We start from the raw sequence: 125,023 nt of genomic DNA, 5'->3' as shown, positions 1-125,023 counted from the left end.
CAAACCAAGATCCTACCCAGGGTAAAACTCTCATTGGGAAGATCCATGAATGGCTCTCCCAGCAACTTGTCTAGTTTGGTCCTGAGTTTTCCTGGTTAAAGAAATATGCTGTACGTTACATTTGACACCCTTCATACAATTTTGTACTAGAGTATTTGCTCGCAATGCATTAATGATGTCACTGAAATGTTGGGCTCTGTGGTCTATTTTACATTCAATACAAACCTATAAATACTGGTGCAGCAAATCTGGAGACTGATGCATTCCTATTCAGTCTCATTTGGAAGTGAACCCCATGCATAGGTTTGGGCAGCAAAGGACATTTGACCAAACAGAATACAAGTGCCTGAATTACTTGTCAGGTCAAAAATACTCAGTAAAGCAATCTCAGTACTGGCCTACTGCATTTTTTAAAAGCTTCATGCATCCTTTTCCTGACTGCAGTGACCAACAGTCAAAGAGTGATTCACATTTAAAACTGAGCAGTCTTCTGACAAATCTCAGAGAGGAATAAGAAAGCTCTCTCACTTCAAGTAGGATTGCACACATTTCAAAGGGACAAGAAGGGAGATTGCTTTAGATTTTACTGCTCTGATGAGTGTCAAGAAGACATCTAAAAAAGTTCAAAGGCATCCTGTGTGCAGGGCTGGTGCTAAAAGGGAAGCTTTTCAAAGGCAGAGAAAGAATCTTCCCTGCCTTCACTATGATGGGGGAGGGGGGGATAGAGGAAAGACTCTGGCTGACCTCTGAACCTAGAAGTCATTCTAAGAAAGAGAATGAGGAAGAAAACAAAAAAGAGCTCAAGATAAAGTACTTTAATAAAAAAAGCTAAATAAAATAGGGCAGTGACTACATGCAACAAAGTGTACATAAACTCAGGATGTGTATGAGATAATTCAGTTCAATTCAAAATACTCCAAACTGTAGTTTGGATAATCCCATGCCTGCTGCTCCTCCTACCTCTCCTCTCCTTTGATTTCCACTGTAAAAACAACCATGGTGTGTGATTTCGAATAGGAAAACTAAGGTTAGCATGCCCCGCCTTCACCTTCAACCAGAATAAACAATTGTGGTTTGACATGGTTTATGGATTCTGTTAGCAGAAGGGGGAGGAACACTAGCCTTACCACACCGGACATTGCATTAAATTAAATTAAAACAAATTAAAATGTAAATTGAAAGGGAAACTGCATGAAAACGGGGAAGAGATGACTGTGCTTGTTTCCAGTATTCCAAACCATCATTTGGAAGATCCCTGAAGACATACGTAGCATATGAAAATACGCTCTCCTATTCCCATCTAAAGATGGATGTATCACAGACAGGAATGTATCCCTTCTCTTCTCATACTCTGGATGTGTGCACACATGTTATGTAGCCACATTCACCTAGTAAGATAATTCAGCAGATGCTGAATTAAGTTATATTCTTGCAGCTTTAAGTAAAGCATGCGGATGCTGCTGGTCTTGTTCAGAAGCACATGTGACTCCTCTCTGGAGAGTCAGTGCAAGGCAAGAAAAGTCAGGCCTGTGGTCCCTTCCAGTCCCACCCCTTTGTAGTAGGTGCAGGAAGAAAGTCGTCTGCACTTTTTTATCCTCATCCCAAATTAGATAAAGAGAAACACACATGTATACCCTCATTAGGGAGTTTGTGTGAACCATCTGTAAGACAAATTTTTTAAAGGGAGACAAGTTTGTAGCTCTTTTGTTTCTGAGCCTGCAATCAGGAAAAGTGCTTGGGGGGAAAGAGCAAACAGGTTATCATTTAAAGTCCCCAAAGGGCATTTCCCAGAGGATGAAGAAACCTACAAAAATAGGAAGCTGATCCACTGGTCCTGGCAACCATCACCCAATACAACTGAGAGGGAGGGCAACTTCCACATCACATTGATGGGGAAAAAACAAGATCAGCACTCTGTTACTTGGCCCAGTCTCCTGAGTACTGTCCGTATGTTCCATTTGGAATACATTGACTTGCGTATGAGAGTTTGTTTCATTTCTTTCATTTTTATTACTAATTCCCTAAAGGAACTGTTTCGTTGTTGGGTTGTTTTGTATGGGTTTGTTTCGTTATTGTTATTTTGCTTTCATAATTCTATTTTGTTATTGTTTTCTATTGATTACAATTGAAGTAAAACCACCCCCATTTCTTGAGTCTGTACTTCCCTGATTTTCTATCTGAAAGCTCAAAGGGATTGCAGTATTTGACTAAGGCATCTACGCAGCCAATCAACCAGATGCAATAAAGAGGTCCCCCTTTTTGAAACAATGAAAGGTACCCATATTTAACATTAAAGTCTAAGGGAGAATTGATAGGAGACAGTAATACATAAAATGGCTTGAGGAATTGGCACTGCGGCCATTTAGCTTGAAGAACAGAAGCTTGAACTTGAAGGGGGAACTTCCAGTGTCAAGCAGACTGCTACTATTGTTGGTTACTGCTGCTTTTTCAAAATCACCCTTTCCTCTTCCTCTTCCTCTTCCAGATTTGCCTCCAGAGTGCTGCACGTTCTTCCTACCAGAACCAGAAGATACCTTGACGGTCATGATGGGCTGTTTGGGCACAGACGTCAGATAAGGTATGTATGAAATGTATGTTATTTTATTATTGGACTGTGTATGATAAAATAAATAAATAAGAATTATGATTGGATTACACTTGGGACACGCACATATACAACACAGTGTGAGTTACGCAAGACAGGCAAATCCCAAATTAATTGTAGGAAAGAGCAAGAGTCCAGTAGCTAAGACTAACAAAATTTATGGTAAGGTATGAGCTGAAGAAGTGAGCTGTGACTCACGAAAGCTCATACCCTATCACAAATTTTGTTCATCTTATAGACAGACTAACACATCTACCCACCTTGATCTATCCTAAAATTAATTGTAAAACTATAATTCCCAAAGAACCACAGCAGCTTCGGTGTGTGTGTGTGTGTGTGATTAAAAATCAAAAGGGTTCAAAGACATGCTCTGGCAACACAACCACTGCCAGTCACAAAATGAAACAACTAATTAAGCAAATAAGACTGAGGGGAGATTTAACAAAAAATTGGCTTCCAAAGATCAGCATGCATGAGAAAACAAGATAGAAGGTGAGCCAAAAAAGCAAGAAAGGGGGGGCAAATCCCAAGTAAAAACAGTAAAATGCTGCAGAAAGAATTAGAGACACGCACAAAACAAAGAGACAGAAAAGACAAAACAGAAACTAGATTCAAGAAAAAAGCAAAGAAAGGAAATACTACACTGTACTTTGGTACAAGAAAACTTGCAAACAATCTCTCTGTTTTTCTGAATTGGTTCCTACAAACAGGCATGCTCTTGAATGTGAAACCACCTCTTATCTGATTCAAAGTTCCACCCCATATGCTCCAAGATTGGACTACTTCACACATATATGTAATCTTAGTGGCTACAGTCTGCAATCAGTCAAGAAGATCCAGAGACTCTCTCTCCCATCTTCCAAAGGAACATGGCTTTATGGAAAATAAAATAATCACAGAAGAAAAATCTGCCTGCCTGTTGATGTTCCAAAAGTTAGTGTCGATCAGTGTGTGTTCCATTTAGAGCCAGTTGTTGGACTTTAGCACACAAGGCATTTTTTCTTGTTGAGTCTCAATCTCTGTGATGTTTCTTAACTGAATGAAAAGGCCATTCAGGACCCAAATGATGGAGAGTGGTGGTTTTCCCCCCATAAGCAATGAGTTCCAACATGTTACCTGTTATTTTTGCAAGACAAACAGCATGCAATGCAGATTACTCAGTTCTGGAGACATTCAGTGTAATTGTACCCGGAGGCCTGGAAACCCCATAAGACACTTTGCCACACAGAGCTCATTCTTTACAGAAACACTACATCGTCTCTCTGGAAATAACCAGGGTCTTACCCTGGGGAGAATTAGGGCTTCTTAGAAAGGCTTTATGGAAACGATTGTTGCAAATCAAATGCAAACAGTTTGGAAAACCAAGTGTGAACCATGAAGAGATCTATGTTCATGAACAGTGCACTAAAATAATCAGGCAGGGTACTCCTGTGTGTATTATCTGTTTTGTGAGACCTTGTGCATGCCACTTGCTGATAAAGGCCGATGTTTGGGCTGCAGAAGCTTTATGGGTTAGTAATCAACATGTCAATTATTAGTAAAGTTGTGCATTTTCACTTGGGCAAATGGGTTTTGTTACACTGGCCCTTTGCTGATTTTTTTGCTCTGAATTTAGTTGTAGTTTGGCTCTTTAATTATAAAGATGACTGACCCCTGGCTTATAGGTCACCCTGAAAAGTATTAATAAATTCCTGCTATAATGGCTGAGGTATCACACTTGCCTGTTTCTTCTTTCTCTACTGAGGCAGGAAGACAGATAAGACTTTTTAGAAGGACATATGAAGCTGCCTTATACAATTCAGACTATTGGTTCATCCTAAGGGCTCAGATTGTCTTCTTTGACTAGTAGAAAGTTCTCCAGAGTCTCTGAAAAAGTCTTTCCTGATCCCTTGAACCTGGAGACTCTAGGGATGGAGCCTTCTTTCTATATATAGTACATGTTTTCCAGTCCTTGTTTCAGGGACTCCAAAGCAGTGTGCATGGTTCTGCTCCTTCCATTTTATCTTTACAACAATCCCGTAAGGTACAGCTGAGAGGCAGTGACTGTTCCGGTGAGCTTTATGGCAGAGTCAGTGTTGAACCTGTCTCCCAGACCTATTCCAACACTGTAACCACTATATCAGACTGGATCACCTTTTGTATACAAAGCATGTGCTATACTATGCTATACCATTTCTAAACAAGACTCTCCTGAGATCTCAATAACTATGAACCCATCTCAAATGTTCCATTCCAAGGTGATTGAACAGGTGGTGGCCAGACAACTTCCAAGCTTTCCTAGATATGGCATATTGTTTAAATCCTTTCCAATCTGGTTTTTGGCTTGCATATAGGACTGAAATAGCCTTGGTCGACCAGGTAGGTGACCTGTGCTGGGAGACTGACAGAGGGTGTGCGACTCTATTGATTCTCCTGGACCTCTCAGGTGGCCTTTGATACCATTGATCATGGTATCCTTCCAGATTGCCTTTCTGGGCTGGGATCAGGAGGTGCTGTTCTGCAATGCTTCTGGTCTTACCTGGAGGGTAGGTTTCAGAGGATGGTGCTGGGACTGCTGCTCAGTTCCTTGGCCTTTGGCCTGTGGGGTCCAACAAGGTTTCATCTTATCGCCTATGCTCATTAACATCTACGTGAAACTGCTGGGTGAGGTCATCAGGAGATTTAGGCTGGGTTATGTTATAGTCCAGGAAAACCTGATCTTGTCAGATGTCAGAAGCTAAGCAAGGTTGGCCTCTGTTAGTCTTTTGCCATGAAAACTCCACCAGGGGTCACCATAAGTCAACTATCACTTGAGGGCAGGATTTCATTTCATCACACACAACTCTGTCTCAAACTTCTGGCTGATCCAGGGAGGCTAAAGAAACGCTGAACTGGTGCCTAGAGACAGTTTTGGTGAGGACGCGGGCTAATAAACTGAAGTTTAATCCTGACAAAACAGAAGTGTTACTGGTGAGTGGAAGATCTCTCCCAGGATTTAAGGCGTCACTCGTTCTGGATGGGATTGAGCTCGCCTTGAAGGAACAGGTCCATAGTTTGGGGAGCTCTTGGACCCAATCCTACTGCTGGATAAGCAGGCAACAGCTGTGGCCAGGAGTGCCTCTTATCAGCTTCATCTGGTTAGCCAGCTGTGGCCTCTCCTTGGCAGAAAATATCTGGCCACTGTGATGCACGCCTGGTTACATCGAGATTAGATTACTGCAATGCGTTCTATGTGGGACTGTCCATAAAAAGTCTTCAGAAACTTCAGCTGGTGCAGAATGCTGCAGCCAGCGTATCGACTGGAGTGTGTCATAGGGACCATATCCGTCCAGTCTTGGCCCAACTACATTGGCTACCAATTTGTTTGGCAGCACAAGGTTCTAGTGTTGACCTCTGAAACTTTATACGTTTGGGAGCAATATACCTGAAGGACTGCCTACTCCCTTATGAACCTACTCAACCACTGTGGTCATCTTCAGAGGCCCTAGCTCAGGTGCCCCCGCCTGCTGAGATTAGGCAGGTGGCAAACTGGGAGAGGTCCTTCTTGGTAGTAGCACCAAAACTCCATTCAGAGGGTTGCCAGCCTTGCATCAGGCAATCCCAGGAAGATTTGGGGGCAGGGTACGGAGAGGGGGAGCGTCACATGATGCCCTAGGAATTCCCCCAAATTCTTATAGTGTCGTGGATGTGGCCACCACCACTACCCATTTTCACCTATAGCAAGAGCAGATAGAGTTAGGAAGAACCAGTATGGGTGGGCACAGCAGTGGGCAACCTGGCAAGCAACCTGGCAAGTGCCCACAGCAGTGGGCAACCTGGCAAGCCTAAGATCCATCTGTCCCCTTCTGTTGCCATCCTCCACCAGTGGCTGAAGACTTTTTTGAAACTTTATTGATATTTGGGAAACCTGCAATGTAAATATAGAGAGGAATCAAAACATTTTATAGGAATGCTTGAGAAAGATTAATATGTGAAGCAGAATTTGCCCAGGCAGAATTGCCCCTCTACCCCCCCTTCACACACACGCACATTCCCCCCCCCCCCCCAGTATCAACAATGCTGTCTAGTTTCCCCTGACACACAGCTCGGAACTCTAGTGAGAACAGAGAGGCTGGAACCTTCCTTGGCAAAGGAGCTTAAACTGAAGCATACTTGGCAAAAGAATCTCATTCACGCACGCAAATACCAAGGCAACAGGCATAGCGTGAAATAGCTGGAGGCATTTCACTGTTCATGAATTGTTGCCTAATTAACAGTCGAGCAGAATGGGGAAGCCCGTCTCCCTTCGCTTCTTTCTTGCTTTCATTTCCAAAAGTAAGTATCAATGCAGAAAAAAAAGACCTATATGAATTTGTTTTTCTTCTTTGATCATTTTGTATTGAGGCCTGTACGAAGTTTCTTTCACATGTTAGAGGATTGCTGCAGCGAGCTTTGTGGTATCCCTCTGAAAGTAAGGTGGAAGCAAACCAGGCTATACTTGAAATAATATAATCAATCATTATAACACTAACTGGGGCAGGGGAGTGAGAGTAATCCTATGTTAAAGGACAGGGGGAGGGGAATCACAGAAAGGAAAACCGGTTGGCTGCAGAGCAACATTTAGAATTGGAAGGGCTGCTGATCCTCAGAAATATGTACTGCACTGCAGTGCACTTCCTCCCTTCCCCGGTTTTCCATGGAACATCTTCCATCCATGCTCAGCACTTTTGTCTTCCACTGCTAGGCTGTTCCCTGCACTGCCGACTGAAAGCACTTAAAAGAAATAGGAGCAGGGCTTTTTTTCAGCTGGAACGCGGTGGAACGGAGTTCTAGAACCTCTTGAAAATGGTCACATGGCTGGTGGCCCCGCCCCCTGATCTCCAAGTGGCACGGAGGGCAATCTCAACTCCCTTCTGTCTGGAGATCAGGGGCCACCAGCCATGTGACCATTTTCTCCAAGGGCAACCCGAGTTCCACCACCTCTTTTCCCAGAAAAAAAGCCCTGAATAGGAACATCATAACACAGGACTGGACTCTGCAATGTGTCCCCCGAACATTTTCTAATGTAAGCTGTCCTCATGTGCCAGCAATGCCCTTCCGCCATTTATGTTGACCAAACCAGGCTGCCTCTAAAAGGATAATTAAACGGATGTGAAAATGGCAGATAAACATTTCAGCCATTACAGATTTAAACGTTGCCATAATTCAGCCAAGAAAAAAGTTTAAATAGAATCCATTGTGAAGCTACTGACTTCTTGTGCTGATTTGAGATTTGGGGCCAGCTAGAGATGGCTAGTTCATTATAAAAATTTCGTAATTGTCCTTCTTTAGAGATTTATGTATTTGGGAGCAGTTGGGGGTGGTCCACTCTGATTTTCACTGGATCCTGCCCTTGAAATCTACGAAGTCATGTCACATTTTGATTAGTTGATATCTTGGTCTTATTTTGTTATAACCTCTCTCCCTTCCTGTCCCCACCACCCCGCTCAAACACACACACAAACAAATCAGCCCTTCTCTTCTACCCTTTATATATATCTTACAAACAGATATAAATATCTGCCAGCTGAGAACACAGCACTAGCTCATGAAAGCTTACATCACAATAAATGTTTTAGTTTTTGAGGCTTGGCAGGATTCTTCATTTTTTTGACTGCAACAGACTCACAAAAGTTACCCATCTGAAATAATAATTTTACTCATTCAAGCTTCTAAGGCCTTTCCAATGATTACTGTCCCAGACCTACCAAGTTTAAGCTAGCCCACTTGAAAGCAGCCAGAACTCTGTGTATTAAGCACAACTTATCTGCCCCTGCAGTTGCAGTGGTGGGCACTGAGAGGTCTAGGGTACGCTTCCAAAGAGCACCTAATTTCCCTGAAAAACCACTGTTCTGACACAAATGTTACCATCAGGCCTCAGACCACTTGAGACCAGCCACAATATGGATTCCTGTTGTTTGCAGTTTTCTTACATATTTTTCTACCCAGCTGTCACACTTTTTCTCACAGAACAAGATGGGTAGCCGTGTTAATCTGCCTGTAACAGTAGAAAAGAGCAAGAGTCCAGTAGCACCTATAAGACTAACAAAGTTTGTGGGAGGGTATAAGTTTTCATGAGCCAGGATAAGGCTCCTTCCCCATCCTGGGCCGATTCCAGATGACTAACCTTAAGTCGCTTCATGCCGCCCTCTTCCGGATCGCGACGGGGAAAATGCGAAATATTGCGTTTCCTCGCGCGAGTTTTGCGCGTCGTCGCGCAAAACTCGCGCGAGGAAACGCGATATTTTGCATTTTCCCCGTCGCGATCCGGAAGAAGGCGGCATGAAGCGACTTAAGGTTAGTCATCTGGAATCGGCCCTGTTCTTCTCATTTTTAAGGTACACACAGCTGAGCTTCACATCTAGACCCTCTAAAACACCTTTTCTCCACCTCAGGCCCTGGATAAAAATTCTGGGCTATGCCCCCTAAACTTATCAAATTTCTGGGCCCTCAGAATTCCCAGAGACATATGTACACGAGCACACATACATATAAATGTGCTGTCAAGTCACAACCAATTTGAAGGCAAGTGAAAGAGTAGAATAAAAAGAATAGTGTTATTTGCTCAGAGGCTATCACACTTGTTGCTTGTCTACATTATAAACAAAGAGTCAGTGTGGTGTAGTGGCTGAGTCTAGAACAACATCTGGAAGATCCAACTTCAGAACTTCAATCTGCCATGGAAGCTTGCTGGGTGACCTTGGGCCAAACACATTCTCTTTGTCTCTCACCCTAACCTACCCCACAGGGTTGTTTGTGAGGATAAAAAGGAGGAGGGAAGGACAACGTATGCCGCCTCAAGCTTCTTGCGGGAAAGGGCAGGATCAAACTGTACTAAATAAATAATGCCAGTTTAGTTGTCACAGTGCTGACAGCAGAGGTCCTCCTGAGGCTGTCTCCCAAATCTATAATTCTTAGAGTTTCTTAAGGTAAAGAAATAGCTATTAAACCAGTTCTCATACTATGTAATCCACCTTGAGTCTCAGGGCCAAGCTACAAGTGACGAATGACACTTGCCTGGCAAGTGAACAGACTCACGTGTATTCCTCCCTGTTCACTTGCCATTCACTTGCTCTCCACTGGAGCGCAAGTGGAGGGCAAGTGAACAGGGAGGAATACACGTGAGTCTGTTCACTTGCCAGGCAAGTGTCATTTGTCACTTGTAGCTTGGCTCTAAGTGAGAAAGGTGAACTATAAATGACATAAATAAAATAAATAATAAATAACGTAATTATGCCCCACTGGAAATTTCAATGGTCACCTCAAGCTTTCTAAAATTTTAAATTTATGACAGCATTTACCTTGTGCAAGAAATGGTAAAAAGCAGTTAATTGAGGGATAGAGAAAGAATACTAAGTAGAAGAAGAGATAGAAATGCACCCCACCCCAACACTGTGAGATTTAAGTTTTTAGCATCTTTGGATTTTTTATTCCTCCTGTATCAATAAATACAGCTTTAGATGTTGAACATTAAAATTAGAAGCAAATGTGCCTCTGGACAGCTTCTTGCTTTCATTGCAACCTTTAATGAGACGTCAGTAAAACTGTCTTTCTTTTCTGCTGTCATTTTGACTTTTGCTACCACAAAGAGCTCTAACTGGCTGCTCTTCTGGCTCTTGCTTCAGAAGTTAACGCCCCATTTACTGGCATAGGAAGAGAAGGATTTGCCAATCAAAACAGGCTGATGTTTAAAAGTGACAAAGCCATACTACCAAGCGTTTGTTTTCTAACACAGCGACTTTCATAGTTTGTTCTCAGGGCCGCTTCACATTTCAAGGAAAAAGGCACAAACAAAACCTCTACTGCATCTGTAAGATTATCACATTTCTGCGGCTTGCCACTGCTTGTCATGTGCCAAAAGAAGGCTGGTGTGCATTCTCAATCCCTCAGCACAATGACACTTCTCTCCATTCCTTCAACAAAACTATCTTTGTGGTGGCACCTTTGCTTATGGACTCCCCCAAAGTCCAAGTTCCAACACAGCCCAAGCAACTGGAATTGCCGATTCTTTCATCTTTTCCTTGCTTCCTTTTCCTCTCTCATCATTTCCCCTGCTGTCCACTTCCAAATTTTACATTCTGAGTTTTTTGTGGAAAGGGCCTGCATTTTGACCTTTGCTCATGCTGTGTAAAGCACTGTATAAATTGATAGTATTGTATAAGTACTAACTAATAATCCTTTGCTCCGTATACATCTAAAGCTAGGCTTCACCCTGTAACGAAATGGTTTCCAGGGGTGAAATGAGTGCCAGTTGCTGTTATTCTGTCTTTAAAGAAAGGGGAGGAAATGTTCCCCCTGAGGGTTGATGGGCTGTGGGGCCAGGGAGGGGCCTGCAGAAGTCTTGGTGTGGGACGCCCTTCTTCCTGGACTACAACTCCCAGCTGCCCCGGGCCAAGAAAGTGTGGGAAAAATAAGGGGTGGAGCCTGAATAGAGAGACTCAGCCCATCCTGAGGAAAAAGAGTGAGTCACCTTCTTGGTTGAAGAAGGAGAGGCTCCTGCTGCTGGGTGAAACCCGGTTGCCTAGGCCCTAAATGTGGAGGGCCTGGGAGGCAGCAGAAAGGAAATAAAGGGTGAACCTTCCCTGAGACCACCACCCCCTTAAGGTAGAGTAGGGAACAGTGTGGTAGGGAAAGCAGACAGCGGTTCTCTTCAGTTTGATTTTCTGCCCTATGAGTTCTGAACAGGGGGGGTCTACCCCTATGTGTTGTGCCTTTACCTGCTTTGTATATAGTGCTCTGTATATAGTTATTAAATTATACTTTTTTGGAATATAAAGGACCTTGTGGTGCTCTGACTACGTAAGCTCCCCCACTTGGCACGCTACAGGAAGGGAGGGAGCCCAGGAGAACTGATCAGGCCAGACCTTGGTGAGTTGCCAATTCTCCAGGGCCCACCCAAAGATTGGGGAATTCACTTCCCAGTAGGGAAATTCAGCCAGAGGGACTACTGAATAGTAATACTGAAACAGAGATTGCCGAAACGATTCAGCCATTGCTTTCAATGAGAAAAACTTCACCGTCAAAAACGGTGATGTGAGTTGTGTTATTTTGTGTAGTAGACTGCTTTCATGCCCTGTTGTGCAGTTAAAGAAATAAAGTGTATTTTTACAGCAATTGTGTTTTGGGTGATTCTTTAATATGAAGTGAGTAGTGTTATTTTTTTTGTAAGATACTGCTGGCATGCCCTTTGGTGTGCCCCAGTGCTGTGCAGCCTAAAGCTGTTCAAGAAATAAAGTGTTTTTGACAGGAATTGTGTTTTTGTGATTCTCTGATGTTAAGTGAGTTGTGTTATTTTTCTGTGTGGGGGACTGCTGGTGTAATGTGTCACAGTGCCTTGCCTACTTGTACTTTGAAGGTGAGAAAATATTTTAAAAAAAACTTTATTCAGTGTGTGCTTGTGTTTTATTCTTTGTTGTGCAGTTGGTTCCCATCATAGGGAACAATGGGGCTGGCTGGCCAGCCATCTCTGTAGGTGGTGGGGGAATTTGGGGGAGGGTGTCTGTGTCTAGCAGAGCCCCTTTAAGTCCATTGCCTGTATTGGTTCAGGCTTCTAAGTTTCCACAGGCAAAGTTCTAGCTTAGCATCCTGGGAGCAGAAAGTCTGGCTCAGCTAATTAACTGCACCTGCAAGCTGTTGCCGAGAGAGGGGGCCTTGAGAAACAAGGGAGTCTTATCCCAGTTCCCGCCTAGCAACGCGGATTGCACGCACCTCTGATTGGCTAGGAATCTGAGAGGGGAAGGTTGGCTCCTCTCAGCCCAGAGAGATGGCGAGAGACTACTTTTCCAGCAGATGAGGGAGATATTTTTTTGCTCTGTGCCAGGCCTGACGACCAGACCTGCCTGGTATAGTTTAAGGAGTTTGTTAATGACTGTAAGCCTCAAGTTTTCCTCAGAAATGTTAGTCAGCTATAGTTAATATAGACAAGCTTTATTTGTTTTAAATGCCCTTTGCTTGTGCCTGAGTAGAGTGTTTCCTGCTACTTGCATACATTCTTTCTGAGGTAATAAACACCCTTTATGTAAGCCTTGTGTCTGTGAGTGTCTGACCAAGTGTGTGCAGAGTCCCCCAGGTTGGAAAAGAACCCAGAGACTGGTGAGTCTCAACAGGAGGGGTAAGGGCCATTCTTCCAGGAGGCCTGCTAGGGGTTTGAGTGGCTGTAAGCAGCACTTGAAACGGCAGGCGGGAGGTACCCCCTTGGACCCCTGTACCTGGACAGTAATGTGTCACAGTGCTTTGCCTACTTGTACTTTGAAAGTGAGAAAATATTTTTTTAAAAACTTTATTCAGTGTGTGCTTGTGTTTTATTCTTTGTTGTGCAGTTGGTTCCCATCATAGGGAACAATGGGGCTGGCTGGCCAGCCATCTCTGTAGGTGGTGGGGGAATTTGGGGGAGGGTGTCTGTGGTTCAGGTGCTCTTTCACAGGGACAAGCTCGCACTCAGGAGTGTGCCCACCATTGTGGCACCCCTGGGCTGTGCATAATTGCCCTGGGAAAGAGAGTTTAAAAGTTCCCATCACAGGGAACAATGGGGGACGGCTGGCCAGCCTGCTCCTGGGGTAGTGGCCAGTGTGGGAATGTTGGGGAGGGTGTCTTTGGGTCAGTGTGGGGCTGTGGGGGGTGGATTTAAAAGGGGGACTGTTCCTGTGGCCATAGATGCCACATTCCATGGGTTCCTGCTGTGGGAGATTTTCCCATAACAGGAATCAATAGAAAGTGGCTGGCCACAGGACAGGGGAGGTTAGGTTTTGGGGAGGGTGTGTGTGGTATTTGGCAGTTTGGGTGCAGGTGGACTATGATGTGGCCATTGGCAGCCCCAATCCCATGTGTTTCTACAGTGTGGAAGTCTTCCCCACAGTAGAAAGACAAAGTGGTGTGGCAGAAGAACCACCTTTGGGGGGCATAAAATGGCCCCCCAAAGTGGGATTAGCTTAGGCCTCGGTGGAGGGTGGGAGAACAGGTAGCAGATGGGCCCCTGAAGTTTGGGGACATTTTGCATGCAAAATGCCACCCCTAGCCAGACAAGCCTCTCTTATTTCCCGCATAGGGAATAGTGGAGTGGAAGTGGATTGGGGCACCTTCTTTGGGAGGCCGTAAAATGGCCCCCCAAAGTGGAATCTGCCTGAAACTTGATGGAGGGTGGGAGGACAGGTGGGAGCAAGTCCCCTGAAAGTTGGTTGCATTTTGCTTGCAAAATGCCACCCCAAGCCACCTAGAAAGATGACTTGTTTTTCCCCATAGAGAACCATGGAGAGTGTAGGAGGATGGTGACACCTTGTTTTGGGGGGAATAACATGGCCCCCCAAAGTCCAATCTTTCTGAAACTTGGGGGGTAGTTAGAGGAGAGTTAGGAGAAGGTCTCCACCAAGTTTGGTGTGATTTGGACAGAAAATGGCCCCCCCAGTCTTCCGGAAAGCCGGGAGAAGGTTTTCTCATTGAAAACAATGGCTGAATCAAGCCAAAACACGAATACCAAATCGGCTTGCTGTTCCGGTATTCCCTGAATCGAATTCCCTATTCCCTAAACCGAATCAGGTTTAATGAAACAGGCAGGCCTTGCACACCCCTAGGTGCTACTAGACTCTTTACTATTTTGCAACTACAGACTAACACGGCTATCTCCTCTGGATCTATGACATTGAGGATAAATGTCTCTGCTTATTTATTTGTTTGTTTGTTTGTTTGTGTGTTTATTTATTTATTTATCTATAGTCCACCTTTCTCACTGAGACTCATACAGACACAGTATGAGATTAGTACAATCAGTATCAAGTACATTTCAATACAGTATCAAGGATATTTCATAAACAATACCATTGGATAAATAGATACACGTTTAAAAGACATAGTATTAGCAAGAATCCAATACAGAGTAGAAAAACTACTGAAAATACATAATCAATTCTAGGACTAACATTAGACAACATGGAACACTGGTGGTACATAGGACTCTAGGAGTACATATTTAAAGCAGCAGATAATATGTAAGGCAATATAGTGATGAAGTCTATGGTCCCTAACTCATTAACGAAGCATCTGAGACCCCATCCCTACAATACAGCCCTCCCATTTGAGTAAAAAAGCCTTTTTGAATAGTTTGGTTTTGCATCGTTTACAAAAAGCCAGGAGAGTGGGGGCTCTTCTGACTTCCTCAGGCAGTTCATTCCACAGGATAGGGGCCACCACAGAGAAAGCCCGTGTATGGGCTGCTGCTAACTTCACCTGTGTGCAGCCTGGCACCTGCAGGAGACCTGTTCAGATGAGCGAAGCTGCCATGGAGGAACATAGGGAGGAAGGCGGTCCCATTGGTATGCTGGACCAAAGCCATGAAGAGCTTTGTATGTAATAACTAATACCTTGAACTGAGCACAGTAACTGATGGGTAGCCAATGGAGCAACTATAGGATGGGAGTGATGTTCATGCTCCTGCTCACTCCTAATAACAGTCGAGCTGCAGCATTTTGCACTAATTGGAGCCTCCTAGTTAACTTAGATGGGAGACCTATGTATAGAGCATTACAATAGTCAAGCCTTGATTTTACCATAGCATGGATCCAATTGGCCATGTCAGGCATGTCAAGATAAGAAACCATCTTCCAGGCTAGAGTGAGGTTGTAGAAAGCTGTTACCAGAACTGCTATTTTAGGGGAAATTAGCATGCAGTCTGGGTTTTAAGTTAGCGTGGATCTTTAGCCAATGTATACCAGAGTCCACCTTCAGGATTACTCGTGCAATAAAGAAAAGACAACTAGTTAAAACAAACAGTGTTTACTGAGATGTTGCATAAGCCTACAATAACACATACATACAAGAAACATACAAGGGCTAAGCAATAAAGGTTGGAAAAATAGAGCCATTTGCATTAGCAGGTACCCACTTGAGATCAATGGAATAGAGGCAATACATTACCTGGTCACAGCGAGAAGCAGAGATTCCAGCAGCAAGGTGGGGGAGGGCAATGTCCAGTGCCATCTGGGCTAAGGATGGGGTGCAGTGCCAAGCACCGAGCACCTCGTGTCAGGCAGAGCCCGCTTAAATAGCCAAAATGTGTCCCAAGGCAGAGCCCTGTGGGGTGGCCTGGGACTGGTTCTCAGGAGGTTTTCAACAAAAGATATAATGGTCTAACAAGAGACATGATGGGCCGAATATCAGGAATTTGATGGGCCACTTTAGAGTCTAATTGTGTGACAGTGACACCCTTAGGGAGAGGACAAAAGAGAAGGGGAGGAATGCCGGGTGGGTTGACTGGATCTTGTCAGGAAGCAGGAACTGTCTTGACGGGATCAGCCTGGAATTCGATGGCTGTATTGATATGCGTCCATTAGGTGTTCTGGTCAGTTGGCATGTAGCTTCCATCTCAGGGCGGCTTCCAGAGATATGCATATCAGGGTGAGGCTGGGCTCTGTGGATGTGACAGGAGCCTGGTCTGGAAATGGCTGCCGCAGAGCACACAGTCCATAGTGGTTCTTCTTTGCTTGGGAAACATGGCTTCTCCCTTGGAACGTCTAGCAGGCTGTCTAGTGGCAAGGGCAGACTTTAGTGGCCATCCTGCAAGGAACTCCCCATGGGAACTGGGCCCCTCCAGCTGGCACTGTGCTGCTAGCGGCATGGCTCTGGGCCCAGGTGGGGTATGTGTCCAAGGAGGCAGGAGGCATTGTTATACACAGTCCATACTAGTAGAGAGGCAGGAAGCAGGCATGGGCAATGCAGCCTTAAACAGAGTCCTTGGCAGAGTCTTAAAACAGCAAGGCAGGAAACTGACACAGTTCAGAGCAGGCTGCATAACAGGGAGGGGGGGTTCCTGGCAACAAAGCATTTTTTGCCGCTTCCTTAACTTGTTTTTCTAGTAATAACGCTGGATCCAGTATAACCCTGTGGCTCTTAACTGAGTCTGCAAGAGTCAGACAAACTCCATCAAAAGTGGAGCGTACAATGTTCTTCAAGATCTCTGTTTTCCCAACAAACATCACTTCGGTCTTGTCTGGGTTCAGTTTCAATTTGTTGTTTTTCAATCATTTCACTATAGCTGTCAGGCAGCAATCTAAGATTTCTACTGCATCCTGTGGGGACCTGGATAGCGAGATATAGAGTTAGGTGTCATCTGCATATCGATGACATCCAGCTCCATAGCTGCGAATAAGTTCTCCTAAAGGTTTTAAGTAGAGGTTGAATAACATGGGAGATAAGGTTGCACCCTGCGGAACCCCGCAAGATAGTTCCCATTCTGGAGATAGTTGATCTCCAATGGCAACTCTGAGAGCCTTGCTACAAGTGACATTTTACACGTGAAGGATAAAGGATCATTTTCGCAAGTCTTTCTGGGAACTGAAGTTCCTCTCCCCCACCCCTTTTCCTTTTGTTCCTTCCCCTCGCTGCCTGAAGAGACAGAGAAAGCCTACGGCAACAGCAACTTTTGCAAATCGTTTCTCCAGTCACAAGCCTGCTCTCAATAATCTTTGGGGCAGGCAGCTGCAACTTTCTCAGCTTTCTCCGGAGCATCCCCCCCCCCCAGCAAGACGATTTACAAACGCTGATGTTGCCGTAGGCTCTCTCTGTCTCTTCAGGCAGCGAGGGGAAGGAACAGAAGGAAAAGCGGTGGGGGAGAGGAACTTCAGTTCCCAGAAAGACTTGCGAAAATGATCCTTTATCCTTCACGTGTAAAATGTCACTTGTAGCAAGGCTCTTAGTCCACTCAAGAGAAACAATTTAAACCAGTCCAGTGCACATCCTTTGATGCCCACTTCTGTTTCTAAATGCCTCAACAGGATGGCATGGTCTACTGTGTCAAAGGCTGCAGATAGATCCAGGAGAAGCAATAAAGAGGCATGGCCTTTGTCTATATTCAGACAGAGATCATCCACTAATGCTACTAATGCTGTCTCTGTCCCATGCCCTGGTCTGAAACCTGACTGGAAAGGGTCCAGAGTTATCCAAGAAGGTCTGGAGTTGGTCAGCTACTGCTCTCTCAATCACTTTGCCCAGAAAGGGCATATTAGAGACTGGGCGATAATTGGCCACATCATTTTTGTCCAGGAATGGTTTTTTAAGTAGCAGACGGATAACCGCTTGTTTGAGCTGCTGGCGAAAGCTGCCCTGAGTTAGTGATTTACAATAGACCTCAGTGGTTCACTTATACGGTCCTTACTTATGTTAAGAGCCAGGATGGGCAAGGATGGAGCATATGAGTAGTGGTTTTCATAGACATCAAGATCTTGTTAAGATCTGTCATTGTGATTAGTTCAAGGCAATCCAAATGTAAGCTGGATGGTGCATTTATCATTTCTTTTATCTTGCTTGCATTGCAGCAACTTAGCAAAGGCCTCACAGAAAACTTTCTGTTCTTGGGACTGTAAAAGTTCAGATTTAGGGGTTAGGAGGTGTCTGGATATCTTAAACAATTGGGATGGTCGTGAACTAGCCGATGCAATAGCTGAAAAATAATATTTTTTTGCCGCTTTCATTTCCACTACTGCCTGACCCTTTTTGAACTGGAGATGCCATGGACTGAACCTGGTACCTGATGCTCAAGCCCTGAGCCATGGCCCTTCCCCTGGATGCAGACACCAAGACTGAGGACTGAAGTCCAGTTTGAGGCACCTGCAGCTACTGAAGAAGGGTTGCTCTGAATCTCAAAAGCTTATCCTGTGGGTCTCTAAGGCGCCATTGGACTCAAATCCTGCTATTCTGTTGCAGACCAACATGGCTACCCACCTAAACTATCCACATGCCTGGCAGGATTCTTTAACTCTTTTTCTCCTTTTTGAACAGCAGCCCCCAGTCACGTGACAAGCTGTTCTCAACAGTTTAAAGAGTGGTTTGCTGCATGTCACAAGGAGTTACTGATCAAAGGGGGGGGGAATACCCCCCACTAAAGTTCCCTTGGAGATAGATCAATATGGGTAGCTGTGTAAGTCTGTCTGTAGCAGTAGAAAAGAGCGAAAGTCCAGTAGCACCTATAAGACTAACAACATTTGTGTCAAGTTATTTGAAAAAGTGAGCTGTGGCTTGTGAAAGCTCATACCCTACCACAAAGTTTGTTACTCTTATAGGTGCTACCAGACTGTTGCTTTTTTCTACTGCTCGAGTTCCCTTGTATGCCTGGAACTATTTCTGGCCATAGGTACTGTCCTTTTAGAGTACACCCAAGCCAGAATTTATGCCATTGTATATCACATGAACTACGGGATCTGCCCTGCACTGAGTCAGACCTTTGGTTTACTAAAGTTAGTGTTGTCTACTCTGGCTGGCAGCAGCTGTCTAGGATCTCAGGCAGGGATCTTGCATGCCACCTACCTCCTGACTGTTTGAACTGGAGATGCTGAGAATGGCAAGGATTGAACAGGGACATTCTGTACGCAGACCAGATGCTCTACCGCTGAGCCACCAGCCCACCTTTCACTTCACTCTATTACTGTCCAGGTATCTCATTTATTTCCACTATGGACATGTTTCTTTCTTCTGGAATTGTTGGCACAGGCTTTAGGACTTTACAAATATAACAACAGCAGCAGCAACAATAAGAACAATATTTTATTATTCCTATTATTATTACATTGCACAGATGTGCATGAACAAAATACCCAAAATATTGTGCAGTTTGCTGTATAAAAGATTCATTTCAGTCAAATGAGGTATAACACTTTTAACAGAAAGGGCATACCGCAAAGGACCGCAGGATTGGCTCCCAGCCTCTAAACAAGCAATTTGACAATTGTGCATCAAGCCATGGTTCAGCGCTACAGACACCTAAAGAGGAAGTGAGGGTTTTTCTGGGATTAAGTACAGGGGTAACTTGTTAGGCTTGTCACACCAGCCTTTAGCCATCAATCAGCAGATGAGAGAGAAGACCAGCATTCAAAGCACCCATTTATCAAAATACACTTAGAATTGCAAAATTATCTAGGAATGAAAGCTACAGAGCGCAAAGCTCTGGTGCCACTCCCATGTGCTTCAGTGGGGCTTGAGCGGGTGAACTGTGATCTTTTCCAGACTCCACCTTGAAACACTTCTGCACATACCAAATATATTAAAGGAGCACCTGCTTTTCTTACAATGTAGTCCTATACAGAGTTATGTCTAAGACTGTTTAACTTAATCGATTTACATTGCAATCCCAAGCAGAGTTACTCCAGTCTAAGACCATTGATTTCAATGAGATTAGACTGGAGTAACTCTGTTTGGGATTAGACTAGGATTGCACAGTTAATTTCTTTTAGAACAGAAATAGCCACATGACTCAGAACCTCCTTGGAGGTTTTTAAGCAGAGGCTAGATGGCCATCTAACAGCAATGCTGATTCTGTGAACTTGGGCAGATCATGAGAGGGAGGGCAGGAAGGGTACATCAGTGCTCAGTTCTCATGGCCCCTTCTTACATGCCCAGGGTAAGGCCAATCACCACCTTGGGGTCAGGTAGCACTTTTCCCTAGGCAGTTTGGCTAGGGATCCTGATGGTGTTTTGCCATCTTCTGGGCATGGAGCAGGGGTCACTGGGTGTGTGTTTGGGGGGGGGAAGGTGTTAGAGCGAGTGTTAAACTACGCTGTGGAATTAAACGCCGAGCTGGTCAGAGAGGCAAAAGCTTTATTTGAGGAAGTTACATACTTGAGGGAAAGGGAGAGAGATAGATCCTAGCTATCTGACTACATCTTGCAGAGACAGAGAAGAAGTGTGGCAGGAGAGAGAAGAAGCAGGATATTGCCCTGTTTAGCCCAATAGGAGACAAGACAAGGAAATGACCCCCAGGAAACAAGAGAGGTGCTACTCTCACTGTCCTAACTAAGTGATCCTTGCTGCCCCCTGCGTGGTAGGCTCTTCTTACTTCTTGCTGCTGCAGTACACCAGACATTGTTATTTCTAACACCCCTTCTCAATGTCTAGTGTACAAAGTCCACAAAGTTCAGTCTTTCTCGTAGACTTTGAAATTTCTCTTTGGCAAGTGGCTTGGTGAGGATGTCTGCTATCATTTCTTCTGTAGGGCAGTACTGTAGCTCAACAAGTCCATCTTCTTGCATATTTCTCACAATGTGATTCTTTATGTCAATGTGCTTGGTTCTTGATCCAATTCTTTCTGTATTTGCAAGCTTTATGCAAGATTGATTATCTTCAAAGAGTTGTATAGGTTTGGGTTCATTTATCCCAAAGTCTTCTAATAGTTGTAGAATCCACTTGAGTTCTTGGCATGCTTCTGCTGCTGATATGTATTCAGCTTCTGTAGTTGATGCCGCTACTAGGTCTTGCTTTCTGCTTGTCCAACTGATTGCTCCTCCACCATAAAAGAATACTCATCCACTGGTAGACTTTCTGTCTGTGATGTCTTCTGCCCAGTCAGCATCCATGAATCCCACTAGTCTGGGATTGTCGCTTGCTGGTAGCTTGAGCTTCAGTTGTGCAGTACCTCTCAGGTATCTTGCCAGTCTTTTGACTGCTTGCCAGTCATTCACACTTGGTGATGCACTTTTCCTGCACAGTATTCCAACTGCTGCTGCTATGTCAGGTCTGGTCACTGTACTTATGTAGAGCAGTTTTCCAATTGCTTCTCTGTACACTTTGATGTTTCTCAGAGGTTCATTGTTTCCATTTTGTTTCAGGAAATCTGTTTCCATTGGAGTACATGTTGGTTTTCCATCTTTCATGTCCATGTAGTCTAGGAAATCCATGATCTTTTGCTTTTGATTGAGAAGATAGCTTCCATCTTCCTCTCGCTCTATTTGAACTCCAAGGTAAAAGCTGACATTTCCAAGACGCTTTACTTCAACCTCTTGGTTCAGGTGCTGAATTATTTCATCACAATCTTGTTGATCTTCATAACAAAGAAGAATATCATCTACATAAATCAGGATAAAAGTCCATTTGTTGTCTTTCTTTCTTGAGTACAGGCAGCGTTCTGCCCCGCCTTGCTTGAATCCTTCTTTGATGAGCATTTGGTTCAGTTTCTGATTCCAGGCTCTTGCAGCCTGTTTTAGTCCATAAATGCTCTTCTGTAGTTTGCATACAAGTCCTCTGTCTTTGGACTGTTCAAATCCAGGAGGCTGTGTCATATACACATCTTCTTCCAGCTCTCCATGAAGAAAAGCAGTTTTCACATCCAGATGCTCCACATGCATCTTCCTTGCGGCTGCTATGCTCAGTAGTGTTCTTACTGAAGTGTGTTTCACTACTGGTGCAAAGGTTTCATCATAGTCTTCTCCATACTTCTGGGAATATCCCTTTGCAACTAGTCTTGCTTTGTACTTTTGTACTTCTCCATCTGCATCAAGTTTGGTTTTGAAAATCCATTTGCATCCTACTGTCCTTTTTCCAGGTGGTAGTTCTGTGAGAATCCATGTCTTGTTCTGGATCAGAGAATCAATTTCTTCTTTTGCAGCTTTTCTCCATTTCTCTGCTTCTCTTGCTGGCATTCCTTCTATGTCTTCCCAGCTAGAAGGTTCTGGTACAGCTTCTGTTTTTGCCAGGTAAGAGAATTTCAGTGGTGGAACTCCTTTGTTTGTTCTGTCTGAGCGTCTGACACTTGGCTCTGCTTCCCCTTCTCTTTCTGTGGGCTCTGCAGGTGTCTCTTGCGTCTCAGTCAGGTCCCAGAGTTGCACAATCTCTGGCTGCTGTGCTGCATCAGCTTCCTTTGGTGTAGACTCTCTGGTGTCAGGCTTGCTTGCCTTCTCTTCTTCATCAATGTACACCACATGGCGGATCTTCACCGTGTCTGTCTCTGGGTTGAGGATTCGATATCCCTTGCATCCCAGTGCATATCCAACAAATATGCCTGCTTCTGTTCTGGGATCCATCTTAGACCTCTTTTCCTTCGGAACATAAGTGTAGGCTTTTGATCCAAACACTCTCAGATGCCTTACATTGGGCTTGCGGTTGTACCACAGTTCAAATGGTGTGCTGCTTGCACCCTTTGTAGGTAGCATGTTCTGCAGATAGGCAGCAGTGTTGATAGCTTCTCTCCAATATTTTTGAGGTAGCTGTGCTTCTTGCAGCATGCTCCTGCACATCTCTGTGAGAGAACGATTTTTCCTCTCTGCTATCCCGTTGAGTTCGGGGGTGTATGGCACGGTCAGGTGATGCTCTATTCCTTCAGCTGCTAGGAAGCTTGTCATCTCCTTCCCCGCGTACTCGCCTCCATTGTCTGTGCGGATAGCCATTGGTTTTCTCTGGAATCTGTTCTGCACCATTGCTAGGTACATCTTGAATTTTTCCAGTACTTGGCTCTTTTCCTTGAGCAGGTAAATCACAGTAAATCTTGAAAAATCATCAGTAAAAGTCAGAAAGTACTTACTTCCACTGGGTGTTTCTGTTCCCATGGGTCCACAGACATCACTGTGAATCAGCTCCAGTGGTCTTGTCGTCTGCTTCTCACTCTGTTTGGTGAAAGAAGGTCTTGTGCCTTTGGCTTGAATACAGCAAACACATTTCTCTGCATCAGGACATTTTCTCATTTGCAAATCATTAGTCAGATTCTGCCTTTCAAGCTGATATATATAATCCATATTAGCATGTCCAAGCCTTCTATGGATAAGACTAGTACAATTCTTGTGAGTGCACTTTTCAATTAAATTCACTGCGCCTTCAGAGCAATCCAGCATATACAGGCCATCTTCTAATGTGCCTTGTGCAATTAATTCACCTTCATTGCTAATAAAACATTTCTCTCCTTTGAATACAGTCTCAATTCCTCTTTTGGCCATTGCAGAAACCGATATTAAATTAGATTTAAGTTCAGGTACGTATAGACAATCAGTGATCTGCACTTCTCTAGTTTGGCCACTGGGTAGTGCACAACATGCAGATACGGTCCCTTGTCCCTGAGCCGTTAAAGCCTCTCCATTTGCTGTATACAATTTATCGTGGCTTTCATTCATCTCATTAAAAAGCTTCTCGTTGCAAAGATGGTTAGTACATGCACTGTCAATTGCCCATTTGCATATGCTTTGATCATTTTTACCAACATTTAAACAATTCTTATCAGATCTGCTTTTCCTTTGACCATCGGCATTAGGTGACTTAATGGCTGCATTAGCATTCCTAAAGCCCTTTGTTCCCATCCATCGTGGCGGTTGCTTGCTAACTCTCTGTGAATAACGAAACCAACAGTCTTCCTTTAAATGTCCTTTCTTTCTGCAGACGCTGCAGGAGAAATCCCTTCTTGAACTGACTCTTAAAGCTAGCTCTCTTGGCTCACTTATATGATCCAGTTTGCTAAAACTTTCCTCTTGCAGTCTTGCAAGTACATAGTTTAAGCTTAAATTTTCTCTCATTTCCAAAACATGTACTATGTTTGTATAAGATTGAGGAAGACTAGACAGCAAAATTATAGCTAGATCCTCATCCTGGATCTCCTTTCCAAGGGATCTTAATTTCTGTGTTAATTCCATGAAATTTGCAATATGATCTTTCAGTTTTTCCTGAGGCTTCATCTCAATCCGATACAATTGCCTCATTAGCAAAATTTTAGTTTTAATTGATTCTTGACGGTTTATTTCTAGAAGAGACGTCCACATTTGTCTAGAAGTGGGCTCATGAATAACTCTTATCAATTGTTTATCACTTAAAGCATTAATGATAATAGATCTTGCCTTATTGTCGTGCTTGACCCATTTGGCTTCCTTCTGAGGGTCTCCAGTCGGTTTTTCATCTGTTATTGCAGACCAGACGTCCAGTTGAATAAGATGGGCTTTTATTCTTTCTGCCCAAAGATCATAGTTCCTCCCGTCTTGCAGTCGGTCGACCTGGAACCCCTGCTGTGCTCCCCAGGAGTCCGCCATCTTTCCTCTATTGTCTGCCCTCTGTGCTTTAGCCTGCGGCTACAGCAGAACTTTTATTGCTCTCTCTTAACTTCAGCTTGCGTTAATTGCCTCTGGGCCCATAACCCTGTTAGAGCGAGTGTTAAACTACGCTGTGGAATTAAACGCCGAGCTGGTCAGAGAGGCAAAAGCTTTATTTGAGGAAGTTACATACTTGAGGGAAAGGGAGAGAGATAGATCCTAGCTATCTGACTACATCTTGCAGAGACAGAGAAGAAGTGTGGCAGGAGAGAGAAGAAGCAGGATATTGCCCTGTTTAGCCCAATAGGAGACAAGACAAGGAAATGACCCCCAGGAAACAAGAGAGGTGCTACTCTCACTGTCCTAACTAAGTGATCCTTGCTGCCCCCTGCGTGGTAGGCTCTTCTTACTTCTTGCTGCTGCAGTACACCAGACATTGTTATTTCTAACAGAAGGTAGTTGTGATTTTCCTGCACTGTGCAGTGGGTTGGACTAGATGACCCTGGAGGTACCTTCCAGCCCTATGATTCTACGATAATAGAGCCATATTCATTTGAACATTTGTACGGGGCACCTCTCAGCATACTGCTCCCAAGGTGTTGTACAATATAAAAGAACATAAAAATACATTACAAAACAATGAAACAATGACTGGTGTCTGAAATAACCAAAGCAGTAGTTTAAAATATGAAATATAATTTAAAATACCTTGGCTGCCAAAACGTGTAAGGCTGAGGGATACAGCTGACCAAAGACAACGAATGAACTTCTGCAGAGTGCTGACCATTCCTGTCTCTCTGGTTTAGCTATTTGCCTTGGCAAGGAAAAAAATTCAATTAGTATTTACTGACTAGTTTAGGGTTCCCATCCCCCCGCTCGGGGTGGGGGATCTCCTGATCCCACCCTCCCTCCCCCGCGCCCACTTACCTGGCCAGGGGGGGCGCTCCCCGGGGTGCCCCCTTCCCAGGTGGCGCAGCGCGCTCCTGGGTGCGGGGCACGCTCCCGCACCGCGAGAACAGGTGGTGGCAGAGAGAAAGCAGGCGGTGGTTGCAAGAGCATGCCGCTCTCACTGCCGCCGCTGCCTGCTTTCTCGCCACGGCTGCTGCCGGCACTGTGCAGCCAGCGCCAGCAGGATCAAGGGGCGCGGCGGCAGCAAGAGAGCGAGCTGCAGTGGCCACGGCCTGCTCTCTCATCACTAACAAAATGACCATAAATATGATGCTCAAAGTGCATGTAGAGGGAAGGTTTTCACACTGCAAGTGTCACATTGCAATGCAATGCAACTGCACTGCACACTCTCAAGTGGCCATCGATCCCTGTGGTTTCTGTGCGCTGACATGTTTTGCATCCATTTGCAAATAGATCCACTTCTCTTCTCAGCTCCCCTGAAGAAAACGTTAAATGTTTCAGCTGAGATCTAATTCATTACACACAAAAACTTAAACCCAAATCTCTAGGTCTTAAGACATTTTTGATCCACAAGTCATAACAACAGGTAAAAAAAATATATTCCACTCAACAACGTCTAAGCTTTCTGACAGATTTAATTAATTTACTGACAAGGGCCAACAAAGTAACTGCATGTTGAGAAACTTAATGAAAAGTGGATTATGTAACGTCTGCTCAAAGGAGAGTTAAACTGATGCCTTTTGTTTTGAAAGCAACCTTTGGCCTTTGAATTCTCCTGGCAGGGACTGGGGTTGTGTCCATGACTGAAGTGGAGGTGAGAAATGACCTGACCTCTCACCTCCAGGCCTCGCTTTGAAGAAACTGGAGATTTTTTGGCTGTAGAGATCAGAACAAAACTTGCCCCTGCCAGGGATGGATCTTTTGCTAGCAGATTCTTTTCCCGTCGGCAGAATTTGCTTTTCTGGTTTAAACAAGGTCCTTACAAGAAAATCATGTGTGTTTTCTTGGCATAATAAACATGCACCGTTTGTAGTATGGGACTCAGGGAGTGTTTCCCACAACATTTTGTCACTGGAAAAACACAATCCCCCCACAAGTTCAAATGTCTATTGTGATTAGACATGGGCACGAACCAAAAAAAATTACAGAACCAGAGGATTGTGGTTCGGCGCAGACCACGATCCCGAATTCCTGAACAGCAACAAACATGTCCCGTTCCCGAGCCCAGATTGTGGATCGTGGATCGTGAAACCCAGCCTGGGAGCCCAAGGCTATTATAAGCATGGGTCCCATTCAGCAACACAGGAGGTCTGTGTTTGGCCGTCAGAGCTGCCTATCAGGGTTTGCAGGGATGAGATTGGAGTGCCCATGGCTACAGAACACCCTCTTCCCCCTCCCTCCCCTGGGTGTCTTCTCCCAACTTGTGACTGCTTTGCTGCTCCGTGGTTGGAAGGAAGCCCTGCTGATCAAGGAAAGCTGGGCTTCCATTCGGGTTTCCAGGGCGACAGAAGGAGGGCAAACAGAGCTCAGGCATTCCCCTGGCTCCATTGCCAGGGGAATAGATTGCTGGCACCTGAGTGTCTGGATCCCCGAATCGAGCCCAAATGCCACGATCCAGGCCTCTCCCGACCGCTGGATCAGTGGCCGTAGACAATCATGATCCGCCGGGTCACGATCGTGCAATCACCATTTTCGTGGGTTTTTTACGTTCGTAATGCGGATCGTGCCCATCTCTAATTGTGATTACTAAATGCAATGCACACCCTATCTTATTGTTTGTAAAATATCCCAGCTGTTGATCATAATGACTTACATTGTGTAATCTGCCTTGAGTATCAATGAAAAAGGGGACTATAAATAACAGCAACAAACAAACAGGCACCTTGTGAGCGGCAGATTAGACTGACGGCGCATGACAGGTCCCAGGTCACCCAGCAAGTAGGGATTCAAATCTGGGGCCTTTTTAGCACTGGTGATTTTTGCCGCTTTTGGTCCCATACCTCTTCAGGTTTTCTTCTGAATTCCAGACAATTAACTCCTCCTTCAGATGCCAATGCCGTGTTTCAAGAGTTCTCTGCACAAGTGCAAGCAGAAAATTTGGAAGAGAACCCTTGAAATGCTGCTTTGACATCTGAAGGGAGAGTTAATCATCCGGATTTCGGAAGAAAATTTGAAGAGGTCTGGGGCCCATAGTGGCAAAACCCGTCCATGTGAAAAAAGGCCAGGGTGTCCCAGATCCTAGTCTGACAACTCTAACCGTTTCACCTCACCAATTCGCAAGAGTAGAGAAAGCAACAAGCCTGCTTCGATTCACTCTTTACTGGATGTTGTTAGCTGTATGAATACGTTGTTTTTATTCTGCTATCTGCCTTGAGTCTCAGATAAAAAGGCAGACTATAGAGTAATAAACAAAAGATATATATCTGTATATATGTCTATGCCAATACAAGCATCAATAAAGGTTTCCAAATATCTAAAAATAAGGCCATCCACAGTTGTCATCTGTATGCCATAGATGGGACTATTCCCCTTAACAGATCTAAGATACTTTATTTCTAGCTTGGGGCTGCGAGGGGGCGGGGGGGGGGCGGGAACAGTAAAACAGTAAGCCATGGCTCCTTAGGCAGACGTTATAGGCTCAATCAGAGTATGAGAAACTATAAAACACGAGCACCACTTCAAGGAGATGAAAGGGTGTGACTCAACACACCGGTGGCTTCTTTATTTAACCTGAGGTTTCCTTCCCCGCCCCCCCCCCCCGCCCGCCTTCTTCTTTTCATTTATGTTCAGCACATTCAAAAGTACCGACCAGCAAGGCTGAAGGTGCCGAGAACACACTAATCCAAAACTACCTTTGAATCTCACAGCCCCTCTTTCCCCCGGCTCTGTCAGTAAACTACAGACAGGGAAGGTTAAACTGGGAAAGGTATAATTAGCGTTCCCTGTCTATAATCTGTCTCTCTGGAGGTGCAATTGGTTTATACCTTGGCATGTAAATTACTAGTTCAAGATGTTTAAACTGGTCACATCAAAGATCTTGCCTAAAAGAACATCAAGAGAGACTCCTTCAAAATTAGTACTAAAATTAGATATTTAATGGTTTTTTTTAAAAGGGAGGCCTGATCCTATGAGCTGTTGCACCGCCATATGTTGCGTGGAGTAAAGCTGCACAATTGGAGACCCTTCAGAGTGACCCCACAAAGCCCCAAAGCCAAGTATGCTGGCTCACCAGGAGCTTGGAAAGACTCCAGGATTCTCTGCTTCCCTGGCAGGAAAAAACAGGGCATGTTTTTTTGTTAAAACCCGCAAGTAGTTGTGTAGCTAGGATTTATAGGCCTCCTGGAAAGGCTCCCTCCTTCGGCATGTGCACAAACACAGCATAGGGTTGCCAACAACCTGGAGAACCTTGCCCCTTTAATAGAGTTTTAAATAGTGAAAATAGGCATGTGAAGCTTTTTTCTGAAGTAAATTAAGTTCTCTGGTAAATGACATCCCATTAAGCCTTTGTTAAAAGGACAGGACTCCCCCCCCCCAGGTTGTTGATGGTAATGAGGCCAAGACCAGGTTCAAGTTCTCACCCGCAGCCCAAAGAGAAAATCTTTTCCATTTGGCTATGTATGATTTCCTGGTGGATGGTTTTCTAGCATCCAACAGGACCTTATGGACTGGGGAGGAAAAGTTCAGTCCAGGGGGGCAGAAATGAATCAGGCTGTCAGTTTCAGAGTGTCCAGGTCATGATGGAGAACCACGTCATCCTGTAGCAGGTGTGGATTTAGGGGGGAATGGTAGATTCTGCCCTGTGCCATTTGGAATGGAGTGGCAAATTAGGCTTGCCTCGGCCAGTAAGGGGCGATTACGATCAATCTTTCCTCATCATCTTGCTGAGTGTCAATGTCATAAGAGGAAGAGTAAGGGAATGCACACAGGAGGGTGCCAGACAACGGATCTGAAATGCGTCTCCAAGACAGGTCTTCCCCTTCCCTGCCCACGAACAATATTGAGCACATCTTCTGTTGTGTTCTGTGGCAAATAGACCTATGGTAGGATACCCCCACATTGCAAAAACAGGACGGAGGAAGTCCATGCTGATGGACCATTTGTAATTCTAGGATTTGGACAAACTTGGTGCATCTGCCAGAACACTGTCCCTGCCTGCTATCTGTACGGCATAGAAAGTGACTCAATGCTAGGTAGCCCATTCCCGTATCAGTGACAGTTCCTGGGAGACAGCCGGGGAAGCTGTGCCCCCTTCTCAGTTCAAGTAATGCATGGCAGTTGTATTGCCCATGCATGCATATCTGAACATTCTAGCTTTTCACTAGGCAAACCAGAGCCTTCAGAGCATACCTTATCGCCTGGAGCTCAAGGAGGTTGATGTGCATGGACGATTCTTGAGGGGGGGGGTCATGCTTCTTTTATCTGAGTGGTCAACAAACCCTCCGTCCCAACAGAAAGGCATCTGTGTAGACTGATATGTGAACTGGGGAAGAACTGAAGGGGGGTCCCCACTAAGAGGTTCTGTGTGTTGTTCCACCACTTCATCTTTTAACGACAACATTCTGAACTTTTTGAAAACTATACAGTTGTTTAAGAATGGAGGTCTAAAATTGGGCAGGAACCTCCTGATTTATTAGGAAAATACCCCGTTGGTGCAACCAGTCAGAACTGGTTCTATGGCCTGTTTTTGCAGCAAAGACTGCATTTCCTCTACGAGTAAGGCAGAAGGAGGTGGAGAGTTGTACAGAGGTGGAATATTGGGCAGAGTTGTCCTGAACTCCGGGCAGTCTCCTTAGCTGATTATGGACAACACTCAAGCCTCCTGAGTGATCGACTCCCAAGCCTGTAGGGCAAGTGAATCGTTGACTGACATAGCCCCAGAAGGCGTGGCATCAAAAATTTTGTACTTTAGATCCAGAATGATCCCTCAGGGAACAGGAACAATCCTTCGATTTGGTTCAGAAGTATCTCCCTCCAAGGCTGAACAGAGTCAGGAGAAGAAGGCTGTTGAGAACCTCATAATTACCGATTCTAAAGGTTGGCTGCAGAAGTATAAACCTTTCTACCCATTATGCCTAGTTTCATGCCTTCTTTATCGAACAGAGCAGAATGGCCTGTGCTTTTTTGGAAGTCCTTGCTTTGGAGAGTCTCAGTGACAATCGAATTGGCGGGAGGGTGAGTAAACAAGAAACCTGATCCTTCTTGTTTGGTTTTATACATATTGTCCAGCTTTTTTGATGTCACCGGAGTCGAGGCCGGTCTGGCCCACATATCTTTGGTCACGTTAAGCAGGCCTTGCATGAGCAGAAATGCCACCAGTCTGGCCACTACTGAATGTAGGATCTTGAAGACCAGATACTGCTCCATAGGCACCTTTTAATATTTTTGTTGTTCCAAGAGACCATTTCAATCACTTGTGAAATATACCTCCCTCATCTTGGTAGAATGGTTGTCACACACCCCTAATGAATGAAAAAGACGTAGTCATGTGGGAGCTCTGTATGCATGCATGGTACAACACTTACCTTTGCATAAATGGGTACATACTGTTTCCTAATGATGTTTCATATTAGGGTCACAATGACGGGACATACACGCTACAATTACCTTGAGACCCAACATGGTACAATGGCTAGAGTGTTGTACAAGGATCTTTTTATTACTATTATTTATTAAATTTATAATCCACTCTTCCCGCAAGCAGGCTCAGAACGGGTAATAACATATATAAATACAATCAAGTAAAATCACAGCGAAAAACAACATTCAGCAACATATAATTCAAGGTGTGTCAGTGGAAGATGATTTGGGAGAACATCACTCGGTCACAAAGCTCACTGGGTGACCTTGGGCCCGTCGCACACTCTCAGATTAGCTTATGTCACAGGGATGTTATGGAGATAAAATAGAAGAGAGGAGAATTATGTAAACCACCTTTGGGTTCCCGTTGGGGATAAAGGTGGGGTATAAATACAGCCTCCTAGTTCTCCATCACAGCTACATGTATATGTTAGTATTCTAGTTATATGCAGCTTCAATGAGAGCTTCTAGCTGTAATTGGAAGATTAATAAACAAAGATGCTTTAATAATTAAACTCCATTTTAATTGGTGCAGCTGCAATATAAAGACACACTATTTTGGTTCTAGATGAACAAAAACAAACTATTTAAGATGATCTTTCCTTCTGTAACGTTAAATTTGCAAGATTCTATCAACATTTCCCTCAGTATCTCAGGATTACTTGTGGAGGAGCAATTTAGGGATTTATTTAGATTTAATCCATTAATCAGCTAAAAGCTAGAGGATTAAATTATTTAATTCACTGATAGCCCAAGTTCTGTTTATTTTAAAGTTTAATTAAAGGTATTTAATTAATTATAATGAATACACTTTTTAAACATTTTAATCCAAAGAAATGTACTGCAGGTGAACCTTCCCTCCAGCAAGTTAAGATCTAAAACCGGCATTTTCTCTCTGAAGGCTGGATTTTTGTTCTTGGATCCAAAGTCTCTCATAGTGAAATCCTAAGCAGAGTTACTCCAGTCTAAGCCAATTGACTTCAACACTGCTTAGGATTTCACTGTTAGCTTAGATCTAGGGAGGTGTTCATTCCTGTAACCATCAGGTGTGTACTACTTGCTGGAAATATTTATTTAATCCAAGCCAGGACTGAAAACTGTAGCTATAGGCAGAAATACATGAATGCAAAAATGCTTTTAACATTACGTAAGAAAAAAAAGAGATGAAAGGCGAGCACAAGGTATAGGTTCACAACTCTCTTGGCCCCTACAGCTGAGATTGTAGCAGCCGCCGTCCCTGCCCCCTCCAGGTTTAGATCTGGTGCCACCTTTGCCTTCAAGATGGGCTGCACAGTGCCCACCCATTCTTCAGATTTTGAGGAGGCAACAGCTGTGTCCTTTTCACTCTTGTCTCCCTGGAAATTTATTTATCTATCTGAAATACTTATAAATAGAGATGGGCACGATCCGCATTACGAACGTCAAAAACTCATGAAAATGGCGATCTCGCGATCGTGAGCTGGTGGATTGTGATCGTCCGTGGCCAACGATCCAGCGGTCAGGAAAGGCCTGGATCGGGGCGTTCGGGCTCGGTTCGGGAATACAGACACTCAGGCGCCAGCAATCTATTCCCCTGGCAACGGAGCCAGGGGAATGCCTGAGCTCTGTTTGCCCTCCTTCTGTTGCCCTGGAAACCCGAATGGAAGCCCAGCTTTCCTTGATCAGCAGGGCTTCCTTCCAACCACGAAGCAGCAAAGCAGTTACAAGTTGGGAGAAGACACCCAGGGGAGGGAGGGGGAAGGGGGTGTTCTTTAGCCATGGGCACTTCAATCTCATCCCTGCAAACCCTGATAGGCAGCTCTGACGGCCAAACACAGACTTCCTGTGTTGCTGAATGGGACCCATGCTTATAAATAGCCATGGGCTCCCAGGCTGGGTTTCACTTTCTGCTAGCAGTGGAGTGGGACAGAGCTCTTGCTTGCCACTTGCTAGCCTTTGGAGAGAGAGACTGAGGGCCAAGCTACAAGTGACGAATGACACTTGAACGGCAAGTGGATCGAGTGGAGTGCAAGTGGAGAGGGAGAAATACACTTGCCGTTCAAATGTCATTCGTCACTTGTAGTTTGGCCCTGAGAGAGTACAATTAAGCTTGGCTTTGGTGGATAGGGATCTATCTCCTCTGGTTCACTGGGAACAGCGGGGTGCCCCTCCGCTGTGGCCTCCACGATCCACGGTTTGGTTCAGGAATGGGAGATGTTCGTTGCTGTTCAGGAATTTGGGATCATGGTCTGCACCGAACCACGATCCTCTGGTTCAGTAATTTTTTTTGGTTCGTGCCCATGTCTACTTATAAACCCACTTTTCTCACAACATATCAGGTCCCAAGACAGGTGATAAACGGTAATATACAACACAATATCAAACACATTAAAACCACATTAAAACCAAATAACTATATGGGAACACCCTATTAAACAGCCAGAAAACATTTACTTTGACCATACTCAAAAACTCTTTGAAATAACTTAGGTTTGCAGCCTTGCCAAAAACCAGGAGAATAGAATCCCTCTTGACCCCTTCTGGGAGGCTGTTCTACAAATAAAGAAACCATGACTGTCTAAGCCTGGGCAGTTGCAGACAGAAGGGACAGACAAGGGACCTTGCTAAGAAAAGTGAACGTGCAGCACAAGAACATGCGCAGAGAGCCAGTCCTTTAAGGATGGGAGCCTCAGGCCATGAAGGGAATTAGAGGGAAGCAGCAGCTCCTTAAACTGGGCAAAGAAACAAACAGGCATCCAGTAATACAACTTGAAGACATGAGTAAATGACACCATTTGAGTAAATGAGTAAATGACATGGTCACCTGCTTCTCCAACAGAAGATTAGGGTCCGGCATCCTATTATCTCATCTGAATTCCTGTTGGGTCTCTTGTTGGGTGAGCACAACATGGGGAGCAGGATTTCCCTTTCTGCAAACTGAGGGGAAATGAATCAGTAACCCTAGCTAAATTTTCTATTTTCCCCACGCCATCAATCTGAGAAATAGATCAAGGCATTAAACATAGAAATAAAAGGTTTATTTAGATCAATAAACCTGATGCAATCAAAGAGGTATCTGAATGCATACAGAAAAACAACAGTCCTTGTAATTTATACCTTTCGGTCAACATGGAGAAATTTGTCTACAGGACATGAGATCTCATACAGTTCTGTAAATAAGCGATCAGTTCTTACAAACAAGCAAGTAAGTCAGGGTACATGACCTTCAGCTCAAGATAGATTGACAGGTCATAGCTAGTATTTGGATAGAATACAGATACGAAACATACCAGGATGGCTCCATAAATCCATAATATTGACTGAGAAAGAATGCCCCAGGCTGCGACTGGATGTCTGTTAAAATAAACTATTCTTAACCTTCAGGATATAATAGAAGTAACCCCAATGTGCTTCTCTCATGGCCTCTCTATATATGATAGTAGCAGGAACAGAAATGCAAAACATTGAGTGTAAGCAGGATTTTCTCCTTGCGAGCCTTGAGTAGTCCAGGGGCAAATCCACATGCCCTCGGAGCATCCCAGCGTTGCGCTAAATGTTCGCTAAACACCCAGAAGTATACTGTCTTTCTAGCGTGATTTCTGAAATTGCGCTAGAAAGACGCTATACTTCCGGGTGTTTAGCGAACATTTAGCGCAACGCTGGGACGCGCCAAGGGCATTTGGATTTGCCCCAGCTCAATGAGTTAGAAATGGAGGAGGGCGGTGCATCTTAAAATTCACTAAAACTGCACACAAGAAGAATGAAGGGGAAGAGAATTGATATGAGCTTTAAGAGTTTTGTTAGTGTTGGTAAGAGGAACAAAAGAATGACATTCATCAGAATATTTTTATTTATTTATTTACGTCATTTATAGTCCGCCTTTCTCACTGAGACTCAAGGTGGATTACACAATATGAGGTTAATACAATCAGTATCAAGTAAGTAGTCTCTCTCATTTCAGTGCAGTTAAGCAAGAGTAAATGATGGTCAGTCTCGTTATAGTTAGTTGTTGTAGTATTAGAAGTAGTAGTAGAAGTAGTAGTAGTAGTAGTAAAATGAAAAGGGCTTATTTATTTGTCATTTATAGTCCGCCTTTCTCGTTGAGACTCAATGACATAGTGTGAGATTAGTACAATCAGTTTATTTATTTTTATTTATTTTATTTTATTTATGTCATTTATAGTCCACCTTTCTCACTGAGACTCAAGGCAGATTACATAGTGTGTGATCAGTACAATCAGTAGCAAGGACAAGGGTAGGCATTTCCATACAGTGTCAAGGACATTTCCATAAACAATGTCATAGGGTAGATGAATACAAGTTTAAAGAGACATAGCATTAGCAAGGATCCAATAGAGGGTTGAAGGATTGCTGAAACAGAACATAATCAATTCTAGGATTGACATTAGACAACATGAAGCACAAGCAGTATATACGAGTACATGTTCAAAGCAACAGATAATATGTAAAGCAACATAATGGTGGAGCCCATGGTTCCCAACTCATTGGCGAAACATCTGAGACCTCCTGTCTACAATACCGCCCTCCTATCTGAGTAAAAAAGCCTTTTTAAATATTTCAGTTTTGCATAGTTTGCGGAAAGCCAAGAGCTTGGGAGCTCTCAGGCAGGCTGTTCCATAGGGTAGGGGCCACCCACCACAGACAAGGCCCGTGTATGGGCTGCAGTTGATTTTGCCCATGTGCAGGCTGGCCCCTACAAGAGACCCTGTTCAGATGAGCGAAGCTGCTGTGGAGGGACATAGGGAGGGAGGCGGTCCCATAGGTATGTCGGGCCAAGACCATGAAGAGCTTTGTATGTAATAACCAGTACCTTGAATTGAGCACGGTAGCTGATACGTAGCCAATGGAGTGACTGCAGGATGGGACTGATGTTCATGCTCCTGCTTGCTCCTGCTAACAGTCAAGCTGCAGCATTTTGCACTAATTGAAGCCTCCTAGTTAACTTAGATGGGAGACCTATGTATAGAGCATTACAACAGTCAAGTTTTGATGTTACCATAGCATGGATCCAGGTGGCCAGGTTGGCCGTGTCAAGATAAGAAGCCATCTTCCAGGCTAGAATGAGACTGAAGAAAGCATTTTTTGCAGCTGCCTGAACTTGTTTTTCTAGTAGTAGTACTGGATCCAGCATCAAAGACATTTCCATACAGTGTCAAGGACGTTTCGATAGACAATGCCATAGGATAAATAAATGCAGTTTACAAAGACATAGCATTAGCAAGGATCCAATACAGAGTTGAAGAATTGCTGAAACAGAACATAATCAGTTCTAGGACTGACATTAGACAACATGAAGCACAGGTAGTATCTAGGAGTACAAATTTAAAGCAGGCTTCTCAGGTACTTCCCTGAACTTTTTTGTCAAATGCCCTCACGAATCTGGCTCACTATGATTCCCGAATTATATGAATAATTTGTACAACGCCATGTAGAAACACAGCTGGGGGTGTGGCTTATGAGGCCCAGTGGGAGGGGTCAGATAGGGGTTGAGCATGTAGATTTCATTAACAACTTCCTGTTCTTTCCCCCATATTCCTAACACTGCAGACAAAATTGTGTGGCTCAGCTTTCGTATCACAGCCGTGTCCATACAGGACTGCTTCTTTATATGGAATATTTCAGCTGGGACAAGCCCAGCTGTGGTAGCACAGATCCGCGCTGACAGTGAGAAGGATAATTTTAATGGCAGTTTAGAACAGAAACATATGCAGCTGATGGAATGGTTACAAACAACAGACATTTTACTGTATCCTAGTAAAAGTCTAGTCTTTCTCTAACTAGCATTCCTGTTGCTCGTAAGCCAGCAGAAATATATACAGGTGCTTGTTTGATTTATGCCATTTCTAACAGGCTATTCACAAAACACAGAAAGCTAGGCAGCTGTTTAAGTCTTTGCCAGATCTCAACCATTGTTCCCACCAGCTTTGCAATGGGAGCAACTAGCTGCAACTGAAGGGAGTTTTAAAATAGAAAAAAAAAGTTCCAATTGAGAGAAACGTTATCTTGCCTGTCAACATTTTCACAGAGGACATGCTTATTATAACAATTATATTCTTATAGCGAATATCACTGAAGAAGTTTCAATATTCAGTATCTCCAGTTAAAAGGACCAAGTTTTGAATTATGTGAAAGGCCTCTACCCGAGACTCATGAGGAGAGACACGGCCAGAGCAGATAATACTGACCTTGGTAGACCAATGGTCTGAAAGCAGCTTGATTTGTTCATGTGTTCAACCGCTAATGTAGCAAGTTATACCAAAATATTTTAAAAGACATCCTCATTTGGCAAAAATAAGTACAAAATGTGAAGAGTGATTTATGGGTGTGAGGTTGGGTTGGGGAACAAGTGCCAGATAACAATTGTCCCTGGCACAGCATGCCTATTGCCAGTTAGAGAACAAATTATAATTATTTTCCATATTATTTCACATCTTCCATATCATATAAGCAGCCTTCCTTTGAGCTGTTTGCACAATACTTCAAAGGCCATAATAAGTTAGAATATAAATGCCTGGTTTGCAATAAACACCTTTTACCACTGCCTACTATCAATTATTCTGATATCATTATTTATTTTATAGGGGCTTTTAAGTATGTCGTAAAAATTGTTAGTACACCTTGAGGTTCCCAAAGAAAGTGTTGCAGCAACTCTTCTGGAACTCACACATGGACTATGTGTGTGTTATGTGCATGTCAAGTCGCTTCTGGCTTGTGGTGACCCTATGAATTAAGGATCTCCAAAACATCCTATCATTGACAGCCTTCCTCAGGTCTTGTAAACTGAAGACTGGCTTCCTTTATCAAGACAATCCACCGCATGGTAGATCTTCCTCTTTTCCTACTGCCTTCATCTTTTCCTAGAACTATGGTCTTATGCAGTGATGCCGCTTCTTAAAGCGTTTTAATGTTCCTGTTAATGCCTTCATTGGTACAGTCATTCTTTTTCTCCTGTTAACTGCTTGGTGATGGAAAGTGCCATCAAGTTATAACCGACTTCTGGCGACCCCTGCTGGGGTTTTCAAGGCAAGTGACAGAGGTGGTTTGCCAATGCCTGCCTCTGCTTAGTGATCCTAGGTTTTTTGGGGGGAGGTCTCTCATCCAATTACTAACCAAGGCTGACCTACTTCACTTCCGAGATCAGGTTTGCTTGGGCTATCCAGGTCAGGGTATTAACCGATTACCTGTATGTTTTATTATTTTCAGTTTTACTGATTTGCTATTTTTATTGCAAATCCACTTTTGGCCTGTTTAGCCTCAAAGCGGTATATTTAAACAAAAATTAATAATGTTTTAAGCCTAAAGAAAGAGTTGCATAAGACTTCCACATGGAGCTAATTTGACCGACACGATTGAGAAAGCACAAGTTTAAAACCACCAGAGAACTGCCTGATGTAATTACTATATTAGCAATCTCTGTCAAGCTGTATAGACATCCAAACAGCTGGAAGCATTTTTAAAAGGCACAAGGGGGGGAATGTTTTCTGTTGCAACAAAAAGGTGTCTTGTACTGAAATCCTAGTCTCACGACATCTTAACAGACACATCTGTTGAAATTAATGAAAGCTTCTGCTTCAACATAAGGCGTCATAGGATTCCTCCTTTGGTTTTGAGAAAGCAGTCTGCAATGGCCAAGGCTTTGCAGTGGTTAGAGTGTCAGGCTAGGATATGGCAGACCCAGATTCAAATCCTCACTCTGTCAGGGACACTTGCTGGGCAGCCTTGGGCCCGTCACATCCTCTCAGCCTAACCTACTTCACAGGGTTGTTGGGAGGATAAAATGGAGGGGAGAAAAACAAAGCAAGCTGCTCTGGGTGTCCATTACAGAGAAAGCCCAGGTATAAACAAAATAAATAAATCATAAATGACTGCGAGAACCTTTTCAGGAGGAGAGTGGTGGCAAATCAATGTGATAGTGGGAGATTTGACCGTTCTTACAGTTTAGTTTCCTTGGATGTTTCTTTCCTAGATTTCATAAATTGAACTGGCACATCTCTTTTATAAAATTTGGAAGATCTCAGTATACAGTGGGAAGCTAAACAGGTTTGGGACCAGTGACAGGACAGAATACTGCCTAAGAAACCTCTGACGGACTGCTACCCCTGTCCGTTTCACTAGGGGTGTGTGCTTCGGGTGTCTGATTCAGAAAAAATACCCGAATCAGACACTATTTGTAAAGATTCGGGATTCCCAAATTGGGGCCAGCATGGTGGCCTCGATTCAGGAATCCCGAATCAAAGCTTCCCAGAAGCATTCGGGTTGCTTGGGGAAGCTTCGGGGCAACTTCAAAGGGCCCCTTGTATCAGCTGTCAGGCGGTGGGGGGATCCCCCCCCTCCACTGCCTGGCAGCTGATAGCTTAAAGGGACCTGCTGCTTGCAAGCAAGTCCCTTTAAATTATCAGCTGGCAGGGGGATCTCCCCGTCGCCTGCCAGCTGATACTTTAAACAGCCCGCGCCAGGCACAGAGGGCAATCTAAACTCCCCTCTGTTTGGAGATCAGGGGGTGGGGCCACCGGCCATGTCACCATTTTCAAGAGGTCGTAACACAAGAGGGGGAGGGGGGTTAAAGCTACCTCACCAGGCAACACAACAAAAACAAGAAAAACAAGGGAGCATACCAAGCCCAGAGACAATATCAAGGAATATACTCCATGAGTTGTAATTTACAAAAACTATTAGTGGTACAGTGTATCAGTGAAATTAACACTATATGACACTGAAAAACTCCATAAGGGAGAGAAACGACAACGACAAAGTCCAATGGGGAAATATAATTAAATAAAATCCCTTAATGTTCTTCTGACATATGCAAAGTCGTGGCAAAATAGAACAGCTGTAGGCAATTATGCTGTAAGGGTCCTCGGATCTATGCGACGAGGTGAGATGGTAGCACTGTCGGGATGAAAAGAAGGCAGCACTGATGCACAGAGGGGCAACGAGCATAAGCCGGCCAGATTCCTCTTCTCTCGTTTCAGATCAAAACGATCCTTCTTCAAGCCAAAATGTATCTCATAATCAGACAAACTGAGTTGTTCTGATAACCAAGAGTCCATATGCTCCAAGGTCAAGCCTAGGTACCTGCGGATGTGGTATACACACATGGTACACTTATTCATACTTCACTGCAGCAGGATGGACTTGCATAATAACAGGCATGAACACATCAAGATAAATCCTCATAACACAGTGGGAAGAACTTTACTTATTAATCTATTCAAAAACAGCACTCTGCACAATGGCAATATCTGCCAACAAGAATTGATTTTATATGCCTTTTTAAAATTTGCCTGTTTTATAAGGTTCAACTCTTGTTGGCATTTAACATTGAGTCCGGCCAAACCAAAAATGAGTACCTGGTTGTATCAATAACAGAAGTGTTGCCAATCTCCAGATGAGGCCTGGAGTTCTCCCAGAATTACAACTGATTTGCAGAATACAAAGATCATTTCCCCTGATGGCTACTTTGGAGGGTGGGCTCTATGGCACTATCCCTCCCCCACAAATCCCGCCCCCACCCCAAGTTGGACAGAAAGCAGGAATGAGATGCTGGAGGACTACCCACAGCAACTGTAAGCAGGAAGGATTAGAAAGAGTCATGATGTGTAATTTTGCCATCTTTTTAATAGGCTTTTCTCCTCTGTGCCAAATGCAGCCACTAGAGATGGAATTACAAGGGGAGGGGGAAGAATGGCTTGTTCTAAGTTGCTTTGTTAAGGTTCTCTGGTGCAAAACAAGTAGGTTACTTAATGTTATGCTAAAAATATATCCTTTAGAGTCATTGCACATGGATACCCCTAATGTATTTTAAAATTTCACACTAGACAATCTCTTTCTTTCACATTATACAACCTCAGTGAAGACTTGTGCACACTTCTTCAGTGGTTCCTGAAGTGAAGAAATGCATATGTAGGGATAGTTTTAGGTGAGTAACTGTGTTGGTTTGCAGTGGAACAGCAGGATTTGAGTTCAGTGGCACCTTAAGAGACAAACATTTTCAGGGTGTGAGCTTTCAAGCGTCAGAGCTCCTTTCTTCCGACACAAGTAGGAATGGAGATCCTGGAGCCTATAAAGGCTATACCTAGGAATCTAACTTTTTTCCTCCTGTGTTTTGGAAACATTGGAGCTTTAATTAAACACCTGGGGGTACGCTTTCCCAAGGATTCGCAAATTGTGCAAATTGTAACATGGTGTCCATGTTACAAAATGTAGAAAAACATGTTTTCCTCCCCTCCCCTTCATCCCCCCCCATTCTTTACTACTTGGGTTCTGCTCTGTGATGTTCCTTGAAATGCAATAAAAGATCTCACTGGAGTCGGTCTAGAGTACAAAATGACTGAATTCCATCGGCCAGACCTAGAGGAATCTCATTGTAGTATCAAGCTTCTTTTAGACCCAGGAGCAGATCAGGACATTTCTTCCTAGCCTGTTGGCAACCTTAATCTAGAGACATATTCACTCCTTTGCCCATACTGCATCTATCTCAAAACCTAACTACTTCTGAATGAAAACATATTTCCCTCTCAAAAAGAAACTGTTTATTATACACAAGCATTTCTACAAACACTCTTTAAAGAAATGTCGATGAGAGCTACAGCAGTTCTATGTATATCATGAAGAAGATATATAAAAAAGAAATTGTCCATCTGAGATTTTTAGTTTTCTTCTGTATTATTCAGAATCCATAAAAAATGTTTCAAAGTCCTGATCCAAGTCTGAAACAAGGGCATCCACGAAGTCTTCAACTGATGGACACTTCTGAAGCATACCTAAGGAAAAGAACACAAAGGCTAGTCAGGACACCATGGACTTTGTGGCCAAGAAGTTAATGTATGCTGAAAAGCTTCTGCCGCAAGCCATGGAATCATTTCATGTGGGAGCCAATTCAGAAATGCCAGATGATTAATCCACACTTCACCATCCTAGTAAGTGCAAAAAAAAAATCCATTGACACACACACTTATTTCAACAAGGACACACCCTTCGGACATAATAAGGTACACACGTATTTTGTATTTAGGAGGCCAGGTTGAGAAAGTAAAGTAAGAATGAACTCATAGGCAAATGTGAGTTCTTGGTCCAAACAACTACAAAGATTGTCAAAGGCAGCACAGCAACGGCAGCATCAACCTCGTGGAATACAGCAAAGACTCCCACGTTTGTCCAATTTTGCTAAGTCTGGAAATGTTATAGAGGCCTCTCTGAATATAATGTAAGATGAAAAAATTGCAGACTTAATTCTGTACTTGGCAAAAGCTATTAACCTCATCTAAATAGTCACTACTCATTATTCTGATTAATCTGGTTGTCCATCTACTTATATCAGAAGGCAATTTATAAGCGTGCACTGGTCACTGTAGCTTTAAGCTGTCACTAATTGATTCTGTGCATCTGCTTTTTGAAAAATACAGAAACCTAACCAAAAAGTGGGTTGTGAAGCCTGTGAAAGTGGGTCTCAGGCTTTTGTAACTTCATTGATTTGAGCATGCCTTTTTTTTTAAAAAAAGTGGGTCAACATATCAAATAAATTTGGACTTATGGGTCACCATACCAAAAAGGAAAGCACTGCCATACAGAACCGTATACAATATATTTTTCTGCAATGTTACTGGAATTTTTAAAAAGTATTACTATATATTTTTCATGGTGTGTGTGTGTGTATGATGTGCTGTCAAGTCGCCTCCAATCTATGGCGACCCTATGAAGGAAAGACCTCCAAAATGTCCTATCATTAACAGACTTGTTCAGATCATGCAAACTGGAGGATGTGGCTTCTTTTATTGAGTCAAGCCATCTTGTTTTACGTCTTCCTCTTTTCCTACTGCCTTCCACTTTTCCTAGCATTATTGACTTTTCCAGAGAATCTTGTCTTCTCATAATGTGACCAAAGTATGATAGCCTCAGTTTTGTCATTTTAGCTTCGAGGGAGAATTCAAGCTTGATTTGATCTAGTATCCGCTTACTTGTCTTTTTGGCTGTCAATGATCTCCGCAAAACATTCCTCCAGCACCACATTTCAAATGAATCAATTTTCTTCCTGTCAGCTTTCTTCACCGTCCAACTTTCACATCCATACATCGTAATGGGGAATACCATAGTTTGAATTATCTTGATCTTGGTTCCCAGAGACACGTCTTTAAGGATCTTATCTAGCTCCCTCACAGCTGCTCTTTCAAGTCTCAATCTTCTGATTTCCTCATTGCAGTCTCCCTCTTGGTTGATGATTGAGCCAATAGAAAATCTTGAACAATTTCAATTTCTTCAGCATCAACTTTAAAATTGTGTAATTCCTCAATGATCATTACTTTTGTCATCTTGATGTTCAGCTGTAATCCTGCTTTGGTGCTTTCTCCTTTAACCTTCCTCAGTAGCTGTTTCAAATCTTCACTATTTTCTGCCAGTAACATGGTGTCTTCTGCATAGCTCAAATTGTTAATGTTCCTGCCAATGTTCACTCCACCTTCTTCTCGATCTAATCCAGCTTTTCTTATGATATACTCTGCACAGAGATTGAACAAGTAGGGAGATAATATGCATCCTTGTCTGACACCCTTGCCAATTGGAAACCATTCTATTTCCCCATATTCTGTCCTGACAGTAGCCTCTTGTCCAGAATACAGGTTACGCATCAAAACATTTTTATGGTAATCTTTTAAATGTAAATTGAGAAAATTTCCAACTTTCTTCTGATTTGGGAAATGATTTATGTAAATTCGTCTCTTCTCTGAAATGAATCACTCTGTTGGAGGTGCCAAAATACATATAAACTTATGCTACCCTTTAGTACAAGAATATTTAAGTACAATCACTTAATATTCTTGCACACCTTGAATTATTTGGTTTCCAAGGGAATAATAATAATTGATGCAGTTTTCCTAAGTGAAATTATCCAAAGCATCCTTTAATAAGCTTTCACAAGAGCCAACTGGCTTCAATAGGTATTTTGCCTCTACAGTAATGCCAAACTCAAGTTTAAAAAAAGACCAGGAAAAGGGAGAGTACAGATCTTGAGGCAATTTGAAACAGTTACTAGAAGAGTTCCTTGCTAGACTGTCAGCACATCATAGTTTTAATTAAACTTAAACTATGTGCTTTGCAAGTGACAACAAGAACACCCATAGACCATTGATGAATGGTACACATTTTTTTTAAAAAAAGAACAGAATGAAAACTTAGTCAAATGTTTTCATCATTAAACACATCAAACCATTCTGATCATTTTGCCATTTTTGTTGCTTTTCCATTTAGTAAAATTCGAACAGCTAGTTGAATATATAATATAGTACGGGTCATAAGAATATCTCCAGGTGAAAATAAAGCGAAAACCCACCCCATAGGCTTTTTACATAAAGCAGCTGAATATATCAACTTCCGGGGAGTTATTACGAAGTAATCCCATTAGTATCAAATGGAAATTTGTTTTATTATCGTATACTCTAAAATATACAATCAAAATTAAAGGTAGTAGAAAAATGCTACAATTACTGCATTTAATCACCACATTTTTAATCCACCTCTCCTCATGGCACAGCACACAGTTCCTCTGTTCTCCATTTTATCATCACTACCCTGTGAAGTAGGTTAGGATGAAAAAGAGAGCAACTGGCCCAAGGTCACCCAGGGAGCTTCATAGCCGAATAGAGATTTGAATCCATTCTTTGTCTGACAGACTAATACTACATATATGATCACTCAGTGAATCCATTTTTTGATAATATCTGCCTGTTTGTATGATTTATTGATGATTTTTTCATATTCAGAGACCTCCACTCGGTTAATGATTTTTGTGAAAGGTTGAACATGGTGGATGACAATATAAAATTTACCTGGCAGTTTGACCCGGATAAGATCAACTTTTTGGATATAGTTGCCTTCAGAAGTGAGGAATATACATTACAGATTAGCCTGTATAGAAAGAGTACAGTATGGACAGAAATTCCTATCTTGACTATGAGTCATCCCATCCTAGACATTTAAGGAAGAATATACCATACAGTCAATTTTTAAGGCTGAAGAGTAACTCGACCAGACCAGAGGATTTTAAGAGGGAGGGTTTAGCAATGACCAGAGCATTTTGAGAATGGGGTTACCCACTAGGTATTTTGGAGTCAGCACAAAGGAGGGCTACATCAGTGGCCAGATAGGAGCTATTCGAGCCCAAGGTTAGAGAACGAGGGGATAGAATGAGATGGTCTTTGGATTATACTCCTTTGTGTAATTGTATAAAGAAGATCATATACCAGTATTGGCCACTCTTTACAGAGATTAAGGGTTGTGAAAGTCCCCCCACTATAGGTCTTAGAAAAACCAGAAGTATAAGAGACATGATATTACACTCCAACATGAGGCGAAACCCAGATGTCACGACTAGCCCTATAGGGCATCACAGATGCAGCCACTGATGTGTGTGTCCAAAGGTTTGGGATGGAGATCAGATAATATTACAAAACCAACAAAGGACTATATAACTTAAGCAATTTTCTACTTGTCAGATGTCTCGGGTAGTGTACCTGTTGATATGTCAATGTCAAAAGATATACGTGAGTAGCACTACCCGACCCCTCTGGATGTGTATTCAGGAACACATATTCAGAATACGGAACAGGGTCATGGATGCTCTTCTCGTAGAGCATTTTGCCAGTAATCATTTGAGAGAAGATGAATTTGTATTTACAATATTGTATGTAGCAAGGAAGGGTCAGACACAAGTGGCACAGAAGGATTTATTACAGAGAGAATCCCCGTGGATTTATTCCTTGAGGTTTGAATAACAAATTGATGCTGACTTGGTTTTTGGGAAGACTCTCTGGCAGTACATTGACTGTATTTAGTTTGGTTGTAGACATTGCATGAAATCTACAGATGAAAACAATGGTGTTTGGTCCCTTTAAGTGACTTGAGGTATGTAATTGTCAATGAGTTAAATGGATAAATTGTATTGGTGGCGGTGCACATGGCCAGAGATTGCATTGTGCCACTTTATGAGATGGAGTCATTTTGATGAAAGTGGGTAAGCTACAGTGTTTTTTATATGGAATCAACGCACATTATAGTTGGTGTATAAGCTTTTATTATCAGCAGAGTATTTATTATTGTAGATACTAATCATGTGGACTGAATCCTTGCCCCTGAAGAAGTCTTTGGATGAAACCTACATTGTAATAGCCGGCCCCAGTTATTTTTTTATTGTATGTTATTTATTGGGTGATCATTTTTGTTGAGAAATTGAATAGTGATGGATAGAGGAATATATTGAATCACTGAGCACTTTATTATATGTATAAATGCACTGTGTCATTATGCATAAAGTGGATTTGATTGTTAGTTGCCAGTTAGTCTTGAATATTTATCACCTGGTTGTGGCTTATTCATCTGAGTTCTCGTTTTTACCAGGAGAGCCTTTGTTGGTTGTGTTAGTATTTAAAAAAGAGACTGAATCCTAATGCTAAAATAATGCTCTCTTTTGAGGCATTTTCAGCACTCCATGTTGTCCAATCCTAATTTGTGTTCATTGCTTTAACACAACTGAAGAATGAAAGTCCTTCTTTCTATATATGCTTAACAACATATATCTGCAGGCCTTTTAGATATCAGCTTGGCCTGTAATTTGCCTTTTCTAATCAGGCCCTGGAAAAGCAATCTCATTGCAGGAAGAGGGTGCTATAAATGCCTAGCGGGGCAGTACACCATTTGCTTAAACTGACACTTAAGCTGACAGCCTAAGATGTATGTATGTTGTTCTAGCCTTTTCGGTGCCATCATAAAACAAGCTCCATGGCGGACATGCAGTTATGTGCATAAGTGCAGCTGGCCATGGAGGACTTCCTATGAGGGAGGGAAAAGTCTTCCCCAAACTTCTGGGAGAGAGGTTTTTAAAAGGCTTGGCAGCCTCTCTGAAGTAATTTATCGGGGCTGGAGATAGGAGGGTGCTAGAGGCGGGCCTACCTCCCCAAGCGGCAAACATCCAGCCAGCAGGGACATTTCAGAGATAGACTCTTTTCTTTCTTTTCTTTTCCTTTTATCAGCTGATATGCCTAATACACTGCTCTTCCTATATACCATTCTACTCTCTGTATTTTATATTCTGCTGCAGTACAATAAAGATCTTATTTTGGTTAAGTCTAGCTGTGTCCAAGCCTCACCCATGAGCCTCCTGCTCAGCCATTTGCTTGAACTTCTCATATGCATAAAAGTTCGCCAGTTTCTCAAAAGGCTGGTGAAGGGTTAAACCTTTTCAGTTTGGGTGGTGGTAGCTACTGAAAGACCCAAAGACTGGGAGGGAGAAGCCGCCCCTCCAGTCATAATGATTTTAAATAGATAAATCTGATCCCCTACATGCATAAATCTGAACCCCTACATGCAACCTGAAGGTGATCAGATGAGGAAAATGGGGAACTCGCAGAAGGGTGCATGGCTTGGCTCTGAGACCTCATCTGCATAGTGGCAGATTCCTGTAAAGGGACAAATTCCAGTGAAGAGACATGAGACCACTGGAATAGACTTCAAAGGAAGCTCTTTGGTTCAAAGCTAGACCCTAGCTGCAGAACTTGCACAGCCATTTCCAACATGGTGATAAACAGCACTGGGGTATCAAGCACCATATCTTCTATCTCTGTAGAGTGCTTCCTCCTCCTCATTCTCAATCCACCTTTAACGACATAAAGCTATGTTATTCTACTTCATCCCTACAGACATTCCAAAATCTGGAACTTATGCTCTGGGAATGCCCCACCAGTATCTCAACAGAGACATAATGAGAGTGGAGAACACACACATTGTAACCACATTTACAACATCTTATCTGCAACCACAGGGCTGGAGATTTCAGTCAAATAAAAGACTGACGAGGTGCTGAATTCAACATCCATCAGAACAAAAACAAACAAAAAAGTTCACACCATCCAAGGCAACATTCCCACTTTTTGAGTATGTCTCAAATGCCTATAATAACTAAAATGGTCCCTTGTGGACAATAATGTTTAAAGCATGTGGTAGACACTGAAAACATAGCACTGAGCTCTAAGAGAGAGCTAACCAAGGCAGCTGCCGTCTTCAAAACGGTGAATTTATTTTATAAGCCTAGCCTGGCTCCAATTGCAACTCTGTCTCTCCCAAGCCTAGGGCAACTGCAGCGCTCGCTTCCTTTGAAGTCCTACAACTTCCACATTACAACACTAGGGTTAACCACACCCTTTCTGGAAACGGCTGCCCCCAGCCTTCAACCATCTGCAACTGGAACATTGCAAATGCTGTGGCTACCCTACCCTCGCTTTGAAACTTTGTAATTGTTTTGGCTTCGTTAGTGCAATCTACTAAGTTAGCAAGTGTTGCTGCTTACAGCAAAGGCTAAAACAACTTTTTCAAAAGCACTTTGATCATGTACAGTGCTATATGATCTCGAAAGCACTATTCAGTAAGTGTAACATCTGGTTACAGCTAATAAATAACATTGCAAGAATGAAAATATTCAAGCACAACAAGGGGCCCGCTTACGCATCCAGTTTTCTCTACAAGCAGACACTTCCCCTCCTCAACAATTTTTAATTGTATTTTTCAATGCAAATTTCACCTCTTGGCCCCACATATGCACATGCATACCTGTCCATTGGGCAGAAGGAGCAGCTGGCAGTAATGACGACTAGATTCATGATAGTACTGGTGACTGTCATAAGAAGCAAAACAGACACACTGGAACTCTTCTGGGTTTGATTACTAGGACATGACATGGGTGGGAAATGTCATGATTCTGAATCCTGGTGTGTGCATAGTTGCCAACTGCCTGTAGGAAAATGTCTTGTCCCTTTAACAGAGGCTTAATGTGTAGAAATGGAAAGCTGAAGCTTTTCATGGTCTGCAATGGAGGTAAATAACATCACCTGGTAAGTAACATCCCGTTAAACCTTTATCAAAGGGAAAGGACACTTTTCTCCAGGCCAGATGGCAACCCTAAATATATGCAAATAAGAAATGGGAGGATACAAATACAATACTAGAATAAAGTCTATTGTTTTGGTCAGATGGGCAGCCAGCCATAATAGTTTATTTCAGAGAATCACAGAGTTGGAAGGGATTTCATAGCCTTTCTCATTCAACTCCCTGTACAATGTAGGAAATCCAAAACTAGATCAGATGCAGATATTTGTATCCTGCCTTTCTTCACCAAAAGTACTCAAGACAACATACAAAAAAAAAATCCAGAACGACAAAAAAAAAAAGCCATAAAGGGAAAAGAGCAGTGAAGCAGCAGAATACACCTCACAATCTTTAAACAAAGACCTTGGTAAATAAAACTCTTTACATTTGTTCTAAATTATAACAGAGAATGTACCAAATAAGTCTGTCAGAAGAGGGTATTCCATTCCAACCATGTTAAGAACTGGTTGCTCATACCTTTAGTAAATGCTATCTAAAATGTAAATTTAAAAGATACATTGGGAAGTATGTTTTATAACTGTTAAAATACAACTAGGCATCATTGTCCAAAACTGCATCAAGGGAAACCCAGTTGGGGAGAAGAAAACAATACTAAAACAGCAATACTTATATTACCTTGAACCATAAGCATGGGTTCCTTTCCACCACCGTGTGCCAGCATTTCTTTGCGGTAACGTTCACCCATTGCCCTGAAGGAAGAGATGGGTATTGTTATTGTCACAGTCACCTGCAAACACAACCAGATCAGCTTCCTGTGACACCTGTCTCCAGCTTCCTTATACAAGTTACACAGATAAAGACCCTGTTTAGAACCATGTGCCCATTCCAGAAAAAGCGTATCATTTATATAAGTATGGACCAACAAGTGAGCTTAATAGAATGGGGATGAGAACTAAGAACAAAAGGATTGCTTCCATTTCTCAAAAAGCAATAAAAAATAAACAACAACAACAACAAAAACCCAGAAGCAATGCCCACACAAAAAGCATTATTCTTGTGCTATGGGAAAAAAGTGCAGTAGGCCTATATTTTTGTTCACAAAATTATAATTTGATATAATTCTTTGGGATTCGATATTTCAGAATAAAATGCCTTTTGTACACTAAAGTAGGCAGTGGAGATAAGACAGTTCCCATACGCCAACAGTCACGTGATGTCACTCACTTTTTGGTGGAGGTAGAAAGTGCTGTCAAGTCATAGCCAATTTATGGTGATCCCTGCTGGGGTTTATAAAGCCAGAGGCTAACAGAGGTGCTTTGCCATTGCCTGCCTCTGCATAGCAACCCTGGACTTGCTTGGTGGTCTCCCATCCCATTACTAACCAAGGCCAACCCTTCTTAGTTTCTGAGATCCGATGAGATTCAGGCTAGCCTGGGCTAACCAGGTCCAGCAATCCTCTTCCCTAGACAAATCCTGGAATGAGCTAATAGAATTAAAAGGAGGCAGTGACTGACACGTGCCTTTTTACAACTGCATGGCCGTAAGCGGTTTGGCATCCAGGCAGCTTCCAAGGTCTCCTTTTCCATGTTGTCAATGTTAAAATCAGGGAATCCCATTCTTCCTCCAGAGTTTGGAAAACAACACATGCTGCAGTCAGATAAGAGTCCTCCTTCCAGCTGTCCTATCAGAAAAAGGGGGCCCCTATACGTGCACTTCAGGCATCTTTCAAGGGCATGAAGCTCCTCAACTGCCGCACTGGTCTGCTCTCAGAATTCTTAAGCCTGACTTCATTCATTCATTTTATACCATGCTCTCTGAACTGTTTAGATCTTGAGGGACTCGCTGATGTATTTAAACAATAACATATCCACAATATATCATTTACAATACTGATTTAAAAAATCAAAATAGGAGCGTAAGAATTAAAATAATGTCCAGCAGCAGAGTGGGACAATTAAAAGGTCATAAATCAACAGTATAAAAATGTAACTTGGGACCCTTACTAAAAACTCAAAATATTTTTTAAAATCCAAGAAAAGCCAGCTTTCCCTTCAGAATTGCAAGTCACCGCAGGCCAGCAAGTTGCCAGTACCATGCCAGACAGTCCCCTGGTGATGTTAACAGTTCTCTGCAGTGGGGCCTTTCAGCAGGTGCAGCTTCTATGGTCAGAGCACTGCAGTAGTGGTTAAGCTATCCAACTACAGAAATGATAGAAAGCCTGTTCTAAAAGCAATCAGTCAGGCTCACAGTAAGTCCTTGTGTTTGCAGAGAAAACAGCACTCTTGCAGGAAGCAGAATGAAGCATTTGAGATTATGAACCAACTAACTATCAGCCGCCCTGAGCCCATCTGTGGGGAGGGCGGGGCATAAATCAAATCAAATCAAATCAATAAATAAATTAAATAACTTGATGCCCGTACTTTGCTACAGTATTTCACTACTTTAAATCCAGTTATAATACTTATGGGTATGTAACATTTTTTGGTTTGTGGAGATTTTTTAAAGCTGGTTTTGTAGTATAATAGCAGAGTACCCGAGCTTCACAAAGGTGTTTGAATAAAGCAAAGCATGTTGATGTCGAAAACTGATGAAGTGAATTTTGAAATGTAACATTTACTGAAGAAATTTTAAAAGGAAAAGATTGTAGGGAAATAAATAAAGTGAAAAATATGTACAATCTTTTTTTTTCTACTGAAGGACCTCTTTGTAGATCTCATTGTTGGTTTTCCTCTCAGGTGCTAGGGTCACCAGGCTGCTGGGTGAGCTCACTCTGGAGCAGGCCACGTAGAACTGCCCATGTGAGAAGCAGTCCTCCCTCAAGTCAATTCCTGCCACCTTCAGTGCCTGGCCCTGGGACTTGTTGATCATCATAGCAAAGGAGGCCTTGAGGAGGAACTGCAGCCTCTTGAATTTGAAGGGGTTCTCTGATGGTATGAGTGGTATGTGTGGTATGAACACTGAACTCCCCCGCTCCCCCCCCCGAGCACTGCCGGTGAACAATGTGGCCTTGATGATGTTCCTGTGGAGGGCTTTCACTCACAGTCTGCTGCCATTGCAGTTTGGATGGGTTGAGGTTCTGAAGCAGCATCACTGGAGCCCCCACTTTGAGGAAAAGCTTGTGGGCTGGGAAGCCAGGAGGGTTGAGCGTGTTGAAGAACTCCATGGGGTAGTGGACCACATCATCCATTTGCACCACTAAGTCCACAGATCTGTATTCCATTTCTGCCCCTTCGAGGGAGTTAAGTTGTGTTTCATTAATGATGGCAGCCTTGTCGTTCTTGGGGGTCAGAATGGCACGCTTGCACAGCCAGTCCATGGACTTCTCCATGATAGTGGTGATATCCGAGTATATATTGGCTGTTAGGTCTGCTAGGGTCATTACTATTGTACCCAGGCCTGCAGGGATGGTCACCTTTCCCTTGGACTCAGGACTTGCTGGTATTTGCCCCCTGCTGCTCAGTGCACTGCAGGAGTATGATGTGCATATTTCTTTGCCGCATCTCTAAGTTGCTTCCTCCTTTTAGCATCGGTATATCTTGCACAACGTCTGCCAGGAGGCTTCTTGGGGGAAGTAAGAGGTGATGGCTGCAAGAGGTGTGACGTGGAGTTGGACTGAGGGAGGGGTAGTGTGGTGGGCACTTCGGCAGGTTCATGTGAGAGGTTTGCATTGAAATGGCCCCTAGAAAGGTCATGCACCATCTCCCCATGAACATTTAAAAACTCAGTTGCTGTACTGACTTTTATATAAAATCCCTTTTCAGGAATCTTGTACTGTCTTTCTTCAACTGTCTGCAGTTTCCTTGACCTAATTTTTACCACAGAACACACTTCCACAGCTGACCCATCAGCCTGCCAGCCACACAGGAAAGCCAGGCCACACAGGGAGATTGGCAACCGTAGAAGGTAGGTGTATTTTTACCTCAGGACACGTTCAATGACTGGGAGTCATTGAATGTGTCCTGAGTACTGTTTAGGATGTTGGGATGATGACCAATCAAGGCCACATATGCAAATGATCTCAGGGCAGAGTGGCTCAGTTGGCAGGGGGAGGGGGATGAGCAGCCTCCCAGCCACACAGGGAAGCTGTATCCCTATGGGAAAACACATTTTACCCCTTTTTACCCCCTTAGGGGGCAAATTTCTTAAAATCCCTTCTTAGTGAGCCTCTCCACATCACAAAAGGAACGTCCTCCCCAAATTTCACGCTTCTAGGTCCAGGGGTTTGGGCTGGGCGTTGATAAGTCAGTCAGGACACTTGTCTTTATATAGTTAGATAGATGATAGTGAAGCAGCGAAAAGTTTGGTCTCTAGTTTTACCACTGCCATTCTACTCCAGAGGTCCCCACGCACCCCACCCACTTCCCATCCAACTTTAAGTGTTTCAAGATGACAACCAGTACAAGCTTAATCTCTGCTTACAAGCAAAACACTGAACCCAACTCAGTAACTGCAGACTGAAGACACAGCAGTCCTTCCAACTGCAGTCTTTTCACCCTGTCCCATTTGTTACTTGGAAGAGATGAATATTGGAAGACTGCTGAAGGGAGTAGCTCTCTGGGGTCCAAGGCTCCCATTTTCTGAAACTTCACCTTCTCATACATGCCAGTGCTAAGGTATGTGGAGAAAGCAATGCCTTTGTGCCTTTCCAAAATGAACCACTCCTACTCTCTCTCCCATACACCATAAATGATTGCAGTCTTGTTATGTTTTACCTCTTCTGTGAAGCAAAAGCAGTCACAAGTGAAAGACAAGCATGCTTCACAGTATATGTCTTCACTTTAAAAAAATCACATCTTGCATCTCATTTTCATACCTGTTAAAAGGATCCTGCACAAAACATTGTCTCCACACCATGGATGCCACAGCCCTAGACATGAGGTAGGAATAATACTTGGCACCGTAACCCACAAGATGGCTGAATCTGAGTTGCCAAGCCTGATGGGGGGAAAAGCAAACAAACAAACCATGTGGCCTTAACATTCTTCACAATATTTTGTAACCAGAGCAACTGTTTATATATCAGATTTGAAATTATAATATATATTATTCAAAACACTCTGAAGTAGCTTTTCAACAAAATGCTATAGCCTTAAACTATGTCAACCTTAGGGATTTATTCAACTGGGGAAGCTTTGTTAAAACGTACTAAAGGTTGATTGGCACAAAAATGCAGGTGTTGCTCATAGTATCTATATTGTTGTTTTGCGGGGATTAAAGGAAAACCACAGTTTACATGTTACAAGTGCCACTGTATTTTATTTCCCATATGTTGCACCTGGAGAAGGTAAGACGGTGACGATTTGCCAAAAACAAATTACAGCAGAGACATGTCCTTGCTACTTTTTAAAGAATGGCTTATCGCTTGCCAGAGTGCAAGCACAGAGAGAGACGTACACAGCATTCTACACGCCACAGGTCGGTTTGTGTATTTCTAACACACAGTCATCCTCTGTAATTCTACTATGGTTTGTCCATCCATTGACAGGGTGTGGTAAGTCACCCTTGGATTTGTGTTCTGAATTTAAACTGGCTTCCCTAACAGCTGGATTCTCAGAAATATGATATTGGAATCGAGGGCAAGTGGGACTTGTGCCTGTATTATAGAAATATTGTTAGGATGAAGGTTACTATACCTCTGCTCCAAGTAGTGCAGTTAAACACTGTGGCGGGGGGTGGGGGGGTGGGCGGGGCTCTGTCCTTACTTAAACGGTGATTGGATTATTACATTTCCATTTTATCTGAAGTAGAAACAATGAAATCACTATCTGAGAGCCTGCATAAAAGCTCTGGTCCTCTCTTATTTGCCTAATAAGAAACAGAGATTGGAATAACTTTACATAACTTATTGGCAATTATTAGGAAGCACCAAAGCAATGGAAAAGAGCCCGTTTTTTTAAAAAAAATGTCTTTAAAATGTGTTGGGCATTGTGTGATTTTATAAATATACATTTATAAAGTTGCGTTGGGACTTCAAAACAAGCTCTCTTCACATATACATTCCTTGTATCGGATTTTTTTTTCAGCCTTTCCCTTACAAAATAATTGAATATTACCAGCCAATTTATCCAGACTTCCTTTTTGTAACACAGAATCTAAAAACCTGCCCCTTAGATGAACTAAGCAGGACACCGGAACTAAGCAGTATCATCAAAGAACGGTTGGGAAAATGCAACCCGTTGTTCTTACAACTTAAGACATTTTTCGTGCTGCGCCACTAAGCAATGAGATTCTTCTTATAATTGTTTGCAGGCCATGGCTATATTTTTTAAAAAGCCTAATAAGTAAAAGGCCTTATGGCTTTTAATTAAGTACAGAACTGTTACCAAACTTCAACTATATCCTAATACCTCTGCTAAACTGAAATTTGAATTTAAATCTTAATTTCAACTCGGACTATTCCACAGAGAACAAAAACTTTTGGCAACAACATATATAATGGATGTCAAATATTTTTCCTCGCTTATTCCTTGACAGTTGTCATGGAGCAGGGGGCCTTACGGAGGCCTAGCGCCCCCTCCTGGGAGCCCTCTAGCCCCACAAAGCACCCCTTTTCCTCCTGCCTCATTCAGCCTTGAAGCCAGTAAGGGCCTTATACTGGCTGCCACCATTGTGGTTTGTGAGTTCAACTGGGAAGGCCCCAGAGTACTCTTCCTCCTCCTTCACCTTTCCAAGCAACACCCCTCTATTGGGAGGGCATTGCCAGATGACTGGTCAAGCTAGAAACATGAGAACACAGGCAGAGTAAAACAAACAGTTTTATTTACAAGACTGGCAATCATCAAATAAGTGGGGGGGGGGGATAAACACATAAAGGAGCCAGCAAAAAAAACAAACCAATAAAGCTTCCTAATGCGGCTACCTGACTGGTACCTACAATATCTGGCCCTCCCTGGTCCAACCCCCACCCTCCCTGGGTGACAGATCCTCTCCTACTGGTAGCTGCTTCTCTGCCACATAGCTCCTGGAAGCCCCCCTTCAGGGGGGCTTTATATCAGTTCTCCAATGGCCTAGCCTCCTTGGTTCTGATTGGCCTTCCTTTCCCCTCCAATTTTCTTTAGTCCACTCCTAAAGCTGGGAAGGATGTTGGGAAATGTAGGCCTGCAGGGTAATTTAAAATGTCTTAGGAGACTAGAATAATCAGTAGAACATGTTGGTATTCATTCTAGTCTACAGTGAAGTCTTCTGTCTGAGAAGGACTATTTTTCACATGCCCCGAATCCAAAGAACTTCAAAACTAGGGGTACTAGGTCCCTTTAACCTAACAGTGGGAGTGTGTGTGTGAGGACCCTAGCACTTACCTTGCAATCTTCTCACATGTGCAACGATGTCACTTCCAGTGATATAATCATGCCCAGCAGCAGGTAAGCCAATTTTGGCCCTTGTGAAGGGCGGGAGCATGCCTACCGCCGGCCTGATGACGTCACTTCCGGAAGTGACGTCATTGCACCAGTGGGGACCAGGCCTGTGGCGTGCTCATTCCCTGAGGCCTTTCCCCCCAGCTGGACAGGTATGTAGTATCAGGGGGCAGAGCTGGGAGTGGGGGATTCTCCACCTCCACCAGGGGACTGACAACGCTATTCAAAACAGACACGTTTACAAAAGCATGAAGGAGTACTGATGCTTTTCCTATTTTCAGAGATCTTCATACGTCCCACCCCTAACCCCATGGAAACTAGTACAGAGTTGACATACAGTTATCATAAAATTATCATGAAGCTCTACATTTCTTCATTTGTTTAACTTCATTTCTGGTCTGCTTGTCTTGCTGAGACTCAAGAAAGATTTAAAAAATATAGAAAACAAATCAGACAGTAAAATATCCAATAAACAATGTCATAGGATTAGGATTATATTGGGAAAACAAGTAAAACAACAAAAATTTTGGAAGGCATGACATACTTCAGTGCATAAAGTGAATTACAAAGGTGAGTGGCAACTGGGTTATCATTGCAATACAAACAACGGAAAACAATGCAATCATCTCCTGTGCTGTTTTCCCAGCTTCAAAGAGCTCCGGGACCCTGCTCTTCTCTCTGTATCATCCACCAGAACCAACACTTGCACACTCAAAGGGGGGGGGGGAGGATCCCTGCAGACAGTGTAAGTTTAGAAGGAGAGCCCCAAGTTAAAAATGTTTACCAGAAACTTCTAAGCAAGCCCCATTTACTTCAACTGATTATTTCCAAATGTTAAAGTTTAAAGCATAACCCCAAATATATTTTCTCTGAAGCAAACGTATCTAAAATCAGTAACCTGCTTTCCAAAGAAGTGTATGTAGTACTTGGTGGTATTTTCTTCTACTTCTGGCCAGATGTCTGTACTACTAGATACTAAGAATAACAACATATTTTAGATCCACCAGCCTCTAGCAATGACCTCCTAAGTCTCAAAATTGGTTCCAGTTACTTCGTAAAAACAGCGTTCTCAATTTAATCTCAAAGTTCTCAAAGCTCCACCACAGACATTTATGAAGTACAGGCATCAATATTTAAAAAAATAAGCTAAAAAGAAGCCATTATTTAAACTTGGTATGTTTGCTCCTTTGTAACACATATATATTACTCCTCTTAGCTATACGATGCTGTCCTTAAGAAATGGGAAGGTATGTATTTGTACCTCAATGCAGAGAAAAGATGAAAAGGCAGTTCAAACCACTGTTCTTTTGGCAATTCCAAAAAAACATGGATGTACCATATTCTGTACCACAATCAAAAGACATGCAGATATCAATTAGTCGGCTATTAATTGAAGTTGCAGCAGTCACTTTTTTACCTTACAATTGTGCTTTTGATGGAACTTTGTAAGTGGTATGGACAATTAGTTTCAAATTCTTCTTATTTCTATTACTGATCTCATTTTAGCAATTAAGACACCTAACTAATGTTTCACATTTCCCTTTTGGAAAAATCCCCAGGCAACATTCACAAACATCCATCTTGCTGAAGGTCAGGTTTCTAAGTTGCAAGCCAGTGGATGAAAATCTTGATCATCATCATCTGATCTTATACTGATATGTAATAAGGCTTGAAAAAGCTGTAGGAAAACATTCCAGGAGTTTATTAAATAGTGGTACGTTCTCTACCATAGCCCAGGGGTTATAACATGCCATCTGCAGGTCATGTTCCTGCCTGCGCAGCTGACAAAAATGAAGGTGCATGACTGATCCACAAAATTAATCAATGCTGGCTTCCCATCAACATACCAGTAATCCACCAAGAATGATCTTGTCTGAAGATTTTTGTAAAATCCGCATCAGATTTTTATTAGACAAGATAAAAAGCACTCGTGTACGAGAGGCTTCAGATTTGCTGTATTCTCCAGCTATAAACTATTTTAAGGCCATCACTACCATTCCCTACTTTCTATTTAGCATACAAAAGCCTTTGATATGAATGGCAGCTACATACAATCTAAGGGCTCAATTAAAATTTAAAGCTGTTAGCAGTCTGAGTTAAGCAAATCTTTATGGAGTTATTGAGCAAAATGTTAGACAACACTAAATCAAATTCTGATCCATCATGTTTAAAATGAAAAAGGAAAGTTTTGAGTTTTATAGAACTTAAACTTATGTAAGGCCACCCCTCCCTCTCTCTAATTAATAATAATAACAACAACAACAGCAACAACATTCGATTTATATACCACCCTTCAGTATGACTTAACACTAGAGATGGGCACGAACAGCAATACGAACCAAAAAAAGCCACGAACAGCCCAATCTGCTGTTCGTGAACAAGCTGTTCGTGAGGCCCCATTCTAAACGAACAGGAGGTTGTTGCAAGCCTTGTTCATTACTATTCATCAAGCCAGACAGTCTGGCACCTGCAATCAATTCCCTTGGCAACTTAGGCAGGGATTGTCTGAACTCTGTCTGAATTCCTGCTGTTGCCCTGGAAACCCCAATCTAAGCCCAATTTAGCTTGATAGGCAGGTCTTCCTTTCAAGTGTGGAGCTCCAAATTTGTTACAAGGGATCAAAGAGCAGGGGGGAAGGGGGCTCCCAGCTGGCTTAGTTTGCAGACAGTGGAGAGGGAGAGAGTTGCTGTTGGCATTTTGATAGAGTGCATTGGAGCTTGAATTTCCTTTGTGTTTGGTGGGATAGGGAGCTACCCCTTCAAGTTCCAGGGCTGCTGCCAGGCTCTGGGCCAAGCTATTATTTATTATTGGTACCTTTCCTGCTGCCTGCTCAGGTCAGGTTTCTGGGAGTGGTGCAGTAGGGATCTTGACTTGGATGATGGCTAGAGGAGAGCCTGCTGGCCCCCACAAACAGCTAACCATGAACATGTTAATGAACAGGGCCATGTTCATGGTTGTTCGTGAGTCCGTTTGTGGATGGCAACGAACAACGAACATCATGTTCATTTTTTTTCTGTTTGTGCCCATCTCTACTTAACACCCACTCAAAGCGGTTTACAAAGCATGTCATTATTATCCCCACAACAAAACACCCCGTGAAGTGGGTGAGGCTGAGAGAGCTAGAAGCTGTGACTGACACAAGGTCACCCAGCTGGCATCAAGTGGAGGAGTGAGGAATCAAACCCGGTGATTGCTTCAAAAATGTTCAGAAACCTTTGCCTATGCAGGCAAGCATTGCTCTCACTCTAAATTGGCTTCATTGAAAAACTCATCCAAGAAGATGATATGGTAATTAAAAGGGGAAAAAATAGCACCAAAGCAACCGTGGATAAGGAGGAACAAAGGCAGCAAGCAGGATTTAAAAATGGTGAACAGTCTAGTAATTAAGGGCTTTCTCTGTAAAGAAATATTTCTGTACATACTAAAGTACAACCCCAAATCATAACAGGAGAATATAATGCACAGCCGTATGCTCGATGTCACATGAGCTTTCTTTCTAATTTGATAAAGTCCTGGTACCTGTCCTATCTGCATCTATACCCTAAAACTGTAAAAGTGTGAAAATTGACTCATCTGATGCTTAAGAAGCCATTCTTTGCAATCTTAAAGTTTCAAAATCAATTATAAACTATAGATACAAATATATATAAAATATATATATATACACTGAGCCAGATTATTTACAACTTATTCAAGACTGATAGCATTGCATGTTGAAGAAAATTACACTGATTTCAATGGAGCATCATCCAAAGTGTTCAAGAACGGGCCTTACATTTTAATAAGAAATAATTTATGCAAACGAACAGGTTTGTTTGGCATGTGAGGAGCTTTTAAGTCAAAAGCAATCATTTGCCCCAACATGACTAGTGCCTACTGATGTTCATCCATAAAAGTACCTTCTACAACATCCTTCAATGGATATTCCTGGGAATTAAAATGTATAATCTTTATAGTACAAAGAAGAGACGTTCTGATCTCACTGTTTCTTTATAACTTTTTAAAAAGCCCTCATTGTTCTTTGTAATTATTCATAAGGGGGCTTGTAAAATAACTGCGCATAAAACTATTTTGATATTTTTTTTAAACTTAGACTGTTGTTTTAGTGAAGTTACTGGTATCCTGCCAGTAAACATCTGCGCACTGTCATATCTGTCTGCAACAGCAGCTTTACAACATTGCAAAGCGAACGTAACACCATGCTTTGCTGTGCTAACAGAAGTGTGACTGCTGGTTCAGTTGAGGCTTAGGCTAAAGAAGGAGTTGCATTGGCAAGTAACCTGGCTCTGTGTGTGTACTGAGGACTTTTAAACATTAAAAACTTGTACAATCTGTCACCAATATAAGCTGGTTCAATACAAAAGTCCAGGAAAAGTCTTGTGTGGGTGCAAAGGTTTATTTAGTTGCAAGGTCCCCTCCCAACAGCGAATACATTAATGTATGCTATATTACTGAAAACAGGAACGAACAAGATGAATCACACCAGCAATACATGCCTTGGGCAAGTGAACCATGTTATAAAAGCCCATTGAGTAAATAAATGATATAAGCCAGGCTGCTTGGCAGGGCGTCCTTCCCAACCAAAGATGGCAATCTGTTAGACCTTGAAAGTGAAGCAAAACGTATATCCACTAAGCCACCCAGACAGAAACTGTCCTTGGTTTCCAAACCCAAGCTGATTCTGCTCAATATTCTGCTCATCAGACCGCAATAAAAGCTCAGGGTAGGCTCAAAGTGGAGATGAATGGCTGCTTCTAATGCTTGTACGAGCCATTACTCCCATGCTGAAGAGGATCTGAGTGACTGCACCATTTTCTGACTCCCCTGTTGATCAATTCTAGATGCTAGAAATACTAAAGCGGATTAAATTTAATTCAAGAGCTTCTATATGTAATAAGTACCTAAACAATTTTATAACCCAGAAGCGAGGATGACATGGAATATTTTAAAGACAAGTTTTTTACCTTACTTGTAAACTCAGCGGGGAAAAAAGAGCAGACTGTTGCTCCTTGACAACAGTGTCCTGCTCCAATTAAGCAGGGATGCATATGTGAGAGAACTCCTTGCATATCCCAGCTTGTCTGAGCAGTGCAGGATCCCAAATATTCGCCAATGATAACGGAAGGAACATGTAAAAATAGCAAAAGAAGGGTGCAAGGAGAAATCCTAGGAATATTCCTAGATGCCCCTTTCTAATACTACTCCAAAATTAGGTATCAAAGAGGGATACTACCGGCATGTAGATTGAGTGATAGGTGGGGGAGCTAATCCAGACTCACGAATTATGCCTCAAAATGTTTAGGTAGGACTACCTTCCTATCACTAGAATCGGTAGAAGACTACTGCCCTTGGCTGGAAAACCAGGTTTGGGATCAGAATTGCCACTGGGACCTTTAGACATTCCAGACACCCTGGAGCAAAGAACATAGTTTCTTGAGAGCTTTCCTTGCCTGGGTTAACCAACCCTTATAATCTTGCCAAAGAACTTGTGATTGGTCACCTCTGGCCCCTTTTGGGGGATGGAGCTGAGGAAATATTCAGCTGACAGGTTGAGTAACAAGTTTCAGAAGAAGTCAGAGCTGAGAATAGTTGAAGTCTTTTTAGAAGCCCAACACAGTATTATCTCTTCTTAGAGGATTTTCCCTTCTCTTTCTCTAAGAATTAGATAGAAACATCCAAGTTAGAATTTGTGGGAAGGCAGGTTAAAAGGGGCATAAATGGGATTGGATGATTGGACAGGTGTGTCATTCTTCCTTTCCTTCCTTCACACTGAAGGGACTTGCCTTTTTCTTTTTCTTTTTTTTACTGTGTCGGAGTCCCAGGATCAATGGGTGCCTGCCTGGGCTTGGAAATCTGGACCAATAGAAATAAATCTAGTTTAAGAAAAATCTAGTCCAAGAAAACTTGACCCTTACCTCTGAGGAAGAGCAATATTCAAGTTGCGCCTTCAAGGCCAACAAGATTTCCATGATAAAGGTTTTCAAGAGTCACACTCCCTTCATCAGATAGCACTTTGACTCTTGAAAGCTTATATCCTAGAAATCTTGTTGCTTTAAAGTGATACTGGGCACAAATCTTGCTCTTTTGCTGCAAAATAGCTACCCATCTGAAACGATCTTCTAATAACTACATTCCCTCATAGAAGGACATAATTGCTTAAAGAGTTATTCCGCTTTTTTGAAAAAGGAGAAAACAAGTCCTAGTTCCTTCTCTCCCTTTTTTTGAACAGAAATCAGACTGGCTTACAGAGCCTCAGACCATCTGGGTCTCCACTGCAATGCCTGTTGTCAGCTCCAAGACAGGCTGGGATACCTGTCAGCTCCTACCACTGGAACAGAACAGGTCTCTCCAAACTCATGGTGTTACCTAACCCCTCCCCAAAAACAGCAAGAGAGGACTAAAACTGCTTCTGTAGATGAGGTTGGCTTGGCTTTGCATATATAATTTTCAAGGTTTCTTTCAAACAAAGTGACTTTTTCTAAAAATGTAATAATAACCTAAAAATAGAAGAACTATTTAGCCAGAAGTTACTGGCTCTATACCCAAGACGTATTCTTATGAACAAAAACCGAAGGATTTGTGTGTGTCGTTTCTAACCTTAGATGCAATAATTCCATACTGAATGCTGTCACAAACATTTCCCAGTATTCTGCTATTCTGCTAATATCATCATCTTTTAGAACAATGCAGCAAAAGGATATTCTAAAGTCAGCAACGGGAAAGTAAAAGCAAAAAAGAACCAGAACCCCTTGAGATTTTGGAAAGTGAGTTAAACAAGAGATTAAGGTTTCAATTTATAACACTTCTATGCTTTTATTACCAAGTCATAAATAAATCCAGCAGGACAAGGGATATAAATATTTTTGCACCGTTTATACTAGAGAAGAAGAAAGGAATTTAACATGCAATTAACCACTTAGGTGTTTCTGGAGAGGCACCATCTGGCTCTAGAATTCTTAGTTTATATGTGTTACCCACTATTTCTTGGATGACCCCATTATCACAGCTCAGACAGATCGGAAACTCTTTACTTGGCTGTCCACGGCTAGCCAACGAAGCCTACAGACTCCAAAAGCTCACGTTTCTTTTAATACAACAGCCTTCCTGCCAGTTAAGTTTGTCATCCCAGGTCCTGCTGTGCATGTTCCTGCTGAAAGAAGCAAATCGGGCCTGTGCCGGAGACGGGAACCAATGGGTAGAACCAAGACTGCAGAATTCCCTCCCCACACAGGTTCAACTGGTGCAAGATCTGCTACCATTTAGGTGACGGTCAAAAACACTATCTCCCCAAGGTTTTACGTAAACTGTGTCCTCTGTGAAGTCTTTGACAGTTTACAAGGTTGTATGCTCGTAGCTGTTTTACTTTTTGGTTCCTAGTGTAATTTTACCTGATTCTGCTTTTGACAGCTTTACCTATTCATTTTAAATTTCTTGATCTCATGCTGCTATTCTACTTGTTAAAAGAGTAGCCCTTTTTACTGTAAGTCACCATCAACATATTTGTATAGGTAGTGAAAGGGAAGGGAGGAAAGGGAGGAAAGGGAGGGAGGAAGGAAGGAAGGAAGGATGGAAGGAAGAAACTGCAATTTTCTAAGACAAAACTTATTTAAATATGTAAGATATTCCATAAGGGACTAATAAATATTTCTTTAAAATAAATTACACAAATTTAGAGTTTAAGCAACAGGTTTAAGATAGACAATTTACTTACTTTATTTATACTCTGCCTTTCTCCTCAGCTTACATCTTTCTCCTCTCCTCCCTTCTATCTTCAAAACAACTCAGAGATTAGGTTAAGCTGAGAGTGTGTGACGGGCCCAAGGTCACCCAGCAAGCTTCCATGGCTAAGTGGACATTTGAACCTGGGTCTCCCAGAGCTTAGTCCACCGTTCTAACCACTATACCACACTGGCTCTCAATGAGTAATTAAATTGTGGGATTCATTGCATGTGGACATACTGATAGTCACTTGCATAGATGGCTTTAAAAGGGTTTAGAGAGGATAGGTCTTTAAAAGGGTTTAGGAGGATAGGTCCACCAATGGCTACTAGCCATGGTGCCTAAAGAGAACCTTCCTAAGTTCTGACTGAATACCAGTTGCAAGGAGGCAACATCAGGAGAAGGGCTTGGCCTCTATGCCGTTTGTTATTTCTCCATGGCAACTGATTGACCACTGAGTGAGACAGGATGTTGGACTACATAGATCCATGGTCTGGACCAGCAGGACTTCTTATGTTAAGTTTCTAAACTGTATATATAGCTTATACAGATTGGATCCAATGAATCCTCATGTATGAGTAGAAGGCACTTCTGCTCTTTGTGTTTGTTTGTCCTCCCTAACTCTCCCCCCAGGCTGCAGCCTTTTATGGAACACAGCACACTACTTAAGAGGGCATCTTAACCCATTAGAGTAGATAGTGGGGGGCAGCCTAGAGGAAAAACAGGAGAATCACTCATCCGTTCACACACCCATATATAAATAGAAATGCCTTCAACTCATATGCAGAGAACGTAGGATCCAAACTATATACATTAGATACATTTTGGTATGTGTGTTAAGATATGCATTACTGGCCAAGATCCAAAGAGTTACTTGAGGTACACCCAAAGGTTGGGAACATATCCAATATGATTTGTTATCTTTTCTAAAAACTTTGTTCTCTGTTGAACAGCAGTTCCCGCACTACCATAGCACACGTTTCTTTTCAAAGTCCCTCCTTTTCAAAAGCAGGAAAGGGAGGGGGAGCTGTTCCTCTTTGAGAAACACAAGACCAAGGTCCCCCAGTGCTGCACCTGTCTGGATCCCAGCCATTCTGCCTGTATCGTAAACATGCCCAAACAATGTTTTTACTGATAAATGAGCCGGGAGAAATAATGAAGTGTTTATACTAGCTTTAAGCTGTTATCAGGGAGAAGCATTTGTAATATATATGGATTTTATTTTAATAGTATACTAGTGATTATTAGCAAATCAATTCTATGTGCTTTTATATAAAAGAAATGCTGTAACATCACATTACAAGCATTGCTATTATACACAGAACATTTGTGTTTTGTAAAGATAACTTTTTAAAAGAAGCTTCGAATATATCACAACTCCGCTTCACAGTAGAGTTCTCCCGTGAATAGTTCTGATGGAAAAGATTGATTCATAAAACCTGTTAAACTAATCTTGTCATATTAATTTCAGTGGGGATTTAATGTGAGTAACTCTGGCTTGAGTGGGACCATCATCTGCCATTTTTCTGCCTAAAGGGAGAACTGACCTTTATTTTTTTAAAGAAATATTATCAAAGACTCTTGTGCTGGTTTTCAAAGTACCAGCTTTTGGTACGGCTTTACAACGAATGGAGTTCATGAAATCAATCCTATAAAGCGCCACCACAAACTATTTACAGAAAATTCCACAAAGGGTTTGTTACACATTCATTTAATTTTCCTCTTCCTATCGCCAACCTCTTAAAATCTGGTTTACAGTATACTTTAAGATGACCCAGCTGAAAGTTAATCCAAGGGTATCCACTTTGTATAAACAAATGGGTTTTCCACTTTGGCAGATGCAGCAAGTTACAAGCATTCCAAAACTAAGGGATGTTTTCACAAGTGACTCTAAAATCAGCATTTGAATTTCCTGTGTTTGTAAATTTGAATTAAAGAGTCTCACTGACCACAAAGTACACTGGATTTTAAAATGACCCTCTTCTGCTTCATATATGACATTAGCAACATTCAAGAGTTACGTATTACGGAGCTAGCTTTCTTGAGAGGCACTTGTGTAAAACGCATGGAAACTCAGCACTGCGGTATACCCTTAGGAAGATAAAGAAAACAGCCCCCTTTCATTTTTATGTAGTTACACAAGTGACTTGTTCTATGCTTCACAACATAGCTCTGGCCACAGTTTAGGTTCAGCCTAGTCGGGCCCAGAGGAATTTTTTCATATGAATGGTGACCATCATCTCCACTTCCTCCTACCCCATACATTATCACAAACTGCTTAAGAAATTCTTTTCTTTTGCAAAAGCAGCTTGCTATCTAGAATGGACTTCTCATTAATTTAGTTAATTAAAAACACTTCTGTGCCATCCCAGAACATAGTTCTTGAGGTAGTTTACCAAAAAAATCAATAAAAATGCAGCAAGACCAGAAAATCAGTACGCATTAGCATACAATAAAATATACTATACAAAACCCAAATGAGCAGCAGTAACACAAGACCATAAACAAAAGGGCAAAGAAAGAATCAGATAACATTAACCAGATACTACATATTACCAAAAGCCTGGAGTGACAAAAGACTTTCCTCTTGATGCCTAAAATTCAAATGAGGAGGTAGTAGATGGACAGGAGACAAGGGAGGATGGGATTTTACAGCACAGGCGCCACGACAGAAAAGGACACACAGGATGGCTCCATCTCCCACTACAAGCTGCCTCCGGCAGAGCAATCGGAGAAAAATAAGGCAAAAAGTGGTATCACTTAACTAGAAGCAACATCTTGGCATTGCTCTAGGAATTTCCTAAATCTCTATCATTTTTACCGTAAAGTCAAAGGATTCCTAGAGTGGAGCAACTGTGTCATTTTCCGGTACATAACCGGAAGTGGCACTGCAGCACCTTACACCATCACAATGCTCCACTCCCAAGAGCTCCCAGGAGTTGCCAGCAAATGGATGGCTATCCTAGCAAGACGAAAAGATAGAAGCACACAGAACACAGGTGGAGGCATGTGCTGCTGAACACTGAAACAACCAGGCAGAATCATATGGCAGCTGACAGTCCAAGAGAAAAATTCCCATGGGTGTGCAATGGTAGCTGTGCTGAGCTTTGGATACAGATGAGAATGGGTCTCCCCACATGGTGCACATACAGCAACCCAGAAATATATCTGCACTCAAGGACAGCCTGTTGTGCAGGCTGGCTTTACAATAAGAAATACAGCTACAGGCCACACAGCACGTAAAAGAGTAACAATTATAAAGATATTTTCTCCTGCCCACTCGTGAATTTTTTCCATGTCCCTACTTGTTCCCATTTATTTTAATATGCTTCACCCCATGTTTTTAATCAAAACTACACAACTTGAAAAAAACACTAATATAATTCTACTTGTGCGGTCCATGGAAATTTATGCACATACATTTCACAAAGAAAGCTGTAGAATATTTGACAGGAACTTAGTATTCTATTGCAAGAATTTTTTTTTAAAATTCAAAAGGCGATCTCTGCTGTCCAAGAGTACAATCCAATGCACATTTGAATTAAATAGAATTTAATTCCCCATTAAATTCAACAGAGCTTATGTCTGAGTAACCATTAACAGGACTAAACTGTAAAAAAAATTTTTTAATGGCTTGGAGTTAAAAACAATACTCACGGTATTAGGAACGTATGGCAATCCATAAAATTTATCTTGCATTTCCTTTAAAATGTCTGTGGTTGACTTTCCTAGGGGATGTTTTGCATGGTATATCTGATCCAAGACAGCATAAAAGACCTAGACAGACAACATATAAAAATCATCTGTGTGTGTGTCTATTTCACAGCCTTGCCATTCAACATGGGTTTAATCCAAACATGCAGTCGAAAGCAAAAGAAAAGGTTGGATACTGGTAGCAATGATCCACAACATATGGAGGTGGGGTGATTTTTTTTTTTTGCCATCACTCCCCCTCCTCTCTTGCAACAATCTTCCAGCTCTCCCATCATGATGCCCAGGGGCTCCCCTAACGTCCTAGAAGCAGCATCATGGGGGATATTTCTGTGCATGGAACTTCTAGTGGGATCCAACCCATGTGTTTGTTTGTTTGTTTGTTTGTTTGTTTGTTTGTTTGTTTGTTTGTTGCCCACCTTTCTCACCGAGACTCAAGGAGGGTTACACAGTGTGAGACTGGTACAGTCAATATCAGAAGCATTTCCATAAACAATGCCATAAGGTAAGTAGAATCAAAAAGAGTCCAGTAGCACCTTTAAGACTAACCAATTTTATTGTAGCATAAGCTTTCGAGAATCAAGTTCTCTTCGTCAGATGCATGATACAGAGACTGGTCAAATATAGAAGAGGAGGGGAGGAGAGAGAAGATGCAGTTGTGGGGGGGAGAGAGGGTGCAATCAAAACATTCCTTTGCTAGTAAATGTAAACATCTCCTTTTGGTGTCCTTTTGGGGTCAGGAAATCTGTTACCTGTGATAATGTGATTTCCTTTACAGAGGCGGGGTCTGGGGGAGCCCAGTGGCGCCTGGCGTGGGCTTTCGGGGACCACAGATCTCTTTGTCAGATGCATCTGACGGGGAGAGCTGTGGTTATCGAAGGCTTATACTACATAGGAATTGGATGGTCTAGCTGTTTTACTGCTGCAAACTAACAGGGCAAACTCCCTTGAAGCCTCACCCAAGCCAACTGACCCCAAAAGGACACCAAAAGGAGATGTTTACATTTACTAGCAAAGGAATATTTTGATTGCACCCTCCCTCTCCCCCCCTAACTGCATCTTCTCTCTCCTCCCCTCCTCTTCTATATTTGACCAGTTTCTGTACTATGCATCTGATGAAGAGAACTTGATTCTCGAAAGCTTATGCTACAATAAAATTGGTTAGTCTTAAAGGTGCTACTGGACTCTTTTTGATTTTGCTACTACAGACTAACACGGCTAACTCCTCTGGATCTACGGTAAGTAGATACAACAAGTTCACAAAGACATAGCATTAGTAGAAATCCAATACAACATAGTTGTGAGGTCTACAGTTTCTAACTCATTAGTGCATCATCTGAGTTCCCCCTCCCTACAATATATCCCTCCTATCTGAATAAAAAGCCTTTTTGAATAATTCTGTTTTGTACCATTTGCGGAAAGCCAGGAGTGTGTAGGGGCTCTCCTGAATGGCTTCAGCCCATCAGCTGAACCCAGCGAGGGGTGAGTGAACCTGACAGCCCTGTTCTCTTGTCCCCTGAGTGGCAGGAGAACGGAAGCTGTCAAGTTTGACAGACCCCGTGCAGGTTCAGCCCATGGGCTGAAGCCAGCGTGGGGTCTGTCAAACCGACAGCTCTCGTTCTCCTCCCACTCGGGTGGCAGAACAGGGGTGTCAGTTTGACAGACTCCGTGTTGGGTTCAGCCGATGGGCCAAAGCTGGTGCAGGGTGAGTGAAGCTGACAGCCCTGTTCTCCTGTCCCCCTAGTGGCAGGAGAACAAGAGTTGTCAGTCTGACAGACCCCACGCCGGGTTCAGTTCATGGGCAGCAGGAGAACAGGGCTGTCAGTTTCACTCACCCTGCCGTGGGTTCAGCCGATGGACTGAAGCCAGTGCGGTGTGAGTGATGCTGACAGCCCTGTTCTCCTGCTACTCAGGGGACAGGAGAACAGGGCTGTCAGTTTCACATGCCCCGCACCAGCATCACTCGATCTGATAAAGCCTGCACAGGCTGTTTTGAAACTGACAGACTTCTCCTGCTGCTTCGGGATGACAGGAGAAGGGGGCTGTCAGTTTCAAACACCCTGCACCAGGTTCAGAAGCCGGTGCCGGGTGTTTGAATTCCACGAACTACGAATCACGAACTGATTCATGAACCGATTCATGAACTGGTAAAAGTTTGTGGAAGTTCGTGGTTACTAGTTCATGGAATAGCAATGAACCATGAACTAGGTGGTTCAGGGTTTTTTTCGGTTCATGCCCATGTCTATATAGAACATCACAGTATGACCGTGCCAGAAAACACCACCTATTCTTTTGGCTTCTAGTATCCTGGAGGACCACAGAAATAACAAAAAAAATTTTTAATTTGGGAATTAAGAAATTAATATGATCCAGAAAACATGTCATGGAATCAGAACACTGAAATCTCTGCTGTTTCGAAGCATATAATAAAAAATCTGGGCTACTAACTCTTTCCCTGATATGCTTTCTTTCTTTGTTTTTTAATGGATAAATCATCCAAAATACAATCCTCCACTCCCTGTTGCACTGAAGTGGGTCTACAATGTGAGAAGAGTTAAAAGCATCTACTGTGCATCTGGGATTTCACATATTCCCCATTCAACTGTGGGTTTGGAGAGAACTGAAGTGGAAATAGCTAAGAATTTATGGATATAATTATCTAAGCCTTGATATCCTGCAGCGGCTTGGAGGAGACAGACGTTTAGCCACAGCTATGTTTCAGACTGTCCTTCCTTTTTGTGGGATGAGGTGGGTGACCTAGGCATAACTTTTAGTAACCCTGCAATTTCCAATGATAGTATGCTGTTGAATTGCTATGACTGCCTGGAGAGAAGGTGACTAAGCCATAACGGCTCTTAATGTCTAGATATAAGGCATCATTCTTCCCCGAGACAGTATGTTTTAAAAGAACCAAGCACAAAACAGGGAGATTGAACAGCCCTAATGCGGCTGGACTGCCTGCATCAGCATGCACACCACCATCATGGCCAACATTATATTTAAAGGATGCCTGCATGCGTAGGCCAAATTTTGATAATGATCATGCAGATGAAGTGTACATGTGTTAGACTAAGAATACCGACCCCATTTAAATGTTGCAAAGTGCAGACCTTAGGCAGACTTGAGAATAAAGCAATGGGTGAACATGCAATCTTGCTCTCCCACCACATGTAGGCTTTGCAAACTTGGGAGGTACAGGTATATTGGGCAAAAAGCATCTCTCAAGTAAAAAGCAGATGCATAATGCACATCAGTGTTCATGCTAGTTAACTGGGAATGAAGCTCCATATTCATGAGCAATAAACACCTAAGGACTAGATCCTTTAAGACATATATTCCTCACATACATGGGATGTATATTAGCCAAAATGTGTATTTTCTCCTCTGCAGGAGTTCCCAGTGTATATATATATAGGTGTGACTGTAAGGCAAGATCAGCAAGTTTTGCACATCAAGGCTTTCTTGGTATGTAGATATGCAAGTGGCTCCTGCAACTCCAAACCCCGTAATACACAAACTGGCATCAACAATGCATGACAACCAGTCTGTGATTATTCTGGGAAGCAGGAGATAGACAATAAGGGTGGCTGGGAGTTGGCAGCAGCAGGCACATGACATCAGCATTCCTGTTCAGATACCTAGACTAGCTTAAGGTCTAAATTTAACCCCTGAAAGACATGGATTCTGCCCAACAAAGTCTGTCTTCTCCCTTATACCCCACTGGAGCCTCGAGTTCAAAGGAGACCTCCTTGAAGGACACCTCTCTTCATGTCCTTGCTATATCATGGCATGCAGGTGGCATTCTATGAGCTTACTCATCCCTTCTGTGAACCCCATCAAAAGCCTGCCAAAGGCTGAGCCCAGGGGATATTTGTGAAATGATTCAGAACCCTAGAGGAGAAGACAAATGTGTATGCCTTAGAAGAAGGTGGGATAAAAATGTGACTGGCAGCCATACAGACACTTTTCTTTGAAATAGAGATGACTTGCTGCCTGTACTGGTTATATAGGTTATCAGTAACAATGGGTTAAAAATCTAAATAATAATAATGACCACCATGTTTTCACGTGGCGATCAACCCAGGCGCTGCAACAAAAGCAACAGTCACTGACTCCTGGGTAAATCTTGTGATCAGCCTAAGCAGTGTGCCCACAATACCCTAATCATACAGATCATGCACCAGCAAGCAAGGACTGAAGTGACCTGAAATAATGAACTGGGTATCAACTGATATACAAGTTTAAAGTTGATGCAACTATGGTAGACTTCATTTTTTCTCTTGGATAATGAATTTCCATCAAGAAACATTTCATTTAGCTAGTAAGAAGAGGTAAAGTAAACACAAAAAAGGGTTACCAGGAGACTTCCCCATCCTTTCAGGCAGTAGCTCTAATTATTTAATTCACTGATCAATTTACCCAGAAGGAGTCAGTAATTTAAAAGGTATCTTAATCATTTGAGAGCTAAGTATGCTAAAATAAACTGTGCAGAATAAGTATCTATAATGAAAGTATTGTTCAATATTTTGTTGCCAATTAATAGAATCCTTCTTTGGATATTCTGAAATATGGACAAATTTGGGGCACACAGGTTATGATTCCATTTGCATAATTTATCGAAAATGTAATCAATTCTAATTTCGAACGTTCATTTAATACATTATCTCTTTAAAGTAAATTAGATTTCATTCTAAAAAACACACATTCCAAGAACATATTTAAATTTGTGATTGTGCCAAAATGTATTCATTTATTATTATACATTTGTTCTAGTTTATGACCTTATCTGGGTCTCGACATCTAAAATGTAAACATTTCCTCAGGATTATGTTGCTCCTGTTTGAATGATTATTTTTTCAAACACATATGGAAAGTTTAACAAACCTGTCAGGTCCACTGCCAGAATGCAAACACATAATCGGGCCTGCTGGCTCTTGCTCTGAGTGTTCATGTCCTAGACTGGTAGTTTCCAATCCCTTTTATCTAACGGACTCGCCAAATAAAGCCACGGTCCTATGCACACTTATTTGGGAGGATTTGCCTTCATGTAAATAGCCCAAGGGTCGCACTTCACGTATTGTTATGGTTAAAACCTAACACCTGCTGGTCCAATTCTGTGAACCTAGGCAAATCAGGAGAGGGAGGGCAGGAAGGGTTACATCAGTGCTTAGTTCTCGTGGCTCCTTCTTACATGCCCAGGGTAAGGCCGATTGCCACCTTGGGGTCAGGTAGCAGTTTTCCCCAGGCCAGTTTGGCTAGGGATCCTAATGGTGTTTTGCCATCTTCTGGGCATGAAGCAGGGGTCACTGGGGTGTGGGGAGGAGAGGTTGTGAATTTCCTGCATTGTGCAGGGGGCTAGACTAGATGACCCTAGAGGTCCCTTTCAAATCTGTATGATTCTGTGATTCTGAGCAAGTATTACAAGCAAAAGCTAGATTCAGACACTCTTTTGGTCATTCCACCTACATACCAAGGCAAGGGAGCAAAAGTGCATAGCACTGACATAACACTGGCTTACATAAAACGGGAAAACTGGGAGCTAGCCTTGGGAACCCTCCACCCGACACACTGAAGCAACCTCCTCACCCTTCCCTACCTCAACTGCAGTTAAGGGAAATGTTGGAACCAACTCTAACCTCACTTGATGTGAATCAGGGTTCTTGACGACACAGAGAATCCTGATTAACATGAACCATATCCATATCCATATCCATATCCCATCTAGGTCTTATAGCCAACAGGCTGTTCAACCAGAAAAAAGAACAATATAACTAAAAAGTTATTGCTGTTCAATATTCATTGAAAACATACAGCGTTTAATTGCAGCAGCCATATATATCTCATGTTATATTCTAAGTCTGCAACAGAGTCATTAAATGATAGTTAGACCAGGTAACAGGCTTCTTATTCAGGTGAGGATCCAAAAATTTTCTTCTCAGAGTCAAATATATTATACAAAAAAAGAAGAAATGCTCAATAGTTTCTACCGAAGACTTACCACAAATACAAACTCTAGATCCCCTTTCTCGGCCTATAAATCATCCATGTAAGACAGTTAAGCAGAAATGAATTCATTCTAGCAAGAAAAAAAAACCTCTGATAACATGGTACCATAATACTATATAAGTAATATGGTACCAAGTATTGATTAAAATATGAATATCCAAAATACATGGGCAAATGTATGCATCATACCAGGAGACGTTGCTATCTTTCGTCAAATGGCGGCTACTAACCAAACTATAAGCACCAGCCTTTCCTAAGGCCAACAGAGAGTCAGAATTCAAATCAAGTGAGTTCAGCTTATCTGTGAGCAGGTGAACCCACCCAGGTTTAAAAGAATCTGATACTGACAGTGAAACTAGAGATTCCTTACTCTCTAAGTTAAATGCAAGCCAATATTTAACAACTGTTAACTAGGCTATGAGAGAAATTGTCTTCTGCCCAGTTTCCATTAGCAAGGAGGATGAGACGATACATGTAGGACATGCTAACATCGATCTAAGGAAACTTGTCTGGATGTTCCCAGTCCACCCAAGTTTTCAAATTAGTGAGTAAGTGGCTTGCATAAAGTTTGCCAAAAGATGACAACAGGCTTATAAGTCTGTAATTCTTTGGGTTGAGTTTATTCCCTTTTTTGTAAATAGGAACCACTATAGCCTCCGGCCAGGTCACCGGAAATTATCCGGAATAATCAATGGTCTAAATCGAGCAAGTCAAAATTGAGGACCGTTAAGTGTCAAAATCCTTGATTAAATCAGATGGTATCCAACTGGGGCCTGCCGCCTTGCCTGCCTTTAAATCAGCAATAAGGTTCAAGATGTGGGCTTCTGTAGCTGGAGACCAAGTATTATCTCTCTCTTTACAGTCCAACATAGCCTCGATAGTCAATGGTAGGGAAAACGCATCAGCTATGTATAAAGACGTAAAGTGTTCCACCCAGTTATTACAGGAGATACAATTATCCGTATTTTGGGGGGTTTTTTGAGGTAATAACCTGTTAATGAAATTCAAAAAGGATCGTGTGTCCTTACTAATGGATGCTTCAAATCAGATCAGCACAAGATACCATAGTACTTCTTGTGCCTAAGAAGGATTCTATGCCTATGCTTTGAATTAAGTTATAGTGTTTGCGTAGCAACATTATTAGATTTGTTAAATTTATAGTAGTCCTTCCTAAATTGCCTTCTGCTATTTTTGCACTCTGCATCAAACTAAATATTTTTGGTTTTCCATTTGGGTTTATTACCACCCCTCCTCGCCAATAAAGATATAATTTGATCTAACATGTCCTGGAATTCCCTTAAAATCCCTCGAACAGAGGTAAGATTCGTCAATTAACATTAACCACAGTTAACATCAGTGTCAATAGTTCCCTCATGTTACAGTGAATGAGGGGAGGAATTAGTTTCAAAGAAAGGGAAAATATGTTCCGGAGGTTGAATCTTTGAGCCACAGTGATAAAGGAATCAGAGCAGCATCTGCAACAGCCCATAAAGAGAAGTTCTTGGTAGATGACCCAACCCTCGCAGGTGTGCTTGAGCAACCTTAAGACCTTTTCATTTGGGTTGGCTTTTGGTGCCCAGGTTTTAGATTTAGAAGTCTGATTTCACAAGGATTTGTATTACTCTGATAGTGTAACTTACCCCACGCTCTAGAGATGGGCCAATCTACCAATATTAAATAAAAGGTAAGAGTATATTAAACAACAAACCGGAAACATTTTTATAGTGCTTCATTTCAAATATTTAACACTTTTACAGATGCAGCAAAGAACCTGTATCACTAAGTTATATCTTTTAAATGATACCATATGCACATCAAACGCATTACAGCTTATTAGTCACATGGAACCAATCAACATACCTGAAGTTGCATATCAGCAGCAGCACAAACTTTTTTAGATTCACAGAGTCTTGATACCATGTGTTTAGGCAGAGGCTTGAACAAAAAAGGGGGAAAGAGAAACAAGGTGCTTACTTCAAATAAATTAGTTGGGACATTTAAGTAGTTTTTACACATAACTAATAAACAGACTATACAAGAGTCACATGAAAGTAAAATTATTGTTTCAGAATGAACTGAAAGTGGGAAAACAACATGGCTTTGGGCTCCCAAAGCTCCATCTTGCTCATCATCTCCAGATACTTTATCAAAGGACATCTGGTTTTGCTCCGTAGCCCTCCTGAGAAGGGAGAGGGTTGGCGCAAGAAAGTGGGAACAGAGCCATGTACTCCTTGAGCCAACGGGAAAGAGACAGCAGTATTTGGATAGTATGCCATACAAAATACCTTTCTCCAAGGAAGACAAAAGCTGCTCGTTAACTTTTCTTTCCTGAAAGGAAGATTGGGAAGAGGAGGAAAGGGTGCCCACCAGGGATGGGCAAAATACTCGCCAACAGATCACTCTTCTTTTTCTACGGAAAACAGAAAGGGGCCGTTTTCACACACCTGTAACCCTCTGGAAAATTGTGCAAAACTCGCTGCATGACAGCATCTTCATAGTGCAATTTCCCGTCATGATCCCATTTGATGGCACGATTTCTGATGTCATTGCACCATCGAATGGGATCTTGACGGGAAATTGCACTATGAAGACGCCGTTGTGCTGTGAGTTTTGTGCAATTTTCCGGAGCATTACAGGCACGTGAAAATGGCCAAGGGCTCAGGAATCTAGCTTGTGGACTCAACTAGTTTTTACACTTTCTGGAAATAGGAGCTGAGTTGTTGGAAACCTTTTGCCCTCGGTGGAGAAGCACCTTGGAGGTTCTCTGACAAATGAGCATTAGCATCATCAATGTACATATGCAGATTTGGGGTGGGAAAATCAAAGCCAGCTCAATAAGACCAGAACTGGACATTTGACTCTCTTAAATACTGAGCATGGCCAGAAGCTCTTCAATCTGGAGTGGTGTGTCAGAACCTGCTCCACCTGTAGCTGATCTCCTGCACTGAGGGCGTATTGGGGTTTCTTGAGTTGTATGTATTTATTTAAACTGTATTTTGTGTTATGCATTTTGTTTCAGTCCACAGAGCAGGAGAAAAATGAGATTAAAATATTTAAACAAATACTCTATTTTGTTTCCTGGCGTAAAATCTTACTGTTGTCCTAAGATATACAGACTCATAAGAAAACACTCCTTTTCAAGGCAGGAGAAAATATCTAATGTTATCTAAGAGAAAAAAAGACTAGTATCTTTCTACCTCATTCTGTCTGTTCACATAAAAACTGAGTGGTGGCTCAGGTGAACCAGAAGTGGAACTCCACGCTACCAGAAAAGTGGGATGCCACTGAAAACAGCTTTCTCTCTATGCCTCCCAGCATTATAATTCATAATATGTCCTAGCTTGTGTCCTCCTGACATCATATTGTATGTTTCCTTGCAATAGTGAGCAGAAACAGCCAATTATGTAGAACGCAGGACAGAAAAACAAACGTTATAATGACTTCACACTACAATTTGATTTTGGGGGGAGGGGAGGAGCAAGAGAATTCCATAGAGGGAAATAATTTTCATTGGCAGTTATGCGCAGTTCTACCATTTGTGTGACCAAACTCTCTAAGATGCAGAGGAGTTAGCCATGTTAGTCTGTAGCAGCAAAATCAAAAAGAGTCCAGTAGCACCTTTAAGACTAACCAACTTTATTGTAGCATAAGCTTTCGAGAATCACAGTTCTCTTCGTCAGATGCATGAAAAACAATCGCTCTACACAAACCAGGAACTGGCAGATGTTTACCAAAACCAGAGAAACTATTGCACACTACTTACAAAATTACAGAACAAGAAGGTGAAGAAATTCTCAAAACTCCTGCATGTAAAAGGGAACAAGACCACTTTGGATCCACCTAGCAACATTATCAACCTCTCCAGCCACAAACTGAGCCCAGCAGAGGAATCTGTCCTCTCACGTGGACTATCTTTTTGCCCAGCCAGACCCACAAACCATACAACTTTGTGGAGACCTGGAGGCCTATTTTAGATGCCTAAGACTGAAAGAATTCTTCAACCACTCTGCTGAACAAAACAATGAACAAAGCACTGAACAGACACCATCACAGCAGTAGTCACCCTCCCAACCCAGCAATGCACAATAATCGTTACAAAGCTCCAAACTCTCTAAAACGTTCAAAAGCCACTCCATGTTCTGAAACAAAACACAGATGTCTGGTACAACAAAGAGAGCTCTTAAATCACACTTGAAGCTTTACAGCTGATGTGTTGAAGTGTTTTAAGAATAGCTACATACACCAGATTTTATAGAATCCAATCACATATCAACATGTTTAGTTTCTGCACCAATAATGACCACCAGAAAAACTAAACTAAATAATACAATAAAAGTGACTGCTTTTATTGAAACCTGAGGAAAAACTGTTAACCAAGATAAAATTTGGCATAGGAAAATGAATAAAAATGCTCTTAAAAATGCTTCGTGTAAGTAGTTAACTAGTCAAAACATGTAGTTCTCCCATCCAGAAAATAGTACATTTTTTAAAAAAAATCAGGAAGATTCAGCATGCAAAGGTTCAACTTTCAGTACCAATATCTGACAAACAGACATTTATTTCACACTGTAGTAAAACTGGTATCCCAGGTCATATCCCACAGACACAAACCATAACTAGAATGATTTTTTAAACTGGAAATATGGCTTGCTCTTTTGAGAAACAAAGCACAAAAACTGTAAACACATAACGACCTAAGACACAGGTTCAAATATTAGACCACACACAGGCTTTCTTGGTAACATACAGATAAAAGGAAGGCAGTGGACCCTAGGCCTTCTTCCCTTTATTTCTTCTAATGGTAGAAATGTAAAGCTGGAAACATAACTTGCTCAGGCTAGTAATTAAGGTTTTACTGGTTATTCTTCTTCTGACCTACACAGCTGTTGCCATAATGGTCAAGCTGATCTATGACGCTTACAAAAAGAAGGTGATGGGACACCCATGAGGTTCTGAAAACACAGCATCGTTACAGCCTCGCAGTAGCCTAATTTACATTGCAGCGTAACAAACACACAGACGTGTAGAGGCTTATAAAATCATGGATGGTCGGGAAAGAGATATGAAGCATCCCCCCCGCCCCCCGTATTACTATATTAGAATTTCGGGGTCATCCCACAAAATTGATTGGTAGCTGATTTAGGGAAGAAATTAAGGAAGGACTGTTCCACATGATGCATAATTAATTTATGGAAATCAGTACCACAAGACTGGATGACAGCCAATGGCTTCAATGGCTTTAGAAATAGATTAGACAAATTCATAGAACATAAGGGGTCTCAAACCCTAACCAGGATAGCCCAGGTGAGCCTGATCTCATTAGATACCAGAAGCTAAGCAGGGTCAGCCTTGATTAGCAATTGGATGGGAAACCTCCAGTGAAGACCAGGGTTGCAGAAGCAGGCAATGGCAAACCACCTCTGACAGTCTCTTACCATGAAAACCCCACTGGGGCTTGTCATAAGTCAGCTATGACTTGAGGGTACTCTGCACCACCAAGGGGTCTCACTTGTTAGCTATACTGCTGACTGTATTGAATTATACTCTGCAATACACCCTGAGTCTCACTGAGAAAGGTGGAATATAAATAAATAAATATTGGCTAAATTAATTAACCATGACATAATCTTCATGCCCTTTCAAGTAGACGTCAGCAGATGGTCCCTGCTGAAAATATTGGACTCCTAATCCAACATAGTTTCCATCTAGATTTTTATTTATTTGCAACATTTTTACTCTGCCTTTCTGCCCTCACAGGACCACCAAGGCAGCTAACAAATTAAAACAAATTAAAATCTCATCTTAAAAACCATTAAAATATGTACATAAATACAACATAAAGAAAAATTAAAGCCTTTTTAGACCTTTTCCTGATCCTGCAGGGCTTTTTGGATATTCTAGTCTTTCTTCTTCCTGGCTATGACCCACTATGCTCACTTTCCCAATAGCACTTGCTTTACTCAACAAAGTAAAAAAACAACAAAAAAATTTCTGCTTCGCCAAATAAGCCCATTGGAAAACCAGGCAGCAACAAATGGATCAATTTTACAGGGCTCTCATTTTCTAAACGGCTTTAGCCAAACTGGCTCTTTTCAACATAATTCTAATTTTTCAGTTTTATATATCATTTTAAGCAACACCAAGAACTGTCAGATGGTAACTGGTTTAATATAAGGCAAAACAGTTAAACCTTGCTAACTGGTACTTTGATAAAGCACAATGCCAGAAATCCTTACTAAAATGGAAATTCAAGTTTACAGTTCAGTGGAGCGTTCAGCATCAGCCGCAGGTTCTTTTTTGTCATGAGAAGAGGCAACATAAGTAACCGTGCACCCTTATGGCATTATTTATTGGGGACAAACACATCCCTTCTAACCCGGCTAAATAATTCACTGTAACTATTAGAGCGAGGTCACATCACGCCTGACATTTTCTCCACACAGGGGTAAGAAAAAACAGGGCCAGCAAATCTGCTGTCATGTGAAAATGAGATCAACAACCAAATAAGATCACATTCGCAAGTCAGAGCTCAAAACCTGTGGCAAACTAGACATGTGCACATAAATAAATATGTATACCCAGGGCTTTTTTTCTGGGAAAAGAGGTGGTGGAACTCAGTGGGTTGCCCTCTGTCTAGCAGAGCCCCTTTAAGTCCATTGCCTGTATTGGTTCAGGCTTCTAAGTTTCCACAGGCAAAGTTCTAGCTTAGCATCCTGGGAGCAGAAAGTCTGGCTCAGCTAATTAACTGCACCTGCAAGCTGTTGCCGAGAGGGGGGGCCTTGAGAAACAAGGGAGTCTTATCTCTGCACGTACTCCTCTCAGTTCCCGCCTAGCAACGCGGATTGCACGCACCTCTGATTGGCTAGGAATCTGAGAGGGGAAGGTTAGCTCCTCTCAGCCCAGAGAGATGGCGAGAGACTACTTTTCCAGCAGATGAGGGAGATATTTTTTTGCTCTGTGCCAGGCCTGACGACCAGACCTGCCTGGTATAGTTTAAGGAGTTTGTTAATGACTGTAAGCCTCAAGTTTTCCTCAGAAATGTTAGTCAGCTATAGTTAATATAGACAAGCTTTATTTGTTTTAAATGCCCTTTGCTTGTGCCTGAGTAGAGTGTTTCCTGCTACTTGCATACATTCTTTCTGAGGTAATAAACACCCTTTATGTAAGCCTTGTGTCTGTGAGTGTCTGACCAAGTGTGTGCAGAGTCCCCCAGGTTGGAAAAGAACCCAGAGACTGGTGAGTCTCAACAGGAGGGGTAAGGGCCATTCTTCCAGGAGGCCTGCTAGGGGTTTGAGTGGCTGTAAGCAGCACTTGAAACGGCAGGCGGGAGGTACCCCCTTGGACCCCTGTACCTGGACATGGTGGCAGCTGCGTGATACAATCTGGGTGCGAATTCTGACACATTGGTAGTACTCTGTACTAAGGCTTTAGTTTGTTGCACAGCAATTGGCAAGTTTGTTATTTTGATTAGGCAAGATGAGTCAGGGAAAGGGACTCGACCGGCCTGTTGATTTTACGCTTGAGGATAACATGGAAGATTTAGGAGCTGTTGGATGTCAGCCTCTGGTGTCGGAGAGGCTGTTCAGCTCACAGCTGTTTCCTCGAGACACTTTGGGAGGAGATGACACTTCCATTGTGGATTACAATGATGTGGCTTCTATGCATGTTCGCAGAAGAGGGGCCCTGCATTTGGGAAATGATCCTTTGTGGCAGGATCACGCAAGAACCGGAGATGGGCTGGATTGCTCTCCGCTTCAGCATTCTTCAACAGTTCCAGATGGCTCTCGGAGGTCTGAGAAGACTCCGCTGTTGTCTAGCCCACATGGAGCGGAGCAGCAAGGAGCAGAGACAGCTGGTGCCCCAAGGGGACAGGATGACCAGCTGAGAACTCCAAGGAATGGGCAGGATCAAGTGCAGCAGCAACTGTGTACCCTGATGACCCAGGTTTTGGCTCAAAATGCTCAGCAACTGGCGCTGTTGCAAACCCAAGTTACAGCAGGCCAGCAGAACCGGTGGGCCCGGATCAAGTTTCCAGAATACCAGAAGGGAGAGGACATCAGTGCCTTCTTCCATCACTTTGAGGCTACTGCCCATGAAGTCGGCTTGCCTCAAGACCAGTACATGGGAGTGCTGAGAAGGTCAGTGCATGGGGAAGTTTTGGAATTATTGGCCAGTCTGACTGTTAGACAGGCAAGAGACTATAATTACTTTCGAAACCTGGCTTTGCAGCACTTTGGAAAGTCTTCAGAGCAGTTGCGGAGAAGTTTCAGAACAACAACTCCCCAACATAAAGAGACTTATGCTTTGTTTGCCAGTCGGCTCCAGAGAGTGGCCACTAAGTGGGTGGAAGCAGCTCATGCCCACACCTTTGAGGATTTATTTGAATTGATGGTAAAAGAGCAAGTGTATCAAGCTGTGCCGCCTGAATATGCGACTCTGGCGAGAGTTCAAAGGCCAGGGACTGTGGCAGAATTGGCTCAGCTCTTGGATGAGATTGCAGCGGCCAGTCAGCCTTCAGAGCGCCGTCATTCAACTTTCAAGCAAATAACTCCGAGTCCTCCTGCTCCGTTTCCAAGGAAACACAGAGAGGGCGAGTTCCATCATAGATCAGCCCCAATACCTAAGCCGAGAACTCTGCCTTCACCCGAAGCAGGCAGAAGAGAAGCTAAGAGCGGAGAAGGGCAAAACCCAAGACAGGGAGAAATCATCTGCTTTCATTGTAATCGGCCCGGGCACGTACGTTCCCGTTGTCCTGAACTGCTGTCCAAGCCGGAAGCTAGGCAGCCCAGAGTACATGTGGTTTTGGGTGCTGCTCAAAGACCGGCGCGTTTACAGAACTATGTACCAGAAGATGAGTGGGACTTGCAACAGGAGAGAGATAGGATTAATATGAGAACAGTTAGGATGCTGGGTCGTAGGGGAAGTGCCCCGGTGTACCTGAGTCAGAAGCATGTTGACTGCGGGGTGGAGAAGGAATTGGCAGAAATTAAAGAACAAAATTGCCACCAGCAGTTGCCAATACCAAGAAAAAGAACTAAGTTTTTGCAAACAGCTGTTAAAGAGTTTCCAGTTATCACCAGAAGCAAGGCAAAGACTTTGCAAGAGATTGCTGTAGAGCAACCTGGAAACAGCAGCTGGCAAGCTGAGAGTCAAGCAGCCCCTACCTCACGAATGCCCACCACCCCAGCTTCGGTTGTGGAAGCGAGGGGGGGAGAAAACTCAAGCTGCTGCAGAAAGTAAAAGGGAACCTTTTTTCTGTGAGGACAATAATTATAACACCCAAGAGCCTGTTAAGGGCATTTTGCCGCCTCACACTAAGCAACACCTAGCACGTGCCCCTGAGTTGAAACCATCTAATTGCATTAAACCCTTTGTGGTGAGAATAAATGCTTCAAAATGTGGGATAAAGATGTTGTTGTTTCAGGAAGGCCTAGATAATTGTCTCTATCCAATAGTGTGCCTCAGTCGTAAACTTTGGCCTAGAGAGAAGAGGTATAATTTGTATGAAATAAAAGCATTAGCTTTGATTTGGGGAATAAATAAACTTGAAACATACTTAAAGGGGACTCATTTCCATCTTGAAGTAGATTACAATCCCCTTATATTTATTCATAGGATGAAGAAGACAAATCCCAGAGTCATGAGGTGGGCTTTAAGCCTTCAGAACTTCTCCTTTGATGTTATTGCATTAAGGGGAATGATAATGTCCTAGCTGATGCCCAGTTGAGATGTCATGATGATGCTGAGGAAGTGTAAAGTGATTCTATGTATTCATCTTGAACGATCCAGTATCTGTATTCTGTAACCTGTGTATCCTTGCTATATTTTAATTGTGGTTTAGACTGCTGCTAACATTGCTATTTCTTTATTGATATTTAGGCAGTTAGAGATGTAGAAGTGTTATTTACCTGCGTGCTAGCTGCGGTATCCTTAAATACTATTTTGCCTACCTTTATGTGAATTCTCCACCATGCTTTATTGACCCTGTTGGAGAATTGGGGGGGATGTCTAGCAGAGCCCCTTTAAGTCCATTGCCTGTATTGGTTCAGGCTTCTAAGTTTCCACAGGCAAAGTTCTAGCTTAGCATCCTGGGAGCAGAAAGTCTGGCTCAGCTAATTAACTGCACCTGCAAGCTGTTGCCGAGAGGGGGGGCCTTGAGAAACAAGGGAGTCTTATCCCAGTTCCCGCCTAGCAACGCGGATTGCACGCACCTCTGATTGGCTAGGAATCTGAGAGGAAAAGGTTGGCTCCTCTCAGCCCAGAGAGAGAGGGCTCGAGACTATTTTCCAGAGAGGAGGGAGATATTTTTTTGCTCTGTGCCAGGCCTGACAACCAGACCTGCCTGGTATAGTTTAAGGAGTTTGTTAATGACTGTAAGCCTCAAGTTTTCCTCAGAAATGTTAGTCAGCTATAGTTAATATAGACAAGCTTTATTTGTTTTAAATGCCCTTTGCTTGTGCCTGAGTAGAGTGGTTCCTGCTACTTGCATACATTCTTTCTGAGGTAATAAATACCTTTTATGTAAGCCTTGTGTCTGTGAGTGTCTGATCAAGTGTGTGCAGAGTCCCCCAGGTTGGAAAAGAACCCAGAGACTGGTGAGTCTCAACAGGAGGGGTAAGGGCTATTCTTCCCGGTGGCCTGCTAGGGGTTTGAGCGGCTGTAAGCAGCACTTGAAACGGCAGGCGGGAGGTACCCCCTTGGACCCCTGTACCTGGACATCCTCAGAGAAAATGGTCACATGGCTGGTGGCCCTGCCCCCTGATCTCCAGACAGAGGGGAGTTTAGATAGCCCTCCGTGCCGCTGAGCGGCACGGAGGGCCATCTAAACTCCCCGCTGTCTGGAGATCAGGGGGCAGGGCCACCAGCCATGTGACCATTTTCAAGATGTTCCGGAACTCTGTTCCCCCGCATTCCCCCTGGAAAAAAGCCCTGTGTATACCTTATTCCTTCATGCTGTGTCTCTGTAGAAGAAATATGTTGTGTATGCAACTGTTCACGTGCATGTATTCAAAGGTTTTCAGGAAAGGATGGGCTTCTATAAACACCTGTTCCTTCAGCTTAACAGGAACAGCACCACTGTTTGTATAGGGGGGGAAACCCCAACTTACTAGTTGGAATCATATCTCAAAGATATTTATGGAGATTTAAATATCATTAATTTCAGTAAGACTGGTTAAGACTGAATACATAAGTAATCTGCAAACCTGAACATTCTTACAAGGGATTAGCTCTGCCTGAATCAATGTCACTATAAAAATACCATAGAAGCTGAATGTACAGCACACATACACGTACAGCCCTCCTTCCGTCTGACAACAGTACCTTGAAGAGATGCATTTAACTTCAAGGAACTGTCAGCAATATGGTCAGCACAGATATAAGGAGATGCTTAAGAAACTAGCAGCATAATTATCTGTAGAGGGATTCTAATATAGTGCATATTTAAGTTATTTCAGTTGATCTGTATGGATTCTTATTTTATTACTGTTTATTCAGTTACAGCTTGGTTTTATAATTGGACTATATATTGTTGTGAACCGCCTTAGCTCCATGACCATGGAGAGGAGGTATACAAATATTTTTTAAACAAAGAAAATGTGTTAAATCTACCAAATGCTAACTGTGCAGACAAAAGAAAAGACGTGGCAATACACTCACATGCATTACGACTCATAGTGATACAGAATATAGCGATAGAGAAAACAGCAATGTAGTGATACAGAATACCTCAAAGGATCATACTTAAGCTGTAATAATCTTGTTGGAATAATTTAATTAATATTCACAGTATCCCTAGACTGCTGTTTTAGCTCTCTGATAACATATAATAACGATAACAACAACAGCATCATTCGATTTACATACTGCCCTTCCAGACAACTTAACGCCCACTCAGAGCAGTTTACAAAGCGTGTCATTATTATCCTCAGCACAATCACCCTGTGAGGTGGGTGGGACTGAGAGAGCTCCGGGAAGCTGTGACTAACCCAAAGTCACCCAGCTGGCTTCAAGTGGAGGAGTGAGGAATCAAACCCAGTTCTCTAGATTACAATCCTACACTCTTAACCACTACACCAAAGAGGGTGACAGGGCTCGTTTTCTAAGTGATTTTCACTAAATCTACTGGGTTTTAAAATTAGCCCATTTTTATTCCACAACCTTGATGAAAAGAGTTTTGCTTGTGTTCCTGCTGAAGGTGACATAACTGAGAGCAGTAAATCAAAGAACCACCTCTCAAAGAGCATAAATAATGGCAAGGAAAGCAAGCAAAATCTGGCCGTACTTCTAAGCATTTTTTAAAAAGGTTGCTTCAGCCACTGTTTTTTTTCATAGAATTGATTGTGAGCAGCCAATATGATCACAATAAACAACAGGTCAATCTCAGACTGCTCATTTAAAATTATACCAAACAAAGCCTTTCGTGCAACAGACTTCACTTTGTTTTTAAAGCTTAGAATCAAAGTGATGATGATTTTAAAAGAAAAAAAATAGACCACTGAGTCCAAAGTAATCTTCTTTAAAAAAAAATATTCAGTGAAGCTAAAGAAACCCTTTCAGAAACATGACAGCCAAACAGCAGTTTCAGGCTTGAATCCTAATCCTACATTACAACGTGTCCTGTCTCCCTTTCAGCTGCTGACTCAATTGCTTCCTGGTACACAATGCTCTTGTGCCAAAAAAGTTTCACTGCAAAACAGACTAGAATGGGGCATACAGTACCTGGTTCCCAATTTATGGCCTAAAAAAGGATTGGATTTATTAAGAAATTTGCAAAATACAAAGCTACATATTACATTCTAAAAATTCTTATGCATTTCTCTCTTCTGCCCAAATCTGTTCATTCTAAACAATTCCATGAAGTTTGAGAAAAGATCTGGAGAAGTCTCACAACTTTTGTCAACTTTGTAAAGACAGCATTGTATTTTGAGGTGCCTGGGATATTACTAGCATTGTTTTGAAGTGCCTGGGATATTACTAGTTGTCTAGCATTATAACAATAACTTATATTGAGTCCACCGGAAAGCAGTCGTTTCTCAAACGTGTTTTTCAATCAACAGAGCATTATATATAACTTATACTAATACGTGATGAAAGTTCTTGTAGAACACTATATATCCTCTAGGTTGCTAATCTGACAACCCTAAAGGGAAGCGGCCAGACACATGGCTCTAGGCTATCTGTGAGTGCACCCTGTAACATATCCAACAAGGCCCTGTGGCTGTGCACTGCCAGAAAATATCAGTCATGGTTGATAAGCATTATTTCCAGCGACTTACTCTCCACTACTGATCTTTTCATTGAAGAGCCCATGTTAGGCTTTTCAGGATCCTAAGGTTCCACCAAACACAGTTTGTGGGGGGGGGGGGAATTTAAGTATTTCGTCAAAGTATTTTGTATGGAGCAAACCAGTACTAACAAGGGATCACAGTTTACTTCTATTCTGAGTGAATGTAAACGTGTGAACATAAACATTTCATAAAACGAAGTGTTAAGAATGACCTTGAGTAATACAAGCTTACCATTTTTACTTTCCTAAAGGATTATTGTAGGTTTTACAGAGAATTCTATAGAATTACATTGTCGAAAATGCAACTCACTTCATCTCAGATCCACAGAATTTGGTCTTCTCTTTTGACCATGTCAAGACAGATTTTTGGTTTAACTAGCCTGTACAGTTATCCTGTGTATGTTTGCAAACATATGTGCATGTACATTCTGGAAACAATCCTAAATTTCAAGATGAAAACCCAGTTCAACCACCAAATCCCTTTTCAATGGGTTGGGAAAGTTACAAGTCCCTGCAAATTTGTTTAGATGCCACTGGTCTCCCGTTTTATTTTGCTGCTACAAATAAAGGCTACTCATTTTCTGAAACTGCATTAATGACAGGTTTCCTTGAGAACTGATTTGGTTTACAAATCAACCTGCTTTCCAGCTATTCCCTACCTGACCCGTTTCATAGTGCCTTGCAAACTGGTTCACCACTCGATAATCATTTGCAAAGTACTCCATCAAGATAGAGGGAACTTCAGCAAAGTCGGTAGAACACCTTGTCCCTGCAGAGGATGAAGCAGAAGTATTAATATGCAGGGAGTCGTGACATTTGGATAAATCCCTGTCTTTCCCAATGCTCTTCTCTTTCCAACTGCACTTTTGCTGAACTGTGATTAATCATTTATTAAGTAAACATTTCATTTCTGTAACATTATTGTGAATGTTGGCAGAAAAGTCAAATTATAATCCTACAGGTTTTATTGCAAATCACAAAGTAAAACACAATATTTGAACAGCTGGGTGAGGCGCCCTATAGAGCTGTAGATCACACCCTTTATAAACTTAAGCCAGGATACAGTCAACCTGGCCCCACATTAAACACAAAATCTTTAATTGTCTTACCTCTATACCCAATTACAATAAAAATATGAAACTATGCTTGAGAATTTAATCCCACTTACAAATATTATCATCCCCATCTGTCTAACAATCTCACACAATCCATATTTGCTTTCTTTAATTGTTTGAGATGTCATTTATTGAAAGAGGAGGGTCGGCTACTTCGAGTCGTGATGAAATAAAAACTTTGTTCTTCAAATCTACTCTTACTGATCAGCACACTTCAAACTTTTCGATATGATCAGTTTCCTAAGCAACAAACACACAACTGAGTTGTTATGTAGGATCTAGACTCTCCCTGGGAAGAACTTCTATTTTGAATTTTGTCAGCAGTCAAACTTCTATGCATGAGGCTGGACCTTACAGTTCCCTTCTATTAACTGAGGAGCTGTGCTCTACTGAAGGAGTCATATGCTCTGATCCATTATCACAGTGATACTGTAGGTTTGTTATTGTTTGTCTTAGCTGATGATTAGCATTAGGCTGATGGCAACCATCACATGTTTCCCATTACAAGCACGGCAATGCACACCTTCCATTAAGGTGTTTCTTGGGGGAGAGGCACTGAGAGTAAAAGGCAAACAAGTGAGCCCCCGTCACCCTGCCACAATTTTATATATTATCCATTGTGCAAAGACAGGAGATTGTGCTACTGTCACTAGATCAAGGATAGGGGAAATACAGCACTATGTTCTATTTATTGTCTGGTTATGCCCTTACATATTTCAGTGCCTCTAATTCTTTTTAATTCCTTCAAAACATGCAACTGGAATTTTTGGTCTAATCCTCAATGCAGCAAGATTAAAATATGAAGAGTGCCCACCATTTCCAACCTATATCATTGTTACGCTTGCCTCATCTTCAACGTTCATCTCATATATTTGACAGACATTATTTCTGCGACACCCAACGTCTACATGTATTTCTTGCCACTAGGTTGTCCCTGCTCAATTCTGCCTATGATCCACCACTGTCAATCTAGGTTATGGTTGCAGATGTGTAAGGAAACTGATATGGCCTAGGGCAGGGTCCCATAACCTTTTTGAGACTGCAGGCATCTTTGGAATTCTGACACAGAATGGTGGGCACAGCCACAAAATGGCAGCTGCAGAGGCAGCCAGAAAATGTCAGGGAGCGCAGTGATGGATAACTCAAAGTATCTCTTCAACATTTCAGGCAGAATCTCTGTTTAACAGGATGCCTTTTAAAATAAAAATACTGTTTAAAAATATTTTCTTACATATACACAACTTACCTTCAGTAACACAATGAAAATATTTGTGTTTTGAGGGCAGCTGCTGCAGCAGCAACTTTTAAAAAATTGGCACAGTCAATTAAATCTCCCATAGGCAATCAGAGACCCTGCTGGACCCCTTAAAGACAAAACTAAAAACTACTACTTGCTGTACTACCAGACATGCAGTCTATCAAGTAAGTCTGAAATGGGTGTTTGTGAAAAATGAAGCAGAGATTTGACCTTTAATGAACAAACGCCCCAGAGATTACCCGTGACATGTTGATATCGAGTCCTTCCCAGCATAGAATGCATGGCATGTCCCATTTCATGAAAGAGGTTTTCCATCATGCCCGGAGTTAGTAGTGTTGGTGAACCCCTAGTGGAATGGGGCAAGCTCAGCATCAGGACAACAACAGGAAGTTGATATTCGCCGTTTTCCTTTAGCCTGCCTCCACGAATTGTAAAATGGCAGTCCTATTTTGCAAAGGAAAAAACCCTCTCATAAAATCAACTGCAATATTTCACCATATTAATAACATTTAAGACACTCACACCATTTTGGTCACTAAGCTTGTTTACAATTACTGCATCGTATTCAGTCAAGCAGTTGCATCGTTCTGAATGAGGACTTGTACAGCTGGCCGATTAAAGCAAGGCAACTTGTTTGACTCAGCTGGTTTGGTTCAGTTTCATTTTAATGCTTGCTTACTGTAATAAGTCAACTCCACAGAATACTGAGATAACAGAATAAAATCTCATCGTATGTTCAGACATAAGTCTATTTTTCATGTTCAAATGCCTGCCCTGGTGGGAAGAAAAATGTAAAACACAACACAGTATCACCCTTGGAGACTGACCGTGGAATTAAATGAACAAAATCAAGTTCAAATTCAAGTTACCACTCTCACTGGACACATATGAAAGGGAAAGCCTCATAATGCAGCAATTCCCTTGGACTCTAGGATCTCAGAAATAAAGCTGGCAAGCAGGGTCGGCATAACGTTCTGCCTTTCGAGGACAATCCTAAGATTCGTCCCTGCACGATTTTCAAAAGGACCAGGAATAATACTTTCATGCCAAGCTTTACTATATTAAAGCAGGGACTAAAAAACAGCAGCAAGGTGTAAGAATACATAGAATAAAATTTTGCAGGTTTACATGGAAAACAACTTCCCCCAAAACGAATTTGTTCTCACTTGCAGCACAATCCTGTCAGCCTGAACTGCTATTTGTAAAAAACAAACAAACCCAAAACCTTTCCCCATTACTCAAGAGGAGAACAGCAAGAAATTTGTTGCAGGAGATGTTTATCTACTAGTGTTTTTGTATTCTTGCTCTAAGAAAATTGAAAGACTCACGGATTCCCTGAAGAAGCTTTATAGTGAAACACACAGAGAATATTTTTACCTTGATAATAAAATAGTCTCCTTCACTTGCACCATTGGCTTTTGCCTGTTCTCATTTTTCTGTGATTGGTGCAGACCCTTTTTCTTTCTTTCTTTGCAGGATATATATGAGCAAGGCATCAAGTTAATACTTTTCAAAGTTTTCTCAAGAGAATTATAAAATATGGAAAACGAATCTATGTTTAGTATGTTAGAGCAGTACTGTTATGCAGTTTTCTGGTATGGAATGCAATAACATACAATAGGCTTCTTAACCATTATTAATTTAAGATTATCCATAGGTTTGTTTATACTTCATCAAACCCATGCACAGGTTCTATTGCTAGCTGTGGAGAACGAACTCCACGAGCCATTAATTGCCCAAAGTTGGCAATATGGAATCCTGTGATTATCTACCTAGATGCAAGGTAATAGATTATAGCTAATGACCCCAATCTGGAAGTTTTGCATGGACTCAAACCGTGAAAAGCACTTATAATTGTACAGCCTTAATCCATATTGAACTAAATCAGTTACCAAACAATAAAACGGTCCTCTCGACGAAGGCATGGCATTTGCATTTCTCTGGGCCATGCCTAGGTGAAATGTTTGGATGGTTTCCAAACGACTGGTCACAGGAAGGTGACTTACAACGAATCAGACCATTGGTCCAGCAAAGTCAGCACAGTCTACTCAGACTAGCAATGGCTTTCCAGGGTCTTAGGTAAAGCTCTTCCATACCACCTACTGCCTGATACTTTTAACTGGAGATACCAGGGATTGAGCTTGGGACCATTTGGCATGCTGTCCCGGTGCTCTACTGCTGTCGGAGCCCCACACCATTCTAATATAAAAGAGGGATTCATTCTCTTGGGAGGAAACTTAGAAAATGCAGGCATTCCAGATTTTTAAGGTAACAGAGAAAGCATTTCAAAGTACTAATTGAACTGCTGAAGGGCAACAATGGGGAAGCTGCCTGGAGCTACAAAGAAAGGCAAGAGACAAATATTTGAAAAACCGATAAATAAAATAGTCCCAGAAATGTCTTTGGGATTGTTTTCAACTTTGGTCTTATACAGAATGGTACAGTTTAAGGCTCAGAGTTGTTACCTGATGAGGTTTGTCTGCTCTTTGGAAGAAATCACAGTAGATATATCCCAACAATCCTTCTTGTTCATGAACAACTGCCTACAATTTTTAAAAAATATATAAAAAGATCAAAGCAAATATAATACCATGTGATGGCGCTGGTTGTATAAAAACAAGTCTAAATGTGATATTTGTGTATGAATCCTTAATAAATACAGAATTTAAAACATTTCCCACTATCTTAGGATTTTTTAACGTCTTCATATTGATAGACTATTTAAACTAATGAACGATTCCAGTCTCATTCACAGGATCATTAAAAATTTTCTGCAGCTTATCCAAATAAATGACTCATGAAGTAATTCATAAATAACCAATGTCTCCTGAGCAACGTTTGACATGTTAAATCTGCTTTAAGCTGATTATCACTAGTGGGTGCTGAGCTAGTAGGAAGCAGTTATGAAAGATTAGCAAAGCAGTTAAATCCACCTTACAAGGGGTTTTATGAGTGACACATCTACAGGCACGTGGACTTTGAGGGAGAAATGGAGAAAGACTCACTGGCCAGGTGAACGGCAGGAAATAAAAAGAGATGCGAGAAGCAGAATGCTTCAAGTGGGCAAACTGTTGGACCCGGTTGACCTAGTTTAAAACCGTTTCTTCACCAGGGATTCACGACTGATTTAAATGTTATAGTTTCCTATTTGCAGGTTAAAAAGCCACTTTGAGTCTCTTGTAGAGGGGAGAGAAGCAGGGTTTGTCAAATTGACTATATATAGTGGGAAGTAGTAAATACATACGTAGGGGTATGACTGTCCATACTCCTTTAAGAGGCAAGGGCAACTCACTCGGGCTCCACTTTTCCCTTCCAGTCATCTACTGCCAGAATGCTGTTCCATATTCTCTTCCTTTCTTCCATTATGACCTTATCCAAGCACGTCCTTAAGATGCACATTTTCACCAGACTTCTCCCAACTGATATTCTCTCCCTTTTTACTTTACTTTCCTCCCTAAACTGTTTCATCTTCAGGTTTTGATTGTAAGCTTGAAGGCATGGCTGGGTTCATTTTTAATTTTTGCACAGCCACCACTGATTATCTGGTTCACAGAATACTGGTCTTCTGCCTCCCTGCTTCCTCTGCCTGCCCCCTGCTACCTCTACCTGCTGCTGTATTGCTTGTTGTGTGTGTTCTTTTTAAATATTTAAGATGTTTTATTGGTTTTAAAGATACTGTATTTTATATTATTCTGTTAATTGGAATCCGCCCTGAGCCTGCTGGTACGGGGAGGGTGGAATACCAATCAAATTAAATAAATAAATAAATAAATAAATAAATAAATAAATAAATAAATAAATAAATAAATAAATAAATAAATAAATAAATAAATAAATAAATAAATAAATAAATAAATAAATAAGTAAGTCTCAAGGTGCACACCAGCTGTTGGGCTGCAGCATCTTTACATTTTTCTTCTTCAAAATGAGATGTACAGGAAAGCAGTAATATAAGTACAAAACTAAACAAAGCACGTGCTTTGTGCTTTGTTGTGGGGATAATAATGGCATGCTTTGTAAACCGCTCTGAGTGGGCATTAAGTTGTCCTGAAGGGCGGTATATAAATCGAATGTTGTTGTTGTTGTTGCTATATAAATCGAATGTTGTTGTTGTTATTATTAAAGGACTTGCTTTAAAGGATGAGTGTTAAGAATAACAAAGGTATTTTATCCCTATTATTTTTTGCTATGAGCTTCGGGACATTTCCAACTCTTACCAGTTTGCGAACATCCTCACACCACACTTCTCCCTTCTCAGGCTGCTCAGCATACAGGGAGATCCCTAAGAGTTTATTGAACAAAATGTTGAGTCCTTCCATGCATGCTCCAAGAGAGAAAAAAGGACAATATAGGCTGGGTTCAATATTATATCTAAAATAAGAGAAAAGTACCACGTCAGATACAGTCACAGTATTAACTCTGCTTAGGTTCCCAAAAATAATATACATTTTATGTATGAATTAATGATGCATCACAGCATGCATTAGGATTAGGACCATCGCACACATTTGACACTGAGGTCAGCCATCCAGAGACTCGTTTGTCACCCAAACCAAGACCAAATCCCTTTCTCATTCTCTCCCTGGGAGTGCCTGATAGTATCACCTCAACTTTAAAGACATAAGGCATGATATAATTGTATTAAATAAATAAATACAATAATATATGAAGTGTTATTTCTGCATCCTGAGAATCCCTATGCCCCATCATGGAATGCTGCTTATGGGGGTAATGGAACATGCTGACCTCATGAGTTTTGTAACACTCGATTCTATGGGGGAGGAGAAGGTTGAAACGCTACTCGCACACAGGACCACTTATCTACCCAAAGTACTGAAGGAAGTACTTTGGCACAGGCCAAAAAACCAAACTTGTCTACCCCGGTGCTACATTTCCATATTTCACACAACAGGTTCATTACAAGTGGCTACATTTTAGAGAGTAACATCAGAGACAAACATTTTGCATGTGACATCAGGGTTAACATTACAATAAAAAGATTTTTCCCCCTCATAATATATTACATCAAAAGATGAATACATTAGATTTTATTATGGGAAAGCACTATGGATGCACTAATAAAGTTGGTATATCAAAGACAATACCCGTTTACTGGATCTGAAATCCTGTTTCGTATTAAAAGGATGAGCTGCAGGGGGAAATCCAATGATCAGTGCCAAACTACACATTACGGTTGGACTTGTGGCCACTGATACCATTTTAAAGGACAATTTAGCTGTGTAAAAACTGCTGCAATGCGGTGGTGTTATGTCATCTTGTTCCCCCTCAGGCGCCAGAACAACCCCCCACAACTATTTCAGCACTTGAAAAGGCACTCGCGGGGAGGGGGAGAAGGGGAGTGAGTGGCCAATCTGTGCAGGAGCTCTTCCCGTCTGCCTGGTTTCCGCGAATGACATTGGTTCAGTTGGGCTGATTTGTAACAGTGTCCCTTGCTTCAGTTTGGTTTGGGTGGAATTCTCTGTTTTGATATGATTCTCTGGTTTAATGTTGGTCCCCTTGATTCACTTTGGTTCTGGAGGGATTTCATCCGTTCCCTTGCTTCCGTTTGGTTCAGTTCCTCTTGCATTTGGGAGCGTGCCTGTGGCCACTGGCAGCCTTGTCGTCCCTGTGTTTCTGCCTGACAGCCTGCTTCGAAATGTTTCCCCCATAAGAAACAAGGGACAGTGGTTAGGGGAACCGTCTTTATTGCCCAAAGAATTGGACCCCAAGGTCCAATCTTCCTGAAACTTGGTGGGTCTTTAGAGGACAGTCAGAAGTGGGTTATTGGCAAATTTGGTGGAGTTTGCTTGAAAAATCCTCCCCCCCAATAGCCCCCAGAGAGTTTTCCCCATAGAGAATAACGGACGAATAAATCCAGGATTCTTTGATCTGTCTTAACGAGGGAATCCTGAATTTATGGGAGATCCCTGAAACCTGGATCCGGATTTCCTGGATTTTTTTTTTGGTGCACTCTTATTCAAAATGTTCTTGATAGGATGACTGTGCAGTCCTAAGCAAAGTTACACCCTTCTAAATTGACTGAATTCAATGGGCTTAGACGTGTGTAACTCTGCTTAGGAGAGCACTGCTAGTCATTAAAGGGATGATTACATTTACCTAGTGTTAGTAAGGATGGAACATTTGAAACTGTATCAATTACAAATTATCTAGTTAGCAAGATTTCTTGCTGCATTCTTTAACTTTAACCCCAACACGTATGAGAAAGGAAACAGAACTGTGTCGTAAATAATATTCAGAAATATAATTTTATTCGCTCTCATAAAACAAAGTCTTGGGATTTTTGGAACATTTTTTGTGTGTGTTTTAAACAACCAAAACACCGGAATACAGTAAGCCCAACAAATGATCCATTTTAAATGTAGATGACTACAAGTTAACTACACTGAAATTTACAGCCAAGTCTTAAACATGGTGGCAAATGCACCAAGTCACAGCCTCCATTTGGTGACCAAGGAATTCCCTGGTGGTCTCCCATCCAAGTCCTAATAAGGGCTGAACCTGTTTAGCTTCTGAGATCTGATGAGACTGGGCTAGCCTGAGCCACCCAGGTCAGGACAAACATCTCTACTCATTTATAATACCATCCATTCTCCAAACATACACAACAGCCTTACAATGACTTTTAGGTTTGGCTAAATGATAGTAACTCGACCAAGACAACTTGTGGTGCCCCACTAAACAGTTACAACTTTCTAAGCCTATTGACTTTAATGGACACAGAGGGACATAACTCTGCTTAGGATAGCACTGCCATTAAGCTTCAGGGCTGGCTGAGGATTTGAACTCAGGCCTGCCCATTCTACACACAACACTCTATCCACAGGAGACTGAAATCTAGACAAAAATTAATCAAAATAAATTTCTACAATTTCATTTTCTTTTCTGTATTTTACAAGTTCAAACAGTTACGGCTGCCGAAAGTTGATTGCTTGAGGCATGCAGCATCTACTCAACCCAATAAAAAAATCGCATTTGCAACTTGAACATTTGCACCTTTCCTCAGTAGTAATTCCACTGAACTCAACAGAAGTTACTCCCAAAAATGGGACTGCATCTCAGCCGGGGGGGGGGGGGGAATACTCTGTAATTTATCATACAAGAGAAAAAAAATAGCAAGATAATGTGCAATTCTATGGGCATATCTCAAAAGTAATCCTCATTGAGTTCAACAGGATCTGCTTCTAATGCACAAGAGAATGCAGCCTTAGATTATTAGCAGGTTTAGAATTAGCAGTACTAGCTGAGATATATTGTCATCATATAGTTAATATTCAGGGATTCTTCCGTACACTAAAAGAGATTGCCATTATATATACACGCATTAGACAGTTTCTTACTTGTCTGTAGTTGAAGCATGTTGTGGCATTCACTATTCTATCATCTATGTGTTGCCAAATTCTTTCCTCTAAATACTTAGTTTTAACAACAACAACAACAACAACAAACCTTTAAGCAAATACGTTTCAAACTTCTGTATCCAACCTCAATTAAATACACACTGAAGTGTCCAAGCTGTCTGTATTTGTGTTGACAAATGCATATCACAGCCAGAGCACTTCTTTATAATAATGTATTTTAAACATAAAATACAAACGATATTGCTACTGTCTGATGGGAGATCTAAGTGGAGGTTCAGTTTTCCGGAAGAAAATATAACAAAGCTGCGTAAAACGTTACCATAAATGGCAGCAAGATAACGTAAGAGCGCCTCCTGCTGGCTATATTTCAGAAATGCTATCATTCTCACGCTTCAAACCACAGATCAAACAGAAGGAACTTCGGCCCATGTAAGGAAGATTTGTCTGTTTCCTTCTTGCCCTCTGTAGCTTCCTGTGCCTTTAAAAATGACTCTTTTGAGTTTGGGAGACCATAATTCCTTGAGTCCAAGAGATAAGGTAGATAAAATTTTTAGATAAATTAAGTAAAAATCCAAAGTGGCTTTTCAGTGGCCTGCAGATGGAGCGTGGCAGGAGATCAGTGACTGAGTAGATATGTCTTTGGCCAGCGCAGCAAAATCTAGGAATTCAAGTCATAATCCTGATAAATAGGCATTTTAAAACATACTCAAGCCAAACACACTAATGAAATGGAATATTTTCACAATGTACTCTCTCAGTCTAGTGACACAGTATACATAGTCTATTATACACAGAACCAACATGAAAAGATGTTAAGGAAGGGAAGAAATCTCAATGGGATCTACTTTTCTGAGTATACATATGCTTAGGACCGTACTGTAAAAACTTTACAATGGCAGTTCCATTCACAGCACTGCTGGTGTACCAATAAGTTTATCAAACTGCACATATAATCATTTCCTGAATAAAGTGAACTATGAGAAGAGGAAGCAGCTACATAACACAGCCTATCAAAAAGTAGCAGATTCATGAACCTTTTAGTACAGTCATTTTCAGGGCTTTTTTTCTGGGAAAAGAGGTGGTGGAACTCAGTGGGTTGCCCTTGGAGAAAATGGTCACATGGCTGGTGGCCCCGCCCCCTGATCTCCAGACAGAGGGGAGTTTAGATTGCCCTCGTCTGGAGATCAGGGGGCGGGGCCACCAGCCATGTGACCATTTTCAAGAGGTTCTAGAACTCCGTTCCCCTGCGTTCCAGCTGAAAAAAAGCCCTGGTCATTTTTAAGGAATATAGGTTTTACTTAAGAAGCCAAAGCATATTGTCCTTATATTTCATTTTAAAAAAAAGTTACTCTGATTTTCCCATGATTTTCAACAAAGATTATTTCCAAGGATCAGATGGAAAGCAACAACAGACTTACCTCTCAGCACGGAGGACACCACTGTAGTATGGATGATCCCAAGGCATCAGTTTCTGAAAGCACAGGAACCAACTTTTCAGTCATATAACTGAAATCAAGTGAAACCAGTTAAAACACGTCTTTCCTCAGTATGTGCACAATGCATAGCCACGATTCTTTGATCTCGGTAATGCAATATATGCAGGAATACTGACAACTGAAGGCTTTCCTATTTTTCCTATATCTATATATTTCAAAAACCTAACAAATCATTCCACAATACAAGCAAACACAAAAAGCTATCAGCAATAAAATCTATGGTTAAAAACACACAAAGATAACACAGATACAGGCACTCACACAAAGACCTCCTCAAGCCTGTGCAGAATACGGTGACCGACCGCAATGGCAGCTCGTTATACTTTTTCTCCAGTGTCAACATGGAGTACCCAAGACACTGCAGGGACAATAGTTTTGAACTGCAACCCCTTTAACTAAAATCAAGAGCCTGTTTTCACTTGGCACTTGTACTTCGGTAGAGACATCCGAGTACAAAATACACATGCCTCGTAACAGCTGAGGCTGCATGTACATTCAAATCTCCACTTTTTTCAGAAAAAAGATACAGATTAAGTGGCAATTAAAAAATAATTGGGGCTCCACTTTTGTGTACATTCCAAAGAGAAATAGAGGTTTCACACATTCACTGCCAAGATGGTTAAAGCCAAGTGCAAGACATGAAGTGAGGAGTGTCGCCCAAGAGATCACATACTTTCCTAGACCTGTTAAGTCACCAACACTGACTGAGAATGATCTCTTGAATCCACCACCATCTAGGCATCGTGAAATATACAAACAGTTGTTACAGGGCAGCCATAGAAAACTGACGGAGTTATTTCACTGCAAACATGCTGATGCTTGAAATCAGGCATTGTCCCGAACTGCCACAAGACCTTTCTACTAGTTGTGAAGTACACTGGAAAAGTGTTTTTACTTCCTTGATTTGTAGGATTGCGTCAAGAGACTGGGGGCTTGCACTGGGAACTTCATGGTCCAAGGCTGACATTCCGAATCTTGATGAGGTGAGGAAGGCTCCCATACTTGTACCATTCCTCAGAACTTTTAAAACGGACTTGTTCAGAAAGGCATTTTTATATTCAGTTTGATTGCATTTACTGTATGAATTATTATACCGTTTTATTGCATTTTTTAAAAAAATTGTAATCTACCTTAGTCTCGGTGAGAAAGGGGGGCTATAATAAAATAATATAATAATAATAAAATAATATATAAATATATTATATATATATAATATATATATATATATATTATATATATTATATATATTATATATATATTATATAATATAATATATTATATTATAATATATTATATAAATATAATAAAATAAATAAAGTACAGTACAGTCCTATACAGTTATTCCAGTCTAAGTCCATTTAAATCAATGGGCTTAAATTGCAGTAACTCTGAATATGATCCAATTGTTAGTCTAGAAACTTAACCAAAATTATGTGTACACAGACCCCTTTTTTGGGTAAGAAGGGACTGGAACGTGCATCCTCTGTAAGTGCTCATTTATGTATAAGTACTAGGATCCCAGCCTTCTACCCGTACCTAGTCAATGCAGAAGAGCAATGATACTTACTCAATGACTCAGGAACCACAGGTGGCTCTTTGATATGCCACCTCTGGCTCTTCTGAGCACTAATCTCTAGGGCACCTGTCTCATGTACAAGAAAAGTAAGCCATTTCTTTAGATGCTGGGATAATTTCATCACTATTGTGGGTCCAAGTTTAAACTAAGTTTTGTTTAGCCCTTCCCCTCACTCTAGATAACAAGGGCTGGCTAAGATTCAACGGTGGTAGGGAAAGACAACCATACATGCTCAGATGTACTCCTGTAATTAAAAGGGTTATATTAATAATAATAACATCTACATTTACATACCACTCCTATAGACAGAATAATGTCCCACTTAGTGAACGAAGTCAGTGTTATTATTATCCCCATAATACAGCTGGAGAGCTGGGGCTGAGAATAACTTACACAAAGCCACCTACTGAGCTCATGACGGTAGTGGGATTCAAACCAGCAAAGTGCAGATTGACAACCCAATCATTCAACCACCATGCTACAGCACAGCTATATATAATATTGTTTATATGAGATTGGGGTAGTATTTTGGTTGATGGCAGGGCTTTTTTTCAGCAGGAACGCGGTGGAGTGGAGTTCCGGAACCTCTTGAAAATGGTCACATGGCTGGTGGCCCCGCCCCCTGATCTCCAGACAAGAGGGGAGTTTAGATTGCCCCCCGTGCCGCTGAGCGGCGCGGAGGGCAATCTAAACTCCCCTCTGTCTGGAAATCAGGGGGCGGGGCCACCAGCCATGTGATGATTTTCTCCGAGGGCAACCCACCGAGTTCCACCACCTCTTTTCCCAGAAAAAAAGCCCTGGTTGACGGGTATTACAAATTTGGCTCTCCATGATCCCTGGTGTGAACTTCCTGCCCATCTCAGACTCTTTCCAAATCAGGACTACAACTACAGAAATTCTAGCTCTGGTTCTAAATACAGATGCCATGGCACAACCCAGTGCCGACAGGTTCAAACTATAGTTACTTGGCCTAAACTTTTAGAAAAAGGAAAAATTATAGATTTAAATAAAAACAAATGACATAAGATTTAACTATGATAAGACTGTCACTTGTACTTATTTAACAACATTTTATTTCAGTGTGTTTGAGGTCCCCCTAAATCGTGTTTCATGAGTCAAAGCTATACAAATAGACTGGCAGGAATGCAGTGATATGAAAAACCAAGGTTCTTGAACGAAAGCACTTCAGCCTGCCAATGTACAAGCCAGACATGTGCTTTTTTTTTTCTTTCTTCAAATGTGACCTCTGTCTTTTCAAGCCTGCCTAAACTAATTGAAGCTAATGTTTAACATTCTCAAGAGACCATATTACATTTTCCAACTTATGTTTGGTCTGTTTCATAAATCACAGTGTTAAACCAATATCTTCCTTTCAGCACTTATTTTCCCTTAGAGAAAAGAGCTTGGAAACCCAATGCCGCTGCAGCCTGGAGCCAGAAGAAGGAGAATGTTAAATTATATCCATAGATATAAAAATACTTCTTCATATTAGAATTTAAGATGAGAAAAGCAAATGCACAATCTAAACTTACTGATTTCATAGGATTTAGTTTCATTTTCATGTCACTCATCATTTCGAAATCAGCTAGAGTTCTACAAAACAATAATTTCACAATTAAGTTTTATCAGAGGGCTGTTTGATAAATACGTAATATAAGTCTGAGAAATTTTCTACTGCACAAACTTAAAATTATTCAAAAGAACTCTAGCTCGTGTGCCAGAATGAACTCTATTTTTTCTCTCTTTTGCATTATAAACAATATGGGGAAATTATTCGGAACCCTTCCCTTTTTCCATCATGCAAAAATAATTCTTTTTTTCTTATGCAATGGTGGATAGAAATATATAATATCTTATCATGGATTTACACATTTCCATGGATGGGATTTCCATCTGCAGATCATGAGTCATGACTTCTCCTCTGCTTCTGCAGCTCCCAATACTCCCCCGAATGCTACTCCTTCGCGAAAAGGGACACCTAGGGACACCTAGAGGGGAGTCGGCAGTCTGCAGTGTCGGAGGGCAGGACCCTTCTATCTGTGGGAATTCTCCCTGGGATCTAAGCTACTGGCTGCAGAAGATATTAAATTCAGCATGTTGATGAAAGGTATTTTCTTAAATCCTACTACTTATAACTTTTGCCTCGGAGCAAGGCCAGGTTGTTCTCATTTTTAATAAACTGAAAATAGACTCACCGTGTGAATAATTTATCTGAAAGCTGTACAAGAAATTGCATCACTTTCTCTAAAAAAAAGAATGAAAAAACAAAAAGATATAGCTTCACTAGATGAATTAAAAATGTAAGAAATAATAAAAATCCTAAACAGTAGCAAATATCATCTAAAATATGTTCATCTACTAAACAACGATGCCTAATTCAGAAGTGAATAAAATGGTAACTGAGTACGGCTGAACATAACAATTATCTGTTTCAATAACCAAGCAACATTTACCCTGAAAATAGAAAACACTAAGGTAATACTTCCAATTGTAGTGATGAGAGGTTATTTTAGAATCCACGTAAACCAGAGCTGATTAGAGACTAAAAATTTAAAAGGATGAGAATTTTTAACATCTTGGAACTGATCCACAGTAGTTAGATTGCAATGCAGAAGAATGATGATTAAACTAGCCAGCTTAATGGAAATTTTAAAAAATTAGAAATAAATTGAGAAGAGCAATTTTTAATAACTAGTCATGAGCAGAGGTATAAAGTAACATTACTTTAGCAGAACGACTTCGCTGTGTCCTATTTCTGTGTAAATAATTAGTATCTGGATGTAATTTTCTCTAAATATATTTATTTAGCTATTTATATCCTGCTTTTCTCCCCAATAGGGATCCAACGAAGCTTAGAACATCCTCCTCCATTTTATCTTGTGAGGAAGGTGACATTGAGAGACCGTGATAGCTGAAGATCACCCAGCGAGCTTCCACAGCACAGTGAGCATTAGGGCCTGGGTCTCCCAGACCACAGTCTGACTATCTAACCATTACATCACACTGGATCTTTTAAGAATTAACAGTGCATAAAGTATCATGTCAAAGCAATCAAAATAGTCTTACTGGAGCAAAAGTGTGTTATTAATGATGCACACCAAATCTGCACAGCAAACATTTCATCTGCAAAGCCGCATCCCTTTTTCCTGAAATGTATACAGTTACCTGGGGTTTTGGCCATTGTGCCCTGAAGAGCCCGGTGAGCAAAAGTGTCATATCCAACCAACTGGGCCAGAAGGTTTCGGCTGGTAAGCAGCTCCTCTAAACAGTGCAACTGCTGAGCATTTGGGAAAAGAAAAACCTTGTAGGCCACTTCACGTACCTAATAATCCAATTGAAAAACAAGGAACGGGCATCAAAGTGAAATGGCACAACTATTGACGCAAGACTTATGTTACACAGAATCAATATAGTATCACTGTTGTGAATTAAGAAAATAACATTTACTTCTTTCATTGTTCCCCTTATTCCTAAAACATTATTATCACTGTTAATTCCATCAATATATGCAAAGTTAATATAATATTTGCAAATGCAGGAGAGGATGCAGCCTCTCAGATCAGGTGCTGAGGTCTCCATGCACACCAAGGGACCTCAGAGGATGGGCACAGCTCCTCTTCCACCCGCCTTCCAGAGCTCAGGTATCAGTACACGCACGGAGCCCCAACCATCTCTGTGCGACAGCCGTGTCCAATCATAGCAGTCAAATCCAGCCATTCAGGGCTAACTCACACGATACTCCTGCTCAGAATGCATTAATACAGCTGAGCTGGGGCTGGAAGAGACTCTATGCCAAGCAATGGTCCTATAGCCTGAGCAGGGAGGCAGCAGACTGGAAGATGGAAGGGACTGAAAACTCCCAAGACAGACAAGGGGCTGGAAAGCTGCTGTCACGGATGGGAAATTAAGCACGTATCTCTCTAGCTTGGAAGGCTAAACTACACATGACGGCAGCATACCTGTGTTTTTAAACCCTAGCCCAGTGTTTCCCAACCAGGGTTCCACGAAACCCTGGGGTTCTGCAAGATACCAGCAGGGGTTCTGTGAGAAATCATGAAATAAATATTTACAAATACCATAAAGTATTCCAAATATCCCTCAATATATCATTGTTATCAAGGTTATATTTAGTTGTATGGTGTCTATGTTCACTTTGTATTGTTACAGAGCACTGACAATACAAATGGCAACAATTTTGCACTCCCCAACATCAACTCTTTCTGGCCTGTAAACATTTCACAGGTAATAATAAAAATAATAACATTCGATTTATATACCGCCCTTCAGGATGACTTAACACCCACTCAGAGTGGTTTACAAAGTATGTTACTATTATCCCCCAACAAAACACCCTGTGAGGTGGGTGGGGCTGAGAGAGCTCCAGAGAACTGTGACTCTCCCAAGGTCACCCTGCTGGCTTCAAATGGAGGAGTGGGGAATCAAACCTGGCTCTCCAGATTAGAGTCCCATGCTCTTAACCACTACACCAAACTGAGGTAGGGGTTCCTCAGGATTTGAAAAGTTAATTTAGGAGTTCCTTCATGGAAAAAAAGTTGGGAAACACTGCCCTAGCCAGTCCCTAAACATGAAGCAGGGATGAGGACCAAATTTAAAGAGTAAAAAGGGCGTATGGCTAAGAAGCTCAGACCCTTCCTCAGGTCTGCCACTCCTCACAGCTTCCCCCCACGCCATGCATGGATAAGGGAGAAAAAGACAGGTGGACAGAAAGATCAGATTCCCCCTGCTAACATGCCCATTTCACTCTTAAAAATCAGATCTCCCACTCCAGATTTATAGGTGACTGGGGCATAGCCAGGTTCACAAACACAGGTCTAGAGCTGTGTTGTATGAGCCTAATTAATCCCAAATTATATATGACACAAAGGTGCCTAGTGATACCACATAAGGAAATTATTCTGCCCAACATAACATGGCAAAGTAGAATCAGTGTAGAATACCCAAAACAGATGCCATGTTTCTACAGATTATAATGTGCACACATAATAAATTTGGTGCTGTAATGTACTTAAATGCATACATACCAGATCATCTGAACTATCTGCATTGAGACCACTGATTTGGACATAGTTGCCTTCAACGGCAAAGTTATGACGGATATGTTCTGGTAAGATGTGTTTGTCGATCTTATTTGGAAGATGTGATCCTATGAGAAATTCATTACATAAATCCAAGATTTTGACATTGAGGTTAACTGCCTTCCTGCGCTGTAAATGGAAAACACACAAATGTAAACATAGTTCTTTAAAACAGCAAACACTTTAAACTCGTCACAGTTTTTGAGGAAGTTATGGCATAGTTGCAACACATCCAAACAGGAGATGGCTGTAAATATTCCCATACAGAGAACTTCTTGTGAAATTGACAGTGCAATCCTAAATGGAGTTAACTGAAGTCCACGGACTTAGAAAAGTGTTAACCCTGATCAGAGGCACTGGCAGCTACAGCAAAAAGAAGGAAACAGCGCAAGTCGCCTTTTTATCTCGCATGCAAGTGCCTGGCCCATTAATCGAAGAGTTCGCACAAGAAGGGAGGGGGTGATTTCTGCTGGTTTCCCCAGGGTGGGGGTGGTGAGGGAGACTGCAGGGTGAAGGGAGAAAAGGGAGAGGGGTCTATCCTGTGACACTGTTCATTCAAACTTCACAGGACCCAGCCCACAGATGTTATCAGACAACTAAAAGATAGTCTCTCCCTTATAATGGAAGCAATTACCTTTTCTTCATTCAAGTGAATACCGCTGATCTCAAAATCGAACATGAAGAGTTCTGCCACTCGTCTAAAAGAATAAAACCCCATTAGGACAAAAATTGTTATATTTTGTCCCTTTTAAAGAAATGTTACATTTTGCAGGCCTGCTATGCAATTACTAATGCATCTGGAACCACTAATCTTATTTCCACTGATTAGATTTTTTTTAAAATCCTTCCTGTATCCTTCCACACCACTAAGCAAAGTCTGAAACCTTCCCCCCAGTATCAGTAGTTATCCTCCAGTTTATGTGGCTCTTCCTCCAAAAGAAATGTTAATGTAAGTAATGAAAGGCAGCAGTTTCATATTGCTAAATTTGGTAGCCGCTTACTGTGCAGTTTGATCCTATACACATTTACTTGAAAATAAGTGACAGTGAGTTCAACGGAGCTTCAGTGTGCTAATGGATTGTACCCCTAATCTAAAGATAAATGCTACATACACATAATGCACACCACTAACTCTGAAATGCCAGATGATATAACAATACCATTTTATAACTAGATCAAGATGAGTAGCCGTGTTAGTCTGTCTGTAACAGTGGAAAAGAGGAAGACTCCAGTAGCACCTATAAAACTAACAAAATTAGAGCCAAGCTACAAGAGATGAATCACAAGAGGAAGAGCACGTGAAGGGCGTCGCAATGTTAGCTGGGAAGCTGAGTTTTAAGAGTTTGGAAGGTTTTGTTAATTTCCCCTAACTACAGAGCCAAAGAGATCACTGCTCAGAGGATTTGTTAATTTCCTCTTTGCCTCTGGAAGGCTCTGTCACTTTCACCTCCCCTTCTAAGAGGCAAAGAGGTAATAAACAAACCTCCTGAGCAAGGATCTGTAGAGAGGGGAAATTGACAAAGCCTTCCAATCTCTTTTAAAACTCAGCTTCCCGGCTAACATTGCGATTCCCTTCATGTGCTCCTCCTTGTGTAATTCGTCTCTTGTAGCTTAGTTCTTAGTGGTAGGGTATGAGTCACAGTGAGCTGTGGCTCACAAAAGCTCTTACCCTACCACTAATTTGTTAGTCTATAGGTGCTACTGGACTCTTGCTCTTTTCCATTTTATAACTAGTATGCAATATTCAATTAACCAAATGACAAAAATATTTTCTAAGAATTATGAGAATGTCAGCTCCTATTAAGAAATCATGTTTCTAGCTCTCACTTTTTGGACTAAAATCTAAAACTTATTGCATCCATGGGTTAAACCATGTTTTCCACATACGGGTATAATATTCAGCAGGTGGAAAATACCAGCTTGCTCCAAGTATAGATTACAAACAAAGACCGGGGAGAGGGGGAGTATAGACTAAGGGGTTTGTACTGTCTAATTTGCTTTGGGAAATGATCACCTGGTGCTAATGAAAAGTATTACATTGGATCTATCAGAAGAGCAATTAAAATGACCAAGAGATGGAGTTTCACAAAGGTCCCTATAATTCCAGAAGAGGAAACACGTACTAAGACCGCAGCATGAGGCACCTATAAGGAAGCCCCTTAATAGCATCTGAAAGCACAGGCTACTAGTGAAAAATATTCACCTGAAAAATGTTTTTAAAGTTAGCTGAATGGAAAGACTGGTATGAAGACTCAAAGGTATAACATATTCGGAAAGTTAGTTTTGCAACTTTTCAAACTATCTCTTTAGTAATAGGGTATGCTGACAAAGTCATTGAACAGCCAGCATGTCACAGTATTATGAGGATTATTGCTACTGTGCTAAAGTTAATAATACGTACCTGGTATCTGGATCAAGGGAAGCCATCACATCTTTATTGGCCAATAATTTTCTCAGACTTTGACACAAATCTATGTCTGTGTTTAATCTAAAAATATAAAGGTTACACGGTCAACTTAACAACATGCAAAAGTTCATTCATTCAACAGCAGAGAATGCTTCTGACTTCTTATAAAATAAGATTTTTTAAAAACACTATTAAAATGCTACCAAACGCTAATATTGCCACAACCAATGCAAAATGCCTGAGAATAGCAATTTCAGGCAGCAAACGCTTCTTAACAATGGATTGGAACCAAAGGTAGAATTCCACAGGCACAGTAAAAGCTTCAGTTTGTGGAGGAGGGAAGCGTGATTTCTGCCAGTTCTCTCCTCTCCTTTCCAGCTTTGACTCCCATATTGTTTCCGAGGATCCCTTGACTCCCCCCACCTCCACCGGAGCTAAACTGGTTAATGGGGCTGTAGCATTAGGGAAGGCAAGGAAATTTCGTTTTGCAGGCTTCACATTGCTTGTGTCCAACATAAGGTGCTGAGGTAGCTTTTTAAAATGAATGGCTATGAAAACTACATAGTGCAATGTTTAAAACTTGCAGTTTTTACTATGCTTTTCATAGCCATGGCAACTGCTGTCTGTGCGATACTGATACACTCTTGTTCTGAGTTTTGAATAAAATTGCTTTGATACGGTATCAACTGTAAACTGATGTATATTTCTTACAACTATGTTGCACAAAATTCCACTATATCTGTTTTCTTCTAGGTGAAAAAATATACTGTTAAAAGTGCCACAGAATTAAATTAAATACATTTTTAAGTAAATGTATTTAGAATTAGGATATTAGAATTCTCCTAGTATCAACTAATTTTTTGTCAGATGCCTTAATTTAGAAAATAGTATCTTCCTGTTTCCACAAAGATTTCAGAATATATGCTATAGCATTCAGTAGACAACAAACTGTACTCATTACGGTAGTGTTTGTTACTAATAAGAACTGTCGAAGGCTTTCACGGCTGGAGAACGATGGTTGTTGTGGATTTTCCAGGCTGTATTGCCGTGGTCTTGGCATTGTAGTTCCTGAAGTTTCACCAGCAGCTGTGGCTGGCATCTTCAGAGGTGTAGCACCAGTGGTGCTTCTCCTCTGAAGATGCCATCCACAGCTGCTGGCGAAACGTCAGGAACTACAATGCCAAGACCACGGCTATACAGCCCAGAAAATCCACAACAACTAATAAGAACTGCTTGTTGTCTGTGGAATGCTACAGTATTTCACAAGCAGATAAATCAGTACTCAAGTGATACAGTAAATAAAACATACTTTTCAACCACAGTGCCAATATTTCTGCAGGCTTCCTCAGCAGCCTCTCTGAAAGCAAGATTAGGATGAGCAATTTTCGCAAAGTCAGCCTGATGTAGTAAAAAAAGAAAGGTCAACAGTTACAAAAACATTTCGGCTTAGTGTTTACTTAAAAGTTAAAAATTCTAGATTACTTCTCACAGACCTAAACTGTCATGTGATTTTTGGGAGGTATCAAACCATCTTAATTTTTCATGGAGCAGTAAACTAGGGGGAAATCTTCCTCTACTTTTCTTCTTTTTATTGAGCTATCCCAGGGATCTCTGTTCTTTGTGCATGGACAGAACCTTAGGCTGGAGGAAGGTTTCAACTTCGTTCAGTGGAGTGGTAGGACACATGCCACTGTCCTTGGGCGATCTCATCAAAGCCATGGCTGCTGCTTCTTATTAATTACTCTTTTCATGAAAAAACAGTGAAATTCTAAGCAGAGTTGCTCCCGTCTAAGCCCACTGAAATCAATGGGCTTAGATTGGAGTAACTCTGTATGGATTTCACCGAAAGTCATAAACAACGAGCCATCCCTACTAAAAGGGAAAGCTAATGTTTACTGCCAGAGTTACAATGTGATTTTACTATAGCTGTGTTAAGAGTATGGAATACCACGAACTCTTCCAAACAACACCGTCGATGGCAAGGCATTCAAATGTGCAAGCAAAAATGTCCTTCTATACTTTGGAAGGGTTCACTCAAACAAATAATTCAGCATTTTCATTGGTGGAGAGATACCAACTGAAAGAGAAGAACATAGTCTGCGAGCTCTAACAAATATGCTATTATAATCAAGATCCCTCAAACGTCTTTTGATTAACTTACCCAATTCACTACTACTCATAGTTTCTGTCATATCATGGGTGATGTCCAGACATGATAATTTATATTCCAAATATTTATCCCAATTACTTGTATGATGATCCAGCATAACTAATCCAAGGAGACCTGGTTCTAAGTTTGATTTCAAAATCCTAATTTTTAAATTAAATGCTCTCCACCAAGTCTTTGCTTCAGCAGACATCTCCCCAATCTCGGCTCTCAAAGTTATTCCGGACACACATCCTGGAGTTCCCAAGAAGGAGCCAAGAAGGAGCCAAGAAGGAGTCCATCAGTGTTATCTGTTACCACACCGATCCATACCCCTACAGCATATAATACAACAATTGCCCAAATACTTCGGCATTGAATACTTTAACTGCTGCAGGAACATACTGTCCTCCTGAGAAGTAACAGAATCTCGAAATACTGTTCCCAGTACCCATGGCCGATCTTACAACAGAATTCAAATGTACCTCCCAAGAAACATTCACTTGAAATATAACTGATAAAGTGCTCTATTCGCTCCATAGACTGCCCTGCCACTGTCTACTCATATCTCCTCATTCGTAGCTTTGTCTTAGAAACATTAAGAGTTAGGGCCTCTTTGGAGCAATACTCTGAGAAGTAGCTTATAAGTTTATGTAAGCCTACCACAGATCTTGAAAGGACGGCTGTGTCATCCATGTACAGAAGACATGGCAATTTAACATAAGCTAGACAAGGCAAATGAAATTCATCTCTAGAAATACGAGAGCTTAAATCGTTGATATACAAATTAAACAACAATGGAGCAAATGTTTCACTTCTTTATTCAATTCTGTAGCTCTGGTCAGTTCATCAGAAGGACCACATTTTACTTGAGCTGTAGGACAATCATATAGTTGATGATGAATCAAAAATAAAAGACGCTTGTCAATAGATGATTTTTTCAGCTTGTCCCGTAATATCTGCCTAGGTAGATATTAGGTTTCTCTTTCAGTAGGTGATGGCTTGTTGTTGTTTTTTTTTTTTGTAAAATTTTTATTGGGTTAGAACATTAATATTTTTACATTACATTGCATTCAATTATCCCCTAATTTTTCGTTTCTAACCCCCTCCCTTTCCCCCCCTTTTGTTGACTTCCAACAGCTTTCCCACCCTCTGTCCCTTTTCCCTTACTTCTATTAATTTCCTCTATCTAAAACAAATATATATTCTCCATTATATTAAGCAGTACATCTTTAACTCTTTTACTTACTAAACATCCAAACTATACTTCTTTAGATAAACAATTTATCCCATTTTCCAGTTTTGAATATTTCTGTATGTCATAAACCATAAAAATTTCCCACATTTAAATCAAACAATTTGATTTGTTCTCTCTATATTAATCATTTCTTCTTTTTATAGTATTTCTATATAACTCATCACATAGTCAGTCATTTTAACTCTTCTATACATTCAGTTTGGTGCATATAAGTCTTATCAAGTAAAAAAAAAATATTGTTAATTACTCAATCCTCATGTTTAAACCGTTAATTATTCTCTATCAATATTCTATCAATTAACCTTTACATATCTATATATATCTCAATCAATTAATTAATCTAACTGCTTATAAATTCACATTTCTCTTCCTCCCCCGGTAAAGTCACCCCTCTCTTTTATACTTTTATTGTACTTCAGTAGTTTTCAAACTGCCACAGTTTTCCTCCCACCTCCCACTTCTTCTCCAGATATTGTTTCAGCTTCTCCCAGTCTGTGTTAAACTGCCCTGAGTCCAGATCTCTCAGTTTTCTTGTCATCTTGTCCATTTCAGCCATATACAGCAATTTGTAGATCCAATCTTCAATAGTTGGCACTTCTTGTACTTTCCATTTCTGCGCATACAAAAGTCTAGCTGCTGCAGTCATATAAAATATCAACGTCCTATGGTGGGCTGGGATTCCCTCCATTCCCAAGTTTAGCAGCAGGAGTTCTGGGTTCTTATTTATTTGAAACTGTAAAATTTCACTCATTTCTCTTATTATTTCCCCCCAGAACTGCCTAGCTACCTCACACGACCACCACATATGATAGAGGGAGCCCTCATGCTTTCTACATTTCCAGCATTTATTAGAAGTGTTCAAGTTTCCTAGCGCAATCTTCTTTGGTGTCATGTACCAACGATAGATCATTTTGAAAATGTTCTCTTTAATATTAATACATGTCGTTGTCTTCATTGTAGTTTTCCACAAGTATTCCCATGCCTCCATTGTTATTTCTTTATTAAAATTTATAGCCCATTTCACCATTTGTGTTTTAACTGTCTCATCCTCGGTATACCATTTCAACAGTACTTGGTATACCTTGGATATTCTTTTCTTGTCCTCTTTAAAAAGGGTCTGCTCTAGTTCCGAATTCTCTGTTCGTATACCTCCCTTTACAGAGTCCGAGTTATACAAATCTCTGATCTGTCTATACTGGAACCAATCGTAGTTCGATGATAGTTCCTCTTGCGTCTTTATTCTAAGTTTAGACACTTCAGTTTTAGTTATTTCTTTGTACGTTAAACATTGTTGTTCATTATCAACAGCTCTCGGATCTATCACCTCGTATGGAACCACCCACAAAGGGGTTCCTTCTTGTAGGTAAATTCTGTACTTCTTCCAGATTGTATATAAACTTCTCCTTACAAAATGATGCAGGAACATCGAGTTGACCTTTACTTTGTCATGCCATAGGTATGCGTGCCATCCAAAAAATTTTTTATATCCCTCTAGGGCTAATAGTTTCTTATTCTTTAATGTCATCCACTCTTTTAACCAAACTAGGCAGATTGCATCATGGTAAAGTCTCAGGTTGGGCAGTTGCATTCCGCCTCTTCTTGTAGAACTTTTACTTTCACTCGAGGCTTCTTGCCTGCCCAAACAAAATCTGATATTTTCCTCTGCCATTTTTCAAATTGTTTAGAGTCTCTGATGATTGGTATTGTCTGTAGCAAAAACATTACTCTTGGTAACACATTCATCTTAACTGCTGCAATCCTGCCCAACCATGACAAATTCAGTCTATTCCATTTGATCAAGTCTCTCTCTATCTGAGTCCATAATTTTTCATAATTATTCTTGAACAAATCTATATTTTTTGCAGTCAGCTCAACTCCCAAATATTTCACCTTACTAGTTACTTCACAGTCCGTTGTTTCCATTAACAATTGTTGTTTCTGCTTAGTCATGTTTTTACATAATATCTTTGACTTCTTTTTGTTAATGAAGAAACCTGCCAAGTCACCAAACTCCTTGATCTTGTCTATCACTTTTGGCATGTTCTCCAATGGATCTTCTACAATTAACATTATGTCATCTGCAAATGCTCTAACCTTGTATGAATAGTCCTTTATTTTTATTCCTCGTATTTCCTCGTCTTGTCGTATTTGTATCATCAGAATCTCCAATACTAAAATGAACAACAATGGAGATAACGGGCAACCTTGTCTTGTTCCTTTACTAATCGTCAATTTCTTGGTCAGTTCATCATTCACTACAATTGCTGCAGTCTGGTCTCTATAAATTTCTTTAATTGCTCTGATGAATCTTTCTCCCAATTGTAGCTTTTCCATAGTGGCAAACAAAAAATCCCAGTTTAAATTGTCAAACGCTTTTTCAGCGTCTACAAAGAAGAAACCAACCTCTTTGTCACAACGCTTATCATAATATTCAATAGCATTGATCACTGTCCTTAAATTGTCTCTTATTTGTCTGTCTGGCAAAAAGCCTGCTTGTTCCTCCTCTATGACTTCCGAGAGCCACCCCTTCAGTCTCTCCGCCAATATCTTCGTAAAAATTTTATAATCATTGTTAAGTAGTGATATAGGTCTGTAATTTTTCACGTTAGTCAAATCTTGGCCCTCTTTTGGGATCAATGATATATTCGCTTCGCTCCAAGTGTCTGGAATTCTTTGATCCCTAAAAACTCCGTTCATCACCTCTTTTAGGAATGGTGCCAGTTCGTTGGCCATTGTCTTATAAAATTTAGCCGTAAGTCCATCTGGCCCTGGCGCCTTTCCTAGATTTGCAGATTGTATTGCCTTACTTATTTCCTCATCAGTTACTTCACTATTCAACTTATTTCTCCAAGCTTCCGAGATCTCTGGAAGTTTGGTTTTCTCCAAATATGATGCTATTGATTCTTTGGTTACTTCTTTTTTATTATACAGCTTAGCATAAAATTTATAAAAGGCTCTACTAATGGTAGTCTGCTCCAGGTACGTTTTATTTTCTTCACAGATTTTATTTATTATTTTCTTTTCCCTTTTCTTCTTCAATTGCCATGCCAAATATTTCCCAGGTTTATTAGCACCCTCAAAAGCTTTTTGATTCAGTCTTTTAAGGTTCCACTCCAATTCTTTATTACTCATTGCTGTTAACTGTTCTTGAAGAATTTTAATTTCCTGATGTATTTTCTTTTTCCCTGGTCTCTTTTTTAACTGTATTTCTTTGGCCTTTATTTTCTCCTCAATCTCTTGTCTTTTCTCCTCTTTCTTTTTCCTTGCTCTGCCATTTAAGTCCATTAGTATGCCCCTTACAACCGCCTTGTACGCGTCCCAAACTTTACTGGTTGGTACTTCTTTATTCACGTTATATTGTATAAAAAACTTTGTCTCTCTTCTCAATATTTCCATATTTTCACTTTCCTGTAGCAAGTCCTCATTTATTCTCCAGGCTTTCCTTTTTCTCCTTTTTCCAAATTTCCACATAATTGGATTGTGATCTGAGCCTACCATCGGCATTATTTCTACCTCCTTAGTCCATAACGCTAAGTCCTTTGAGGCCCAGATCATATCAATTCTTGATAATGTAAGATGCCTTGCAGAATAAAAAGTAAACTGTTTGGTTTTAGGATATTCTCTCCTCCATACATCTTCGAGAGTCTCTTGTTGAATCAACTCAAAAAAAAGCTTTGGCAATAGTCCTCTTTTCTTTTGTGCTGTTGTAGTCTTTTTATCTAGTTCCAAATCTGTCACTCCATTAAAATCTCCAGCAAGAATTATCTGGTCATATACAAGATCGTCTAAATGCTTCCTTAAATCCTCAAAGAAGCTTTCCTTTGCACCGTTAGGTGCATAAAGTCCGACTACCAACACTCTCTTTAAATTCCAATTACATTCCACCACTACAAATCTAGCTTCCACATCTCTCATAACAAATTTTGGCTGCAGCTCCTCTTTTATGTACAACACCACTCCTCTTTTTTTCTTGTTAGAGGCCGCTACAAATTCTTTGCCCAATTTTCCAGATTTTAAATATTTTACATCCTGTTTTCTAATATGGGTCTCCTGCAAACAAACAATATCACATTTTTGTTTTAGTAGCCAATGAAAAATATTTTTCCTCTTATTCGGTGAGTTTAGTCCATTTACATTCCGGTGATGGCTTGTTGTTTATGACTTTCAGTCAAAGGCAGCTCTGAGGTCCTTAAAGGCCACAGCCAACATGCCATCCTTTGAGCTGGTATACTTATCTACAATTAAGCTGGTATACATATCTACGATTAACTGTAGAGTGTGACAATGATCGACTGCACTAACCCCTCTACTGAATCCAGCTTGCTCTCATCCCAAGATAGCTTCATCCTGTATCCATAATAATAGTTTCTTGTAAAGCAGGGAAGCATGTAACTTCCCCGCCACTGACAACAGGCTTATAGATAGATAGTAAAAATAGGAGCCAATATATTTGCCCACCAGTCAGCATTTACTTTAAATAACTCCGGAGGTACCAAATCAGATCCTGGGCTTTACTAGATTTCATTTGGAAAATTAATTATTTAACTTCTGAAACTGCAACTGGAGGCTAATTCTCTATTTCCTGGCAGAACATCAATTGGACTATACTACTATAAGCAGATGATGTAGCAAATAAAGCCTTATAATGATCCTCCCAGCATCTAACGGAGATAGGACAAGAAAACAGGAATCTAGAATTTAACTCATTAGCAATCATATCCCAAAAAAATTTACCGTCTTTTTGCTTAGAGGCCAAAATCATACGGTTCCACATATTGGCTAAGGCAACTCTCGTCTTATTTTTAATTACAATTCTAAATTCATATTTCAACAGCAATATACAATTGAGTATATCTTTATCATTATGTAATTTAAATTGCTGATACATATAACAAATTGCCCTTTTAAATGCCCTACAATCAGTATCAAACCAATTCCCCCGTCTGGCCTGGCCACAGTAGTTCTTAGCCCGCCGGAAAGATGTATATAGCGGCTGAAACAATTTTAACAGGTCACCCAATTCACAAAGAGTCCTCTCACAATTAGAATGAGAGAAGATTAGAGCCTTAAGATGACTAACTTTGGGGCAAAACATTAGCCTTTCCACTCCCTTCACAATATCATTATTCCATCACACGAGTCTAAGGCTATCATGCTTCTGATTTAATTTAAAAGGTAAAGCAGATGGAAGAAGATTACAACCAAAAATATTTAGAACTAAATGGAGAGGAAAATGATCACCACCTATATATTCTGTTGCGTCCATAGAGTCAATCCTTTACTTTACTTTAATGATACTGCTCATACAGCCTATTCGGCTCTGAGCAGTGCCACACTAGAATTAGAGCTAAAATAGGAAAATTCTTTAATATATAATCTGTATAATGTTAAAATTTAGCAAGTTTTTTCTTTAACCGATTGGGAGAGGAACTTGGCTACTGCTAAAGTAGTATTAAAATCTACCCCTGCTAAAAGGAACCTCAAATTGTCCTCTATACTTCCTGGGTCCTGGATACAGGGCTTAATCCATCTGTCTCTTGCTGCGTTTAGAATATTACATTCAAATAGACAGTGTTGTAGAGTGTCTATTTGGCCAGAGCCACATTGGCAGAGTCGCTCAGAATAGTGCTGGACATGTTTAATATCACGTATGAAGCTTCCCCATGTGTATTTTTTTGCCACATATATACACACTGGAAAATCACGTAGCTTCTTTAAAACAATGTCAAGAATTATGACATTATGCAAATTCAAGGCAGAACTTTTGGCACCTATTTTACTCGTACACGGTCAAAATTATCAGAACCCAGAACTACAGTGGGGGTATTAAAACCGTAACAGACTTTCTTACCCTTTCCCTCTGTGGAAAACCAAACTGGAATTCTAATCCTAAACAAGAAAGACAATATTACTGATAAAAGGTAATTTCAAAATGATAAAAGATGTCTTACTAGATCAGCTACTCTGCACAAGGAATCTGACAGCTGATCAAAGATCATTACTATCTCTGGCCCAGGAGGAGTAGCACATGCTTTTTTTACTAGTCGTTCTGTTTCTTGCAATGACTTTTCTTGAGCTTCATGAAATCCTTCTGGACAACTCAGCTCTGGAACACCAAACAGTCCCTTTGAAAAAAGACAGAAAGAGACAATGGGACCAACATAAATCGAAGACGCATTAGACATTTCACTTGTTCTTTTTTTCCCCCCACACAGCCTTCAAACTTGATTTTTACATTTATATGGTCTTGTAGATTACTTATGATACAATACTTTTGTAAAGAGTCAGGTAATTTCTATTACAACACTGCCAACTGAAAAGACAGCTATGTTGTGTTCTATTTCAGTAATCTTTGCTGATTTGACAACTGTTTCAGTATAGATGCCTACATTAATAAAGGCTTTTAACCTAAAAGGATTGTTATTGTGAAGTTAAAATGGAGAAAGGGAGAACAATGTCATAAACTGCTCTTGGTTCCCACTGAGAAAGAAAAGCAGGGTACAAATATCTGAGAAATAAAAAAAAACAGAAGTAGCTTTGTAGTCATAGTTGGTACATTTCTCGAGACTGAAAACTTTTATTGTACATTCAGTAAATACTGTTGATCCAGTAGTTTGGTGTAGTGGTTAAGAGTGCAGGACTCTAATCTGGAGAGCCGGGTTTGATTCTCCACTCTTCCACTTGAAGCCAGCTGGGTGACCTTGAGCTAGCCACAGTTCTCTGGAGCTCTTTCAGCTCTACCCACCTCACAGGGTGTTTCGTTGTGGGGATAATAATGGGCGGTATATAAATCCAATGTTGTTGTTGTTACTGTACCAAATTCATTGAGACACACTGAATGCTGTCCCTGTGCCACTCTGGATTACAAGCCTAAGAAGGTTTTACTGGGAGTAAGCACTCACGAAATAGACTGCACAGGATTCTGTGTAGACCAGTTTAAGACTGCTCTCTAAGAAAGTCATAGAATTGGTACGTATGCTTCTGTAATGTATGGTTACATTATCAGACTGAGATGGGAAACCTGGGTTCAAAGTCCTGTTTATCCACTGGGAGACCTTGGGCCACCTCTGTCAGTCTCCCCTACTTTACAGGGTTAATAATACAGGGTTTTGTGTTCTGAATTTTGCCTAACAGGAGGAGGGTCTTTCTGCCCTGGAGCAAGTGTGGGATAAAGATCCAGAATCATGTAACTAGTAGAAATGGGAGGCCCAGGTTTGAATCCAGCCACACTCTCGGCCTCACTGACCGCATGGGGTTGTTGTGAGGACAAAAATGGAGAAAAGGAGAACAACTTAAACTACTTTGGGTCTTGGATAGGAAGGGGGGTAACAAATGAATAAATGAAAGGAACATTAGATCTGGAGCTCTTTGCATGACAAAGAAGGCAATCACTATGAGAATTATTCTAAAGATGAAAGCCTGAAAAAAGAATGAATGACTGGAGGCCACAGTACAGGAAAGGGCTTGTCATATCTGGCCCAGCCCTGGAGACCAGGGGCTCCTTTAAGAACCGCCTTGAACTCCAGGATGGAAAAACGGGTACAAGTTGAACAAACAGGCAAATAAAAATACCTGAACCAAACCCAGAAGGGGGAGGCAGCGCAGCGGCGACCTTATGCAAATAAAGGATTATTCTGTCATGGAAGCCCCTGCCCCAGATTCGAGCGGCCACTTTATGACTGCGCAGGGGCGAGGGAAGGGCACTCTCGTTTCTGCATCCCCTCCAGCTTGGGCTCCCAATCAGTCCCCCAGATCGCTCTCGCGTCTCTGTTCTTTGAACGCGAAGGCGGAGGCTCGGCTCCCGTGTCTCTCAATGGAGGTAAACCCCGGCCGCCCCTCACCGTTTTCTTGCCCAGCTCCCATCGGTGGTGCTGCGGCTGCTGCTGGACATTGAAGGCAGCGCCCACCGGGGACCAGCTGGTGCTGACCCATCTCTTGGCGCTGCAGCCGCTGACCCAGCCCAGGCCGCTCACGGCGGTCCGCGCCACCCCCCTCCAGCCAGCCAGCATGGTGGTGGCGGCGGCGGCGGCGCTTTAGCCCTGCTCCAGAACAGCCCACACAGCGGGGAAACCCGCCCGACCAGCAAGGGCAGGCAGCTCGCCTGACGCCGCCTCGCTTGTTCCGGGTTCAGGCTGTGAACTTCGGCGCGGCCCGGCGTGAGGAGGAGCCTCGGCTGAGGCCGCTCGCGTTTCCCAGCCCCTCCACGCCGCCTCCATTAATTATGGCTGCCAAGCCGGCTCTTCCGTGAGGAGAGCGTTTGGTCGTCGTTCTTGTGACGCTTAGAAGGGCTCGTATAATTAGGCCTCGTCTACCCGCAATTATGAGGAATTAGCAATTGCAGGGACGGGCATATGTTTTTTAAAAGGTCCTTTATGCTGAAGATCAAAACAAAATATCTCTCCACAGTAGGAAAGTAAAGAGCATCTGTCTGTACTGGGATCTGAGTCCAGTAGCACCTTAGAGACTAACAGGATTCTCAGCGTGTGAGCTTTCTAGAGTCAAAGCTCCCTTCTTCGGATATCTGAAGAGAGATTTGACACTCGAAAGCTTATACACTGAAAAGCCTGCAGAAATCCTGCTGTTCTACTGTATATAAACACGGCCACCTACCTGAAACTCTCTCTTTACCAAGTTTACTCTCAAAAGGGACAGAGGATATAGATACCCGTATTGATCCAGAGCAAAGACCATATAATGCTTCGGAAGACTAAAATTCTGTTGTTACTTACATTATCTTGGTTGGTCTTAATAAAGGGTATAATGCAGTTTTTGTGTTCTGAATTTTACCTAACAGGAGGAGGGTCTGATTTAGGGAAAGAATAAAATGGTATTTCAGTTCTCCCACATGGTTTCAGAACTCTTAAGCACTTTGTTCTGTTACTTAAACTGTCAAAAGGGAGAGCTGCATTGCAGCCCAGTTTAATCAGAAATAAGAAGCTCCACAGAGTTTACTGGGATTACAATCATATTTTTAATATATATCAAATGGTTCCCTCTCACCACTCCAAAGTAAACAAGCAAATTACATTTCATTCCATACATACATTTAAGCAGTGCTTTTTTTCTGGGGGTACGTAGGGGTATGCATACCCCTAAACATTTTGTGAATCTAACAGGACAAAAGTAAATTTAATGTTGGAATTCCCGCTAAACCAACTCCAAACGTATTATGGATATTTATGTGATTTGTTAAGTTTTATGTAGCATGTGTTGGCAACAAAGATGTTTAGTTATATTTAAACTCACTAGGAGCGCTGTTCGTCTTACAAAAAATGGAACGTCTTTGAGCATCGAACATGCCACTGAGATTGCTGGCATAATCGGTGATCGTTAGGGTGCAGACAAATACAAACAAGTCTTCTCTAAGCCACTTGGAGCTCTGGTAGTTGGAATCTAGTACGGTGATTGGTCCGTCTTGTTGCTACCCCCCGATGGCGGAGACCAATTTGTGTACGTTTTGCGCAAAGAGTGCAAAGAGTTTGTCTGTACCGAAACTCTTTGATTGTGCGCACATGTCACTTTAGAGGGGCTTGGTTAGCAATACCCATAATTCTCATCACCAACTGTCTTCTGATGTCATTTCCTTTCATGGTGTTTCCTGAGTCTCCAATGGAAGCGAGTGTTTAATCTGTGAAGTGGTCTGGTGTTTTACTGATGAAAGTTTGGCCTATAACCTCATTGAGTGGCAGTATTTCAATATGAGTAGTAAAATTACTATTTTACATCATCACAGCCAGCAAAGAAGTGTAAAGTGAATAATGACTCTGTAAAAACAAAAGATGCGACAACAGTGTTGTGTGATACAGCATCTGCTGTAGACCACTTGGAGAGTGGACACACGGCCCCATCTTCTGTTGACCACGTGAAGAGTGAGCATGTTCTTGGTAATTTTGTCCATTGACTGCATTTATTTTTCCCGATTTGAACTATAAAATGCTGATTTTCTTGAGTCAAACTGAGAGTACCCCTAAACATTTTTTAAGGAAAAAAGCACTGCATTTACGGATGTTTAACATCAGAAACTGAATCCCCAGCATGTGTTTTGTTCTACTGTCTCAAGAAATATGAGACACAAGATTTGTCTGTTTCAATACCCTGACCTGTAACCTACCACTCTACCAACAAAAGTTGAAAGCCTTTCTCCAAGGAAAGAGCCACCTAACTTTCTCCAGCCTAAGGTGGGAGGGGTTCTGCCCTCTCTTTACTACAGTGGCCAGGAAGCCCACAGTAAAAACATGAAGGAAATATTCTCCCCATCTGCCCTATTGCAACTGTCATTCAGAGTAACATATCTCCTTCAACATGGCAATACCCCATTAATTGGTTCTAATTCCCTTTTAAAGTCAGATGCCATAACCACATTCTGTGGGAGTGAATTCCATGAGTCAATTACATATTGCATGAAAAAAAAAATTCTTTTGTCTCATAATTCTGCTATCAATCCATTTCATTAAGTGACCCACATACCGGTGTTAAGAGAAATGCTGAGCAAAACATTACACTCTTTCATCACCCTATGCACAGTTATATTAACTTGAATAGAGGTGTGTGAGTGTATTATGAAATATTCAGTGCACCCCAATAGTTGGCACACATACCTGGCACCAATCTACATTGGTCCAGAAACCTATAATTTTATCTTATTCAAAAATCCTTTTAAATTGCTAGTTGTTTTCAATGCACTTTCCCATGGAAATTTTACTTCTCAGTATTTAAATGTTTTATACCGTATAATGAAGTACAGAAGGAAAAGGCTGAATGTAATAATAAAAGCATCTATTTTAGAAAAAAACAAACTTGAGCTGTTTTCATGTTCCAGTAGCTGGTGCACTCTTAAGCACAATACGATTGTGCTATCGAGGTGCATCAGTCTACTAAATAAATTAATCTTGCTTTGCCTTTACCTGCCTCTCCCGTGTCTCCATTAGAGAAGCTCACTCATCAGTTTTAATCTTCTGCAGCAGATTTTCAGTATCTTAGAACATTAGCATGTTGCATTAGAACATTAGACCATGTTGATTTTTTTACATAATACCATTAATGCAAATTAGAAAATGAATGAGAATGCATCATAATATGCGATGCTTCCTTTGCTCCCTCCCTTACCAATATTTGAATGCTGTTTTATTGTATGTCAATCAGAAAACAACTGGAAAAATAATTTATTAATGAACACTTTTCCCCCATAGTTTAAGTCTCGTAGAATCATAAATATTAAAAATGTCACATTAAAAATAAAATGAACAGCCTTCACTGTATGAGTTGGAAGATAATATTTCAACTGAAAGTTTTGTTTTGCACCTGTTTCTTCCTTCCAGCGTACAGTTAATCTATACTTGGTTTTGCACCTGTTAACATTTTCCAACATGAATGAAACCACATGGCCTTTTATTTTAAATCCTGTTCTGTTTTACTGTGCCAAATTCATAAAATCTGGATGATGATTTCATCCCAGATGTTGGAAGGAGCAACAAAAATCCCAATTAATTTTATATTGACATGGACCCCTGAAAGCCTTTGTATGCTTGATTTCTCAGGAACTGAGCATGGAGATACCTGAATACACAACTGTGATAGCCTCTGAGAGCTGCACCATTAAAAGATATACTGTAGGCAAAATTCCATCCAGTGCTGTTTCTGCTATCATTACAGCAGTCTATTAATAATAAAATGTTTCCTTGTCAACTCTTAAAGATATAGAAGCACTCAGAGAGTGGTCCTCACAATCCCAGTCATCAGGATATGTTTACTGTGTACCTATAATTGCCATATAACCAAGAGTTCTTGCAATTAACTTTCTGCACAGAACTTGAGTCTCATTTTCTACACCCAGGACTGCTATTGCCAATTGGCAATACGGAAAGCTATCTTTACCTTTCTTCTTTTTCCTACTAACTAATGGCTGGGCTCTGTCATCCACGCTTATCCCACACCTGCTAAATCAAGTGAGTTTTGTATCTTATTCCACAGCAGGCAGGGGAGGGCATGAGCAACAGAACCTAACAAGTAACCAGATGAGGCAGCAAAGCTGCAGCAACATCTTCTACTACCGCAAGAGAATTAATAGTACAAAGAATTTACCATTATGCTTCCTGGCAATAATAATGTAGACTAGGGATATAAATCTAAGCACCCTTATTACAAAGTAAGTCTATTGAACTCAATGCTTACAAGTAAAGATGTTTAAGATCAGACTTTAAGAGACGCAGGCACCATGTTCCAACAAGTTTGCCAGTTTGGTGTAGTGGTTAAGAGCAGCAGGACTTTAATCTGGAGAACCAGATTTGATTTCCCCACTCTTCTGCTTGAAGCCAGTTGGGTGACCTTGGGTCAGTCACAGCTCTCTTAAAGCTCTCTCAGCTCCACCCACCTCACAGAGTGATTGTCGTGAGAATAATAGTAACACAATTTGTAAACAGCTCAGAGTGTGGCATTAAGTTGTCCTGAAGGGCAGTATATAAATCGAATGTTGTTGATGTTATAAGTGTGTTAGGCCTTGGCCAAATGCTGCTGTCAAGATGAATAATTAATGACTGATTTGAAAATCACCACTAGCTTCTCAAGCCATTCTTAACTTTCCACCCTTTGTGTGAGGCCTATAGAAAGATCTCCATGGCCACTACTGTTTTTCCTGTCCAGAATGGACAACCTAACAATAAGATAACCTCACCAGCTTTTAGATTCAAATCAAAGGGGGAAGATAGGATGAACCTAGGTCCTGTTGTGACCTCTAGCAAAAAGAAAACAAACTTTTGCAATCATAATTGCTCTTGGATATACAAAAGTAGATTTTGTGCTTGAATCCATGCCCAGATTCAAAGGCTGTTCTTAAAGCTGTCAATTCTAGCTTGAGAAATTCCTGGACATTGGAGTGGTGCCTGGGGAGGGCAGAGTATGGAGAGGGGAGGGAGCTCTGTGGCCATGGAGGCACTGTCCAAGCTGCCATTTCCTCCAGGGAAACTTTTCTCTGTAGTCTGGAGATCAGTCATAACTTCAAGAGAATTCCACCATCACCCCCAGAAGTTGGTATTGGCCTAGGTGTGCTCAATTAGTCTGCTCGTTTCTTTCTTTTTATTCCAAGTATCCCAGGGTGAGAAAAAATCCTCGTCCTTGTGTTAGACAATGCTTACAAAGGATTACATGAGATACTACAAACAGAAGTTTGCATAAAAAATGATGGGCTAGCTGGTTTCTGTTTCAATTTTATGCATGAAAAATAGTAAAGCAAATGCTGGGAATAACACAAACAGGAATTGTTTAGCAGCACACCATCTGTGATTGGCAGAGATTTGTGAATATGTTGTTGTGGAGTTTGTTTCCATACTAATCTTGATGTTCCCACTAATGACAATTAAACAACAGGAAAGTGCATATGAAATTGACATTACGTTGTTGCATAACCTCATGTTCTTATGAGTGGAATAGGTTCTGGCATCTCCGTAGAAGCAGTACTAAACAAAAGGAAGCCACTGAAGGTTGTGTCATCATCTGGGTCTGCATACAACCCATTGTAAGTCTCGCCTCCATGGGCCTGCAACCACACCTGATCACCTGGCTGGAGCTCCAAGATGGTTCCTCCTGAGGCCTGGTCTTCAGCCCCCTGGTATCTGTCTACTGTGTGGAGCACCTTGATCCCATTTTTAATCAGAGCAACTCTAACATTCCTTGAATAAACTGTGATGTGGTAGGTGAAATAATAGACACCGGCGACCACACAGGTGAATTTCCCAGTGGCTGTGTTATAATGATTCAAGCCATTATACATCACTTTGTCAAATCTAATGGGAATATTGCAAGGGGGGAGCTTGGTGGCAACAGTGAGACCGACACTGAAGGCACTTCTTGGGATCACTGGGATTCCACCAAGGTCCCCTTTCTCTCCTCTGTCCCCTTTCCAGCCCTTTTCACCTTGGATTCCTTTATTGCCTTTTGGTCCTGGGCCTCCAACTTCTCCTTTAGGACCAGTATGGCCCATGGATCCAATAGGACCCTGCAGACCTATTTCTCCTTGGGCTCCAATTTCTCCTTTAAGTCCTTCAGGGCCAATGGGGCCAACATCACCTTTTATCCCCTTCCGTCCTTGTAGCCCTAGCTCACCCTTTTGACCTTTATCACCCACAGGTCCAGGAATCCCTTTGGGTCCAAATTTCCCAGGCCAGCCTCTTTCCCCTTTGTCTCCTTTGTTCCCCTTCTCTTCAACTCGGCCATCAGCTCCTAAATGAAAAAAATAACAATTAACTATTTTTTTTAATTCCTGGGTTATTTAGTAACGCATTGTAAGAAGTTATCTAACAGAAAAGAACCCTTGCTCTTCTTATACTAGTTAGTGAGCAAATGCAGTCCTGATAGCAATTGGGAAAAGGCTCGGGCTTTTTAGAGCCCCGGAGATGGGGGCAGAGGGAGGAAGAGATACTCCACAGCTTGCTGGAACTCATTGGTCAGGTGGGCACAGACAAAAGAAGGCAATATGAATTATATGATTCCCAAGGGGCTGTGCAA

At 41.6% G+C, this 125,023-nt stretch overlaps 2 protein-coding genes across 4 annotated transcripts in view; both read right to left on the bottom strand.

The window, feature by feature from the left end:
• Positions 1 to 39,483: 39,483 nt before the first annotated feature.
• MIPEP (mitochondrial intermediate peptidase) lies at positions 39,484 to 118,639 on the bottom strand. 2 transcript variants are annotated; one of them, XM_054973762.1, is made up of 19 exons: positions 118,366 to 118,639; positions 116,476 to 116,649; positions 108,430 to 108,518; positions 107,115 to 107,201; positions 105,348 to 105,411; positions 104,660 to 104,842; positions 102,783 to 102,939; positions 101,813 to 101,861; positions 101,150 to 101,210; positions 97,964 to 98,016; positions 93,384 to 93,537; positions 91,632 to 91,709; positions 89,406 to 89,610; positions 87,453 to 87,562; positions 75,366 to 75,440; positions 67,446 to 67,565; positions 53,528 to 53,649; positions 49,390 to 49,463; positions 39,484 to 41,609 (listed from the first exon to the last, which is right to left on the bottom strand). In XM_054973762.1, exons 1-19 carry the CDS (start codon positions 118,531 to 118,533, stop codon positions 41,512 to 41,514), a joined length of 2,121 nt encoding a protein of 706 aa, XP_054829737.1. In that variant the 5' UTR covers positions 118,534 to 118,639; the 3' UTR covers positions 39,484 to 41,511. The 2 variants fall into 2 exon arrangements, with proteins under 2 accessions (XP_054829737.1, XP_054829738.1); XM_054973763.1 differs by lacking the exon at positions 118,366 to 118,639 and adding an exon at positions 118,097 to 118,351.
• A 1,011-nt stretch (positions 118,640 to 119,650) lies between these two features.
• The window catches only part of LOC129325447 (complement C1q and tumor necrosis factor-related protein 9A-like), a 17,908-nt gene continuing 12,535 nt past the window's right edge, over positions 119,651 to 125,023 (bottom strand). For both annotated transcript variants that reach the window (XM_054973096.1, XM_054973095.1), the window contains exon 4: positions 119,651 to 124,738. In XM_054973096.1, the coding sequence (XP_054829071.1) occupies positions 123,927 to 124,738 (812 nt within the window). In that variant the 3' untranslated portion in view covers positions 119,651 to 123,926. The remainder of the gene's footprint in view (positions 124,739 to 125,023) is intronic.

Source organism: Eublepharis macularius, chromosome 3, assembly GCF_028583425.1.
Source record: "Eublepharis macularius isolate TG4126 chromosome 3, MPM_Emac_v1.0, whole genome shotgun sequence".
NCBI classification, from domain to species: domain Eukaryota; kingdom Metazoa; phylum Chordata; class Lepidosauria; order Squamata; family Eublepharidae; genus Eublepharis; species Eublepharis macularius.
The sequence above is the reverse complement of the archived record's forward strand: the minus strand, read 5'-3'. Positions and strand labels throughout refer to the sequence as shown.

What these genes read in the sequence shown, in the direction of transcription:
- MIPEP (XM_054973762.1), bottom strand. Translation starts at nt 118,533, where the DNA reads ATGCTGGCTGGCTGGAGGGGGGTGGCGCGGACCGCCGTGAGCGGCCTG. An exon ending in CAGATAGTTCAGATGATCTG is followed by an intron (nt 102,940 to 104,659) that starts GTATGTATGCAT and finishes TTGGATTATTAG; the next exon opens with GTACGTGAAGTGGCCTACAA. An exon ending in CTGCTGATATGCAACTTCAG is followed by an intron (nt 67,566 to 75,365) that starts GTATGTTGATTG and finishes TTGTCTGTCTAG; the next exon opens with GTCTTTTATGCTGTCTTGGA.